At 46.1% G+C, this 144,179-nt stretch overlaps 1 protein-coding gene and 1 long non-coding RNA gene across 2 annotated transcripts; one reads left to right on the top strand and one right to left on the bottom strand.

Annotated features, from left to right (window-relative positions):
- Positions 1 to 30,696: 30,696 nt before the first annotated feature.
- On the bottom strand, positions 30,697 to 35,328 carry OLIG2 (oligodendrocyte transcription factor 2). Its single transcript, XM_063950498.1, has 2 exons — positions 35,281 to 35,328; positions 30,697 to 33,550 (listed from the first exon to the last, which is right to left on the bottom strand). Exons 1-2 carry the CDS (start codon positions 35,308 to 35,310, stop codon positions 32,642 to 32,644), a joined length of 939 nt encoding a protein of 312 aa, XP_063806568.1. The 5' UTR covers positions 35,311 to 35,328; the 3' UTR covers positions 30,697 to 32,641.
- LOC134987555 (uncharacterized) lies at positions 33,238 to 85,182 on the top strand. The gene is made up of 3 exons (XR_010193176.1): positions 33,238 to 33,581; positions 36,281 to 36,371; positions 84,944 to 85,182. It is a non-coding gene; the product is annotated as an uncharacterized LOC134987555 (long non-coding RNA).
- The last annotated feature ends 58,997 nt before the right edge of the window (positions 85,183 to 144,179 follow it).

The following is a 144,179-nucleotide window of genomic DNA, read 5'->3' as shown; positions in this document are numbered from 1 at the left end:
ATAACCAAACCATGGCATTTTCACACAGAGCCGATAGAATGCCCGTAGACCCTGAACTTATACGCCAAATAGCCGACGGTGGGAGGTATTTTCGGTACAGGTATACTCTAGGAAGTAGGACCATGCGGGTTGGAGAAGACTCTCCAGGGTATTGTGCGCATATCATACAGCCTGATACGTGTACTGAACAAATGAGAGAGTTAGGGATAGGATTTTTCACCTGGAAGGTTTGCAATATGGTAATGTCATATTCTGTCCCATATGTTCTCCCCGATGATGCATATTTCATATGCGGGAGGAAGGCGTATAAGTGTCTTGCCCCAAACTCAGAGGGATTGTGTTACATTGGAAGAGTGTTGCCAGAAGTAATGACCATTACCCATAATAAGATGAAAGACGTTCACCGCAATGCTCAAGCTCCTTACACTCACACTCACTACGAACACATCGTTAAGAGACACCTTATAGATAGGACAGAGCACGCAGCCTCTGATTTGATCCACGAATCCACCGGGATTCAATTCCTACTCGCGTTAGATATCACCCATACCGCCAGAGGAATTATAAATTTTAGGTATATTCATGCGCTAGCGAATCTGATAGACAATATAATGTGTAGATGTATGATGACACCTTCAGGTATACTGGGAGGGAATTGCAAGCTTACAAAACGGAACTGATCCAGCACAGGATGGTTCTCAATTACATCACAGCGGTGACAGGCGGGTATTGTGTCACCCTAGCAACTCAGTATGGTGTGAAGTGTTGTACATATATCACAAACAGCACTGATGACCCAACCGAGGTCATGGATCAAAAGATGGACGATATCTTGCAATTGAAGTGGGAGTTCCGAAGGAGACACAACCTTACCCTTACTGCTGTGAGTAATGAACTGACCGGCTGGGTTTCATGGTTGAACCCACGCAATTGGTTCTCAGATTTAGGAGAATGGGCTCAAAATGTTATCGTGAATGTAGGAAAGTTTCTCCTTTGTATCCTGGGAGTTGTCATAATGATTGGTTTGATATTTAGATGTGTTCGGATTTTAATGCAGTGCAAGCGCAGTACCAAAGTGATGAGTTTAAGGAGCGAGGGCATTGTTACAACAACTGGTTTAATTTATGATCCATCAATTGAGACAATGCTGTGATAAGACGTGATTCCACGGTCCGTTTCTTTCACCCGTTTCTCCTTTGTTTTTCTCCCAAGCGAAAAGACATCCATTCGGAAGAAGACTAAAGACTTTGATGGAGAAGACTACAGACCTTTGATGGACATTTCTACAGACCTTTGATGGACATTTCCACAGACTTTGAGAGACACTTTAGAGACTTTAAAAGACCTTTTATGGACACTTGAAAGACTTTGCTTATCACCCACAGCAAGGATACACCTATCCGGACAAGACTTCAACAGACACCCAAGGACAATTGCACACATTATCATATGAATTTATTTGTGACATGTTTCTTATCTTCATCTCTACAATCCTCAGGTAGTGACACACATAGTCGACAGGTGATATAGGTACATATATTAGCACTCACATGTTTTTCCCCCCTCCATGTATCATCAACTAATGTGCACCCCATTTGTTGGAACAAGAAGCTGAAAAGAGCTCGGTAGTGTTTGTTAGCCCACTTACAGACCCTTAATACGGGATAAGAAGGATTTAATGTATACTTTGCAATACCTCGAAGCCTATTTAGAACATGTACGGCACGATGATACATGCCCCTCAGATATGAAGTTCATACATACATACTTTTACTATTCCATTAGGTAATACATTTCCTGCCTACTCCTCTCCTCCCACCACCCAATCATTTTTTGGTATTGTATTGTATATTTTTCCGTTTAATGTTTAGATAGTGGCAGTTATTGTTGACTGCCAAAGGGTGGACTGTCAAAGTCAAAAAATATTGTAATACATGCCACATGTACTAACCCCATGCACATGCCCGCTGCGCGTGCACTCGCTCTGCCGTGCTTGCACATATCCGCAACTTGCGTAACGGAGCTTTCCACGGCCATGCGCCTTGGCGCGTGGTATGCGCATTTACGGTAGGGTTTGTGAACGCATAGAGGGTTATTAGAACATTACATATTTAACCCTTATAGTGCACATTGTACACATAGCCCCCTGCACCACATCAGAAAGAAATAGCTGTTTAAAATAGTTACTGAACAAAGGGATTCACCTTTACAGGATAGGAGAGGACAGCGCAAGGTTACAAGGTGGTGTTTGGTATCCAGCTGTAGGGTATTTTAAGGGAAACATTCTGGTGTTGGTTTGAGAAAGATCGCTTGATCCTGCGTATAGTTATGTGCAAAAGTAGAATATGAACATTAACTGTGTTTACATTATATTACGTATGCGGGGGGGAATCCAGAGGAGGCCACCCACAAGAGCAGTTGAGAAAGACATAGCCCACCTTTTCAAATCAACCTATGACCTCGCCCGTAATGAAAAGGTACATCTCTGTGTCCAATAGACAAAGGGATTACAGTGACCATTGTATTTGTCACGATCCGGATATCTGGACGCCATTACCTGCCTTTCAGATGTCTCCTGAGGCTCGCTCAGCGTTCCAAGGCCGGATCTCATCTGTGTCCACATACTGCACATTCCTCCTGTCACGCTGAGATGCTGTCACAGCGGCGCCATGTTTGAATCCTGCATGGCGTCTCCCGTTCTCCGCGGCCTCCGCCGCCGCTCCTGTGTTATAGGTGCAGGTTGTCAGTGTGGTGTTCCATGCCTGCCGCGGCCTCCGTTGTCATCCACGAGTCTCAGCATACATTTGTCAGTCTGGCGTCTCCTGTCCTTTGTGGCCGGCGCCGCCATTACAGTTATGTTTCCACATGGTTTCCCAAGCCAGTTTTCCCTCCAAGTTCTAACATGGGCGCAGCCATGTTGGATCTAATCACATGCTTCAGTTCCTCCAATCCACTGCCTGGAAATCTGCATAATTGCCCAGCCAATACCTGCATTGCTGCAGGTCTAAGTATCCTGTGCCTGGGCCAGGAAATGGTCAGTGCTTTGTTTGTCATACCTTGTTCCAGTCTCTCTCCTGTGGTTGTGTTTCCAGGTTCCAGCTCCTGTCTCCAGCATCCACTAAAGAGACCCGCACCTGCCTACCATCCTGCGGTACAGCCTGACTCTGCAGTCCTCCGTGGCTGATCCAGTTTCCAGCTTCCAGCTATTTCATCTGCTTCCAGCAGTATCCACTACCACCGGTAATCAACCTTCAACTCATCTGTTTCCACGCTCCCTAGCATCTTATTATATTCACTCCGTGTTTCATCACCTGGCTGGTTCCACCCAGCATTCATTCAGTGACTTTATCATCTGGCTGATTCCATTCCGCATCCACTCCGTGTCTTACCACCTGGCTGGTTCCATCCAGCAATTACAACAGCTGATTCAAGTTACCAACTTCATCTGTTCCATCTACTGACATGTTCCTTGGATATCTTCACTACTACAGCCAGGCCTGGTAAGGTTATTCCATCTAAGGACTGTAACAGCTGTTCTTACCTACCAGTGTCCTGTGTAACCATTTCATGGTCAGAGTGCTCCAGGAATCATATTATTTATCATTGCCATTATTTACCTTGAATGCTGTTTGTTTACACGGAGTCTGTTAATAAACTTTTATTTTGACTTTTACCTGGTTGTCATGATCACACCTTCGGGTTTCCTTTTAACACTTACATGTCCAGGTGTCTGATTAAACCTCCCCGGTTTAAGTTCCACTCAGCCCCTACAACTGAGGCTTTCTCCTGTCAGCCAAAACCCTCAGTTGTGACAGTAAGCACTGACCATATGAATCCAGCCGGAGACCAGGATCAAGCGGCTAGGCCGATGCAAGAACTGGCAGCCAGACTCGAACATCAGGAGGCTGCACAAGGCCACATCATCCGCTGTCTCCAGGATCTCTCTACGCGGCTGGATGGGATTCAAACGACCCTCCGTGGACCTGGCACATCCGGTGCGTCCACTACAGTGACACCAGCTGTAACCCCACCAACCTTACCCATTTCCATTCCACGTCTTCATCTCCCAACGCCAGCAAAGTTTGACGGATCTCCAAGGTTCTGCAGGGGATTTCTTAACCAATGCGAAATCCACTTTGAGCTTCAGCCTGGCAATTTTCCCAGTGACCGTACTAAAATTGCCTATATCATTTCCCTTCTCAGTGGTTCAGCCCTTGACTGGGCATCACCTTTATGGGAGAAGTCTGATCCCCTGCTGTCCTCTTATACGGACTTTGTGGCAACATTCAGGCGCATCTTCGATGAGCCAGGCCGGGTAACCTCTGCTTCATCTGAGATTCTCCGTTTACGCCAGGGAACACGTACTGTGGGACAGTATCTCATACAGTTCAAAATCCTGGCATCCGAACTGGCATGGAACAACGAGGCCCTGTATGCTGCATTCTGGCATGGCTTATCAGAACGCATCAAGGATGAGTTAGCTACCAGAGACTTGCCCTCTAAGTTGGATGAGCTAATTTCTCTTTGCACGAAGGTTGATCTACGTTTCAGAGAGAGAGCAACTGAGCGAGGAAGATCGTCTGCTCCAAAATCTTCTGCTCCTCCTCTTCGTCAACCGTCTCCATCCAAGGATGAGCCCATGCAAATTGGCCGTTCCCGTCTATCTCCCGCTGAGCGCCAAAGACGTCTCTCTGGGTCTCTCTGTCTCTATTGTGCAGCTCCATCTCACATTATCAATGCCTGTCCCAAACGTCCGGGAAACTCCAAATCCTAGCTCGCCAAGGAGAGGGCCGGCTAGGAGTAATGATCTCCTCTCCATCTCCTCATGATTGTAATATCCCAGTCTCGCTCCAAATTGCTCAACGTTACAGGAACGTCATTGCCCTCCTTGATTCCGGAGCAGCTGGGAATTTCATAACCGAAGCTTATGTTAAACGGTGGTCCCTACCCACCGAGAGACTTCCTTCGTCCATCTCCTTAACTGCAGTAGATGGCAGCAAGATTTTTGACGCAGTTATTTCTCTAAGGACTCTACCAGTTCGTCTGAGAGTGGGAGTTCTACATGCAGAATTTATTTCCTTCCTAGTGATTCCAAGAGCCACACATCCAGTGGTTTTGGGCCTTCCATGGCTCCGTCTCCACAATCCGTCGATTGACTGGACGACTACACAAATACTAGCATGGGGTCCCTCCTGTGCTAAGACTTGTTTGTCCAAAGTGCTTCCTGTTTGTTCTTCTTTCCCCAGGTCGTCTGATGTTCCACCTCCTCCATATCAAGACTACACGGACGTGTTCAGTAAGGCTTCTGCTGATATCCTTCCTCCCCATAGAGAATGGGACTGCCCAATTGATCTCATTCCAGGGAAGGTTCCACCTCGAGGCCGAACTTACCCGTTGTCTCTGCTTGAGACGCACTCCATGGAGAAGTACATCAAAGAGAACCTGGCGAAAGGTTTTATCCGACCTTCTTCTTCTCCAGCTGGCGCAGGCTTCTTCTTTGTTAAGAAGAAGGTCGGTGGTCTGCGACCGTGCATCGATTACAGAGGTCTGAACGACATTACCGTCAAGAACCGGTATCCTTTACCTTTGATTACAGAGCTCTTCGATAGAGTCAGCGGAGCAACCATCTTTACAAAGTTGGATTTGAGGGGTGCCTACAATCTCATCCGGATCCGTGAGGGCGACGAGTGGAAGACCGCTTTTAACACCCGTGATGGACATTATGAGTACCTCGTCATGCCCTTCGGATTGAGCAACGCTCCAGCTGTCTTCCAACATTTCGTGAATGAGATCTTCAGAGACATCTTATACCGCCATGTCGTGGTTTATCTAGATGATATCCTCATCTTTGCCAATAATCTGGAGGAACATCGTTTCTGGGTAAAGGAGGTTCTGTCCCGTCTCCGTGTCAATCATCTCTATTGCAAATTGGAGAAATGTGTCTTTGAAGTTAAATCCATTCCGTTCCTAGGTTACATCGTGTCCGGTTCCGGACTAGAGATGGATCCTGAGAAACTACAAGCAATCCAGAATTGTCCGATACCCTTAACCCTCAAAGGGGTCCAGAGGTTCTTAGGGTTCGCCAATTATTACAGAAAGTTCATACGAGACTTTTCCACCATTGTGGCGCCTATCACTGCATTAACCAAGAAGGGTGCTAACCCGTCCAAGTGGTCTGAAGAAGCTACGCAAGCTTTTCATCTTCTAAAACAACGTTTCATCTCTGCACCAGTTCTGAAACAGCCCGACACCGACTCTCCTTTCATCTTAGAGGTGGATGCCTCCTCCGTTGGAGTAGGAGCGGTATTATCCCAGAGGGCTAAAGATGGCCATTTACATCCCTGCAGTTTCTTCTCCCGAAAGTTCTCCCCAGCTGAGTGCAACTATGCCATTGGCGACCAGGAGTTGCTAGCCATCAAGCTCGCTCTTGAGGAGTGGAGATATCTGTTGGAGGGAGCTTCTCATTCAATCACGATACTTACCGACCACAAGAATCTTTTATACCTGAAAGGCGCACAATGTCTTAACCCCCGTCAGGCCAGATGGGCACTTTTCTTTTCCAGGTTCGACTTTAAACTCCAGTTCTGTCCAGGCTCGCAGAATCGCAAGGCCGATGCCCTTTCCCGCTCTTGGGTGCAAGAAAACGAGTCAGAGTCTTCAGACAAGCATCCTATTATTAATCCGTTGGCATTCTCCACGGTAGGGATGGACTCTACGCCCCCACCAGGGAAAAGTTTTGTGAAGCCGGTGTTAAGGAAGAAGCTCATGCATTGGGCCCATGCTTCCCGTTTTGCCGGACATACAGGCATTCAGAAAACCCTCGAGTTTATCTCTAGGTCCTACTGGTGGCCAACTCTGAAGAAGGACGTCAAGGAGTTTATTGCCTCTTGCCCAAAGTGTGCCCAACACAAAGTTCCTCGCCAGTCTCCTGCGGGGCAACTGGTTCCATTATCTGTTCCCAGTCGACCATGGACCCATTTGTCGATGGACTTTGTTACAGATCTGCCTATATGCAACAAGTTTAATACCATCTGGGTGGTAGTTGACCGGTTCACCAAGATGGCACATTTCATACCCCTTACCGGTCTTCCGTCAGCTTCCAAGTTGGCTCAAGCCTTTATCCAAGAGATCTTTCGACTTCACGGTCTCCCTGAAGAAATCATCTCCGATCGTGGAGTACAATTTGTAGCCAAATTTTGGCGAAGTTTGTGTCAAGCCCTCCAAGTCAAGTTAAAGTTTTCCACAGCTTACCATCCTCAGACCAATGGTCAAACCGAGAGGGTGAATCAGGACTTGGAGGCCTTCCTCCGCATTTACGTGTCTTCCTCCCAAGATGACTGGGTTCAACTCCTTCCCTGGGCCGAGTTTAGCCACAACAATCAATACCATTCCTCATCCTCCTCAACACCATTCTTCATCAACTATGGATTTCACCCTAAGGTTCCAGAATTCCAACCGCTTCCAGCAACTTCTGTTCCAGCAGTGGATGTCACCTTGCGTCAGTTTTCAAACAACTGGAAGAATATCCGCGCAGCCCTGCTTAAAGCCTCATTTAGGTATAAGAAGTTTGCCGATAGGAAGCGTAGAGCGGTTCCGGCTCTCAAGGTGGGTGATCGAGTATGGTTGTCCACGAAGAATTTGAGGTTGAGAGTTCCCAGCATGAAATTTGCTCCTCGTTACATCGGTCCTTTTAAAATTGAACAAGTCATCAATCCTGTTGCTTACAGACTCCAGTTACCTTCCTTCTTGAAAATACCCAGGACATTCCATGTTTCCCTGTTGAAACCGCTGATCCTGAATCGGTTTCATTCTGCACTTCCTCCAACTCCTAAAGTTCAGACTCAACGGGGAATCGAGTATGAGGTGGCCAAGATTCTGGACTCACGTTTTCGTTACGGTCAGTTGCAGTATCTTATTGACTGGAAGGGCTATGGTCCTGAAGAACGCTCTTGGACCAATGCGTCTGATGTCCATGCTCCTGCCTTGGTCCAGAATTTCCACTCGAAGTTTCCTCTAAAGCCTAAGAAGCGTCCTGGGGCCACTCCTAAAGGGGGGGGTGCTGTCACGATCCGGATATCTGGACGCCATTACCTGCCTTTCAGATGTCTCCTGAGGCTCGCTCAGCGTTCCAAGGCCGGATCTCATCTGTGTCCACATACTGCACATTCCTCCTGTCCCGCTGAGATGCTGTCACAGCGGCGATCATGTTTGAATCCTGCATGGCGTCTCCCGTTCTCCGCGGCCTCCGCCGCCGCTCCTGTGTTATAGGTGCAGGTTGTCAGTGTGGTGTTCCATGCCTGCCGCGGCCTCCGTTGTCATCCACGAGTCTCAGCATACATTTGTCAGTCTGGCGTCTCCTGTCCTCTGTGGCCGGCGCCGCCATTACAGTTATGTTTCCACATGGTTTCCCAAGCCAGTTTTCCCTCCAAGTTCTAACATGGGCGCAGCCATGTTGGATCTAATCACATGCTTCAGTTCCTCCAATCCACTGCCTGGAAATCTACATAATTGCCCAGCCAATACCTGCATTGCTGCAGGTATAAGTATCCTGTGCCTGGACCAGGAAATGGTCAGTGCTTTGTTTGTCATACCTTGTTCCAGTCTCTCTCCTGTGGTTGTGTTTCCAGGTTCCAGCTCCTGTCTCCAGCATCCACTAAAGAGACCCGCACCTGCCTACCATCCTGCGGTGCAGCCTGACTCTGCAGTCCTCCGTGGCTGATCCAGTTTCCAGCTTCCAGCTATTTCATCTGCTTCCAGCAGTATCCACTACCACCGGTAATCATCCTTCAACTCCTCTGTTTCCACGCTCCCTAGCATCTTACTATATTCACTCCGTGTTTCATCACCTGGCTGGTTCCATCCAGCATTCATTCAGTGACTTTATTATCTGGCTGATCCCATTCCACATCCACTCCGTGTCTTACCACCTGGCTGGTTCCATCCAGCAATTACAACAGCTGATTCAAGTTACCAACTTCATCTGTTCCATCTACTGGCATGTTCCTTGGATATCTTCACTACTACAGCCAGGCCTGGTAAGGTTATTCCATCTAAGGACTGTAACAGCTGTTCTTACCTACCAGTGTCCTGTGTAACCATTTCATGGTCAGAGTGCTCCAGGAATCATATTATTTATCATTGCCATTATTTACCTTGAATGCTGTTTGTTTACACGGAGTCTGTTAATAAACTTTTATTTTGACTTTTACCTGGTTGTCATGGTCACACCTTCGGGTTTCCTTTTAACACTTACATGTCCAGGGGTCTGATTAAACCTCCCCGGTTTAAGTTCCTCTCAGCCCCTACAACTGAGGCTTTCTCCTGTCAGCCAAAACCCTCAGTTGTGACAGTATTGTGTTGGATGAAGTGAATAAATAGAGATTGCAGCAGGCTTGGTCACACAAGACTCTGAACGCTATCTACTTGACGAGCAGAGGACTGGATCCAGGTTGCGCTTGCGAAACATTCTCACGTATGTATATTCTCTGTAGCCATTATTCTCTGTTATTCTGTTTAGATTTCCTTGTTAGCCTGTAGTGTATAACTTGTATCTGTTTACCCCTTTTCTCTGAATAATCCACTGCGGTGTTAGAGCCCAGTGGTTTACCACAAACAGTGTTGTGTTTTCACTTTCCTGCCTGGGCTTTTAAAGTAGATTAACCTGTTTAACCTGTTTTAGATTAACCTGCATTGTTAAGGTGTATGCACTGCGGATACTTTGTATCGCCAGTGCTATTTAAGGTTTAAAGTATAAGCATATCATTACATTGTTTCATTAATAAGGTTTACAGTATTTCAATCCGTGTGCGTACGTGCCCACGGCACAGCGTCTGATACGCTAAGTGCGTATCCATACGGTACTCAGTACGCAAATAGCGTACTTAGTGCGTAGTGTGTGTAATAAGTCTAGCGGCCATAGCAGCTCCACGGTAACAGTGTATAGCTTTATGTTTTAAGATAATATTTGACATTATCAGACGACATGCAGTACTATGTATCATCATATGAGACGACATGCAGTACTATGTATCATCATATGAGACAGCATGCAGTACTATGTATCATCATATGAGACGACATGCAGTACTATGTATCATCATATGAGACGGCATGCAGTACTATGTATCATCATATGAGACAGCATGCAGTACTATGTATCATCATATGAGACGGCATGCAGTACTATGTATCATCATATGAGACGACATGCAGTACTATGTATCATATGAGACGACATGCAGTACTATGTATCATCATATGAGACGACATGCAGTACTATGTATCATATGAGACGACATGCAGTACTATGTATCATCATATGACACAACATGCAGTACTATGTATCATGACATGAGACGACATGCAGTACTATGTATCATCATATGAGACGACATGCAGTACTATGTATCATCATATGAGACGGCATGCAGTACTATGTATCATCATATGAGACGACATGCAGTACTATGTATCATCATATGAGACGACATGCAGTACTATGTATCATCATATGAGACAACATGCAGTACTATGTATCATATGAGACGACATGCAGTACTATGTATCATCATATGAGACGACATGCAGTACTATGTATCATCATATGAGACGGCATGCAGTACTATGTATCATCATATGAGACGACATGCAGTACTATGTATCATCATATGAGACGACATGCAGTACTATGTATCATATGAGACGACATGCAGTACTATGTATCATCATATGAGACGACATGCAGTACTATGTATCATATGAGACGACATGCAGTACTATGTATCATCATATGACACGACATGCAGTACTATGTATCATGACATGAGACGACATGCAGTACTATGTATCATCATATGAGACGACATGCAGTACTATGTATCATATGAGACGGCATGCAGTACTATGTACCATCATATGAGACGGCATGCAGTACTATGTATCATCATATGAGACGGCATGCAGTACTATGTATCATCATATGAGACGGTATGCAGTACTATGTATCATCATATGAGACGACATGCAGTACTATGTATCATCATATGAGACGGCATGCAGTACTATGTATCATCATATGAGACGGTATGCAGTACTATGTATCATCATATGACACGGCATGCAGTACTATGTATCATCATATGACACGGCATGCAGTACTATGTATCATCATATGAGACGGTATGCAGTACTATGTATCATCATATGACACGGCATGCAGTACTATGTATCATCATATGACACTACATTCTATATTATTCCTCTGAATAACACTACTATACTGAAATTATGGCTCCTCGATCCTCTCCCATACCAATCCTCACTGCTAGGTCACGTCCCCCCCAATTTCCACACCACCCACATGCATTCAGATCCTGATCCCCATCTCCCCTGTCCCCTCCCGTTCTTTCTCTTGTGCACTCTGGAATGCTAGATCAATCTGCAACAAGCTGCCAACTATCCACGACCTCTTCATCTCCCACTCTTTTAACCTTCTCGCCATCAATGAAACCTGGCTCTCCTCCTCTGACACCACCTCCCCTGTTGCCCTCTCCTACGGAGGCCTCTCCTTCACCCACTCAGACCTGATGACCGCCAGGGTGGAGGCGTGGGCATCCTTCTCTCCCCAAACTGCACCTTTCGTGTCATCCCACCTGAGCTGTCCCTCACCATCTCCACCTTTGTGGTCCACACTATCCGCCTCTTCTACCCCATTCACCTCCTTGTGGCAGTGATTTACCGCCCCCCCCTGGCCGCTGTTCACCTTTCCTTGACAACTTTGCTGCCTGGCTTCTCCACGTTCTCTCCTCCGACCTACCCTCTATCATCCTCGGTGACTTTAACATCCCTATTGACATCACTAATGCTGCTTCCACTAATCTTCTTGCCCTTTCCACCTCCTTTGGACTTTCTCAATGGACCTCCACCCCTACTCACAATCTCAGCCACTCCCTGGACCTTATCTTCACCCACCGATATGATCTCTCTGATTTCTCAAACTCGTCCTTCCCTCTCTCTGACCACCATCTGCTTTCTTTCACCCTCTCATCTTCCCTTCTCCTCATCACGCCCAAACCCACCATCACCAGACACAATCTCGGGTCTCTCAACCCTGCTATCCTGTCCTCCCTCAAGACTTTCCTCTCTCCTCTTTCCACTATGACTTGTCCCAACCAGATAGTCTCCTTCTATAACTCTTCCCTAACTGATGCTCTCTACTCTGTGGCCCTCTCTCCTCAGTCCCCTTCCGCTGCTCCAAACCCAAACCCTGGCACACCAAACTAACACGATTCTTACAAAAATGTTCACGCTCCGCTGAACGCTCCTGGAGGAAATCTCACTCTCTGGCAGACTTCATCCATTTCAAGTTTATTCTCTCCTCCTACAGCTCTGCTCTTTCCCTCGCAAAGCAATCCTTTTTCCAAGTACTCATCTCTTCTCAGTCCTCCAGTCCACGCTGTCTCTTTGAAACTTTCAACACTCTACTTTGCCCCTTTCTCCTCCCCTCCCATCCTCCCTCACTGCCACTGACTTTGCCTCCTTCTTCATCTCCAAAATTGAGGATATCCGACATCTCCCATCACCCCTCTGCTGCCCCCATCATCCTTCCCCTCCATCTATCCCACCCTGTCCTCCTTCCATCCCACTACAGACAAGGAAGTCCACTCCCTCATCTTACCCCCCACCTCAACTTGCCCCCTGGTCCCCCTCCCCTCCCGTCTTCTTCACACCCTCTCCCCCACTGCCTGCTCCCACCTTGCTCATCTTTTTACCCTATCACTCTCTACCGGCATCTTTCCCTCACAATTCAAACATGCTCTGGTCTCACCTAGTCTCAAAAAAACCAACCTCGACCCTTCATCACCCACTAGCTACCACCCCATTTCTCTTCTCCTATTCGCCTCCAAATTACTTGAATGACTGGTCTAGAGCCGTCTCACAAGCTACCTCTCTGACAACTCCATCCTTAATCCACTACAATCTGGCTTTTGCCCACTCCACTCCACTGAGACTGCCCTGGTGAAAGTCACCAATGACCTGCTTTCGGCCAAATCCAGGGGCCACTTCTCTCTGCTCATCCATCTGGACCTCTCTGCTGCCTTTGACACCATGGATCATCCTCTCCTCCTCTGCACACTCCAAAACGTTGGCCTCTCTAGTACTGTACTTGACTGGTTTACCTCTTACCACACTAACCAATCCTTCTCTGTGTCTGCCTCTGTCACCACCTCACACCCTTCCATCCTTCCTGTTGGTGTTCCTCAGGATTCTGTCCTAGGCCCCCTTCTGTTCTCCCTGTACACCTCTTACCTGGGTGCACTCATTAACTTCTTTGGCCTTCAATACCACCTCTATGCTGATGACACACAACTTTACCTCTCCTCTCCTGATCTGTCCCGCTCTGTCCTCTCTCAGGTTTACAGCTGCCTCTCCGCCATCTCCTCCTGGATGGCTGAGTGCTCTCTGAAACTCAACATGGACAAAACTGAACTCATTGTCTTTCCCCCAGCCAGAGCAACACCCCCTACCAATATCTCTATCACTGTTGGCAACACCATCATCTCACCCGTTCCCCAACTACGCTGCTTGGGCGTCACTCTTGACTCCTCCCTCTCCTTTGTACCCCACATCCAAGCTCTGGCACAATCCTGTCGATTCCAGCTACGCAACATTGCTTGTACCAGGCCATTTCTCTCCCAGAGTGCAACTAAACTTATCATACACTCACTGGTCATCTCACGACTCGACTACTGCAATGTTCTCCTCACTGGAATCACTTGCTCCCATCTTGCTCCCCTCCAATCTGTCCTCAACTCCGCAGCTAGGCTTATCTTCCTCTCCCGCCGCTAGACATCTGCCACTCCCCTTGGACAAAATCTACACTGGCTCCCATTCCCCTACAGAATCCTCTTCAAACTCCTCACCCTCACATACAAGGCCATCTCTAATTCTACTGCTCCCTACATCTCCAACCTCCTCTCCCTTCATACTCCCTCCCGCCCCCTATGGTCAGCCAATGACCGTCGCCTCTCCTCTGCCCTGGTCACTACTGCCCATGCTCGTGTTCAAGATTTTGCCCGTGCTGCACCCCTTCAGTGGAACTCACTCCCCAGCTCCATTAGACTCTCCCCGACCTTTCAAAGCTTCAAATGGGCACACTAAAATTCCACCTACTGTATTCATCAAAGCGTACCCCTCCGATGCATAACCTAGTCCTGAGGCTGCTCCTCCATCCCCCTGCCTCATGCCTTGAACATCTCTGCTTTGCTTACATACTGCCATCAGGCTACCTCCCGCTTGCTTGCACCTCATGTCATCTGTCTGTCGCCCCTTCCCACTAGATTGTTAGCTCTTCAGAGCAGGGCCCTCTTTCCTCTTGTTGTCAAAGCCCTCTTCTCGACACATTTTTTACTCGCAGCTTTCTCCTACTCAGCGACCATCTTTACTAGAGATGAGCGGGTTCGGTTTCTCTGAATCCGAACCCGCACGAACTTCATGTTTTTTTTCACGGGTCCGAGCGACTCGGATCTTCCCGCCTTGCTCGGTTAACCCGAGCGCGCCCGAACGTCATCATGACGCTGTCGGATTCTCGCGAGACTCGGATTCTATATAAGGAGCCGCGCGTCGCCGCCATTTTCACACGTGCATTGAGATTGATAGGGAGAGGACGTGGCTGGCGTCCTCTCCATTTAGATTAGGAGAGAGAGAGAGAGATTGACCTGAGGCTGATACTGTAGAAGAGAGTGCAGAGTTTAGTGACTGACCACAGTGACCACCAGCAGTGCAGTTGTTTTATTTAATATATCCGTTCTCTGCCTGAAAAAAACGGTACACACAGTGACTCAGTCACATACCATATCTGTGTGCACTGCTCAGCCCAGTGTGCTGCATGCCTGCATCATCTATGTATATATTATATATCTGACTGTGCTCAGCTCACACAGCTTATAATTGTGGGGGAGACTGGGGAGCACTGCAGTGCCAGTTATAGGTTATAGCAGGAGCCAGGAGTACAAGACAGTCACATACCATATCTGTGTGCACTGCTCAGCCCAGTGTGCTGCATCATCTATGTATATATTATATATCTGACTGTGCTCAGCTTACACAGCTTATAATTGTGGGGGAGACTGGGGAGCACTGCAGTGCCAGTTATAGGTTATAGCAGGAGCCAGGAGTACATATTATATTAAAATTAAACAGTGCACACTTTTGCTGCAGGAGTGCCACTGCCAGTGTGACTGACCAGTGACCTGACCACACTGACCACCAGTATAGTTAGTAGTATACTATATTGTGATTGCCTGAAAAAGTTAAACACTCGTCGTGTGACTTCACTTGTGTGGTGTTTTTTTTTTTATTCTATAAAAAACTCATTCTGCTGACAGACAGTGTCCAGCAGGTCCGTCATTATATAATATATATACCTGTCCGGCTGCAGTAGTGATATATATATATTTTTTATATCATTATTTATCATCCAGTCGCAGCAAACACAGTACGGTAGTTCACGGCTGTAGCTACCTCTGTGTCGGCACTCGGCAGTCCATCCATAATTGTATACCACCTACCCGTGGTTTTTTTTTCTTTCTTCTTTATACATACATACTACTACATCTCTTTATCAACCAGTCTATATTAGCAGCAGACACAGTACAGTACGGTAGTTCACGGCTGTGGCTACCTCTGTGTCGGCACTCGGCAGTCCGTCCATAATTGTATACCACCTAACCGTGGTTTTTTTTTCTTTCTTCTTCATACATACATACATACTACGACATCTCTTTATCAACCAGTCTATATTAGCAGCAGACACAGTACAGTACGGTAGTTCACGGCTGTGGCTACCTCTGTGTCGGCACTCGGCAGTCCGTACATAATTGTATACCACCTACCCGTGGTTTTTTTTTCTTTCTTCTTTATACATACATACTACTACATCTCTTTATCAACCAGTCTATATTAGCAGCAGACACAGTACAGTACGGTAGTTCACGGCTGTGGCTACCTCTGTGTCGGCACTCGGCAGTCCGTCCATAATTGTATACCACCTACCCGTGGTTTTTTTTTCTTTCTTCTTCATACATACATACTACGACATCTCTTTATCAACCAGTCTATATTAGCAGCAGACACAGTACAGTACGGTAGTTCACGGCTGTGGCTACCTCTGTGTCGGCACTCGGCAGTCCGTCCATAATTGTATACCACCTAACCGTGGTTTTTTTTTCTTTCTTCTTCATACATACATACTACGACATCTCTTTATCAACCAGTCTATATTAGCAGCAGACACAGTACGGTAGTTCACGGCTGTAGCTACCTCTGTGTCGGCACTCGGCAGTCCGTCCATAATTGTATACTAGTATCCATCCATCTCCATTGTTTACCTGAGGTGCCTTTTAGTTGTGCCTATTAAAATATGGAGAACAAAAATGTTGAGGTTCCAAAATTAGGGAAAGATCAAGATCCACTTCCACCTCGTGCTGAAGCTGCTGCCACTAGTCATGGCCGAGACGATGAAATGCCAGCAACGTCGTCTGCCAAGGCCGATGCCCAATGTCATAGTACAGAGCATGTCAAATCCAAAACACCAAATATCAGTAAAAAAAGGACTCCAAAACCTAAAATAAAATTGTCGGAGGAGAAGCGTAAACTTGCCAATATGCCATTTACCACACGGAGTGGCAAGGAACGGCTGAGGCCCTGGCCTATGTTCATGGCTAGTGGTTCAGCTTCACATGAGGATGGAGGCACTCAGCCTCTCACTAGAAAAATGAAAAGACTCAAGCTGGCAAAAGCAGTAGCACCGCAAAGAACTGTGCGTTCTTCGAAATCCCAAATCCACAAGGAGAGTCCAATTGTGTCGGTTGCGATGCCTGACCTTCCCAACACTGGACGTGAAGAGCATGCGCCTTCCACCATTTGCACGCCCCCTGCAAGTGCTGGAAGGAGCACCCGCAGTCCAGTTCCTGATAGTCAGATTGAAGATGTCAGTGTTGAAGTACACCAGGATGAGGAGGATATGGGTGTTGCTGGCGCTGGGGAGGAAATTGACCAGGAGGATTCTGATGGTGAGGTGGTTTGTTTAAGTCAGGCACCCGGGGAGACACCTGTTGTCCGTGGGAGGAATATGGCCGTTGACATGCCTGGTGAAAATACCAAAAAAATCAGCTCTTCGGTGTGGAACTATTTCAACAGAAATGCGGACAACAGGTGTCAAGCCGTGTGTTCCCTTTGTCAAGCTGTAATAAGTAGGGGTAAGGACGTTAACCACCTTGGAACATCCTCCCTTATACGTCACCTGCAGCGCATTCATAATAAGTCAGTGACAAGTTCAAAAACTTTGGGTGACAGCGGAAGCAGTCCACTGACCAGTAAATCCCTTCCTCTTGTAACCAAGCTCACGCAAACCACCCCACCAACTCCCTCAGTGTCAATTTCCTCCTTCCCCAGGAATGCCAATAGTCCTGCAGGCAATGTCACTGGCAATTCTGACGAGTCCTCTCCTGCCTGGGATTCCTCCGATGCATCCTTGCGTGTAACGCCTACTGCTGCTGGCGCTGCTGTTGTTGCTGCTGGGAGTCGATGGTCATCCCAGAGGGGAAGTCGTAAGCCCACTTGTACTACTTCCAGTAAGCAATTGACTGTTCAACAGTCCTTTGCGAGGAAGATGAAATATCACAGCAGTCATCCTGCTGCAAAGCGGATAACTGAGGCCTTGACAACTATGTTGGTGTTAGACGTGCGTCCGGTATCCGCCGTTAGTTCACAGGGAACTAGACAATTTATTGAGGCAGTGTGCCCCCGTTACCAAATACCATCTAGGTTCCACTTCTCTAGGCAGGCGATACCGAGAATGTACACGGACGTCAGAAAAAGACTCACCAGTGTCCTAAAAAATGCAGTTGTACCCAATGTCCACTTAACCACGGACATGTGGACAAGTGGAGCAGGGCAGGGTCAGGACTATATGACTGTGACAGCCCACTGGGTAGATGTATGGACTCCCGCCGCAAGAACAGCAGCGGCGGCACCAGTAGCAGCATCTCGCAAACGCCAACTCTTTCCTAGGCAGGCTACGCTTTGTATCACCGGTTTCCAGAATACGCACACAGCTGAAAACCTCTTACGGCAACTGAGGAAGATCATCGCGGAATGGCTTACCCCAATTGGACTCTCCTGTGGATTTGTGGCATCGGACAACGCCAGCAATATTGTGTGTGCATTAAATATGGGCAAATTCCAGCACGTCCCATGTTTTGCACATACCTTGAATTTGGTGGTGCAGAATTACTTAAAAAATGACAGGGGCGTGCAAGAGATGCTGTCGGTGGCCAGAAAAATTGCGGGACACTTTCGGCGTACAGGCACCACGTACAGAAGACTGGAGCACCACCAAAAACTACTGAACCTGCCCTGCCATCATCTGAAGCAAGAAGTGGTAACGAGGTGGAATTCAACCCTCTATATGCTTCAGGGGTTGGAGGAGCAGCAAAAGGCCATTCAAGCCTATACAATTCAGCACGTTATAGGAGGTGGAATGCACCTGTCTCAAGCGCAGTGGAGAATGATTTCAACGTTGTGCAAGGTTCTGATGCCCTTTGAACTTGCCACACGTGAAGTCAGTTCAGACACTGCCAGCCTGAGTCAGGTCATTCCCCTCATCAGGCTTTTGCAGAAGAAGCTGGAGACATTGAAGGAGGTGCTAACACGGAGCGATTCCGCTAGGCATGTGGGACTTGTGGATGGAGCCCTTAATTCGCTTAACAAGGATTCACGGGTGGTCAATCTGTTGAAATCAGAGCACTACATTTTGGCCACCGTGCTCGATCCTAGATTTAAAGCCTACCTTGGATCTCTCTTTCCGGCAGACACAAGTCTGCTGGGGTTGAAAGACCTGCTGGTGAGAAAATTGTCAAGTCAAGCGGAACGCGACCTGTCAACATCTCCTCCTTCACATTCTCCCGCAACTGGGGGTGCGAGGAAAAGGCTCAGAATTCCGAGCCCACCCGCTGGCGGTGATGCAGGGCAGTCTGGAGCGACTGCTGATGCTGACATCTGGTCCGGACTGAAGGACCTGACAACGATTACGGACATGTCGTCTACTGTCACTGCATATGATTCTCTCACCATTGAAAGAATGGTGGAGGATTATATGAGTGACCGCATCCAAGTAGGCACGTCACACAGTCCTTACTTATACTGGCAGGAAAAAGAGGCAATTTGGAGGCCATTGCACAAACTGGCTTTATTCTACCTAAGTTGCCCTCCCACAAGTGTGTACTCCGAAAGAGTGTTTAGTGCCGCCGCTCACCTTGTCAGCAATCGGCGTACGAGGTTACATCCAGAAAATGTGGAGAAGATGATGTTCATTAAAATGAATTATAATCAATTCCTCCGCGGAGACATTGACCAGCAGCAATTGCCTCCACAAAGTACACAGGGAGCTGAGATGGTGGATTCCAGTGGGGACAAATTGATAATCTGTGAGGAGGGGGATGTACACGGTGATATATCGGAGGGTGATGATGAGGTGGACATCTTGCCTCTGTAGAGCCAGTTTGTGCAAGGAGAGATTAATTGCTTCTTTTTTGGGGGGGGTCCAAACCAACCCGTCATATCAGTCACAGTCGTGTGGCAGACCCTGTCACTGAAATGATGGGTTGGTTAAAGTGTGCATGTCCTGTTTTGTTTATACAACATAAGGGTGGGTGGGAGGGCCCAAGGACAATTCCATCTTGCACCTCTTTTTTCTTTTCTTTTTCTTTGCGTCGTGTGCTGTTTGGGGAGGGTTTTTTGGAAGGGACATCCTGCGTGACACTGCAGTGCCACTCCTAAATGGGCCCGGTGTTTGTGTCGGCCACTAGGGTCGCTAATCTTACTCACACAGTCAGCTACCTCATTGCGCCTCTTTTTTTCTTTGCGTCATGTGCTGATTGGGGAGGGTTTTTTGGAAGGGACATCCTGCGTGACACTGCAGTGCCACTCCTAAATGGGCCCGGTGTTTGTGTCGGCCACTAGGGTCGCTAATCTTACTCACACAGTCAGCTACCTCATTGCGCCTCTTTTTTTCTTTGCGTCATGTGCTGATTGGGGAGGGTTTTTTGGAAGGGACATCCTGCGTGACACTGCAGTGCCACTCCTAAATGGGCCCGGTGTTTGTGTCGGCCACTAGGGTCGCTAATCTTACTCACACAGTCAGCTACCTCATTGCGCCTCTTTTTTTCTTTGCGTCATGTGCTGATTGGGGAGGGTTTTTTGGAAGGGACATCCTGCGTGACACTGCAGTGCCACTCCTAAATGGGCCCGGTGTTTGTGTCGGCCACTAGGGTCGCTTATCTTACTCACACAGTCAGCTACCTCATTGCGCCTCTTTTTTTCTTTGCGTCATGTGCTGATTGGGGAGGGTTTTTTGGAAGGGACATCCTGCGTGACACTGCAGTGCCACTCCTAGATGGGCCAGGTGTTTGTGTCGGCCACTAGTGTCGCTTAGCTTAGTCATCCAGCGACCTTGGTGCAAATTTTAGGACTAAAAATAATATTGTGAGGTGTGAGGTATTCAGAATAGACTGAAAATGAGTGGAAATTATGGTTTTTGAGGTTAATAATAATATGGGATCAAAATGACCCCCAAATTCTATGATTTAAGCTGTTTTTTAGTGTTTTTTAAAAAAAACACCCGAATCCAAAACACACCCGAATCCGACAAAAAAAATTCGGTGAGGTTTTGCCAAAACGCGGTCGAACCCAAAACACGGCCGCGGAACCGAACCCAAAACCAAAACACAAAACCCGAAAAATTTCAGGCGCTCATCTCTAATCTTTACCGCTTTTTCTCCTGCTGGTAAAGGCCCATCTCTATCTATGGCCGCCAGCCTCAAGTAGTACGATGATTACTCCCTCGCTACTTACATCTAAGCTGTATTATGTCTTGAGAATTGTGGTGCTCTTTGTTACCTTTACTCTATTTTTGTTATGTATTTACTGTAATGTTAAGTTTTGTCTCCCTGTACTGTCCTAATAATGATAATAATAATAATAATAATAATAATAATAATACTATATATTATTATATGATACTACATTATATATCATTATATGATACTACATACAGTACTATATATCATCACATGAAACTACATTCTGTACTATATATCGTGACTAGCATTTACCCGCTGCTTCCCTCGCATGGATGTCTCAGCGGAACTCATTTTACAAAGACAGTAGTGCCATCTAATATTGTGATGTATTTTGTATATTGGGGGTAATTCCAAGTTGATCGCAGCAGGAAATTTTTTAGCAGTTGGGCAAAACCATGTGCACTGCAGGAGGGCAGATATAACATGTGCAGAGAGAGTTAGATTTGGGGGGGGTTATTTTGTTTCTGTGAAGGGTAAATACTGGCTGCTTTATTTTTACACAGCAAATTAGATTGCAGATTGAACTCACCACACCCAAATCTATCTCTCTCTACACATGTTATATCTGCCCCCCCCCTGCAGTGCACATGGTTTTGCCCAACTGCTAAAAAATTTCCTGCTGCGATCAACTTGGAATTACCCCCATTGTACACATTGATCACAAAATGTATTTGTAAATAATAAAGTATATGTAGTTTTTCCTTACACATTACAGCCAGATAGTAGTCCCACACAGTGATAATGCACCTTACACATTATGCTCACACAGTAGTAGTACCTGTCAGGATCCATCACATCATAGGATCCCAGAATATAATATTTCTCATATTGTATGTGTGGTAACATTTTATTTTCTGTGAACTGCATGCCATTCCCCTCTGCTAGGGGTAAATACTTTGGACATAACCCCAGGGGGGCTAGGAGGCTATCACTACATTTGTCCAGGCCACTAGGTCATGAGGCCATAAATGTGCTTAGTAGGGACAGGGTCAGACTGGCCCACAGGGGTACAGGGGAAACCCCAATGCCTGCCCCCTCCCTCTTCCTTTAGGGATCAGGATCTAGATTGCACTTCAATTATACATCAAGCATATGTTACATTATATTGCACAGGACTGTATTTTCTACACTGCATTCCTGTTATTAATCTGGTATGTTATCATGTATGCACTGGCAGTGTTAACTATACATATTTATCAAGGGGCCCAGACCATAGACTGATGGTTAGCCAAGCCTCTAAGCATGGGACCGTACCACTGCATTTCCCCCGTGAGCCCTTTATGCCCCAGTCCAACACTGAGTAGGGACAATAAAATGGAAGAAGAAATTTATGTTCGACAACAGTGATTTTTCATCATGTGCCAGTCACAAATGTCTGAGGAGGGGAGACTGCATCATTCAGTTCCCATCTTCAAACAAACTGTGCACGACAGCATTGAGCTGGTTAAAAACCCCAAGGATGGGGGAAAGTGGGGGCAGCTGAGGGTATAGCTATCCCTTTCACTGTAATATGTGTGTTCATTCTCATAGGGTGTAGCTGCGGCAAGAAGTGAACTGATAAACTCACCTGTGTCATCCCCATAGCTGGATCCTAAATTTGTGTGTACTGTAAATTTAGGCGTCTGAATTATCTCCTTTTATTTTTGTTTGAGATTGTACCGTACTCAGTGTGTATTCTTAAAATATTCTTAAGAATCTTTGTAACACTACTGTAACTAAAGCTCTGAAGTATACTCGGAATTAAAATTTCAATTCTATTTCCTGATTCTGTGCTTCTTAAAACCCAAGGCTTTCTGTGGCTCACGTCAACCTATATTTTCTAAGTATTGCAGTGAGTGTGACATGTAGAAGCGAAGGATACCTTGTGCTTAGACGCTAAATCCCTCTTGCTGGTGGCGGCGAATGTGTTTGTATAACCCCGTGTGTCCAAAGTGACCCCCACGTCAAAGGCGGCGCTTCTCAGATTGGCGTATATGGAGAAGTGACCGACAGGTCCATGACAGTGCCCCTTACACATTACGTCCACATAGTAATCCCACACAGTAGTAGTGCCCCTTACACATTATGCCCACACAGTAGTAGTGCCCTTTACACATCACGGCCACATAGAAGTCTCACATAGTAGTAGTGCCCCTTACACATTACGCTCACATTGTAGTAGTGCCCCTTACACATTACACCCACATAGTAGTCCCACACAGTAGTAGTGCCCTTTACACATCACGGCCACATAGAAGTCTCACACAGTAGTAGTGCCCCTTACACATTACGCTCACATTGTAGTAGTGCCCCTTACACATTACACCCACATAGTAGTCCCACACAGTAGTAGTGCCCTTTACACATCACGGCCACATAGTAGTCCCACACAGTAGTAGTGCCCCTTACACATTATGCTCACACGGTAGTAGTGACCTTTACACATTATGCCCACACAGGGGCTGCAGGCAGTAGCTCACTTCCATGATTCTATGCATGCTGTTGTTTTTTTCTACCTGTAAGCTAGCCTGGCATCTGTGGTGCACGTGGATAATCAGGGGCTGCTGCTACATAGTGAAATGGCTCCTACTTTCCTCCCTTAGACATTTGGTGTTGTGACACACAAAAGAGAGACATGGAGAGAGAAACAGAGGCACGAAGAGAGAGAGGCATGGAGAGGGAGAGGCAGAGAGGCAATTATTATTATCCTTTATTTTTATGGCGCCACAAGGGATCCACAGCACCCAATTACAGAGTACATAAACAAGTAGAGAGGCATGGAGAGAAGGAGGGGCACAGAGAGGGATAGAGGCATGGAGAGAACTGGAGTCTGGAGAGGCACAGAGAGGGACAGAGGCATGGAGAGGGACAGAGGCATTGAGAGAGGGAGAGGTACAGAGGCATGGAGAGGGACAGAGGCATTGAGAGTGTGAGAAGGACAGAGGCATAGGATGAGGAAGAGTCATAGAGAGGGACAGAGGCATGCAGTGGCACAGAGACTTGGAGAAGGAGAGATTCATGGAGGGGCGGAGAGGCACAGAGGTACAGAGACATGGAGAGGGACAGAGGCATGGAGAGGGACAGAGGCATTGTGAAAGGGAGAGGCACAGAGAGGGACAGAGGCATTGAGATAGGGAGAGTCATGGAGAGGAGAGAGGCACAGAGGCATGGAGAGACGGAGAGAGGGAGAGGCACAGAGAGGGACAGAGGCATTGAGAGGCACATAGGCATGGAGAGAGGGAGGGGCACAGAGAGGGACAGAGGCATGGAGTGTGGCCTCTCTTTCCCCTCCAGTCGGGACGCTGTCACTCATATGAGCCAGGCTGCAGTGCTGCACTGCTGCAGGCAGCATTAAGGAGATGGAGGAGCTGAGAGAGGAACAGAAGGGAGAGTGCAGCCCCGCCTCCTCCGGCTGGACACAGACCGCAGCGCAGCCTGTCACTCATGTGATCCCACCCAGCAGTCATTCTGGGGGTGAGGAGTTGAGAGGGAGGAGAAGGGAGAGAGCGGCCCCTCCTCTCCCTCCGGCCGGGCTCACCCCCTCCCCCTGGACCAGCTGCATTGTCTACTCACTGGCGGCGGGAAGCGCAGCGGCATATAATGGGTCTGTGTGACTCATCATATTGCTAGAGGATGTATTGCACTGGCTGCACCTGCACTTGGTCCACCCCTGCCTCTCCCTGATGTCATGTTGAGATCAATCATACATACTTGAGTTTCTTTCTAGGGGGTCTATTCATGAAGCAGTGAAAAGAATGGAGAAGTGAGCCAGTGGAGAAGTTGCCCATGGCAACCAATCAGAATTGAAGTAACATTTATAATTTGCGTACTAAAAAATTATACAGAGCAGCTGATTGGTTGTCATGGGCAGTGGCGGAAGTACCGGAGACAATGGAGTCGGATGCCGCCGGGCGCCTGCTCTGGAGGGGCACGCTGACCTCTCCATTGCCTCCGGTGCTCTGCCCAGCTGCTATATTTATACATTCAGCGCCAGCACCCGTTAGCTCAGCGGTAGCGGAGGAGGCGAGGCTTCCCGGCGCTGACAAGCGGTGCACCCGCATGCTCACAACCCTGCTGTCCGTCTCCAGCGCAGATCCCCCTTCCCCTCTCACCTGCCGCTGCTGCAGCTCAAGTTAGCAGTGCCTCGGGGATGAACATGTAAGATTGGGAGAGGGGACTGACGGGGAAAAGCGCCGGGGCAGTGATAGTACATACAGGAGGGCACGCACCGGACTCAGGCATGGCGCTTAGATTAGTGTTGTGTGTGATGTGTGTTTATACTGTGGGTAGCAATGTGTGTGTGTATATGTGGCTGTGTGTGTATCTGCATATGTGGGTGTATCTGCATGTGTGTGTGTGCGTATGGCAATATGTGAGGGGCTTTATGTGTATGTATATATATATATATATATATATCTAGTATAGGCAAATAAGCGGCACTCACCAGGCTTCTTATAGAAAAGTAAAACGGTCCTTTAATCGATCCTACGTTTTGGGGATACCCCCGTCATCAGGGACAGCATGAACAGCATGTTCATGCTGTCCCTGACGACGGGGTATCCCCGAAACATAGGATCGATTAAAGGACCGTTTTACTTTTCTATAAGAAGCCTGGTGAGTGCCGCTTATTTGCCTATACTACAATAGCTCCAAGGAGCTTAAGATGGCACCGCAGCAATTATAATATTATCCAGGAGGGAGTGCCGGACAACTGGACACAATATATATATATCTATATATCTATATATATATCTATATATATATATATATAAATATATATATATATATATATATATATATAGCAATGTGTATATGTGGCTGCGTGCGTGTATGTGCATATGAGTGTGTGTATATAGCAAAATGTGTGTGGCTGTGTGTGTATTCTGTATGTTGCAATGTGTGTGTGTATATATGTGGCTGTTTGTGGGTGTGCCTCCAGGCCCCTGTTACCCTTAAATCGTTCCTGCCTGTTGTGGTGTGGGGTGTTGCTGGTGAAAGCAAGGAGTGTGTGTGGGGAAGGGGGGGGGGGGGGGCACCATTGTTATTTTGCCTTTGGGCGCCTGGTATTAAGTTACGCCCCTGGTCATGGGCAGCTTCTCCACTGGCTCACTTCTCCTCTCTTTTCACTGCTTCGTGAATAAACCCCTTGGACTCTAAGATATAAAAGAAACCGCCATCCAAATTTATCCAGTAGTAGTTTTGCGTGATGCCAGAATGAACAAACAGACAGAAATTCAGAAAAATTTTTTTTTTTGATCTCCATACTTCCTAAACAGTCTCTAGAAGTATAAACAAATGTGCTATGTACAGACACAACCCTTACAGGATAGATAGATAGATAGATAGATAGATAGATAGATAGATAGATAGATAGATAGATAGATAGATAGATAGAGGGTCGGACTGGCCCACAGGCCTGGGGAGCCCTCCTCCTCTAGGGATCAGGTTCTAGACTGTGCACTTGAATTATATATTATACATATGTTACCTTATACTGCACAGGATTATGATGTATTCTCTACAGTACATTGCTGTCATTAATCTGGCACTTTATCATGCATGCACTAGCATTAATTACTATATAAATTATCAAGGAGTCCAGATCAGGTACTCTGTAATTATTAGCCAAACCTCTGTGGTGGTTGGCCACACCTCTAAGCATGGGCCCCTACCACTGCATACCCCCGGTGGGCCTACCATGCTCCAGTCCAACACTGGATAGATAGTTAGATAGATAGATAGATAGATAGATAGATAGATAGATAGATAGATAGATAGATAGATAGATAGATAGATAGATAGATAGATAGATAGATAGACTACAGTTGCTATATTTCATTATATGATACTACATACAGTATTAGATTATACGAGACTCCATACAGTACCATATATCATCATAGGAGACTACATACAGTACAGTGGGGTCTATTTACTAAGACTTGGATGGAGAGAAAGTGGACAGAGATAAAGTACCAGCCAATCAGCTGCTAACTGCCATGTCACAGGCTGGGTTTGAAAAATGACAGGAGCTGATTGGTTGGTACTTTATCTCCATCCACTTTATCTCCATCCAACGTTTAGTAAATAGACTCCATATATCATTATATAATAATACATAAAGTACTATCTATATCATATGAGACTAAATGCAGTATTATTATTATTATTATTATTATTATTATCATCATTCTGTATTTAGTTATTTTATGCACGGCATTTCTGTTCTATAATACTGTACTATAAACTATCTCCTTCCTATAACACTACATACATAATCACCACAAGAAACTATGGACAATACTGTATAGCTGTCCTGTGACATTACTACACGTACCACTACATACTACTGTCCTGTATATAGCATCCTGTGACATTACTACCACTACATACTACTGTCCTGTATATAGCATCCTGTGACATTACTACCACTACATACTACTGTCCTGTATATAGCATCCTGTGACATTACTACCACTACATACTACTGTCCTGTATATAGCATCCTATGACATTACTACCACTACATACTACTGTCCTGTATATAGCATCCTGTGACATTACTACCACTACATACTACTGTCCTGTATATAGCATCCTGTGACATTACTACCACTACATACTACTGTCCTGTATATAGCATCCTGTGACATTACTACCACTACATACTACTGTCCTGTATATAGCATCCTGTGACATTACTACCACTACATACTACTGTCCTGTATATAGCATCCTGTGACATTACTACCACTACATACTACTGTCCTGTATATAGCATCCTGTGACATTACTACCACTACATACTACTGTCCTGTATATAGCATCCTATGACATTACTACCACTACATACTACTGTCCTGTATATAGCATCCTGTGACATTACTACCACTACATACTACTGTCCTGTATATAGCATCCTGTGACATTACTACCACTACATACTACTGTCCTGTATATAGCATCCTGTGACATTACTACCACTACATACTACTGTCCTGTATATAGCATCCTGTGACATTACTACCACTACATACTACTGTCCTGTATATAGCATCCTGTGACATTACTACCACTACATACTACTGTCCTGTATATAGCATCCTATGACATTACTACCACTACATACTACTGTCCTGTATATAGCATCCTGTGACATTACTACCACTACATACTACTGTCCTGTATATAGCATCCTGTGACATTACTACCACTACATACTACTGTCCTGTATATAGCATCCTATGACATTACTACCACTACATACTACTGTCCTGTATATAGCATCCTGTGACATTACTACCACTACATACTACTGTCCTGTATATAGCATCCTGTGACATTACTACCACTACATACTACTGTCCTGTATATAGCATCCTGTGACATTACTACCACTACATACTACTGTCCTGTATATAGCATCCTGTGACATTACTACCACTACATACTACTATCCTGTATATAGCATCCTGTGACATTACTACCACTACATACTACTGTCCTGTATATAGCATCCTGTGACATTACTACCACTACATACTACTGTCCTGTATATAGCATCCTATGACATTACTACCACTACATACTACTGTCCTGTATATAGCATCCTGTGACATTACTACCACTACATACTACTGTCCTGTATATAGCATCCTGTGACATTACTACCACTACATACTACTGTCCTGTATATAGCATCCTATGACATTACTACCACTACATACTACTGTCCTGTATATAGCATCCTGTGACATTACTACCACTACATACTACTGTCCTGTATATAGCATCCTGTGACATTACTACCACTACATACTACTGTCCTGTATATAGCATCCTGTGACATTACTACCACTACATACTACTGTCCTGTATATAGCATCCTGTGACATTACTACCACTACATACTACTGTCCTGTATATAGCATCCTGTGACATTACTACCACTACATACTACTGTCCTGTATATAGCATCCTGTGACATTACTACCACTACATACTACTGTCCTGTATATAGCATCCTATGACATTACTACCACTACATACTACTGTCCTGTATATAGCATCCTGTGACATTACTACCACTACATACTACTGTCCTGTATATAGCATCCTGTGACATTACTACCACTACATACTACTGTCCTGTATATAGCATCCTGTGACATTACTACCACTACATACTACTGTCCTGTATATAGCATCCTGTGACATTACTACCACTACATACTACTGTCCTGTATATAGCATCCTGTGACATTACTACCACTACATACTACTGTCCTGTATATAGCATCCTATGACATTACTACCACTATATACTACTGTCCTGTATATAGCATCCTGTGACATTACTACCACTACATACTACTGTCCTGTATATAGCATCCTGTGACATTACTACCACTACATACTACTGTCCTGTATATAGCATCCTATGACATTACTACCACTACATACTACTGTCCTGTATATAGCATCCTATGACATTACTACCACTACATACTACTGTCCTGTATATAGCATCCTGTGACATTACTACCACTACATACTACTGTCCTGTATATAGCATCCTGTGACATTACTACCACTACATACTACTGTCCTGTATATAGCATCCTGTGACATTACTACCACTACATACTACTGTCCTGTATATAGCATCCTGTGAGGCATTGCACATCATGTGATTTTGCATTAAGAATTAATTTCTCTCATTATAAAACTTCATACTATCTGAGTGTATGTGATAGTATCACAGTGATAGTCGTGCGTGGGCAAAGTAACGTAATCGTGATACACCAGTTACACCGCAATGAGGGATTTGTGATGATACACAACGTCTAAAACATTGTGCAGCTGTGATGACGTATAATGACAATAAATCTAATCTGTTCATTGATTGATCTTCTATTTCCGAAAATCAGGTAATGCATTCTATTCAGGAGATGGAATATGTAGACTGTTAATACAATATCCCACTTGTCAAAGAGCTGACAATCTAATTGTTTAATAGCTTCCTCTATCGAAGTAGGGTTTGAATAACTTAGGAAAAGAATTTCAATTAAATTGTGTATGATATACAACCTGCATTTATAATTACACAAACAAAAAAACAACAACATCACAACAAACTACTTTGTTCATGAACCAATTCGTGTTCCACAGATGTGTATTAATTGCACTTGCTCAAAAAGAAATACAGTTGGAGTTTTTTTTTTATTAAAAAACGTTTATTTAAATCTTATTTGATCAGTCAATAATTTGTTTTTGTGTTTTTCTGTCAAAACCAAATAAAGTAATAAATATTTGTAGCAATTTTCTTCCTTTTTTTGTACAAAAATAAACAAGTGACAACAATTGTGGGGCAGTGATGTTATGTAGCGTTAATGAGCAAGGCAGGCAGCGATCTAGAACAGGGTAGGGAATCAGGACAGGCAGTAATCTAGAACATTGCTGACCGGCAACGCAGGCAGTGATGGGTCATACATAAAATGCAGCAAGGTGTATAAAAGGCTGCAGTGAAAGAAAATATCTACCATCCCTACAAAATCAAGTAAATTGTATATATATATATATATATATATATATATATATCTATATCTATAGCTATATATATATATATATATATATATGTGTATATATATATATCGAGAGAGAGAGAGAGAGAGAGAGATACATATATATATATATATATATATATATGTTTGCACAAATGCGCAAAAAAATTTAAAAAAATACGCTCAAACCGTAACTGATTCGAAGTGAAATTTTACCAACTCTCTACGGAAAGAAAAAGAAAATATTTCAACATAAACTACTTTTAGTGGTCATACAAATAAATGTTTTTGTAGATTCAATGAAGCAATACAGGTTAATTACAAAGTAAAAGAAAAACAACAAAGTACCTTGAGTGATGTTAAATAATATATAGATATATATTTATATATTTACAAGTTTTGTGTGTTTTTTTTTTAATTAAAGAGGTGCTATTATATGCTCTCTTCTATAGGTGTTAGGAAATAAATCTTAAAAAACAAAACAAAAAAACGGGGGCAGATGGGGGCTTATTAAAATAAGAAAACATTATGGGAGGCAAGGGGGGCTCTAGAGTCCGGTGCCAGGGAAGAGGTACAGTATACTGGCAGAGGAAGTGTCCCGTTCTGACATTTGTTCATTGAAAGTTACTTTTTGGAGTTTGCAAAGTGACTCTAAAGCCTACACACCATCCCAGCTCCTAGCGATTATCTATATTGCTTGGGTGGTCGCAGCAGTAAACCCCCCTACTGTGGGCCACGGTCCTTGCAGCAGAGAATCCAGCTTGATCCTACTGCAGTTGCTGTTTTTGAAGCCCTTTCATCTTTCTGTATTTCATTGCACAAACTGCTAGGGACATGGCACACGTAGCCCGCCCAGCTGCCTCTTCATTGTCCTGATGCACCTCACCATTGGAGGGGCAGATCTCCCCTCAATAGCATTGTTCTCAGTCTGCCCATTGTCTGCTGTTCATACAATCAGGATCGCAGAGGGGGCCCGTCTATCTTCTAAAGGGATTACAGAGACACCGATGCTATACTGGCAGGGCAGAAAAAAGTTTGTGCAGTGGCAAAACTTTGTTTTCTAAAGTCTTGAAACCCTTAGAAAGTGGCATCATTGGCATATATTGTAGCAGCGAGGCTGTTAGGTGATACCATCATATTGAGTTTCGGTGCTAGTTATCAATCCATCTACTCAAATAACTTGGAGACCATGCTACTACAATTTTCCCCATTAAATGCAGTTTAAACTACTCCTCCCTCCCTAGGTTGCTATTGGTGCCTCTGCGCTCCATGTGCAATGCAATCTCTTTATTGCTAATGACCGATTTATAGTTTGCATCGATCTGTAGATATCGATTGCAAACCATTTCTGCAGCTTTGCAGCCGTTGAGGCAACAAAACAATAGTCTGACCCCCCCTGACTGGCAGCAGATGCCCATATTCCACAAGGAGGGAATCGTGTTTCATAGCTGACAATTCATCACCACACTCAGATCAGAGTCACATCGGATTAACACACTGTAGGTTCTTAGCAGAAGCAAGATTGGGAGCGGAGGAAATACAGCTACAGTGTATCACACTAGCATCATAGCAGTCTATTGCATGTATACAGGGAACTTTACGCGGTCATCCAACACGTTTGCCATGTATTAAATAATGGAATAACAATAATGACCTTTGTATAACAGTGCAGCGAATGCCACAAACGTTATCACATAATCAAATCAAACAGTCTGAGTTTCTGCGGTTTGCTAGGTGATTGTGTCAGTGAGTCACTGCTCTTGGCTAGGTGATTGTGCCAGTGAGTCTCTGTCCTTGGCTAGGTGTTTGTGCCAGTGAATGTCCATCCGTGGCTAGGAGTTTGTGTCAGTGAGTCTCTGCCCTTGGCTAGGTGATTGTGCCAGTGAGTCTCTGCCCCTTGGCTAGGTGATTGTGCCAGTGAGTTGCTGCCATTGGCTAGGTGTGTACGCCAGTCCTTCTAGAACCAACAGATCAGTCCAGATGGAATTTAGGTTACACTAACGGTCATTTCCCTTTGACTTATTTATTTAAAAAAAGGTAAATCCCTCGCAGGATTATGATGCTGGCCCACTAAAACATGGTACAACGTCCTCTACCCTGCCCAGTGTCCTTCCGAGCCACCTCTCATTTAGAACTGTGCGCAAAGTGGGAGTCCCGATGCCCCACTCAGGAAAATAGTCACTTGGTGTCCGAGCTGAGTCTGGACAAGCTGGCCCCACTCATGTGGTGGTGGGCGGCAGAGGGCACCTGGCACATGCTGCAGGGGCAAGGCATGCCACTCCAGTGCGGGAAGCCCCCTCCAAGGGGTGCGGAGCCGGGGCTGGGGGACTTGAGGAGGCCGTGAGAGGTGGGGTGCGAGGACGGGGGGGCAGGTGGAGGTGGTGGGGGCGGAGGAACTGCCCTGACTGCTGCAGAGATGCCAGAGGTGAGGCTGGCGGCTGTGGGGGGCAGCAGCGGGTGGTGCACGGGGTGCCCCACCGGGTGCGCAGAGAGAGGTGATCCGTGGCTCATGCCTCCGCAGGCTGTGGGATGGTAGACGGCCGCTGCCGCCGCTGCTGCCGCATGGTGGTGGTGGTGGCCCCCATAGATCTCGCTGACCAGGCGCTTCATCTCCTCCAGCGAGTTGGTCAGCATGAGGATGTAGTTGCGCGCCAGGAGCAGGGTGGCGATCTTGGAGAGTTTTCGCACCGAGGGCCCGTGCGCGTAGGGCATCACCTCCCGCAGGCCGTCCATGGCGATGTTCAGGTCGTGCATCCTCTTGCGCTCCCGGCTGTTGATCTTCAGCCGCAACTGCTGCAGCTCGGGCTCGCTCATCGACTTCTTGTCCCTCTTGGCCGCCGCCGCGGCCGCCGCAGCAGCCGCCGCCGCCGCCTTGAAGGCGCCCAGCTTGTCCCCAGCGGCCGCGGCCATGGCCATGGCGTTACGGAGCTCCGCGCTCAGTTCCGCGGGGGAGTCGCTCATGGTAGAGGAGGACACGGCCGCCGAGAAGGCGCCGCCCCCACCTCTCCGCGAGTGCAGGAAAATGTCATCCACCTCCGGGGAGGAAGCTCGGCTGGAGCCCAGGCTGGCGTCAGAATCCATGCGAATCTGCAGGGAAAGAAATGATACAATCAGATCGGTATGCAATCAGATCGCTGCACCTGCGGGTCTATATATTTTGTTTGAGGTCAATACTCTATATCTGTTATATTTGTATAATAGAACAAATATATCTCCTCTGGACATATGTATTAAATTATTACATTTCACACTGTGTGTGTGTGTGTGTGTGTGTGTGTGTGTGTGTGTGTGTGTGTTTCTGTCGATCTATCTAAAGCGATACATATTTATTTAAATATTTATTTATTTGTGGGTATTATGACTTAAATATAATGTGTATTACATATTTATTTTATATTATTATCAGAATTATATAGACTCTTCCTCACATCTGTGTTATATAAGTATTTGTATTACATCTTTATTATATATCATCTCTGTTGTCTAGTTTCTGTTATTATTTATTTGGGATATTACTGCGTTATATATAATCTGCTTTAGATATCTATCATTACATAATATCTTCAGTACATGTTTGTTATGTGTAATCGGCATTTAGTTCTACATTTAAGTATGTATCTGTATTATGTAATATGTGTATTATATATGTGTTATTACATATAGTATGCAATAGTTCTAAATTAAAATAAAGTATTTTATAATATATGTATTACATCTGTTTATACGAATTACGTCATGAATATCGTTATAAACTGTATATATGTATCATGTATAATCTACATTAGTTAAACTAAAATAATAGTATTTCAAGTATTGTATTAAATCTGTTATCTATGTTCTGCATTAGATATATAGCATTATATATCTGTATTACTTTTGTGTTATATGTAATCTGCACTAACTTTAAAGTATATATATATATATATATATATATATATATATATATATATATATATATGTTTCACTATATGTGATCTGCATTAGATGGATATGCAAATACAGATTAAAACATAGCATCTCTATTACATCTGCGTTATGTATGATGAAACTAGTCTCTGTATTATATAGTATCTGCATTACTATATGTATTAGATCTGTAGGACTTAATATCTGTATATATTTGTATCCTATAATGCGCTACAATGTGTAGGACCTATTCCACAACCTGAAAATATTCAATTTCCTCTAGATTAAATCCAAACACATTAATTCACCATTTATAGCCACTATTTACAGCTGCCAGCCAGCAGCAACAGCAGACAAGTTACTGACTCAATAGTACCAAGTGCCAATCCCTACCATATCATTAGCTCATATACTGTATATATACACTTGTAAAGCAAAACATAGAAGAGTTGGCAGGAAAATATAGATATCAAATCGATTTCCCATTAAGAATTCAACCCCCATAATAATAATAATAATAATAATAAGAAGAAGAAGAAGAAGAAGAAGAAGAAGAAGAAGAAGAAGAAAATAAATAATTAATTAATAATAATAATAATAAGAAGAAATTATTATTATTATTATTATTATTATTATTATTTGTAATTAAGAAACAGACATTCAGTGTAACATCACTGTAACACTGTGGCTTTGCTGCACCCACTGGGCAGGCTGTAACTTTGCACATAGAAAAGTGACGCTTACACAAACACAGGTGCCTGTGGGTTCCCCATAAACCTGACACTAATCGCCCAATGCCCTATAACAGACATAGTACACAATAGAACATAAGACTGGCAGCAAGTGATGCCCAGTGTAAGCTTGGCACAGCCCCTGCCCAGCAGGGATAGCACAGAGCCTGTGTAACTTACTTGTGTGTGAGATGCTCTGGCATACAGCATGCAGCTCCCTTGCCTGGTGTGACAGAGTAATCAGCACCTTCCCTGCAAGCCCTGGCTTTATAGGCAGAACAGGAGCACAATGGCATTGTCCTGCATCAGGAGCCCCCGGCCAATCAGGGCGGCCAGGCGCTGTGACGTCACCTCCCTGAAAGAGAGGGACTGTGTGATCCCGGCTTTGTGGCAATGACACTATACAATGACAGCTGTTGAAACCAAACAATAATAATAAAAAAAAACTCATCAGCTCTCTGGGTAACAATAACATATTTGAAAAGAAACAGCCAGCTCCTAGTAAGGGAGCACTCCTGTGGGTGCATCACTGCCACAGCCTAATAGCTTGTACAAACATCGGGATAACCTGTCCCCACAGCAAACACTCACTCTGCACAATACTCCCATACTGATCCACTTATCTCTGCCATTGTATTACTGCAGGAGAGGCCAGGACACTATATTAATGTCCTGCATATGTGCAAATGGCCATTATACCAGAGCTGCCTGTAATCACATCGATGTATATATGATTGCAATCGCCAGCTTGCGAGCATAACATAACAGTAACACAATAAAGTCTCATTATTACATCCCACTTCATTAGGACTTCCCCGTCCCATGGGTACCACGCAAAATAATTCTACACCACAGGCTGATACGCACAATATTATTCACTCGTAAGATTGGAGCTGTATACATCCTACTTATTTAATAAACTATATATATATATATATATATATATAAAATGTACTAAATAAATAGGATATCTACAGTTCCAATTTCATATATATATATATATATATATATATATATTTATGTATTGTTTATTAAATATATATAATTATATAGAATTTTCTGTATGTATAATTATATAGGATTTTCTTCTGTTTCTTTTTTTAATTTTTTTACAATTGTTAATTTTTTTTTGTCCCTCCCATTATATTTACTGGGGAAAATTGAAACCACTGATGAGCAGATAACTGCGACCGTCATAAATGAAGAGGCAGCACAGTGCGGGATTCACGCACAAGGAAGGAGCATATACAGAATAAAATGCATCAGATGTGGTGAGAATAAGCCAAGTGTATAATACATAGGTTCGTAGAAAGTGACGCTGAGTTACTTTGAAATTCGAGAAAAAAATAAATAAGAGTAAAATCACCGTTGGGATTAATAATCACATAACCGACAATATATACAATATAAATAAAACATAAGTTTAAATATATAAATTAATATTTATAAACAACTGCATCGCTGTAGGATATATACATATAATGTCCAGTATATGTGAAAATGACCATTATACTAGATCTGCTTATAATTACTAAAATGTGAAACAACATGCGCTAGGAACGCAGTAGTTACGCTACTAATAACATATAATTGGAAATAGTTATATTATACTTTCACTGCGAATAGAATATCAAGTAAGCACAGTCCCGATGTTTGCTGTACACCGTTACCCCCGGCAGCTGTCATCCCTGCAGCCACCAGTTACGCATGATGTACTATAATGCCTGGAGTAACGGCTGCCGCCTAATGACTAGCTCCCGTCCCACTCTCCCCTCCCCGGCTGGGAGTCACTGACTCCTCGCTGCTCCTCTATGGGGGTCTCTCAGGAAAGTTTGGTGTGATGGGAAAATATCCTTAAAAAAACCAAAACACATTTGCAGGAATAGTGCATAACACCAACGATTCCAACTTTATTTATTTATTTTAAATAATAAAAATATATAAATAATACTAATACTAATACAAATAATAATAAATAATAATAATAATAATAATAATAATAATAATAATAATAATAATAATAATAATAATAATAATAATAATCTGTAGAGAAGTGCTAATTATTAGTGCTTATCCCTATCTCCTAGCAGATGGGCGTCCTCGGGTCACCTAGTTTCCCTACACAGGCTCCACAGATCGGAAATGGTTGTAAAATTGTGTCATAATAAATTAGAATTTCACAGGAACACCGCAGCTGTGTCCGCGCAACTTTACAGGGAAAGTATATTGAGTGGTTCTGCAGTAAGTCAGTCTGTCCCGCACGTGCAGCGCACCCGTGCAGAGGCTCTAGTCTTGAGAAAACAAAAAGTGTATATCGGAAAGTGTTACACGGTAATTGGAAGTTGTGACAATGTGATTAGTCATTGTGCTGTGTAGTGTGTGGTGTCGGGCTGTATAGCCGAATTTGTCGCATCTCTGCTCCTCTGTGACGTTAGTGATGTTTAAAGATGGGTGGATGGATGGAAGGAAGGAAGGAAGGAAGGAAGGAAGGAAGGAAGGAAGGGAGGGAGGGAGGGAGGGAGGGAGGGAGGGAGGGAGGGTTGATGAGTGGGTGAGTAGCTGTTGGATGGCTGGCTGGATGGATGGATGGAAGAAACGGTGAGTGAGTGGGTGAAGGAGGGAGGTTGGTTGGATGGAAAGTTGAGTGGATGGTTGGTTAGTTGGATGGATGATGGAGGGAGGGATATATAGGTGAGTGCATGGATGGTTGGATGGAGGAAGAAATGGATAGGTGGGTGGATGGATCTTGAATGGATGATGGGTGGAGGGAGGAAGGGATGAATAGGTGAGTGGATGGATGGATGGAAGGATGATGGATGGAGGGATGGATAGGTGAGTGGATGGATCGTTGGATGGATGATGGATGGAGGGAGGAAGGGATGGATAGGTGAATGGATGGATCGTTGATGGAGTGAAGGAGGGATAGGTGAGTGGATGTATGGATGGATGGAGGGAGGGTTGGATAGGTGAGTGGTTGGATGATGGATGGATGGAGGGATGGATAGGTGAGTGGATAGATGATGGATGGAGGGAGGGAGGGAAGGAGGGATATGTGGTTGGCTGTGTGGGTGGATAAATGTGCAGAGTCTCTATGATGCTGACATTATGGCCATTATTATACAGTACTTAGTGAGGAAACTGAGAAATGTTGGCACAATGGATGGTCAGTCTCTCGAAACTAGGTGTTAGTATCCATACTATGGAGACAGCCTCTTTGAGAGCTCTCTGCGAGTCTCCTACTGGAGAAGGAAGAAGACTGTTCTAGTCATGTGGACCTTTTGCTAGGAGACCAGCATCACATGTGGACCACTTGCTAAGAGACCAGCATCACATGTGGACCTCTTGCTAAGAGGCCAGCATCACTGAGACCCTACTACCAGAGTCGAATCCAGTAGTGTGCTCTATGGGTCAGCCTGTAGTAGCCTATGGGGCCCATCCTCATGTGAGGGCATTGGGCAGGAATAACTAACCCCTACTGTGTGCACGCCATCCCTGAGACCCAAATGTAGTTACTATATCAAGAAAGGAGACTGGTGTGTGGCTCCTGTCTTAGTTACTCTGTGATGTCCCTGTGAGATCCTTGTCCCCAGTGATGAGGCCACAGCAGGGGGAAAGGACCACAGCGAGCAAAGCCTGCCCTCTCCTTGTATGGGGCAAACTATTATTTGTCTACTTGTATTTAAATGTCAAAATGAAAAAAATATATTTCCTGATCTAGGACACTGCCAGTGACTCTGTTCTCTGATTTGCTCATCCACACAAAGCTTTGTCTCCCAAAAATTATCTTGCACAAGTATTTTCTCTTTTTTCCCCCACAAAAATAATAATAATCTAGCAATTCCTTCATTTGGTTGCAAGTAAAAATAAACTTTGCAATATAACAGTCTGTCCTAAACCTCCAAAAAATACTTTTTCTTTGTTTTAATATTTTTTAAGAACTCATATAAGTGAAGTTACACGCCACCTTGTGGTTGCAGCAGGTAAATGTAGATACAGGCAATATGCGATATTTAGTCTACAAGTTCTTGCGATGTGATATGTTTGCTTGAAGTGTGTGATTTATTTTGAATACATCCATGTATTGTTTTCGTTTTTAATGGTTTCGATGCCTCACAACAGTAACATAAAAAAAATTGTAAATCTTATTCTATGTTATCCTTGGTCAATGCAGCGTTCTTCAAATGAGATGGGACAAACCGATGCAGAGTATTGCAATGATACAGACATAAATAGACAATATATTTGTGTCTGTATTTATTTAAAGTACGCTGTTCGTGAAATTAATTCCCCAATGCACTAATGCAATTCTGATGTGAATTAACTACGGTCGGATAGACTTATACAATCCAGACCTCTTATTGCAATTGTTGAATAGATCCATGTTATAGTATTGGTGAATAATCTTATATTATGGAGTCGGGTTTAATTATCTGTACGATGTAATCGTTTAATTCAGATACTCATCTTGTAAATAATGTATTCACCGCAACTGACTTTTTATAATGCTCAGTAATAATAATAATAATAATAATAATAATAATAATAATAATAATAATCACAATAACAATAATAATAATAATAATAATAATAATAATAATTATATTGGTAACAGGGTGCAAATTATTCTGCTGAACTACTGTGAAAACCCGCTAAAATGCACTACCCAATACACAACAGGGGAGGCGCTATTGCAATGAACAGAATGCTCCCTACATATTCCCTACATAAAAGCGGGACGATTTCGTTGCCTCCTCACTAATTACTCAGGAATTGAGAAACAACACGAACCAGGTGTACACATTAATGCCTAGGAGGAATGACATTATTTGGCAATAGAATTTGTGTCAATGACAGATGTGCAGTTGTGGAATGACACAAAGTTACTATTATTGTTTATTAACAGCTAAAACATTATAAAGTATGTTACTGATCCAAATGCATTTCTCATATAAAATGATTTTATTGTTTCTCTTATGCATAAATCTGGGAAGCTGTCAGACTATTATATGAGAATGCTGTATTGATGACTTAATGTATTTATTTTATTAACATTTATTTATTAATATTTAATTGATATAGTGTCAGCATATTCCAATGTGCTTTACAATTGGATTTCTCTATTTTGGCTTTAAAGTGTGTTAAAAAGTGACGATTTTCCCGTTGACCAATAAAACAAAAAATCAAAACAAAAACATTTAAATTAATTTTGCAAGAAATTAGGAAAATAAAAATTATACTGGTTTGGAACTTGCAACACTTATTACTTCACATGCAAAAATTTATAGTCAGCTAGATAATTCTTATCTATTTAATAAAATAATATTTTCGACTACTTTTTGTTGTACTCCGTCCCCCATAGTAATTTTATATTTATTTACTTATAGAGGAATTGTTTATTCATGTATCTGTATGCTTAGCAGCATGTGTACACTGGAGGAATATGATGGGTCCACAGTCCTGTGTCATCATTCTGCTCCAGTCTCTGTGATGTGCTGCAATGGGATATGTTTCAGGCAGTGGGCTTCACTATCAGGAGCTATCAGATATAACACATTAAAGTGTATTAGATGGGAGACCTGCATGAAAGTATTGATCCACATGTTACCATGTGGGCTGAGGGTGACAGGGAGCGTGGAGGAGAGTTTGGCAAAGCTGCTGCGCAGATCTTGTATAAAGTGAATTTTGGTGCAAAGTTCTATGGATACAGTGTTCATGTCTTGGCTCTCCATTCCACACTGTGGGGCAGATGTATGAAAACTGGAGAAGTGATAAAGAAGTGATAAGTGCAAGGTGATAACGCACCAGCCAGTCAGCTCCTGTCATTTTTCAAATCCGTAATGATTGGCTGGTTCATTTATCACCTTGCCCTTATTATTATCACTGCTTTATCACTTCTCCAGGTTAATACATCTGCCACTGTTGTATTTTTAAAACCGCATTTTACAGAATTTGTAGTCCATCAATAAAGTGGGAGTGACGGTGGTCCATTCATTCTGCTGTGTGGTGTGGTTGGGGTAGGATTGGGTACAGATAAGACCACATTGTTCTGACCTATGCCCCTTTCACACCGCCGCATCAACCCATGTTATTGCCAGAGTGACACGGGTCGTGGCTCGGTGGAAATAGGATCCCAAAATAAACCAGGGTCAAGTGACCTGGGAATCCAACCTAGGGTAGTAGCAACCTGGGTTGGACACGGGAACGACCCATGTAATGGGGCATTTTGAACGGTCCGACCCGGGTAATCCGATCAGGATCCCGTATTGTCAGGCTCCGGAGCCTTACCTCCAGCGGGTGCTCCCGGGGGTTGCCGTCCCGCTTGTTGGCGCGGCTGCTGCGGCAGGGAGCTGCTGGCAGCAGGTCCTCCTGGATGGATGTGCGGCTGCCAAGGGCCGGGGGTCTAGGGAGCCAGGCGAAGCGGTAAGGACCTCTAGTGTGACACAGTATAGTGTGTCAGAGTCAGAAGCTGGCTAAAGCTGTGTGCTAACAGCTGAGTATGTCTCCTGTGCTGGGGGCAGCAATGTAGGAGATCAGAGCATTACCAATAAAGTTCCCATTCTGTGTCCAGCCAATCCTGCGTGTTCTCCCCTTACAAAAGGGGGCTGGCCCAGAGGGAGATTGCCAGTGCTTCAAGTTACCTCCTTGTGCAAGGTTCTCCAGCTCTGTGCTCCCAGGTTACTTCTGGTGCCCTGGTCCTGGTTGCTCTCATCTATCGGTTACCTAAACCCTGCTGCAGTCCTGCTGTCTAAAGGCCCGTACACACTGGTCGATATATCGGCCGTTCTCTTGAACGGCCGATATATCGCGGGACCGTCGGCCAGTGTGTACGGCCGATACGTCTGTGAACTCCGTCGTTCACAGACGTATCGCGTCGGCCGCGCAGCACAGCCGACGGCCAATATATCTACCGATATATTGGCGAGTCGCTGTGTGTGTACGGGGCGGTCGGCCGACCGCCCGTACACATGCTGCGGCGGCCGGCGGTGATTGACAGGTGAACTGGGCGGGCATGTGTACACGCCCGCCCAGTTCATGACGTCAGTCCCCGACGGATCGGGCAGTGTGTATGCTGAACACACTGCCCGATCCGTCCATAGATATATCTGCAGATCAATTGATCTGCAGATATATCTGTTAGTTTGTACCCACCTTAAGTCCGTCGCCACTTGTGGAAGTGTCGTAGAGGAGCTCCAGGTGCTAATGGCAGTTCTCGCGGTTCCGGTATGAATGGTCGACCATGGTATGGTCGACAGTCATTAGGTCGACCACTATTGGTTGACATTGACATGGTCGACATGGACACATGGTCGACACATGAAAATGGTCGACACATGAAAGGTCGACATATGAAAAGGTCGACATGAGTTTTTTAACTTTTCTTGGTGTCGTTTTTTTGCGTAAAGTGACTGGGAACCCCAATTAGTGCACCGCGTCCCCTCGCATGGCTCGCTTCGCTCGCCATGCTTCGGGCATGGTGCCTTCGCTCCGCTACCGCTTCGCTCGGCACACTTTACCGTTCCAATCGTAGTCCATGTGGATCGTAAAGTATGGAAAAGTTCCCCAGAAGAAAAAAAAGTTAAAGACCTCATGTCGACCTTTTCATATGTCGACCTTTCATGTGTCGACCATGTGTCCATGTCGACCATGTCAATGTCGACCAATAGTGGTCGACCTAATGACTGTCGACCATAACATGGTCGACCATGTGAACGGATACCAGTTCTCGCAGACGTCTTCATTTCCTCAAAGTCCAAGTTCTTCAGCCTCGTATTTCAATCACAAATCACAAGTCTTCATTTCTTCAAAGTCCAAGTTCTTTAGCCTCGTATTTCAATCACAAATCACAAGTCTTCATTTCTTCAAAGTCCAAGTTCTTCAGCCTTGTCTTTCAATCACAAATCACAAGTCTTCATTTCTTCAAAGTCCAAGTTCTTCAGCCTCGTCTTTCAATCACAAATCACAAGTCTTCATTTCTTCAAAGTCCAAGTTCTTCAGCCTCGTCTTTCAATCACAGTCTTCAGTTCTTCTTTACCAGAGGTCTTCAACTTCACTCTTCAAGTCATTTAACCATAGACTCTAATCCTTCCAGTTTTCGTCAATTTCTTCAATATTCGTGTACAGCCTGTTATTCATTAAAACTACAGTTACCGTCCTACGGAGTCCTCCTTTTCCTTTATGCCCTCCAGCCAACGTTAACAATTAGTTTGGCCTCCACCCCATGAGGAGGAATTACATTCAGCCACCTCATTTACTCTCCTCACAGGTAGCTGTCCCTTCAGCCAAGACTCGGTTGTCGGAATACGTGTACCGAGCGTGACACGTATACAGCATAAGAAGAGTCAGATCCCCGGCACTTGGAGATGATGTTATCACTAAGAACTGGCAGTGGAGTTAATACTGCACCCGTGTGCAGTGTAAATGGTGCCAACCCGGGAATAACCTGGGTCCAAGCTGCAGTGTGAACAGGGACTGTCCTGGTCCTGACCCAGATTGGAACTGTGTTCCAAATCCTGGGTTGGACCAGGAATTGTGGTGTGAAAGGGGTATAAGGTGGAGATTTATCAAAGCTTGGAGGGAGATTAAGTGGAGAGAGATAAAGTACTAACCAATCAGCATCTAAAAGTCACTGTACAGGCTGTGTTTGGAGAATGACAGGAGCTTACTGAATGCTGCTTTACCTTTCTCCAATTTACCTCTCACTAAGCTTTGATACGAGTAATATCACAGCAAAATATGGCACAAGGAGAATAATTCATGCTGCCATCAAGTCTCGCTCAGAGAATTCGAGTATGGGTCATTGGGTCGACATGCATTAGGTCGACCACTATTGGTCAACAGTGACTAAGTCGACACCTGAAATAAGTCGACACAGTCATTAGGTTGATATTAACAAGGTCGACATAGAAAAAGGTCAACATGAGTTTTTTTTACTTTTTTGGTGTCATTTTTATTGTACAGTGACCGGGAACCCCAATTAGCGCACCGTGTCCCCTCGCATGGCTCGCTTGCCAGGCTTCGGGCAAGGTGCCTCACTCCGCTACCGCTACGCTCGGCACAGGTTACCGTTCCCAATCATAGTCCACGTGGATCGTAAAGTATGGAAAGGTTAAAAAAAAAAGAATTTTTTTTTGAAAAATGCATGTCGACCTAGTACATGTTGACTTAGCAATCATGTCGACCTAATGCAATAGTGGTCGACCTAATGACCGTATCCCGAGAATTCCCAGCCAGGTGTATGCCCAGTATGAGGAGCAGACACACGGGTGACATTTCTGTAATGTTTGTTAAGGAGAAACAGAATGCCTATTTATATGTGATGGACATATTTTTCTTATTTTCAAGCATGAGACAAAGATTTGGGGGCCCATTTATCAAAGTATATTTGTGGCTATATCCCCGATACCACCCGCGTTTGGGGGTTAGCCTCAAATAATAGGTATCTCCTGAATGTATGTAGGAGGAACCGAAGCAGGTATCACAGGTGTAGAGAGACTTGCAATGAGGAAATCTCACCCAATAAGTGGTTCTGTGCTGTGTATAATGGGGGTCATTCCAAGTTGTTCGCTCGTTGCTGATTTTCGCAACGGAGCGATTAAGGCAAAAATGCGCATGCGCATGGTACGCAGTGCGCATGCGCTAAGTGTTTTAGCTCAAAACTTAGTAGATTTACTCATGTCCGAATGAAGAATTTCCATCGTTGAAGTGATCGGAGTGTGATTGACAGGAAGTGGGTGTTTCTGGGCAGAAACTGGCCGTTTTCTGGGAGTGTACAGAAAACCGCAGGCGTGCCAGGATAAAACGCGGGAGTGTCTGGAGAAACGGGGGAGTGGCTGGCCGAACGCAGGGCGTGTTTGTGACGTCAAACCTGGAACGAAACGGACTGAGCTGATCGCAGTGTAGGAGTAAGTCTCGAGCTACTCAGAAACTGTTAAGAAATTTCTATTTGCAATTCTGCTAATCTTTCGTTCGCGATTCTGCTATGCTAAGATTCACTCCCAGAGGGCGGCGGCCTAGCGTGTGCAATGCTGCTAAAAGCAGCTAGCGAGCGAACAACTCGGAATGACCCCCAATGAGAGCAAAAATAATACCAGTAATGGAAACATTTGATGCAATATTGTCCTCTTGAGGGGCCAATAATCGAACATTAATCTTTTATTATTGCTCTTGTAAATCTACCATATCTTACATTGATTAGAGATAATAAGATCAACAAGAGCGATACAGTAACAGCTGTATGGAAGCTGAATATCTGTACTCCTGTATACACCAGTCTTAGATATGTCATTGTAAATGATCTCACAAAGGATTCATTTCCTGACTTTTTTTATTTTGTGAGCCTATTCTATTATATAGCAAATGGGGTATGGGTCATAAGGTCGACGACACTTAGGTCGACAGTCATCAGGTCGACCACTATTGGTTGACATGCATTAGGTCGACATGGTCACTAGGCCGACAAAGTCATTAGGTCGACACATGAACAAGGTCGACATGAGTTTTTTTTGTGTGTGTCATTTTCTTCATAAAGTGACGGGGAACCCCAATTAGAGCACCGTGTCCCCTCGCATGGCACATTTCGCTCACCATGCTTCGGGCAATGTGCCTCTCTCTGCTACCGCTGCGCTCGACACAGGTTACTATTCCCAATCGTAGTCCACGTGGATCGTAAAGTATGAAAAAGTTCAAAAAATGTGAAAAACTCATGTCAACCTTTTTCCATGTCGACTATGTTCACGTTGACCTAATGACCATGTCGACCTAGTGATCGACCTAATGACTGTCGATCTAAGTATTGTCGACCTAATAACCATATCCCTAGCAGATACAGTATTTGCGTTAGTAAAGCCATTGCTGTATCTTGTTTACGTTGCAGAGTTTCATTCTATTAAACCATCTCATCCTAAAGCTAGGCACACACCTGACAGATCAGATCTGAAACGCTTCGCAGAGCATCCTATCTGATACCCCTTTCAATTCACAAATAACCCGGTATCGACCCAGTATATTGCCAGGTTGACATGGGTCAATGTGCTGTGTGAAAGGGTCACTCCCAAATTCCCAGGTCGCCTGACCCGGTAATTCAACTCAGGAAAGCAGAAGGGTTATTACCAGGTTATTACTGGGTCAGGTGCAGTGTGAACGGGTTACCTGGGTTAATGCCACCCGGTACCTGTTCACAGCATAGGGAGAGGTGGCGCAGAGATGACTCATCTACCAGTGCCGCCTCCACACCCGCTTCCGATGCCGCCACAGTCCCCGTCCCCAATAGCAACCCAACCCGCCATATTGCCGGTCGTGAAGTCAGTTCTCAGGGTCCAGTGCCGGGTCACACCTGGGAAAGACCCGTTTCCAGTTCCCGGGTGCGACACGGAATTTGTGATCTGAAAGCGGTATGAATGATAAACGTCCTAAAGATCATCAAGGTGACAAATTAAATGCACTAAGTCGGACCGGTCTCTGGGCCTGATTCAGAGAGGTAAATAAATGCATTTGCAGCAGCTGTGCGAAAATATGCTAATGTGACAGCCACCAGGGGTTGCGTACAGATACCTCTAGTTGGCATCTCTGATCCACCGCTTATCTACAAAGACGCAAACATTGGACGTAAGACGCCGCTTGTAACTGCTTATGGGATTGCAGTCGGAAGCTGTGACATGGCCCAGAAAGGGTTGTGACGCAGAGGCGGAACTACCACCAGTGCAACCAGTGCATTGCACTGGGGCCCGCCACTGTCCAGGGGCCCAAAGCATGTAATAAGTCAAACTGACTCATTACATGCCGCTGTGTGCTGCGGGCAACCTCTGCCCGCAGCACACGGCCTCCCGGAGAGGTGAGGAGCGCAGCCGCAGCGGACACAGGGGGAAGGAGGAGGAGGGAGGTGGAGGAGGGAGCCACAGCAGCGCTGTGTTATTGGTTGAGGTGCTGCTGCTGCTGTCCCTCTGCTTCACTGTAGGCTGTCTTCCGCCACTGTGAAGCGCATCTCAGCATTCACAGCGGCGGAGAACAGCCTATGGTGAAGGACTGGGACAGCAGCAGCAGCGCCTCCACCAATAACACAGCGCTGCTGCGGCTCCCTCCTCCACCTCCCTCCTCCTCCTTCTCTCCTGCCCGGGATCTCTGCCAGAAGCTGCACCGAGGAACCTGAGCCAGTAAGTATAATTAATTAATTCATTCTTTCTTTCTTTCTTTCTTTCTTTCTTTCTTTCTTTCTTTCTTTCTTTCTTTCTTTCTTTCTTACTTTCTTTCTCAGGGACTGTCTGCCGTAATGTGTAAAAAGGGGGAATCTGCCTGCCGTAATGTGTGACAAGGGGGAATCTGCCTGCCGTAATGTGTAACAAGGGCACGCTGTCTGCCGTAATGTGTAACAAGGGCACGCTGTCTGCCGTAATGTGTAACAAGGGCACGCTGTCTGCCGTTATGTGTAAAAAGGGCATGCTGTCTGCCGTAATGTTTAAAAAGGGCACGCTGTCTGCCGTAATGTGTAACAAGGGCACGCTGTCTGCCGTAATGTGTAAAAAGGGGACGCTGTCTGCCGTAATGTGTAAAAAGGGCACGCTGTCTGCCGTAATGTGTAACAAGGGCACGCTCTCTGCCGTTATGTGTAAAAGGGCACGCTGTCTGCCATAATATGTAAAAAGGGGGATGCTGTCTGCCGTAATGTGTAACAAGGGCACGCTGTCTGCCGTAATGTGTAAAAAGGGCACGCTGTCTGCCGTAATGTGCAAAAAGGGGACGCTGTCTGACGCAATGTGTAAAAAGGGGACGCTGTCTGCCGTAATGTGTAAAAAGGGGGACGCTGTCTGCCGTAATGTGTAAAAAGGGGTATCTGTCCGCCGTAAGGTGTAAAAGGGTCTCTACCTGGTGTAGTGGAGCTACTGTGCGTCATAATTTGAATAATGGAGACTACTGTGCACCGTTTTATGAATTAGTATTATGTTGTGGCCAAACCCCTTCCCCACGAAGCCACGCCCCTATGTATTTTTGCGCGCGCCTACGGCGCGCACTGCCCGTTTTGCATGCAGGGGTGGGGCTCCAATGCCGTTTCTTGCACACAGTGCTAAAATGTCTAGTTACAGCACTGTTACAGCACTGTTGCTAGGTATCCATTTCCCTGGCCCTGAGCAGGTCCCACTCATCAGATCCTCTCCAGGGGTGAGGGGGTGGACCTGGATGGAATGAGGTGGGGGGGGGCAAAGCATTTTGTTGCACCTGGGCCCACCGCTCGCTAGTTCCCCCATTGTTGTGACGCGTATGCGTTTGAGTCCACACTCCCTTGTTATCTCCCACAAATGATCCACTAAGGCCAATCATATCTCTGCCATCGCAAGACCATCTCGGCACAGTGTGACTTATATGTATGCGCAGTGGTAAAAAACCTCTTCATTGTGTACAACAGCCTCTATATCTGAATCAGCTCCTCTGGTCACACCACATTTGTAGCAAGATATCGGTCAACAAACAACATACTGCAACAACCGGGAGATGATGCTACTGAAACAACCTCAGCGCGGGTGCTGTGTACACATTGGGGGTCATTCCGAGTTGTTCGCTCATTATTATTTTTTCGCAACGGAGCGATTAGTCGCTAATGCGCATGCGCAATGTCCGCAGTGCGACAGCGCCAAGTAAATTTGCTATTAGGTTTGGTATTTTACTCACGACATTACGAGGTTTTTTCTTCGTTCTGGTGATCGTAATGTGATTGACAGGAAGTGGGTGTTTCTGGGCGGAAACTGGCCGTTTTATGGGTGTGTGCGAAAAAACGCTACCGTTTCTGGGAAAAACGCGGGAGTGGCTGGAGAAACGGAGGAGTGTCTGGCCGAACGCTGGGTGTGTTTGTGACGTCAAACCAGGAACGACAAGCACTGAACTGACCGCACTGGCTGAGTAAGTCTCGAGCTACTCAGAAACTGCACAAAGAAGTCTTTTCGCAATATTGCGAATCTTTCGTTTGCAATTTTACTATGCTAAGATTCACTCCCAGTAGGCGGCGGCTTAGCGTGTGCAAAGCTGCTAAAAGCAGCTTGCGAGCGAACAACTCGGAATGACCACCATTGTGCAGTAATCGCACAATTGCACCAGGCTGCCGAGAATGATCTGTTTGGCCCGATTATTGTATTTCATCCACCTAACTGCCAATTTTTGTCACCAAAAACCGCTCAAAAATTGATGTTTTTTTTATGATTGAATTAGGTTAAGAACATATATTTCAAACAATTTTATAAAAATAATAAAAAAAGTCTATAAAAAAATTTTTTCTTGGTAAAATATCGGTTTTGCGAACATCAGGCCATCAGAACATTGCTACCATCGCGACTTTGATTTCCCCAGCGGCTGCTCATCTGGGCAGCTGCCTGGACATACTGGGAGGCTGGGGTGGTTGTTTAATTTACATTTCTGCACGTCTCCTCACTGCAGCTGGTGGGTGGGTGCTCCTGCTGTACAGACCGATTATCAGTGATAAGTAGTTCGGCAGACACTGGCAGTGCCGTTTCTTGCGGCGAGCGAGCCGTGCAACCGCACGGGGCGCTCGCCACGGCACTTCTTGAGCACTTTGAATCCCCCCTCCTCTCTCCTCCTGAGTGCCCAGCTCGGGGGGCGGAGTTTCACGGAATGACGCGAGTGCGCGTCACTCACGTCATTCTGCGAAACTCCGCCCCCCGAGCTGGGCACTCGGGAGGAGGGAGAAGGGGGAGCCAAGCCGGCCGGCGCCGCGCAGGCGAGGGAGAGGCAGCTGAAGAGCGGGAAGAACCGCTTCAAATGTAAGTCAGCCCCCTCTCTCTCCCTCCCTCCCCACCTGCCGTACTGTGTAAAATGGGGACACTTGCCTGCCTTAATGTGTAAAATGGGGACACTTGCCTGCCGGAATGTATAAAATGGGGACACTTGTCTGCTGTAATGTGTAAAATGGGGACACTTGCTGCCGGAATGTGTAAAATGGGGACACCTGTCTGCCGTAATGTGTAAAATGGGGACACTTGCCTGCCGTAATGTGTAAAATGGGGACTCTTGCCTGCCGGAATGTGTAAAATGGGGACACCTGTCTGCCGGAATGTGTAAAATGGGGACACTTGCAGCCGGAATGTGTAAAATGGGGACACTTGCCTGCCGTAATGTGTAAAATGGGGACACTTGCCTGCTGGAATGTGTAAAATGGGGACTATTGCCTGCCTTAATGTGTAAAATGGGGACTCTTGACTGACGTAATGTGTAAAATGGGGACTATTGCCTGCCTTAATGTGTAAAATGGGGTCACTTGACTGACGTAATGTGTAAAATGGGGACTCTTGCCTGCCGGAATGTGTAAAATGGGGTCACTTGACTGACTTGTGTGCAAAATGGGGACTCTTGCCTGCCGTAATGTGTAAAATGGGGACACGTGCCTGCCGTAATGTGTAAAATGGGGACACGTGCCTGCCGTAATGTGTAAAATGGGGACTCTTGCCTGCCGTAATGTAGAAAATGGGGTTTTAATGTATTGAGGGCATTGCGGAGTATGGCATAATATATATTTTGTATTTTTTTCCTGTGCTCACCGTGATCTGTCGGTGCAAGGTCAAAAACTGGGGTGTAAGGTAGACTTTTCAGATGAGGCCTCGCCCATTTTACAGAGACCACTCCCATTTTATTGAGGCCACACCCCCTTTGTCGGGGGGGGGGGGGCATACACGCGCATACCTTTTACTTTTTATATCTATGGGGGGGGCGCATTTTTGGGTTATGTCAATGGGGGGGCGCATTTTTAAATCTCGCACTGGGAGCCAAATTGGCTAGAAACAGCCCTGGACACTGGGGTAGGGTGCAGGGAAGCAGAGTGGCCAGGATGCACCTCTGTGATTGGTAGCTGCAAGAAGAATACCTTCCAGCAGCTGCAACTCTGCATTCGACTGGTCACATTGTTTGCGATCAGGTGAAATAGCGCATAGCCTGGTGTGGTTGTAAATGCTGCCACCACGCCAGGCAAATGGTTAATAAGAAGTGGTTTTCAAACACTGGGGGTAATTCCAAGTTGATCGCAGCATAAACTTCACACGTCAGATGCATCCGCACGCCACTCAAGCACACTTATCTTAATAAATAAAGACACAACAACCGTAATTGGCGTGAAAGGGGTCAGCTTTTTATTTTTGACTGAGAGGAAGGCCTATTAATACCAAAACTAAAAATGCAGACTTCCCTCTCTAACTAAGGTGGCGGGGAGAAGAACGGTTAAGCATGATAAACAACTTAATAAGGGTGATCCAAAATTATATGACAAAATAGAGCAATAAACATATGTGTGAGGGGGCCTTCTGCCCCAGATGTTCTGGGATCAGCCTACTGCCTCCATAACGAGCAATAAAAACATGTGTGAGGGGCCTTCTGCCCCAGATGTTCGGGATCGGCCTCCTGCCTCCATCCCAGACATCGGAAATCCAAAATCCAAGGCCAGGGGTCGACCTTCTGCCACTACCCCTGCCCACCAACAGTTGTAGGGACGGAGGTAAAAATTGGGCCTACGGCCCCGATATCCACATATGTTTATGATCTATCATATGGGCGCATCAAGTCCGGTGGAGCGCATAAATTAATTATAAGACTATAAAAATACCTAAAAGTTCACCCGAACTTACTAACAATAAACTCCTTAAGTTAAACTAAAATAACCGTTCAGAAACCGGACAACTGCCAGGTTACCAACCTGCCACCGCCACCGAACCAAAAACTCAACTCAACTAAACAAAGCATAACACGAAGAAAACTCAACTCAACTAAAGAAAACAGAACACGAAGCTACATACCTCAAGACCCGGCGTACCAGATCATTGCCACCCCCCTGCAGGACCAAAAGAAGGGTGTGACGGAGGTTAAGAAACGAAATTTAGTATGGAGAAAATAAGTAACCTAACCTGCGTCCCTAACAGGGGAGGGGGTCGCCCAATTTGACTTGAGGCAAAAACACAAAACTTTGGCAAAAACCGCAATTAAAACCAACGATAAAGCAAAAATTCCTCAAGGCCCCCACAATCGCAAAGGGCAACTGTGACGAGCGGCTAATCCTCAAAGGGGCGCACTGGGAGGAAAAGGCCGGATATAGCGCCTGACTGCACCAGACCTCCACCAACCCAGTGCCCGGACTTCGGCTTCGGACCAACCCGCCGCAGCGGCCGCAGAAGCAGCGCCGATGCGGAAAGAGTGAGTCCCATAGCCGGCCGGAGATAAACCCAGGTATAAAATACAACGCCCCAAAACCGACAGGAATTGATATTTGGTAAACGGGGAACCGGCACTACGGACGAGCCACCCGTCAGGCGTTGGAGGCCGAGCGGACGAATAAGACCGGGCCGTGGTAACTGGACAAATGCCCCGCACACAAGCCCAAGCCACTCAAACCCACAGCCCCCCGCCGACTACGTCAGTCTTGGAGCGCTGAATCCTACACTGCAAACCGTCGGGGCGTACGTCGGCGTAGGCCGCTAGCATGGGCGAGGCAGAAGAGCAAATACTCCGTAGGGATCCTAAAATGCGCCTCAACAAAGACCCAGTGATCGGCCGGCGATCGTCCTGCCGGGACAGGATCGCCCGAGCCCATCCATTCAACACCCTCCAGAGGAAAAAGGACTGAGTAAAGTCCTCCTCCCCCCGAAGCCGCAGAAAGTATTATAGATACGCTAGAACCCTATCAACCTACGCCCGCGAAATTCCGTCGGTGTATATAATCTAAAAATCTTACCACGATGGCCCGTCGCCAGAAGGTAGCGACACCACCGCTCCCAGGCGGCCAGATAAGCCGCGACAGTTGCAGGAGCCAACGACCTGTGGGCTAAATCCGGATAACCTGCCACACATAAGCAGGACATAATTCCCCGTGGATTAGAGCTGCAGGAGCCACCCGCCTAAACCGCTGCCAATTACGTTGCGCACAGCCGGGACATGCTTGGCTCGCAACGTAATGTTGTTCACCAAGCATAGCAAGAATATCGGCGCAATGGCCCGCAGGACCGGCAAGGATGCGGATCTTAGCCTATTGATGGCAAACACCACGCCCAAATTGTCGCACCAGAAGATAACCTGTTTGTTACGCAGGGCAACGTGCCATAGCTCCAATGCGCCCATTAGGGGAAAAAAATTCCAGAAACAGCATGTTTGTCGTGAAGCGCTCGCTAATCCAGGCCCTCGGCCAAGGAGACGCGCATTACCGGCCAGTGAAATAAGCTACAAAAACCGCAAGCACCAGAGGCATCCGTGAAAAGCTCCAGGGAGGTGCTAGCCACGACCGCCTCCTGCCCAGGACAGACACCGTTGAAATGAACTAGAAATTCATCCCATATACGGAAATACCTCCGAATTTAAAGGGACAATCTGAGAAAATGATGCAGGCGCCGAATTCCAACTGTCGGCCGCACCAATGTTCTACAGAAAACCCTACCCATGGGGAGAACCGTGCCAGCAAAATTAAACAGGCCCCATAGGGAGCGAGCCAGCATGAGAGTAAGCTTGCCCGCAGCAAGCGCATAAAGGATATCATCGTGAAGACGGAACACCGTATCCCCTGGGAGCCTACAGAGGTCGGCGACCATAGCAATCTGAATACTGAGATAAACCAAGAATGCAGAGGGCCCCTAAGTCTTCTCAGGCGCAACCGGAACCCCGAAGTGTGCGAAGAGAGCGACGACGCGGCAAGTTAGCGCAGCGATCTGAGTCCTGTGGCTCGATCAAAAGGAAATCGTCCAAGTAGTGCGAAATACCCCTTTCGCCCGTCCCATACTCCAGGCACCAACTGAATCTCTTGAAGTATACGCAAGAGATGGAAAAAACCCATAGGGAGGAACCGATCTATGTAATAGCCATCGTCCCATTTAAAACCCATAAACCGGAAGGCCGAAGGGTGCAGAGGGAGAAGACGAAACGCTGACTGGATGTCCAATTTACACATCACGGCCCCCGGTACAAAAGGCCTAATGGTGGCTATGGACGAATAAAAGGACAGGTAAATGACCCTACACTGATCATCGGGGATAGCGTCATTTACTGATGAACCTAGGGGACAGGAAAAATGTTGTAGGAGCCTAAATGAGGCCGCGGTCTCCTTGGGCACTACTCCGAGGGGGGACAAGACCAAATCCGGTAAGGGTGGATTCCGAAAAGGGGGGGAGGGCCTATCATACTGCCCAACGACACCTCAGCCAGAGCCATCTGTTGGAGCACCTCCGGAAACTCCCAAGCTGAACGCAGGTTCGTACCAGCCCCGGGACCCACTAGCCCAGATATCGCAAGGGGAAGCCGGCGCGAAACCCGAGAGCGGCCAGGGTATGGGCGCCAGTAATCTAATTGGGGTGGGGGCCAAGGCCAGCGCCCGCGGGAACGCGACCCAGTCTGGGCTGCGGCCGGAATGACCCCCTGTCCCAGGACTGGTGCAGTCCGTGATCCCATGGGCTCCGCCACATCCGATGCAGGAGGGAGCAACACACTGGGCATTACTGAAAGCGAAGCATTTACCAGGCCCCGTGCATGATGGACCCGCTCGAAAAGCGGCAGAACGAGAGCCAGGCTGCTTTGGCCATCGTCCCGCCGTACCGCCCTCCGCGGTGCCCACGGGGCCTTGTGGCAGCTCCGAGAACAATTCGACACACTCTTTATTGAATTGTAGATCTCCCGGCCATGCTGTTTGCGCTGGAAGTCCTAATAGTAACGTCGCCAAGCCGACCCGTTATACGGAGGGTACAGTACGTGTATAAGGAATTGATGGCGCACTAGGTTCATGCGCTCGTCCGGGCGCGTCTATAAAGAGCACGCCGCAAAGATTAACATGCACCTAACCCAAGTAGGGTAGGATTGCAAAGCGTCTTCGCTACCCTGTTCTTTTTCCTAGCCGAAAACAAAGCTGTACGAACATTGCTAGTAAGGGCGAAGATATTGACGTATTGACCCCCACGGATCCAGGGCCGGACCCGGGGCCTCAGACCACGTAGCACCGCCGTGTTAGCGCAGTGAACGGTGTCCGACTCGACCGACACTTGCGAGGCGGAAGAGGTTGAATACCGGCGCACGCGCCGTGTGACCCTGTGCAAACCGCCGGCGGAGGAGGCCACCCCCTCCGAGGACGCGGAGCCAAGGGATGAGTACGTGCCCCGACGCCTACGCCTGCGTCTACTGCGCTTACTGGAAACCCTACGCGTACTTCCACCCTCACTAGAGGAGCGGGACCGAGTACTTGATCCCAACCCGCTACGGGGGGTAACCGCACTACCCCGGGATACCAGTCAGGGGCCGATGAAGACACCTGCACGAGAAGCAACTCCGTACGTCCCTGCACCCTCCGGATGACTTGCTGAGGCACTGGCCGACTCCATTCCAGGCCCGACGTCAACGGCTGGGGAGACAAAAGGGGACATCGTGCCCGTGGACCCCCACCGGTCCCGCAGCCGCCGCGAGCGGGGCTGGCGGGCCGCCAGAGGACAGGAGCGGCGGAAGCGCCTGCGCAATGCAATCAGCCAAAGAAGCGGTGGCTGTCCCCTGTCCCCCGGGTACGGAGGATGACAAGGGGGCCACCGCCGACACGACTGCGGCACGAATGGCAAACAAGATGGAGGCGTCCACCAAAGGTGCGGACGCAGTCGCTCAAACCGCAGATACGGCACGCAAGTCCCGCGCCCCCACGGGAGGTTCGCAAACCACCCGTAGGTAGCAAGGATTCGGACGACCCCTCGCTGTCGGGTATAACGGCATCGCTGTCCTGCTGCAATGAGTTCTGCCTGACCCGCCTGCGCCGCAACCTTTTCCTATCTCGAGCATTGGACTCAGGATAAAATACCCGAGCGCTGGCACTCCTAGAAAGAAGCAGCGCATCGTCCGACAGAGGGCTATCTGCAGCAGAGTCCGAGGTATCAGTACGGACGCGGTGAGGGACAGACAATCCGTTACCCGCCTGTGCACGCTGTGTCCGGGCCCCTAGCCCAGAACCACGTCTGACGGCGTCACTATGCGACGCGCGTGTAACCCCAGATGGGGGCGGAGCCACAAGTCCAACCACGGCAGGAGAGGCCCTTCCCGCTGCGGGCGTACGCGGAGCGTCCCTGCGCGACAGTCTCTAAAAGTTCTGCCGGTGCACCGGCCCATCAGCTGCGGCAGAGCAGGCGCGTCGCACCGCCCCGTCGTGGGTGCACGCCACTCGGCCCTTAGCTGGGACATTATGACCCCCACCGGGCCCAGCAAGAGGAGGCTTCTCTGGGGCTCTCCTGGTGCAGACCCACTGTGATGGACAAATTCCAATGCAGCACGCGCACGCTGTCCGGACCCACTGCGTCCGGCAGCCGCGCGACCCCCCGCCCACCCAATGGAGAGGGAGAAATGGTAATGGAGGCCACGCCCACGTGGACGAGTGAAATCCCGAGCCGCACGCGTGAGCTGGCCAGACCCACCGCGTCCGGCAGCTGCGCGACCCCCCGCCCGTCGTAAGTAAAAACAAATGGGGGCTAATTGTGGAAGGGGGCCACCGGGGAGCAGGGCGGGAGCGCCGATCCGTCAGTGCAGGACCAGCACGCCCGCCAGCCGCCCCGACGTCATCGCCAGACTGAGCAGCGGCGGGTGCAGGGACGGCACAACCTCGTCTCTGAGTCTTGCAGGCCGCCGAAGCCGCCCACGGACCCCCCGTGCTCCATCCACCGCTGCAGCTAGCAGCGGGGACAGAGAACGCACAAGGGAGCGTGGGCGGGCGGCCAAGGCCGGCCGCGGATGCCCGGCGTCTCCCGCACCCCAGGCGCAGCAGGCCTGCCCCAGCTCGGCCGGACCACAGCAGAGTCCAGTAGCCGAGCAGGGAGGCCCGCACTGCGACTGGCTGGAGGAAAGAGGAGCCTCTCTGGCGATACAAATGATTAAGGAGAAAGAGGAGAAAGAGTGAATAAGAAGGCAGAACAGGGGTAGGGAAAAAAATATAGAGATTATAAAGCTAAGGAGAGGACAGAGTAGAAAAGTTAAATGTAAAATGGAATAAGATAATTACTGATAAAGCAGGAGTACTGTACAGTCCACGGAAAAACTGGAAAGAGGCAGGATATCCTGGATCTGAAAACTATATGTATGTCAGACCATCCCCTATACAGAATCCAGCCAATCACAATCCAGGCAGTTTTTCTTACATTCCTCCCACAAACTGTAACCCCTTCCGTGCCAGAGTGATGCATTAAGAGGCGTGCCGGAAGCCAAACCGGTGAGTTTATGCTGTTTCGGCCACGTTACGTGACCTACGCAGTCTGGAATTTTGTTAGCAGTTGGGCAAAACCATGTGCACTGCAGGGGAGGCAGATATGCCATGTGCAGAGAGAGTTAGATTTGGGTGTGTTGTGAATCTAATTTGCAGTGTAAAAATAAAGCAGCCATTATTTACCCTGCACAGAAACAAAATAACCCACCCAAATCTAACTCTTTCTGCACATGTTATATCTGCCTCCCCTGCAGTGCACTTGGTTTTGCCCAATTGCTAACAAAATTCCTGCTGCGATCATCTCAGAATTACCCCCATGGTTTTGCCCAACTGCTAACAAAATTCCTGCTGCGATCAACTTGGAATTACCCCCCCTATACGGTGGGATGATCTTTAAATATCAATTCCTCCTTCTATCCAGCAGGCGAAACTGCCGAAGACGCGGAGGCTGTGAAAGGCAATGCTTAGTAAATTTATGACACAAAAACAAGTTAAGGAATTGTGTTCCTACTTCCTATATGTTCCAACACATATTAAGTTATGGATATTGGGGGTCATTCCGAGTTGTTCGCTCGCAAGCTGCTTTAGCAGCTTTGCACACGCTAAGCCGCCGCCTACTGGTAGTGAATCTTAGCTTATCAAAATTGCGAACGAAAGATTCGCAATATTGCGAAAATACTTCTCTGTGCAGTTTCTGAGTAGCTCGAGACTTACTCTGCCAGTGCGATCAGTTCAGTGCTTGTCGTTCCTGGTTTGACGTCACAAACACACCCAGCGTTCGCCCAGACACTCCTCCGTTTCTCCAGCCACTCCCGCGTTTTTCCCAGAAACGGTAGCGTTTTTTCACACACTCCCATAAAACGGCCAGTTTCCGCCCAGAAACACCCACTTCCTGTCAATCACATAACGATCACCAGAACGAAGAGAAAACCTCGTAATGTCGTGAGTAAAGTTCCTAACTGCATAGCAAATTTACTTGGCGCGGTCGCACTGCGGACATTGCGCATGCGCATTAGCGACTAATCGCTCCGTTGCGAGAAAAAAATAACGAGCGAACAACTCGAATGACCCCCATTGTTCATAATAATATATGTGAGTATGAAGACTTTTTATGTTCTACTTTATGGATAGACTTTCCTCTGGGATACATGGAATTTGTGATCTCTGGGGGTTGCTCTGCTTCTTCCTTCCCCCTCACATCCTCTTCCCTCTAAAGGCTTGGCTAATGAGAAAGTAAAGCACGTCTACAGTACTCACAGGGTGGAAGCAGTCATGGGTGCGGGAACATTTAGCAAACACATAAAGAGAAGGTCTAGAAAAAGTAACAAGAACAGTGATGAGTCATAGAATTTTAACAGCAAATAAGAACCACTTGGCCCATCTAGTCTGCCCATGGGGGTCATTTCAAGTTGATCGCTCGCTAGCAGTTTTTAGCAGCCGTGCAAACGCTATGTCGCCTCCCACTGGGAGTGTATTTTAGCTTAGCAGAAATGCGAACGAAAGAATCGCAGAGCGGCTACAAAATAATTTTGTGCAGTTTCAGAGTAGCTTCAGACCTACTCAGCGCTTGCGAGGACTTCAGACTGTTCAGTTCCTGTTTTGACGTCACGAACACGCCCTGCGTTTGCCCAGCCACGCCTGCGTTTTTCCTGGCATGCCTGCGTTTTTTCGAACAGTCCCTGAAAATGGTCAGTTGACACCCAGAAACGCCCACTTCATGTCAATCACTCTGCGGCCAGCAGTGCGACTGAAAAGCTTCGCTAGACCTTGTGTGAAACTACATCGGCCGTTGTAATAGTACGTTGCGCGTGCACATTGCGCCACATGCGCAGAAGTGCCGTTTTTTGCCATCATCGCTGCGCAGCGAACATTTTCAGCTAACAATCAACTCGGAATGACCCCCATGTACTCGTGCTTACACGCTAGGGTTAATTTTTGTCGGGAGCCAGTTAACCCACCAGTATAATTTTGGATTGTGAGCAGAAACCCATGCAAGTACGGGGATAATGAACATACAAACAACACAGTTAGGGCCAGCATGAGAAACAAACCCATGACCTCTGTGCTGTGAGGCAGTAATGCTAACCACTACACCATCCGTACCTTTCCCTGTACTACAGCAATTTTATAGAAATATATTTAGTTCATGGGGGAAAGCTCTAAAAAAATGGGGTTTGCATCGCTACAGTACAATATAAGTTAACAAAAAAAGTTATCTGAACTTTTTTTTATTGAACAAAATCACTGACATGAGATGAGTGATGTGCTGCCCAAGAAATATGGAAGCATGAACAGAGCAATTTCTTGGATTTTGTGTAAATTGAGATTTTCTGGCACTCAAGGAAACAACACATTTTCTACAATATTTCAGTATATTTTTGCAGCGTTAGTAAAGTAATACCCCTTTCAGACAGAAATGTCTGAAAATCCCAGCTTTTAGCTGGCATTTGAGTGCCGCGTCGTTTTGCTGGTCCCTGCAGGACCTCCCTTTCACACTGAGAAGCAAATTACCGGGTGAAGCAGTTCTACCTGTTAATTTGCAGATCAACACGGGTAAGTCTCCTGTGTGAAAGGGTCAACCCAGGTCAAAATTTCCGTGTCTCTGGCCCAGGTAAATTTGTGGTTCGAAGTCCCAGCAATTTTTACTCGGGTTGACCCTTTCACACAGAAAAAGGCCCAGCGTTGACCCGGCAAATTCCCGGGTCTTTGGTGGTCATTCCGAGTTGATCGCTCGCTGACGATTTTCGCAGCACAGCGATCAGGCAAAAATCAGCATTTCTGCGCATGCGTATGGCCCGCAGTGCGCACGCGCAAAGTACTTTCACACAAAACTATGCAGTTTTACACAAGGTCCAGCAGCGCTTTTCAGTCGCACTGCTGATCGGTGAGTGATTGACAGGAAACAGGCGTTTCTGGGAGGTAACTGACCGTTTTCCGGGAGTGTGCTAAAAAATGCAGGCATGTCAGGTACAAACGCAGGTGTGCCAGGAGAAATGGGGGAGTGGCTGGCCGAACGCAGGGCGTGTTTTGTGACGTCAAACCAGGAACTAAACAGACTGAAGTGATCGCAAGCTAGGAGTAGGTCTGAAGCTACTCAGAAACTGCAGGAAAAGATTTTACAGCAATTCTGCTAATCTTTCGATCGCACTTCTGCAAAGCTAATACCCCTTTTCCACTAGCTCAAAAAACACGGGTAAATGCACGGGGGCGCGCATTTACCCGTGTTTTTGGCAAGTGGAAAAGGGTAAACCCGGATCAAGTGACCCGTGAATCCTACCCGGCTATTTACCTGGGTAGGACACGGGAATGATCCGGGTAGGGTGTAGTGTAAACGGGAGCCGTGTCGATGCGACACGGCTCCCGTTTACACTGTATGGATGGGCGGCGCTGGGAGATCATGTGATCTCCCTGCGCCGCCCCTGCCGTGTAGCTAGAAGCGTCACCAACCCGGCATATGCCGGGTTGTGACTGCTAATGGGAAAGGGACCGAGCACGGGTCGCAGCAGGGGGCAGCTCCCGTGTCAGGCTCCCGGCTGCGACCCGTGCTCGTAGGTGTAAAAGGGGTATGAGATACACTCCCAGAGTGCGGCGGCCTAGCGTGTGAATTGCTGCTAAAAACAGCTAGCGAGGGATCAACTTGGAATGAGGGCCATTGTGAATAGAATTTGACGGCAGATAAGAACCACTTGGCCCATTTAGTCTGCCCCTTTTTTTTTTTATCTCAAACCTTATTTGATCCTTATTTCTTTGTAAGGATATCCTTATGTCTATCCCATGCATGTTTAAATTTCTCCATTGTCTTAGCCTCTACCACCTCTGATGGTAGGCTATTCCCTTGTCCACTAACCTTTCTGTGAAGTAATTTTTCCACAAATTTCCCCTGAACCTCCCCCCTCCAGTCCTCGTGTCCTATTACTTCTCTTCATTTGGACAATGTTTCCCTCCTGGACTTTGTTAAAACCCTTGATATATTTGAAAGTTTCTGTCATGTCCCCCCTTTCCCTTCTCTGCTCCAAACTATACATAGAGATTTCTTAGTCTTTCTGGGTATGTTTTGTGATGTAGGACATGCACCATTTCAGTTGCCCTACTTTGTACAGTCTCTAATGTATTAATATCCTTTTGAAGATATGGCCTCCAGAATTGAACACAGTATTCTAGATGAGGCCGTACCAATGACCTATACAGTGGCATTATTACTTCTTTCTTTCTGCTGCTGATTCCTCTCCCAATGCAGCCAAACATCTGACTAGCCTTCCTCATTGCTTTGTTACATTGCTTACCTGCCTTTAAGTCACCTGAAATAGTGACTCCTAGATCCCTTTCCTCCTCAGTAGTTTCCAGTATAGTACCATTAATACTATAATTTAGCCTTTGGATTTTTGAGACGCAAGTGAATGATTTTGCATTTTTTGGCATTAAACTGTAATTGCCACACTCTTGACCATTCCTCTAGTCTACCTAGATCCTCAATCATTTGTTTTACCCCTCCTGGTGTGTCTACCCTGTTGCATACCTTTGTGTCATCTGTAAAAAGGCATACTTTCCCTTTAATGCCATTTGCAATGTCACCAATAAAGGTATTACAAAGCGCTGGTCCAAGTACAGATCCCTGGGGTACTCCACTGGTAACATTTCCCTCCTGTGAATGCACTCCATTTACCACAACTCTCTGTTTTCTATCCTGCAACCAAGATCTTATCCATTCAATAATCCTACTATCCAATCCCAAGCTTTCAAGTTTATTTAGCAGTCTATGATGTGGAACAGTGTCAAAAGCCTTACTAAAGTCTAGATAAGCTATATCCACGGCTCCACCTTTATCCATCACTTTAGACACACAGTCAAAAAAGTCAATAAGATTTGTTTGACATGATCTCCCCCCAGTGAATCCATGCTGTCTGGGATCCTGTAAATTGCTGGATTTGAGATAATATACAACTCTTTCCATCAATTTCCCTACTACTGATGTAAGACTCACTGGTCTGTAGTTGTTTGCCTCTTCCTTGATTCCACTTTTGTGCAGTGGGACTACATTCGCTCTTTTCCAGTCCTCTGGAATTACTCCTGTAGCTATTGACTATTTAATTCACCACATTGTTTCACTAACTTTGAAGTCCGGGAGTGCCTCTGTGCATTGGAATATATATCAAGGGGTCTATTGGCCCAGTGAGAGCACCCTGGCAAGTCATTTGAGAGCTATCCAAGGAGTGCCGGCTTGTGGAGGTTGATATATATATATATATATATTGAAAGAAGAGATTTCCCCAGGGAGCTGATGTCGTACTTTGGTATGTACAAATTTTGTATAATAAAATAATCTTTAAAAAAAAAGAGATTGTTTATTTTTTTAAAAAGCAATACATAAAACTGTTTACAATTTGCCCAGAATAACAATAAACAATGTTTGTACAGACGATAGTTGTGTTGGTAATTCAAACAACATCAAAATGATCTTCTTTGTAGAGATGTCAGAGAACAATGTGCTAACCCAACGCGTTTCGTCCTACAGACTTCATCAGGGGTGTATTAATCAAAGAATCACAATATGGACATACATCTTATCGTGTCTTCAAAAAGGCAATTTAACAATGCTTAAAATAGTATCGGACCAAATTTCACCATATGGGGTATCAATTTAAATTGAATTGGAAGTAACCCTTTCCACTGATTATCCACTGGGTATAACCTTTTTGAAATTTAGAGTAATTCTGAATCAATTTAATCCAATTAAGCCAATAAAATGGCAAATCACTGGATATCTTCCAGATGTCAATTTGGTAATAGTACCAATTAGATTACATCCAGCCCATAAAGTGACTGATCACTGAGTGTCGTCCCAGTGTTTATTTGAACCGGGCAAATCACTGCAATAGTGCCGATTCAATTAAATAAAGCCAATTGAAGCACTCCTGCTGCAGCTAGGAGTGTTACTTTCTGTGGAGAGGCACAATTACAGTGGTTTGCCTTGTTCAAATTGATACCTGGACGATATCCAGTGATCAGCTGCTTCAATTGGCTTTATTTAATTGAATCGGCACTATTGCAGTGATTTGCCCGGTTCAAATAAACACTGGGACGACACTCAGTGATCAGTCACTTTATGGGCTGGATGTAATCTAATTGGTACTATTACCAAATTGACATCTGGAAGATATCCAGTGATTTGCCATTTTATTGTCTTAATTGGATTAAATTGATTCAGAATTACTCTAAATTTCAAAAAGGTTATACCCAGTGGATAATCAGTGGAAAGGGTTACTTCCAATTCAATTTAAATTGATACCCCATATGGTGAAATTTGGTCCGATACTATTTTAAGCATTGTTAAATTGCCTTTTTGAAGACACGATAAGATGTATGTCCATATTGTGATTCTTTGATTAATACACCCCTGATGAAGTCTGTAGGACGAAACGCGTTGGGTTAGCACATTGTTCTCTGACATCTCTACAAAGAAGATCATTTTGATGTTGTTTGAATTACCAACACAACTATCGTCTGTACAAACATTGTTTGTTGTTATTCTGGGCAAATTGTAAACAGTTTTATGTATTGCTTTTTAAAAAAATAAACAATCTCTTTTTTTTTAAAGATTATTTTATTATACAAAATTTGTACATACCAAAGTACGACATCAGCTCCCTGGGGAAATCTCTTCTTTCACTATCTGTTCATACCCCATCTAACAGGGGGTATTTTCCCTAAGTTGAAGCTTTCACATCTTTAGCGCGATAAAGGTCTTATATCTTTTCAACAATATATATATATATATATATATATATATATAAACTGCGAAAGCCCTCACTCACTCATTCACTCACTTACTCACTGACTCATCACTAATTATCTTACTTCCCGATATGTTAGGAAGCTGAAACTTAACATATTAAAATCCTATTTTCTCTTACGTCCTAGAGGATACTGGGGTTCCATTTAGTACCATGGGAATGTTCCAAAGTTCCCAAACTGGGTGGGAGAGTGCTGAGATTCCTGCAGAACTGATTGACCAAACTGAAGGTCCTCAGAGGCCAAAGTATCGAACTTGTAGAACTTAGCAAACGTGTTCGAACCTGACCAAATTGCTGCTCGGCAGAGCTGTAAAGTTGAGAGACCCCGGGCAGCCGCCCAGGAAGAACCCACCGACCTAGTAGAGTGGGCCTGTACAAATTTCGGAACTGGCAAACCTGCCGTGGAATAAGCATGCTGGATAGTGAACCTGATCCGGCGTGCAATTGTCTGCTTTGAAGCAGGACACCCAATTTTATTGGGATCATATTGAACGAACAGCGAGTCGGATTTCTCTTTACATACACCTTCAAAGCCCTCACAACATCCAAAGACTTTGAAGTAGCAGAGGTGTCCGTAACAGCCGGAAACACAATAGGTTGGTTGATGTGAAACGCAGACACCACGTTAGGAAGAAATTGCTGACGAGTTCTGTGTTCAGCTCTGTCCTCATGAAAAATTAAGTAGGGACTCTTGTGAGACAATGCCCCTAGCTCCAACACACGTCTTGCTGAAGCGAAGGCAAACAGTGTGACGGTCTACCACGTAAGGTACTTTACGTCAACCTCCTGTAACGGTTCAAACTAGTCCGATTGGAAGAAATGCAGCACAAAATTGAGATCTTAAGGTGCCATGGGATGCGCAAAGGGAGGTTGGATGCACAGAACACCTTTTAAAAAGGTCTGGACCTCAGGGAGAGAAGCCAATTGTTTTTGAAAGAAAATGGACAAGGCCGAAATCTGGACTTTTATGGAGCAGAAAAAGCAGGAAACGTCCCAGGTGAAATTCCACAGCAGAATATTTTCTGCTCTCACACCAAGAGACGTATTTCTTCCAAATACGGTGATAATGTTTAGACGTTACCCCCTTCCTGGCTTGGATTATAGTCGGGATCATTTTGTTAGGGATCCCTCTTCTGGCTAGAATCAGCTGTTCAACTTCCATGCCATCAAACGTAGCCATGGTAACAAGTCCTGATAGATGAACAGGCCCTGTTGCAGAAGATCCTCACGAAAAGGTAGAGGCCACGGATCTTCGAGGAGCATCTCCAGGAGGTCTGCGTACCAGGCCCTTCTTGGCCAGTTCAGAGCAATGAGAATTGCTTGAACCCTTTCCCTTTTTATTCTTTTCAAAATTCTTGGGATCAGAGGAAGTGGAGAAAACACGGACACCATCTGATAGACCCATGGAGTCGTCAGAGCGTCCACCGCCACTGCCTGTGGGTCTCTAGACCTGGAACAATACCGCTTGAGCTCCTTGTTGAGACATGAAGCCATCATGTCGATGTGTGGATGTCCCCACCGACGTGTCAAGCACCTGAACACTTCCGGGTGAAGGACCAACTCCCCCGGGTGCAGGTTGTGTCTGCTGAGGAAGTCTGCTTCCCAGTTGTCTACTTCCGGAATGAAGACCGCTGACAACGCCACAGCGCTTTTTTCTGCCCAGAGGAGAATTTTTGACACCTCTGACATTGCTGCTCTGCTTTTCGTTCTGCCCTGTCGGTTTATGTATGTAACTGCCATCACATTGTCCGACTGGACCTGAATGGCCCGATCCTGAAGGAGATAAGAGGCCTGCAGAAGGGCGTTGTATATGGCCCTGAGTTCCAGAATGTTGATTGGAAGGGTGACTTCCTGACTTGACCATCTTCCATAAAACTGCACCCCCCAACCTCTGAGGCTTGCGTCTGTGGTTAACAGAATCCAGTCCTGAATTCCGAACCTCCGACCCTCGACGAGGTGAGAAATCTATAGCCACCACAGAAGGGAGATCCTGGCTTTTGGTGACAGATGGATCCTCTGGTGCATGTGAAGATGCGATCCGGACCATTTTTCCCACAGATCGAGCTGGAAGGGTCTTGCATGGAACCTTCCGTATTGAAACGCCTCGTAAGAGGCCACCATTTTTCTCAGAAGTCGAATGCATAGATGCACCGATATCCGGGTTGGCTTCAGGAACCATCGACTGGATTACCAATACCTTTTCCAACGGAAGGAACACTTTCTGCGACTCCGGGTCCAGTATCATTCCCAGGAATGGGAGCCTCTGTGATGGCTCTAGGTGAAATGTCGGAAGGTTCAGATTCCACCCGTGATCCTGGAGAAGTTTGGTTGAGAGGCCAATGCTGTTCACCAACCTCTCCCTGGACGGCGCATTTATCAGAAGATCATCCAGGTATGGAATTATGTTCACTACCTGCTTGCGAAGGAGAAACATCATCTCTGCCATCACTTTGGTGAATACCCTCTGTGGCAGGGCCTGGAACTGGTAGTGACAGTCCTGTTGTGCAAACCGTAGATAAGCCTGATGAGGCGGGCAGATCGGAATGTGAAGGTACGCATCCTTGATATCCAGAGACACAAGGAATTCCCCTTCCTCCAGACCTGAGATCACCGCTCTCAGAGACTCCATCTTGAACTTGAACACTCTTAAGAACAGATTCAAGGACTTGAGGTTCAGAATTGGTCGTACCGTACCATGGGATCCGGTCTCTAGGTCGACAGTAATTAGGTTGACACTATCTAGGTCGACCACTATTGGTCGACAGTAACCAGGTCGACAGGGTTTCTAGGTCGACAGGGTCTCTAGGTCGACATGTTCTAGGTCAACAAGTCATAAGGTCGACATGAGTTTTTCACTTTCTTTTTCTTTTTTTTAACCTTTTCATATTTAACGATTCATGTAGACTATGATTGGAACAGTAATCTGTGCCGAGTGAAGCGAGGCACCTTGCCCGAAGCATGGCGAGCGAAGCGAGCCATGCGAGGGGACACGGTGCACTAACTGGGGTTCCTGGTCACTCTACGAAGAAAACGACACAAAAAAAAACATAAAAAACTCATGTCGACCTTTTGACCTGTCAACCTAAAGACCCTGTCGACCTAGAGACCCCGTCGACCAATAGTGGTCGACCTAGACACCGTCGACCTAGTTACTATCTACTTTTCATACCCCCCCCCCCCCTTCCCCCCGAACCGTCCGGTGTTGGTACTAAAAACAAGTTGGAATAGTACCCCTTGTTGTGCAGATGAGGTGGAACTGGAACAATGACTTGAGTCTGTACCAGTTTTTGGATGGCCTGCTGTAAAGTTATACTTGCCTCTTGTGAAGCTGGTAAGCCTGATTTGGAGAATCTGTGAGGTGGGAGGTCTTGGAACTCCAGTCCGTAGCCCTGGAAATAAGATCTATGACCCAGGGATCCTGGCACGAACTTGACAAGATGTGACTGAAGAATTTTAGTCAGGCTCCCACCTCACAGCCTTCCAGGCCTCGCGGTCCACCGTCATGCTGAAGGCTTTGAGGAAGCAGAGCCTGAGCTCTGTTCCTGAGCACCTGCAGTTGCTGGTTTGCGTGATTTACTTCTTGCACCTCTGGAAGACGTAGAAGCACCTCTGGATTTTCCCTTAAACTTGGCTGTCCGAAAGGACTGTAAATTTGAAGCTAAATAAGCTTTCCTGGCTGGGGGAGCTGCGGAAGGAAGATACGTAGACTTACCCGCAGTAGCTTTGGAGATCCATTTGTCTAGTTCGTCTCCAAACAAGGCCTCTCCTGTGAATGCCAGGCCTTCCACGCCTTTCCTGGAGTCCGCATCAGCAGTTCACTGGCGTAGCAATAAGCCCCTGCGTGCTGACACTACCATAACGGTGGTGGGTGCATTAAGCAAACCAATCTCTTTTATGGCTTCCACCATAAAGTTCGCAGAGTTCTGTATATGCTGCAGGAGTAAAACAACATCCCCCCTAGACAAGGAATCTAACCCCTCAATTAGGTTACCTGATCATTTAGCAGTGGCTTTTGTGATCCACGCACATGTAACAGTGGGTCTTTGGGCCATCCCAGCAGCTGTGAACAATGATTTGAGTGTAGTCTCAATTTTACGATCAGCCGTATCTTTTAGGGAGGCTGCACCAGGGACAGGCAATTCAATTTTACGTGACAGCCTAGAGACTGATGCATCCACTATCAGTGGATTTTCCCATTTTTTCCTATCCTCTAGGGGAAAAGGAAAAGATGAGAGCAACCTTTTAGGGATTTGAAATTTCTTATCAGGATTGACCCACAGTTCTTCAAACAGGGTATTCAATTCCCTTGATGCAGGAAAAGTGACTGAGGACTCCTTTTTTACATTAAAATAAGATTCCTCACACTCCTCTGACACCTTATCAGGAATTTGCAGAACATCTCTGATAGCCTCTATAAGAGCCTCTATTCTCTGTGACAGAGTAGCCCCCCCCCCCTCCTCTAAATCCACCTCACTCTCCTCCATGTCTGACCGTCAGAGTCAGACTGCAGGATATGGCCCAGAGATCGCTTTTGCGGACAAATGGGAGGGGATTGAGACGCTGGTTTGGGGACTAAGTCTCTATTCATAGACTAATCCACAGTCTGTCTTAAGCATTGCATATCTTTCTCATTGCGGGATAGCTTTGTAGAAATATTTGAGATCATTCCCTTAATGGAAGAAACCCAATCCGGTTCAGCCCCGCTATTCTGGGAAGGTGCACTGCCCTGAGTACCCAGTAGTGAGCCCCCTGGTGAAGAGTAACACTCCGGTGTACAAGACACACACTCTTTGCCTGACATAATGTAAATGTGACAGCACACACACACACACACACACACACACACACACACACACACACACACACACACGCGCGCAAAAAGGTTAAGCACAATTAACCCACAAAGAGCTCTTCAGGGAGACATAGAGTTATTTGGAGCCAGCCCCCACCGCGCCCTTATCGCTAATGCCAAGCTTAGCCGGGTCACAGACTAAGTGCCCTGATAGGGGACTTAGGAGTACACTAATAATCGCTCCCCCCCTGCTATGACCCCCTGGTACCGCTGAGGTAATCTGGAGTCTCTGCGGAGGAGCTGCGCGTCCCTGTCAGTCAGCATCTGTGTCCACTGCAGAGGGAAAATGGGTAAATGAGCTGCTGAATCCGCTCATAGTGAAGTCCCTGCCCCTTCAATGGCGCGCGGTCTTTCCACTTTTTTTATACTGGCTGAGGTAATCTGGTGCTTAAAATGGAGAGAACACCATTTTAAGGCTGTGTTTGCCAGTGTGGGTACTGTGTACAGTGTACTGAGATGCAGCTGCGTACTGTGTCTGGAGACGCATTCCACCCCGGTTAGAAGCCGTGCGTCTCCGTACCCTCATGCCGCCATAATGGCCGGCAACCTGCTAGTCGGGACACTGGCTTAGTATTCACCACTCTTCTTTCTTCTGACTCTGTTAGGGGTGGCGGCGTGCTGCGGGAAAGTATGCTCGCCGTGGTGGGGCTTGCAAATAGTTCCCTCAGGAGCTAGTGTCCTGTCAGCGGGGAACGGGACCATTAACCCTTCAAGAGGTTGGGCCGTTACCCCCTTAAGTCCCACGAAGCAGGCAGGCTGGTGCCATCCAGTCCTGCCTGAAAATAACAAACATATAAAATAAATGCAGAAAACTGTTCAGGAGCTTCCATAAGCGTGACCTGTTCCTCCAGGCACATTTTCTAAACTGAGTCTGGTAGGAGGCGCGTAAAGGCAGGAGCCAGCCCAGACTATCAAATTCTTAAAGTGCCCATGGCTCTTAGTGGACCCGTCTATACCCCATGGTACTAAATGGAACCCCAGTATCCTCTAGGACGTAAGAGAAATAGGAAAACTACGTAATTAGAATTGTAATAAACCTCCCCTAAGGGGATGAAAAGGAAGTTGACATAATGACGTCATTACCTATGCGTGGCTTGCGTTGCGTGAACGATAACACCAAAACGGACAATCGGATCATAATTTGGATTACATCTCCAGTGGGTAGAATTTAATAAACTGCTACAGGTGGTCAGGTGCTCCTCGGGTAACACCAAGAACCATGGATTAATATTTTTACTTACATTAAGACATCTCAGATTTACAGCTCTATAGATTTACCAGATTTTTAACACTCATTTACATTGTATAACCGTGAAACTCAGAAACTCCCGTGCAAAGAACAGCTAGTATATACTGTATACTGTATTTGCAGAATGGAGAATCCAGCACTCTAAGGGCTGCTGCAAACCCAGAAATATACTCGCTTGGGTGCCCTCCCAAGCACTCACCCACTATGCACTAATAAACGGAGGGCGATACTCCTAATCTTCTTTTAAAGGTGAAAATAAGGTGTTTATTTCAGCGTTTCAGTGAATGGAACCCTTCATCAGGACTAATATATATATATATATATATATATATATATATATATATATATTATATTCTCAATGCGGCTTTCCCCAACTCTTGCAGACTCTTCTTCATTACAGGGTGCTTAGGTGAATAGCATATTACACTTTTCAGTTCTTCATATCTGTTGTATAGATGAGATAATTAATTGTCTGATTATTTTTCAAAACTCATTTTCTAATCCATCCATACTGTTTAATAGAAACCCTCAGCTAGCAATTACCGCCGGTACCTAACAAGTTAATATAATTTGGCAAGCTCTAGGATAAGATTATCTTCCTCATCTATGCAGAAATAAAACAAATAAACTTGCACTGGGTTGTATGAGAATCATATTGTGAACGTACAAGATAGGAAAGCTAATTACTGTCTTTAGGTCTCCCTGATCCCCATCCCTATAATGAGCCCGATATTCCTGAACTGTTTACGTGACATTTAGATAAATAATGCAAAGATTTGAGACATTTCCATATTCCTCCTTTAATGTCTCAGTGGCTGTGACTTAATCCGAGTTTTCTCGGCATTTATTACTGTTTGTTACACTAACAAGTGAGATTAGGAGAATTCTAATGAAGGCTTGCCGTGGCAGACTCTCTGATTAAAATACCATAATAACAGTTGCATGAATTTATATGCCTGATTAACATAATCTATTTAGCACAAGTAAACACACAAACAGAAGGAGGGCTGTGAGCGTCCTCACACCGCCGCTGGAGCGGGGATTGAAAGGTAAATATGTAAATATCTTATATACTTTATATCTTAGCGCCTTATCCTGGTTGTGGTGTTTGTTTGAGTTTTTTTTGTTTTTTTTTGGTATATTATGATCTGGTTTTCAATATTAACTCAGGGATATAGTTTTTAGGCCATCTGCTGGGGCGGCAGAGGAGAACAAGGGGCCCGATTCAGACCTGGTCGCCGCTGTGCGATTATCGAACTACTGCGCGTGCGTATGCGCCGCAATGCACATGCGTGACGGACAGCAGCGACAGGATGGTGGGGAAATTTCGATTGCACGGGCGTTTGCAAGGTGATTGACAGGAAGAGGACATTTGTGGGTGGTAACTGGACGTTTTCTGGAGTGTCAGGAAAATAGCAGGCGTGCCCAAGCGTTTTCAGGGAGGGTGTGTGACGTCAGCTCCGCCCCCGATCAGCCTGATTTCCTTGCACTGGAGGAGTAAGTATTGAGCTACGCACAGACTGCACACACTGCGCAGAATGGGAAAACATTAGATGGTGAGTGTGATGCGAATGGGTTTGCAGCTGTCCGCTGACTGAGGGGAATTTTTGCACAGCGTACACATGCAACTGCACACTTGCACGGGGCAAATTTTCACTCCCCTTGGGCGCAGGACAGTGTAAATTGCAGCACAGCGATCAGGTCTGAATTAGGCCCATGGATCCCCACTAAACACCGGACCTGGTTGGAGCGACCTTTGACATTATTCAGCTCTTGCATTAATTCCCTTTGGAGGAGATGTATCAAAGATTGGAGAGAGATAAACTGGGGAGAGATAAAGTACCAACCAATCAGCTCCTGTCATTTTTTCAAACACAGCCTGTAACTGGTATTTTATCTCTCTCCACGTTATCTCTTTCCACGTTTTAGTAAATATGCTCCAAAGTCTGTAAAATGGCAAATTAGAGTCTGATTGTTTGTACTTTATCTCTCTCCAAGGTTTGATAAATCTCCCCACAGTCAAATAGGGATATACTGATAATGCTGATTTATCCTTAGGAATGAAAGCTATACCTTAAAAACACCTTAAATACACTTTACCATGGAGCCGCTGCGGCCGCTGTACTTAATACACACTCTACGTACTTTGTACGCTATAAGCGTACGAAGTCCTGTGCTGTGTACGGACTTAGCGTACAAACGCCGCGCTAACGGTACAAAGTACTCACAGTGCGTACACACCCAATGAACACACTTTAAACCTTATACAGCAATATGATGCGTTACTAATTCACCTTTAAACCTTATACAGCAATGCAATGCGATAGCAATTCACCTTTAAACCTTAGCAGGGAAAGGAAGACACAACACCGGTTTGTAATTTACCACTGGGTTCTGACACCACAGCTTATTATTGCTGAAAGGGGGTTACAATACAATCAATACAATACAATATAACAGAGTAAATGGCTACAGTCAATGTTACATACCTGAGTGGATTTGCCGTGCTACCCAGTCTGGTCCTCCGTCATCTGATAGATAACGTTGTGAGTCTTGTGTCTGACCAGGCCTGCTGCAGCCTCTCTTTATACACTTCATCCAAAACATAACACAATGGATACTGTAATCTCTTTGTCCATTGGACACAGGGATGGTCATTTACAGTACAGGAGAGGTCATAGGTCGGTTTGAATAGGTAGGCGATGTCTTTTCCAACTGCTCTTGTGGGTGGTCTCCTCTGGATTCCCGCCGCATACATAATGTACAGTAAATACAGTTTATATCTATATTCTGCTCCTGCACATAACTATCCGCAGGAACATGCAATCTTTCTCAAACCAACACCGGAATGTTACCCTTAAAATACCCTATAGCTGGATACCAAACACCACCTTATAACCTTGTTCTGTCCCCTCCTATCCTGTAAAGGTGAATCCCTTTGTTCTTTTACCATTTAAACTGCTGTTACTTTCTGATGTGGTGCAGGAATACTATGTGTACATTGTGCACTATTTGGATTAAATATGTAATGTGTTTTGATAGCCTTCCATGCGTTCACAAACTCTACCGTAAATACCCATACCACGCGCTAATGCGCAGGACCGCGAGAGCGACCATACGCAAATTGCGAATATGTGCACGCACAGCAGAGCTAGTACGCGCACGAAGGCCATCTGTGTGTAGTTTGTACGTGATGTGTGTACTGCAATATTTTTCGACTTTGACAGTCCACCCTTTGGCAGTCACCAATAACTGCCACTATCTAATCACTAAACAGAAAAATATCTATGTGTGCTATTAACTGAAGGTTGCAGAGATGAAGATAAGACATATAAATAAAATACATTCACATAAACATTTTGGGTAGGGCTGATGTCTTTTTCCGGATGGATGTATCTGGGCAGAGGGGGAGACAAAAGAAAAACGGGTGAAAGAAACAGGCCATGAAATTCATTTGCAATCCTTATCATAACACTGTCTCTATGGATGGGTCATAAATTAAATCTTCTGCTATAACAGCGCCCTCGCTCCTTAGACTCATCAACTTTGTGCCGTGCTTGCGCCGCGTCAGAATTCGAACACACCTAAATATCAAACCAATAATTATGACGACTCCCAGGATACAAAGGAGAAACTTCCCTACACTCATAATAAAATTTTGAGCCCACTATCCTAAACCTGAGAACCAATTTCGTGGGTTCAACCATGAGACCCAGCCGGTCAGTTCATTACTCACAGTCGCCAAGTTAAGGTTGTATTTCCTCCTGAACTCCCACTTCAACTGCAAGGTATCGTCCATCTTTTGATCGATAATCTCCGTTGGGTCGTGCCAGAGTAACACTGTACCCACCTGTCACGGCTGTGATATAATTTAGGACCATCCTGTGCTGAATCAGTTCCTTCTTGTATGCTTGTAACTCCCTTCTCGTATACCTGAAGGTGTCGTCATACATCTCAGTGATATTATCTATCAAGTTCGCTAGCGCATGGATATACCTATAATTTATAATTCCTCTGGCAGTACGGGTAATGTCTAAAGCGAGAAGGAATTGAATCCCGGTGGATTCGTGGATCAAATCAGAGGCTGCGTGCTCTGTCCTATCTATGAGGTGTCTCTTGATGATGTGTTCATAGTGAGTATGAGTATAAGGAGCCTGAGCACTGCGGTGAACGTCTTTCATCTTATCATGGGTTATGGTCGTGACCTCTGGTAATACTCTCCCAATATAACACAATCCCTCTGAGCTCGGGTCAAGCCACTTGTACGCCTTCCTCCCACATATGAAATAGGCATCATCTGGGAGAACATAGGGGACAAAATATGACATCACCATATTACAAACTTTCCAAGTAAAGAAACGTATCCCTAGTTCTCCCATCTGCTCAGTACAAGTATCGGGCTGGATGATATGGGCACAATACCCTGGCGATACTTCTCCAACCCACATGGTCTTGCTTCCACGAGTATACCTATACCGAAAATACCTCCCACTGTTGGCTATTTGGCGTACAAGTTCAGAGTCTATGGGTATCCTATCAGCTCTGTGTGAAAAGTTCATTGTCTGGTTATTCCACGTCACTTCCCAATTTTCCCGGTTTTCGGTAATTGGAAATATTGAAACACAATAAGGACCTGTCTACATGATATTGGTGGAGCTTCGAACTAGGGGGCCTAGAGATATTGAATTTCTTGTCCACCGGTCTCCCACCTCGCAATTCGAGTACCTCATCTATTGCTAAAGGGTACGGTACTAATCCTGACTTGCTCTGACCTTGAGGTACCTGTGAGCAGACCCAGCATTCTGTCTGGTTTAAGACCTTATCCACTAGTGAGTGGTAATCACTCAACGGATGACGGTCCATGTCGATATTAAGGTTGGACTGACATCTCTGGATGCACCCATCCTCAACTATATTCTCACAATTCCTACAAATACAATATTCATCAGACAATAACCCCTCACAGTGCCTCCGAGCTCCCTGACTACCAGAGCGCTTACTGATGCCAGCCTTTACCAAAATGATGCGCTGATCCTGAGATCCTACAAATTCATACTTGCCATCAGAACCCATTCCAGATCCCTGCTCGACCTCTCTGGGACCCTCACAAAAACAAACTGTCCTTATCAAAACCAGAATTACTAATAGAACCCGAAACGCAGTCTCTTGTGATCGATCCATTTTGTTAGGGGAAAGGAGGAAAATAAGAAGGAGAAAAGAAAGAAAAAATGCAGGGGGAGGTGAAAAAAGAAAGTGGTGCGACAACCGTTCTAGCTCTTGTTACTCTCTGTGCTCAGATGCCCTTCAACAGTCCTGCCTCTCAACTTTCTCGGAACAGACACTCCAGTGATACGAGATTCTCTACACTCTGCTCTTTGTCACGAGTTCTCTCCGGGTCAGCGACCTTCTTGCAGTGGGACGAGTGGATCCAAGTCTCTCTTTCAGCGACCTTCAATGCTGTTGTGCTGGTTAACAAGACTTGATATGGTCCTTCCCACCTGTCTATGAGGCAACCTGAGCGTAAGAAATTTCGAATCATCACATAATCCCCAGGTTCAATGTCATGACAATTACTGTTCGGTAGGTCAGGAATCACCAGCTTTAAATTTCTTTGTTGATTTCTCAGTTGCTGGCTCATCCCAACCAAATATTTCACAGTCACTTCATTATTACATTTCAAATCATCCTGGGGGTCTATCATTACATGAGGTTGTCGACCAAAAAGAATTTCAAAGGGTGATAGGTTAAGGGGAGACCTGGGAGTGGTTCTGATGCTGTACAACACTAGTGGCAAAGCTTCTGGCCACGACAATCCAGTTTCAACCATTAATTTGCTCAGCTTGTTCTTAATAGTGCTATTCACTCTCTCCAACTTTGCACTCGCCTGTGGACGGTACGGAGTATGCAGCTTGCTATTAATTCCCATCATTTTGCACATGACCTGAAAGACTTCACCTGTAAAATGGGTACCCCTATCACTTTCAATTATTCTAGGGATACCATATCTACACACAAATTCCTGCACAATTTTCTTTGCAGTGAACGTAGCAGTATTTGTGGCAGCAGGGAACGCTTCTACCCAGTTAGAAAATACATCAATACAAACTAACACATATTTTAAATTCCTACAGGGTGGTAACTGTATGAAATCGATTTGTATTACCTGAAAAGGTGTGTCTGTCGGAGGGATATGGGATGGCTCTGTTGGTATTGACTTTCCAATATTCTTCCTCAAGCAAGTAAAACATGTCATTGCTCTCTTACCTGCATGAGAAGAGAATCCTGGTGCATACCAGTAGGCTCTCACCAGCTTACACATACCCTCTTTACCCAGATGAGTCAGACCGTGTGCCACCTCAGCTAAGCTTGGAAGATATGCTCTGAGGGCCACTGGCTTACCTTGTCCACCTGTCCACAGTCCTGAGGATTCTTGGCCATATCCCTTTGACCTCGACTGCCTTTTCCTGTAATGAACACAAATCTTGCATTTCAATTAATTGTTGTGTGTTGATCGTGTTAAATGTCATCAGTGATGTGATGTCGTTTGTATGGGGGTGCTTGCTGCTGATTTAGCAGCTCCGTCTGCCCGGCTGTTACCAAGTGAAATTGGGTCTTGGTTGTAAGTATGTGCTTTGCACTTGATAACAGCCACTCTGTCTGGTTCCTGTATCGCTGTTAGAAGTCTTTTTATGTGGGACGCATGCGCTACATGTGTGCCAGCTGCCGTCATGACATTTCTGAGGTGCCATAGGGCCCCGAAATTATGCACCACTCCAAAGGCATACCTAGAATCTGTGTATATATTAGCTGACTTACACTTGGCCAATTCACATGCTCTGGTTAGGGAGACCAACTCAGCAACTTGTGCTGAGTGCGGTGGGCCCAGGGGTTCAGCTTCTATGATACCTCTGTCGTCTACAACTGCATATCCAGTACACAGGTCTCCTGAGTCCGTCTGTCTGTGGCAACTACCGTCAGTGTAGAAGGTAAAATCTACGCCTTCCAGTGGGTTGTCACTGATGTCAGGTCTCGCAGTGAAAGTCTGATTCAGGTATTCTATACAATCATGCGTATCAGTGTCTGCACTAAATCCTCCTTCACCATCATTCTCATCCTCCACCCTTTGTGCCTGTCCAGGCACACTTGGCAGATAAGTTGCAGGATTTAGTGCGCTGCATCTTTTGATGGTGATGTTTACAGGGGCCATCAGTGATAATTCCCACTCTGTAAACCGTGACGATGAGACATGTCTGGTTTGGGCGGAGTTCAGTAAGGCTGATACTGCATGAGGTGTATGGATGGTCAGGTTGTGTCCTAACACTACGTCCTCTCTTTTACTTACTAGCAAAGCTATCACTGCAACACTTCGCAAGCATGTGGGGAAAGACCGCGCTACGGTGTCCAACTGTGCACTGTAGTAAGCTACCGGCCTGCTGGCATCACCATGTCTCTGGGTTAAAACTCCTGCCGTGCACCCTGCACTTTCTGTACCGTATAATTCAAAGGGCTTCCCATAATCTGGCATACCTAATGCAGGTGCCTGTGATAGGCACTGTTTGAGTCTCTCAAAGGCCAGTTCGGACTCATCTGTGTGCGAGACCCGTTCTGGTTTGTTTGAAGAGACCATTTCTTGCAAAGGTAAAGCCAGTATAGAGAACCCTGGAATCCAGTTTCGACAGTACCCACACATTCCAAGGAAAGTGCGGATCTGTTGCTGCATTTGTGGCAGAGTCATGTCGCGAATCGCCTGTATTCTATCAGCGGTGAGGTGTCTAAGTCCTTGAGTCAAGCAATGTCCCAAATATTTTACCCTGGTCTGGCACAACTGCAACTTATCCTTTGAAACCTTGTGTCCCGTTTGGGAAAGATGAAACAGAAGCTGTTTCGTGTCTTTCAAGGACGATTCGAGTGAGTCAGAACACAACAATAAGTCATCGACATACTGTATTAGCACTAATCCACTCTCAGGTTGAAAGGATTGTAAACAGTCATGCAAGGCCTGGGAGAAAATACTCGGGCTGTCAATGAAACCTGGGGGAAGCCGAGTCCTGGTGTACTTTACTCCCCTGTATGTAAAAGCAAAATTATATTGGCTGTCAGGGTGCAAAGGGACAGAAAAGAAGGCAGAAAAGAGGTCGATGACTGAAGAATTTTGCAGTAGAGGGAATTTGCATGAGGATGACAGCTGGATTGGGCACTACGGGGAATTGGCTCTCAACTATCTTGTTTATCCCCCTTAGATCCTGCACTAGCCTGTAACCCCTCCCCCCACTCTTTTTCACAGGGAAGATGGGACTATTGGCAGTGCTGGACGTCCTGACTAGGATGCCCTATTGTAGCAACCGCTCTATGACGGGGTACACTTCTAATTCTACCTCTGGCTTTAGAGGATACTGAGGGATTTTTGGAGCTATCCTACCATCTTTTACTTGCACTACTACTGGAGCTACATTCACCATCAATCCAGTGTCTTGTCCATCTTTGGTCCAAAGGGAACCCGGTATTTGTGAGATCATTTCCTCTACCTTTGATGGACACTTGTCTATAACAGTAGAATGCGACATTAGCCTTTGAGGGGTGTCTAATATATCTTGCACTTCTTGAGCGTGGTTCCCAGGTATATCCAAGAAGACACCCTCAGGAATACAGTATATGACATACCCCATTTTACACAATAAATCTCTCCCGAGTAGATTAGTCGGAGCCGATGCAGCCAACAGGAAAGAATGTTTGGTTTGCAAGGGCCCTGTCGTAATCTCTGCAGGTCTACTCAAAGGGTATTGTTGCACAGTTCCTGTTACTCCCATTGCCGAAATTGTTTTACCCGTGGTTTTTATACCTACTGTCGAATTTAACACTGACCTGGCCGCCCCTGTATCAACAAGAAAAGGTAATGGTACACCAGCTACATCAACCGTGACCTCAGGTTCACTACCAAGGCTAGCAATCAACTTCACTGGCTGCAGACTGCAGGTGTGGCCCAACCCCTATTGTGTGGCGAGACCCTCCCGCAGCGCATTGGCAGCTACAATATGTGAGGGGGGTAGCTGTGAGTTTTTGGAGGCCTGCCAGTCCCTCCTTGGTGGGTACCTCCTTGTTTCCCCTGCATGTGGCTCGTAATTTCTCCTGAGTGGTCCCTGATCCCAATTATGTGCATTGTAGTGCGGTTCATATTCTGGTCTAGGGGGTCGGTATACATGATGTGTACCTTTATTCCTACATTCCCTTGAGTAATGTCCTACCTTGTGACAAGTATAGCATGTTACTACATGTGACTTACCATCAGGGGTCTGGGGTTTTGGCTGATATGGCCTTTTTGTAAGTGCGTCTATACTCACAGTCATCAGCTTTTCCCCCTGAGACTCCCTGTGCTTACTGATGTTCCTATCGTGCTCGATAGCGGACTCTCTCAATGCAGCCACCGAAATACCTCTCCAGTTTGGTAGAGAGGTCTGTACCCTTGTTCTTAATGCCTCCTTTAACCCGTCCATTAATACAGTAACAGCTACCTCCCTGTGATGCACATTATCTTTTATGTCCTCGATCCCAGTGTATCTAGACATTTCCTGCAGTGCTCGATGGAAATATTCGGATGCCATTTCACCTTCCTTTTGTCTTATGGAAAAGATTTTATTCCATTTGACAACAGTAGGGAAATATACTCCTAATTGCAGATTGATTTGCCGTACATTCTCCTGATTGTATTCATCAGTGAGAGGTACTTCTGCGTCTAACTTACAATCGGTTATGAATTTTGCAGGGTCAATATTGAGGGTAAACATACCCGTAGCACTATTCGCCAATCTTTGTTTGTGGGTTCGTTGGCATTACCTAACTCTTTAATGAACCTTTGGAATGCGACTAGATCTTTTCTGGGATCGGGAAATTCTGACATAATTGACCTTAACTCTGCCCGGGACCAAGGACAATGCATGGCAATGTTCCTGATGGGAGTGACTCCCTGAGCGTCAGTCTTCCCGTTGGGGACTGCAATCACCCTGACAGGATTTAATTCAATTACATCATTCTGGTTTGATTCTACAATGTGAGGTGCTATTGTTTCTGCGTAATGTACGGTACCGTACTTACCTGTGGACACGACCTCACTTATCCCTCCGCTAGGGGGCCTGACTACTGCTCTTGTTGGTTGGGCCGTGCCCACCTGAGTGTCTTGTATGGTGGCTGCTAGAGAGAGTGCTGATATCGTGCTGGGCTCATCTTCCTGCTCGCAGTCCTGGGGAAAATTTAAAATGGGAAACAACTGGCAAGGGTTAGCGTTAGTACATTTATCAATTACTCTCCTGTCCTGTACTAATGTACCATTGTCTGTAGCCACTTTCTCCCCCACAATATATGGTGGTGGTGGTGCGGTCGCCATTGTTTTCCTGCTAGGTTTGGAACCTGCTGCGTGAGCTAATTTCCTTTGCATATCTCCCTCCTGTTGCCATAAATTTAAACAATCTGTATGTTTAATCCTTTGTTTCTTGGATTTTATCAGACATATCCTTAACCTTAAGTTCTGTAATACCTCTGGTTCAAAGCTGGCCACCCTAGGGAATGGTACCCTATCTTTGTCAGTCATACGTTCCCATTCAGACAAAAAGTCTTCAGTGTGTGATCCATATTTATTTACCACACATAACAAACCTCGCCGACCCCTTGGGCCGCGGCTCTTCAACCTAAACCCTGGCTACAAGACGTCCACCGCTTGTGCAATTGGATCCCATCGCGGACTTTTTCCTTTTACGCAATCTCCAATGCACAATACGAATAGACGATGAAAGTTATTAGAGCACTTTCATCCACTCCTTCTCCACTAAGTACCATGACTCACTCCAATAGTGAACACCGCGTACCCATCGAGGTCCCTATCTGATTTCTATTCACTGGTAGTGTTTAGGAGTGACTTACCTATTCCAATGAATATACACCGCAAAGCTTGTAAAGGGGTATCCAGTTGCGCTATATATATCGCACCCACAAATGCGCGGTCCAATCGCACAGCATATAGGTACTTGTTACCTATCTGCCATACGACCACGGGTCGATGTACCAACTGCGACCCTCAGTCTGGAGCGTAATACAAAAACCTTTTAACTTCAATACTTCACAATACAATGCACTATCACGCTCCTCTACAAATCACCTCACGATTTGCGTATTTCAATCTTATACTAACGTGAGTCAGCCGCCCCACGCCACCAAGTCTCCACTCACTTGATGTACCAAACGACGGGATCCCGATTTACTGGGTTACAATTTCACTCACCCCTACGTTCGCTCACTCACTCAGGTATACTTTGTTTTTCTGTACAGAAAATTAGGATTCATTCAAGTTGGCAGCTTTACCCAAGAGGCAATTTAAAAAAATATGTATACTAAATTTTGTTTTATACTAAATTTCTTCCGAAACCGGTTAGTTTGGTGCTATTGTAGCGTTGCTACTGTCCCACCTTTAAACTAAACAAACTATTGTGTAATTTGTACTTAGCGACCGCACTCTTACACAATTTGCGTAAACACGCGACCGTGCGTGTCTCTTACGCTGCGTGTGCAGTTCCGTACTTTGTCCGAGACACGTGTACAAAACCGTACGTCCGCAATAACACAAATCATACAATTCTATAAATGTGAGCAATAAAACTACTATTGCTTACTAAACACAATCCACACTTGTTCCATTTTAACCCTCTTACTACTGGGCCAGAACTGCGTTTTGTGATTTTACTCTTACTTCCTTTAATACTTATTTAAGTTTTAACTATATAGCAACAAATATCTCCGGTTTCACACAGGTCTAATTGAATCTAGCAATCTGAATGTTATGGCAACAATGTGAGAGAGTATGCAAAGTATGGGTGCCGTGTACGCTTTTGGCGCCAAAAAAAAAATAATTCACAGATTTTAAATAGCTTTTTTCCTGTTTATCTTACGAGTTCTACCAGCATCTCTACAAACCATGCAGAGCAGACGCCATCTAATCAGCAATCAAGTAGGGTTTTCAGTGCATCCATCGACCAGGAAAAGGATACGTAGGATACTTTCTGTCCACCCTTTGCTGATAGATGAAGTCTGCTGTGACCTGTTAGGTAGTAAGTATGTGGAAAACCGGAGGAGCCCCCAATTGATCATGCTGATTTATCCTTAGGAATGAAAGCTATACCTTAAACACACCTTAAATACACTTTACCATGGAGCCGCTGCGGCCGCTGTACTTAATACACACTCTATGTACTTTGTACGCTATTAGCGTACGAAGTCCTGTGCTGTGTACGGACTTAGCGTACAAACGCCGCGCTGACGGTACAAAGTACTCACAGTGCGTACACACCCAATGAACACACTTTAAACCTTATACAGCAATGTGATGCGTTACTAATTCACCTTTAAACCTTATACAGCAATGCAATGCGATAGCAATTCACCTTTAAACCTTATACAGCAATGCAATGCGATAGCAATTCACCTTTAAACCTTAGCACCTTTAAACCTTAGCAGGGAAAGGAAGACACAACACCGGTTTGTAATTTACCGCTGGGTTCCGACACCACAGCGTATTATTGCTGAAAGGGGGTTACAATACAATCAATACAATACAATATAACAGAGTAAATGGCTACAGTCAATGTTACATACGTGAGTGGATTCGCCGCGCTACCCAGTCTGGTCCTCCGTCATCTGATAGATAACGTTGTGAGTCTTGTGTCTGACCAGGCCTGCTGCAGGCTCTCTTTATATACTTCATCCAAAACATAACACAATGGATACTGTAATCTCTTTGTCCATTGGACACAGGGATGGTCATTTACAGCACAGGAGAGGTCATAGGTCGGTTTGAATAGGTAGGCGATGTCTTTTCCAACTGCTCTTGTGGGTGGTCTCCTCTGGATTCCCGCCGCATACATAATGTACAGTAAATACAGTTTATATCTATATTCTGCTCCTGCACATAACTATCTGCAGGAACATGCAATCTTTCTCAAACCAACACCGGAATGTTACCCTTAAAATACCCTACAGCTGGATACCAAACACCACCTTATAACCTTGTTCTGTCCCCTCCTATCCTGTAAAGGTGAATCCCTTTGTTCTGTTACCATTTAAACTGCTGTTACTTTCTGATGTGGTGCAGGGAGGCTATGTGTACATTGTGCACTATTTGGATTAAATATGTAATGTGTTTTGATAGCCTTCCATGCGTTCACAAACTCTACCGTAAATACCCATACCACGCGCTAATGCGCAGGACCGCGAGAGAGACCATACGCAAATTGCGAATATGTTAACGCACAGCACAGCAAGTACGCGCACGAAGGCCATCTGTGTGTAGTTTGTACGTGATGTGTGTACTGCAATATTTTTCGACTTTGACAATACAGAATACAGGTACATAGTAAGGCTTGATAAATACCATGGCACTTGTCTAGTGGTGGCACTTGTTGGGGGGCGGCATTTAGATGTATGTTTTGGTACTGTCAGGCTGAAATGTAAAAGTAACTACAAAATATTTCTACTGCACTGTACCATATGCCATCTTGAATGGAGTATAAATGGGTATTTCCACTGCACTGTACAATATGCCGTCTTAAATGGAGTGTAAACGGGTAACACATGCACATAATGCCCCTGTAACCTTTCCAATTTAGTAAATACTGTATGTATACATAAATAAAAATAAAGAAATGTTATACTGGCTTTTTTTTATTATTCTATTAAATGGGCTTATAACCAATCAATGAAAATAATAAAATTAGGCTAAGAGGGGGGCATTACTGTTGTGCCTAGGGGCGTGCTCACCCCTAAATCCACCCCTGCCGATAGCAATATATTTGCTGTTATCAGTCCTTTTTGGCTACAATAGGCTGACCACTGTTACTGTGATTACTGATGGGGTCTGTACTGTGTGCAGGAAACTATCACCCCAAGCACAATATTCTATCTCAGTATTTCCAGTTCTGATAACCTCCTGCTTTTACATATAACCTAGTGTGTGTATTGGCTAATATTATACATAAACCACCTTGTGATTATCATATAGTGGAATGTGCATTACTTGCTCCTCGAATGAGCTACATAGTGCAGTGACTGGAACTGCACCTCTTATCTGGTATAAACTAGGGGTCTGGGACTCAAGGTCAACACCACTTAGGTCGACACCACTTGGGTTGACACCAATTGGTCAACACACCTCAGGCCGACACCTGAACTAGGTCGACATGCACAAGGTCAACATGGAAAAAGGTCGACATGAATTTTTATGTTTTTTTGGAGTCGTTTTCTGCGTAATGTGACCGGGAACCCCAATAAGTGCACCGTGTCCCCTCGCATGGCTCGCTTCGGTTACCGTTCCCAATTGTAGTCCACGTGGATCGTCAAGTATGAAAAAGATCAGTTCAACAAATGATAAAAAAAATTGAAAAACGCATGTCGACCTTTTTCCATGTCGACCTTTTGTCCGGGTCGACCTATTTCAGGTGTCGACCTAAGGTGTATCGACCAATTGGTGTCGACCTAAGTGGTGTCGACCTTATTGGTGTTGACCTGGAGTCTGGATACCAAAAATGAGGTGCAAAAATCCCTGCTTCATCCCACAGAAAATACAGGTGCGGTATTCATGCGCCTACAAATGGGCTTGGTCTATCAGGAGGGTTTGCAGAGTCTGTGGCCACCAGTAACCTGGAACTGCCCCCCCCCCCCCCCCCCCCCCCGAATGTGTGATCTCCCCCTTCTTAAGCTTGTTTCAATTTTTCTTTACCCACTTTTGGTAGGGATCGCCCCATCAGAAGGTGACAATATTGCAACCACGTGACCTAGTCCATAGAAATTTCCACGCTCACCCAAAAACGTGCACGTGATGTGGACAGAACTTGGACACCAACGTATCTCCGCACTTCTGCAACAAAGCCTGTTCCACCACAGATCTCGATTCATGTGAAACTACACAGCTCATCTCTCCAGTCTCCTTTCCGCAAATATTATTGCACTGCGCTTCATCGTCATAAATGATTCCCACTGGCGGTACTGTGGCTATATTTATTTATTGCTGGGTTGTAGGTTTATTATAGCGGAAGTCTTTAAACATTTATGGCCAGAAAATAATGCAGTCATGAGGATTATCTGTAATACCAAAGCCGATATCAGAAAGATTTGCCATATCATTGGTCATAAAAGGAAAGCACATGTAATAAACCAAAACATGTTACATGTTTATTAATAATAACAATCAGACAACAGATGAAACACCAAAGCATCAGCGAGCGGTGGGTTTCCCATTAGGCATGTGAGGAATGTGCCTAGGGCAGAGGTGGATTTAGACCTCATGGGGCCCTAAGCGAGATACTGATTTAGGGCCCCCCTCCCTCATACAATCCATAGCACTACTGTATATTTTCATTCCTGATTTATGCCTCTTACATTTGTTGTTATATTCTATAACAGTATATTAATGTCCCCTCACCTCTAACTTCCATTATAACATCACTCATGAAGTTACTGCATGTTAGATCAGTGCTACCTTCACTGAATGTAGCAGGTCCCCATACCCAATTATTACACCCTCACTCACTGACCGCATTGTATATGAGTGATCGAGGCTTCCATACCTCCCAACTTTTCATTAATAAAAATAGGGACTGACAATGCTAAATTCTTTTGTCGTATAAACAACCCTTAATGAAGTCTAAGAACACTGTACGCTGTTTACTTAAGAAGTACCGTAAGGGTACGCTAGTTGCGTAACGATCGCTCAGCCGAAGGCGAGGCGCTCAAGCGTCACGTTCGCTCACGGCCCAGTGATCACAGGACAGCACGTTATTGGTGATGACTAGAGTAATGATTCGCTATGGCGTAGCGGACGCTCGAGACCACGAGGAGATCACCAGCGGCGCAGACGCTCACAACGCTATACCTTTATGTCTAAACCTTTTATCAATGAAATACACAGAATACCTTAATGTGAATACAGGGTGTAAGTGCAACCTTGTGTAACCTGACTAACTACAAAGCTGCTCGAGCGTCACCGACGCTCAAGTGAACACTTAAAACTATAGGAAATACACAGATACTGGTTTAGGGTCCAAAGCCTATTATCTGTATTATAACTATTATACTTGCAAAAAGAATCACAGTACAAATGATACACTACAATATAACAGAGACTTCCTAACCAAATAACTATACAAGAAATACAATACAATACTATGCTGATCTAATACAATACAATACTAGTCAATGGGAGATACGAGAGAAAGAGAAGGGAGAGAGAGAGAGAGAGAGAGAGAGACGGAGAGAGAGAGATTGGCTCACAGTAAGACAATATGATTACGGGGAGAAACTTACGCACAAAGGGTATGATCGCATGCGCCTCGATATCCAGCTCCCGATTATCAGCAAGAAAACCGTTGATGAGAGTGAAGTTGGATATGGTCGGCCTGCCTATTTATGCCCCACACACAATGCAATCTCATAGTCCCTACAATCCCATTGTCCATTGGACGAAGGAATTCGGCCCCGCATCATAACAAAAGGTCATAGGTTGATTCATACAGGTGGGCTGTGACGATTTCAAACAGCTCAGGTGGGTGGGAAACTAGGTTTCCCGCCGCATACCTGAGTAAGAGTAAATAATAGTAATGGACATAAACTTCTTATGTCCATAAGTATTCGCACGAGCGATTAATACGCTCCAAACCAACACCGGAATATTGCTATTTAAATACTCTTCCGATGGGTACCAAACACTGCTGTATGACTCCTGTTAGACCCTTCGTACAATACAAAGAGGGATTCCTCCGTTCAGGGACATTCTATATTAACCAAACTTTCAGAATCTATCAAAGGGACCATGATCTACAAACTACATTAATTGTGGAAATATGTAACGATTGGGTCGCACGCTACGACTACATACTCTTTACTGTAAATACCCATACCGATGCGAGCGGGTGCACGCATCAGCGGGTATGCGCTATCACGGGAAAGCGCACGCATGCGCAGCGCGGACCAGCGTGAGGTGCAAATATGGCAGCGTGTATAGGGATATTTTTCTGACTTTGACAGTCCACCCTTTGGCAGTCAATAATAACTGCCACCTTCTAAAACATTTCAAAAGGAGAAAAATATAAGTCAGGGGTTAATTCATTTCCATGGTTGGGTAAGGAAGAAGAGAGGAGTAGGTGTGAAAAGGGTATGACCTAGTGAGATAGCAGAAGCATGTGTGTATGAGTCCATGTTTGGGGGGGGGGGGTCATGTATCATCGTGCCGTACGTGTTGTAAATCAAGCTTCGAGGTATTGCGAAGTATACATTTGAATTCCTTCTTATCCCGTGGTACAGGTCTGTGGATGGGCTGTCAAACTTTACCGAGCTCTTTTCGGCTTTTGAACAAAATGGGGAGCACATTTTAGTTGATGATACATGAATGGGGGAATATGTGATTGCTGATATCTGTGCCTGTATTCCCTATACTATGTGTGTTATTACCTGAGGGTTGTAGAGATGAAGATAAAGAACACTTATGGAAAATGCAATGATATTCTATGTCAGGGAAATGTACATCTGTTGTTGAAGTTTTGTTCGGTATCTGTTGAGAGTCATCTTCTTTGCGCTGTATTGCTCCTTGGGCATGAGCAAATAGCTTTGTCAGTGCCATCAGATTTACAAAAATGTTGGGCTAGCGTGAGTTTAAAAATACTAGGGAAACTGGGGATCCATGGCAAAGTTCATCAAGTGTCCATATCATAGGTTGTCAAAACTTCATCTTTGGTGCTTGTCTGTTGTCTGTATAGCGTCTCGTCAACTTCCTCGTCCAAGGGGGTCTTTGTATCTTGGAGAAAAGCGGAAAAACAGGTGAAAGAAACGGACCGTATAATCACATTTTTCATCACATCCTGGTTTCTATCATTGGGTCATAAATCAAATCCAGGTTAATTACAGTTTCCTCACTCCTCAAGCTCATCACTTTTGTACTTTGTTTGCACCTCATTAAAGCCTGCCCGCATCTAAATATCAATCCAATAGATATAACAACACCTAAGATACATAGGAGAAACTTTCCAACATCCATTATGACTCCTTGAGCCCAGTCTCCTAAACCGGAGAACCAATTTCGCGGGTTCAACCATGACACCCAACTAGTCAGCTCATTACCTACAGCGGCAAGGGTGAGATTGTGTTTTCGGCGAAATTCCCATTTTAATTGGAGAATATCGTCCATCTTTTGGTCTATGACCTCTACCGGATCCTCGGTGCTATTTGTGATATACGTGCAACACTTTATGCCGTACTGTGTTGCCAATGTAACACAATATCCGCCTGTTACTGCTGTAAGATAATTAAGAACCATCCTATGCTGAACTAGTTCTGTTTTATAAGCTTGAAGTTCTCTTCCAGTGTATCTGAACGTGTCATCATACATTTCAGTGATATTATCTAACAAATTGGCGAGTGCGGAAATGTATCTATAATTCATCACTCCTCGAGCGGTGCGAGTGAAATCTAACGCTACCAGAACCTGAATCCCGGTGGATTCATGGATAAGATCAGAGGCCGGATGCTCTAACCTTTCTGACAGTTGTCTTTTAACTCGGTGCTCGTAATGAGTGTGAGTATAAGGAGCTTGGGCACCACGGTGTATGTCCTTCATTTTGTCATGTGTAACAGTCATCACTTCAGGCAATACTTTTCCAATATAACACAATCCTTCAGAGTTTGGGGCAAGCCACTTGTACGCCTTTCTCCCGCATATGAAATATGCATCATCGGGGAGAACATATGGGACAGAGAAGGACATTACCATATTACACACCTTCCAGGTGAACTCTCCTGACCCTAATTCTTCCATCTGCTTAATGCACGTATCGGTTTGAACGATATGTGCACAGTATCCTGGTGATACTTCTCCAACTCTAGTAATCCTATTTCCTAAGGTATATCGATACCGGAAAGATTTTCCTCTACTGGCTATGTGGCGTACAAGCTCTGTATCTGTAGGCATTCTATCTGCTCTGTGTGAAAAGGTCATGGTAAGGTTGCTCCATGACACTTCCCAATTTCCCGGCTGTCGGGGATTGGAGATGTTAAAACATAAGAGGGACCTATCCACATGGTATTGGTGGAGTTTCAAACTAGGAGGGCTGGAGATATTAAACCTCCGGTCCACCGGTCTCCCACCACTTAGCTCAAGTACCTCCCCTAACGTTAAAGGAAATGGTACTAGCCCTGATTTGCTATGACCCTGAGGTACTTGAGAGCATACCCAACAATCTGTTTGGTTTAATACGTTACCCACTAAGGAGTGATAGTCACTCAATGGATGCCGGTCCATATGGATATTAAAACTGGATTGGCATTTCTTTATGCATCCATCTTCAACCAGATTATCACAGAGCCTACAGATACAGTTTTCTTCAGCTAACAATCCATCACAATTTCTTCTATCGGATCGTTTTCTGATACTCGCCTTTGCTTGTTGGTTTGGTTGATCTTGGAAAACTACGCCTCCATCATCATAATCGGAACCCATTCCAGAACCTCTCTCGACCTCTATGGTACTCTCGCCGGAACAGACTGCTCTGGTCAACATCATGGTTAACATCAAAATCCGGATCACAGTCTCTTGGGGCAAGTCCATCTTTGAGGAGGAAATAGAGAAGAATGAGAAGGGGGAAAAAGAAATTTTAAGGGAGAGGGGATGGGAAGTGGAGAAAAACAATAAAAGGGAGAAGGGAGTCAACAACTGCTTTCGGTCTTCAAGGCTCAGGTGCCGCCTCAGTCCTCCTGGAACAGACACTCCAGTGATACAACCTCTACCGTCTGTTCCTTATCACGGGACTTCTCTGGATCAGCAACCTTCTTGCAGTGGGATGAATGGACCCAAGTCTCTCTCTCAGCAACCTTCAATGCTGTGGTGCTAGTCAATAAGACCTGGTATGGTCCTTCCCATCTATCAATAAGACAACCTGAGCGTAGAAAATTTCGTATCATTACATAATCCCCAGGTTCAATGTCATGACAATTACTATCTGGTAAATCAGGAATCACCAACTTCAGATTATCATTTTGATTCCTCAACTGCTTACTCATGTTAATCAAGTATTTTACAGTCATTTCAAATCATCCTGAGGGTTAATCATGACATGCGGTTGTCGACCAAACAGAATTTCAAAAGGGGACAGGTTAAGAGGGGACCTGGGAGTGGTTCTGATGCTATACAAAACAATGGGTAAAGCTTCTGGCCACGTCAATCCTGTCTCTGCCATTACTTTACTCAATTTATTTTTAATAGTGCTGTTCACTCTTTCGACCTTCGCACTCGCCTGTGGACGGTACGGAGTGTGCAGCTTGCTATCAATTCCCATTAATTTACACATTCCTTGAAAGACATCACCGGTAAAATGGGTACCCCTATCACTTTCAATGATTCTAGGGATACCATATCTACATACAAATTCCTGCACAATTTTCTTAGCTGTAAACATAGCGGTATTTGTAGCTGCTGGAAATGCTTCGACCCAATTCGAGAAAACATCTATACAAACAAGTACATATTTCAAATTTCGACATGGGGGTAATTGAATGAAGTCAATTTGTATTACCTGGAAAGGGCCGCCGGCAGATGGGATATGGGATGGTTCTGTAGGTATTGCTTTTCCAATATTCTTTCTCAGACAGGTAAGGCATGACATTGCTCTTTTACTCGCATGAGAGGAGAATCCTGGGGCGCACCAGTATGCTCTTACCAATTTGCACATCCCCTCCTTGCCTAGATGAGTCAGCCCGTGAGCTGCTTCAGCCAGACATGGAAGGTATGTCCTGGGGGCCACTGGTTTACCATGTCCATCCGTCCAGAGCCCAGAGGACTCCTGGCCATATCCCTTTGCCTTCCAGACTGCCTTTTCCTGTGTGGGACACAAATTCTGCATCTCACACAACTTCTGTGTGTTGATGGTATTAAATACCATCAGTTGTGTGGTGTCTGTCTGTATGGGGGTAGCAGCTGCAAGCTTTGCGGCTTCGTCTGCTCGGCTGTTACCAAGGGATACTGGGTCTTGGCTATATGTATGTGCTTTACATTTGATAACAGCCACTCTGTCGGGTTCCTGTATCGCTGTTAGAAGCCTTTTTATATAAGCTGCATGCGCTATCGGTGTACCAGCTGCCGTCATGAAATTTCTGAGGCGCCATAGGGCTCCGAAATCATGTACTACCCCGAAGGCGTATCTAGAATCGGTGTAGATATTGGCTGACTTACCCTTAGCCAATTCACATGCTCTGGTTAGGGCGACCAGTTCAGCAACCTGGGCTGAGTGAGGTGGACCTAGCGGTTCCGCTTCTATGGTGTCTTGGTCATCTACGACTGCGTATCCAGTACACAAGTCTCCCGAGTCTGACTGTCTGTGACAACTACCGTCCGTGTAGAACGTGAGTTCTGCATCTTCCAGTGGATTGTCACTGATGTCAGGCCTTGCGGTAAAATTTTGGGTCAAATATTCCATACAATCATGTGTATCTTCCTTTGTATTAAATCCTCCTTCCCCATCACTCTCACCTTCCACCCTTTGTGTCTGACCAGGCACACCTGGGAGAAATGTTGCAGGATTTAATGCGCTGCATCTCCTTATGGTGATGTTTACTGGGGCCATTAGTGCCAATTCCCATCTTGTAAACCTTGCTGATGAGACGTGTCTGGTTTGGGCAGAATTCAATAAGGCAGATACTGCATGTGGTGTATGGATTGTGAGGTTGTGGCCTAGCACGACATCTTCGCTTTTTGTCACTAGCAATGCTATCGCCGCAACGCTACGCAAGCATGTGGGGAGGGATCGCGCTACCGTGTCTAGCTGAGCGCTGTAGTATGCAACTGGCCTGCTGGTATCACCGTGTTTTTGGGTTAGTACACCTGCTGCGCAACCAGCACTTTCTGTTCCGTATAGTTCAAAGGGTTTCCCATAGTCTGGCATACCTAGTGCTGGCGCCTGCGTTAGGCACTGTTTGAGTCTCTCAAATGCTGTTTCGGATTCGTCTGTATGCGAGATCCTATCAGGTTTGTTTGAGGAGACCATTTCCTGCAAAGGTAACGCCAATATGGAAAACCCTGGGATCCAATTACGGCAATACCCACACATTCCTAAAAACGTTCTGATCTGTTGCTGGGTTTGTGGCAGTGTCATGTCTCTAATGGCTTGGATTCTATCAGCGGTCAGGTGTCTCAGTCCTTGTGTTAGACAGTGTCCCAAATATTTTACCTTAGCTTGGCATAATTGCAACTTGTCTTTGGAAACCTTATGTCCTGTGTCTGAAAGATGAAACAGGAGCTGTTTCGTATCCTTCAGGGAAGCTTCCAGCGAATCTGAACACAGTAGTAAATCATCTACATACTGTATCAATACTGATCCACTCTCCGGTTGGAAAGACTGTAAACAATCATGCAAAGCCTGAGAAAATATACTTGGACTATCTATGAAACCTTGGGGTAACCGAGTCCACGTGTATTGGACTCCTCTGTATGTGAATGCAAACAAATATTGGCTGTCAGGGTGCAGAGGTACCGAAAAGAATGCGGAGCAGAGGTCAAAAACAGTGAAAAATTTGGCAGTGGGAGGAATTTGCATTAGGATGACAGCTGGATTTGGCACTACGGGGAACTGACTCTCAACTATTTTGTTAATCCCCCTTAGATCCTGCACTAGCCTGTAACCCCTCCCCCCACTCTTTTTAACAGGGAAGATGGGACTATTTGCTGTGCTGGACGTTCTTACTAGAATGCCCTGTTGTAGCAAGCGCTCTATTACTGGGAACACTCCTAACTCCACCTCTGGCTTCAGAGGATACTGTGGGATTTTTGGAGCTATCCTACCATCTTTTACTTGTACAACTACTGGAGCTACGTTTGCCATTAATCCAGTGTCCTGTCCATCTTTTGTCCAAAGTGACTCTGGTATCTGAGATGTCATCTCTTCTATTTGGGATGGATTCCTATTTGTCATAATGGGATGTGACATTAATTTTGATGGGGAGTCTAACATGTCTCGTACTTCCTGAGCGTGATTCTCAGGAATGTCCAAGAATACACCTTCAGGAGTACAATAAATGACGCAACCCATTTTACATAGTAAGTCTCTTCCCAGGAGATTGGTTGGTGCCGATGCAGCTAGCAAAAACGAATGCTTGGTATGCAAAGGCCCTATTGTAATCTCGGCTGGTTTGCTAACAGGGTAGTGCTGGACTACTCCTGTTACTCCCATGGCTGGAACTGTCCTACCAGTGGTTCTCATGCCCACTGTCGAATTTATCACTGACTTGGCCGCCCCTGTGTCTACAAGAAAATTTAAAGTTTTACCAGCTACATTGATTGCAATCTCTGGTTCACTTCCAAGACTGGCAATCAATTTAACTGGCTGCAGATTACAGGTATGGCCACACCCCTATTGGGTATGCTGACCTCCCTGAATCCCGCTGGCAGCAACTACTTGTGGGGGAGTTAGCTGGGAACTACCAGAGGCATGCCAATCTCTGTTCGGGGGGTATCTTTTTGTTTCCCCTGTATGTGGCTCAAAACTCCGCCTCTGTGGACCCTGCTCCCAATGTCGTGTGTCGTGTCGTTGTCTAGGGGGTTGAAAAGATCTTTGTACACTCTTTGTTCTACAGTCTCGTGCATAGTGTCCCTGTTTGTTACAAGAAAAACATGTTATTACACTTGACTTACCCACAGGATTCGGTGGTACATACGCAGGCTGCCTTGTGGTCAGCGCCTGTATACTTACTGACATCAACTTATCACTTTGCGACTCCCTGTGTCTAGTGATGTTTCTGTCGTGATCAATAGCAGCCTCTCTCAATGTGGACACCGACAGACCTCGCCAACATGGTTGCGTGGTCTGAACCCTAGTCTTTAATGTTTCCTTTAAACCATCCATCAGTACAGATACTGCTACTTCTTGGTGGTTTGGGTTGGTCCTAATGTCTTCTATTCCAGTGTACTTTGCCATTTCTAATAGTGCCCGATGAAAATATTCTGTTGCCGTTTCGGACTCTTTTTGTCTAATGGAGAATATTTTGTTCCATTTAACAACGGCTGGGAAATACTCCTTTAGCTGTAAATTTATCCTTTTTACATTATCCTTGTTGTACACGTCTGTAAGCGGTACATCTTTATCCAATGCACAGTCAACTAAGAATTGAGCTGAGTCGACATTTGAAGGTAAACAAGCTCTTAGCAGTATCTGCCAATCCTTGTTGTTGGGTTCTACAGTGTTACCTAGATCCCTAATGTATTTTTGGCTAGCAACTAAGTCTTTCCTGGGGTCAGGAAATTCGGACACTATTGTTCTTAATTCCATTCGGGAAAATGGTGTGTACATGGCAATGTTCCTTATGGGAGTGGCTCCTGATACATCTGTTTTCCCATTGGGAACTGCTATTACTCTAACAGGGTTAACTCTAACAACCTCATTCTGTGTAGATTCTACAACTTGTGGTGAAATTGTTTCAGTATAATGCATGGTGCCGTACTTACCCGTTGACACGACCTCACCTATCCCTCCGCTAGGGGCCTTCGCTAATCTCGTGGGTGTTGCTGTGCCTACTGTGGTCTCCGCTATGGTGGCTGCGAGAGAGAGAGCTGAAATTGTTGCCGAATCGTCTTCTTGATCACACTCCTGAGGAAAGTTCAAAACAGGGTACAACTTGCACGGGTTAATAATTGCATGGGTTACTTGGTTAACATCATTAACATTTACAGGGTTACTAAGTGTTTGTGTTTTACAACCCAGTGCGTTTCTCTCCGTAATCAACTTCTCTCCTGCTATGTATGGTGGTGGCGGGGCTGTGGCTATCAGTTTCCTGACTGCCCCAGATCCCGCCGCCAGAGCCAAACCTCTCTGTATCTCACCTTCCTGGTGCCATAACTGTAAATAACCATGATGCTGAATTCGTCTCTTTGTTGATTTTATGAGACATATCCTCCTCCTTAAATTTTGTAACACTTCTGGACTGAAGCTACCTATTCTTGGGAATTTCTCCCTGTCTTGTACAGTCATTCTCTCCCATTCATCACATAAAACCTCTGTGTGACTTCCGTATTTTTCACACATGATGTACCTTGCCGACCCGACTGGTCGGTTCTCTGAATCAACCCGAACCGAGGTTGATCGCCCCCTACCTGAACAATTGGCCCCCATAATCTGCAGGTGTTGCTTACTACTCCTTTGATCTTTATATCACGGTCTTCAGCGAACCCTTACAGCAAACCAAATTATTCAAAATAGGCCGGCGGTGGCGGTTTACCGAGTACCCCACTCACTCGCCCACCTCGACCAATACGACCTGATCACACCGATATGGTGCTGGCGTACTCGATACAGGGCCCTACCAGAAACCTTCTGTTTACTGGAACATACGAGGGTTACCCGCAGGACACTTACTCTTTCCAGTAAAGGTGGGGTTGTTAGATAGTTCCTGAGTGACCAGCGAACTTCCCTTTAAAAATAAAAAATTACACAAATCACGTCAGAATGTACAAATAGCGTTTGTGACCACTTTACTCTAATGGTATTAGGTCAGATTACTAACTACTGCACACAATTACGTGCGGTACAATCGTTCAGTACATAAGCACTACCTGTTATGTACTGAGAGATCAATGGAATCGAAAATTGCGGCTGCGAATTCCTTCAGCCAGAGCTTCCAATGGCCTATATGGGTTTTAGCACCAACCCCCGGGGTTGTGCTTCTTGTACCTTTATAGCGGACCTTCTTGTACCTTGTGACCTCCTGGCCTTGTCCTTGTGACCTCCTGGCCTTGTTACCTTGTGACCTCCTGGTCTTGTTACCTTGTGGTCCGCTATACTCTAATGCTCATATTTTATTTAACCAAGGATGCCTCCTTAGCCACCGTATATGTCACTTACACGTATGTCCTTTACGAGTACCCGATTTCTTTTTTGGTTCAACCTCTAAGTTATATAAACTTATGTAATAAAAACACACTCACTCAACACATGTACACTTTCGTTTCTATATCTATTTCTGCGCAGAAATTTTCTTTAGCCCAGCTGTGTTACCAATTAGGAGCAGGATCTGTTAAACTAAATTTCAAATTTTCCAAAAATAGATTTGCGTTATTTACCGCGTCGCGTTATCTACCGCTGTGCGATACTTATCGCCTTTTCACAACTTGAGCTACGTGGGCGTAACCGGACGCTACGTTGCGTAATGTACGCTGCGTGCGTCTGCCTTTGGATTGCGTACGCTAGTCTTTGTTAGAGACACGTGTACGCAAAACAAAAGATCCACCGTAACACAATTTCTACTTTTATCAATGTAGATGATCCCTGATCATCTACCGCACACCACACTGACTGCCTTATCTCCCAGACAAGCCGTGTGTTGGTCTATACTTTAACTATTATCTCTACTATGAAATAACAGCAAATCTTTTTTTTTTTTAGCACTTTCTATCAACTATAAAAATTGGCAAACAGGAATAGTGATATACGAAATTGAAAAAGAAATGCAGATATATATGTATGCGTGCGTGTATACGCAAGACAGAAGAGAAATAAACAGTTTTAAAAGACACAAGCGTTTTGTTCTTACTTCCGGTTCCCGGATTCCTTCAGCACTCTTTATCTAAGTGAAGCAGACGCTTATCCCGTCAGCACTGCGAGACAACCTCCCACCCTTTGCTGGGGGATAATGTCTGCTGATCTACCTAGTGCAGATATGAGAAGGACAGGACGAGTCCCCAATTGACAATGCTAAATTCTTTTGTCGTATAAACAACCCTTAATGAAGTCTAAGAACACTGTACGCTGTTTACTTAAGAAGTACCGTAAGGGTACGCTAGTTGCGTAACGATCGCTCAGCCGAAGGCGAGGCGCTCAAGCGTCACGTTCGCTCACGGCCCAGTGATCACAGGACAGCACGTTATTGGTGATGACTAGAGTAATGATTCGCTATGGCGTAGCGGACGCTCGAGACCACGAGGAGATCACCAGCGGCGCAGACGCTCACAACGCTATACCTTTATGTCTAAACCTTTTATCAATGAAATACACAGAATACCTTAATGTGAATACAGGGTGTAAGTGCAACCTTGTGTAACCTGACTAACTACAAAGCTGCTCGAGCGTCACCGACGCTCAAGTGAACACTTAAAACTATAGGAAATACACAGATACTGGTTTAGGGTCCAAAGCCTATTATCTGTATTATAACTATTATACTTGCAAAAAGAATCACAGTACAAATGATACACTACAATATAACAGAGACTTCCTAACCAAATAACTATACAAGAAATACAATACAATACTATGCTGATCTAATACAATACAATACTAGTCAATGGGAGATACGAGAGAAAGAGAAGGGAGAGAGAGAGAGAGAGAGAGACGGAGAGAGAGAGATTGGCTCACAGTAAGACAATATGATTACGGGGAGAAACTTACGCACAAAGGGTATGATCGCATGCGCCTCGATATCCAGCTCCCGATTATCAGCAAGAAAACCGTTGATGAGAGTGAAGTTGGATATGGTCGGCCTGCCTATTTATGCCCCACACACAATGCAATCTCATAGTCCCTACAATCCCATTGTCCATTGGACGAAGGAATTCGGCCCCGCATCATAACAAAAGGTCATAGGTTGATTCATACAGGTGGGCTGTGACGATTTCAAACAGCTCAGGTGGGTGGGAAACTAGGTTTCCCGCCGCATACCTGAGTAAGAGTAAATAATAGTAATGGACATAAACTTCTTATGTCCATAACTATTCGCACGAGCGATTAATACGCTCCAAACCAACACCGGAATATTGCTATTTAAATACTCTTCCGATGGGTACCAAACACTGCTGTATGACTCCTGTTAGACCCTTCGTACAATACAAAGAGGGATTCCTCCGTTCAGGGACATTCTATATTAACCAAACTTTCAGAATCTATCAAAGGGACCATGATCTACAAACTACATTAATTGTGGAAATATGTAACGATTGGGTCGCACGCTACGACTACATACTCTTTACTGTAAATACGCATACCGATGCGAGCGGGTGCACGCATCAGCGGGTATGCGCTATCACGGGAAAGCGCACGCATGCGCAGCGCGGACCAGCGTGAGGTGCAAATATGGCAGCGTGTATAGGGATATTTTTCTGACTTTGACAGGACACACGCGCGGCAAAGCCGCTCGCTCCCGGAAAAGGGGCTTGGTCTGAGAAAAGGGGGCGTGGCTTCATTGGAGGACCTGCGATCGCGAGCCACGCCCCCATTTTCATCACTGAGGGGCCATGCCTAAATAATTATTTTTGCTCAGTATTTACTACAGAAGAAGGGAAGGGGCCACAGTTAAGTTGCAAGGACATTCATAAAAATAAGGTAGATGAAACTACATTTACAGAGGAGAAGGTGCTAACAGAACTTTCAAAACTAAAAGTGGATAAATCAATGGGACCAGATGGGATACACCCAAGGATACTCAAAGAGCTAAAAGATGTGCTGGTTACACCTTTAACAGAATTATTTAACCAGTCACTAAATACAGGTGCTATTCCAGAGGACTGGAAAAGAGCAAATGTAGTTCCACTGCACAAAAGTGGAAGCAAGAAAGAAGCAAGTAACTACAGACCAGTAAGCCTTACATCAGTAGTAGGGAAAGTAATGGAAAAACTACTAAAAGAAAGAGTAGTGGAATATCTTAAATCAAACAATTTACAGGATCCAAAACAGCATGGATTTACTGGTGGGAGATCATGCCAAACAAATCTTATTGACTTTTTTGACTCTGTGACGAAAATAATAGATCAAGGGGGAGCTGTAGATGTAGCATATCTAGACTTTTGTAAGGCATTTGACACTGTCCCACATCCAGGACTGCTAAATAAACTTGAAAGCCTGGGGGTGGATTATAAATCAGTTAAATGGATAAGAACCTGGTTGCAGGATAGGAAACAGTCATAGTTAATGGAGTGCAATCTATGGAGGGAAATGTTACCAGTGGAGTACCCCAGGGATCTGTACTTGGTCCAGTTCTCTTTAATATCTTTATTGGTGACATTGCAGATGGTATTGAAGGGAAGATATGCCTTTTTGAAGATGATACAAAGATATGCAACAGGGTAGACACACCGGGAGGGGTAAAACAAATGATTAATGACCTAGGTAGGCTTGAGAAATGGTCAAGAACGTGGCAACTACAGTTTAATGCTAAAAAATGCAAAATCATGCACTTGGGTCTCAAAAACCCAAAGGCTAAATATAGTATCAAGGTTGCTATAATGGAAACTACTGAGGAGGAAAGAGATTTAGGAGTCACTATTTCAAGTGACTTGAAGGCAGGAAAGCAATGCAACAAAGCAATGAGAAAGGCAAGTCAGATGCTTGGTTGCATAGGGAGAGGAATCAGTAGCAGGAAAAAAGAAGTGATAATGCCACTGTATAGGTCATTTGTGCGGCCCCATCTGGAATACTGTGTCCAGTTCTGGAGACCATATCTCCAGAAGGATATAAATACATTAGAGAGTGTACAAAGAAGGGCAACTAAAATGGTGCATGTCCTATATCACAAAACTTACCCAGAAAGGCTAAAAGATCTTAACATGTATAGTTTGGAGGAGAGAAGGGAAAGGGGGGACATGATAGAAACTTTCAAATATATCAAGGGTCTTAACAAAGTTCAGGAGGGAAACATTCTTCAAAGGAAAAGAAGTATTAGAACTCGAGGGCATACATTGAGGGGGGGGGGGGGGGAGGTTCAGGGGAAATTTAAGGAAAAATTGCTTCACAGAAAGGGTAGTGGATAAGTGGAATAGCCTCCCATCAGAGGTGGTAGAGGCTAAGACTGTAGGGCAATTTAAACATGCTTGGGACAGGCATATGAATATCCTTACAAAGAATTAAGGTTGAAAAAGGGTTGAGATTGCCTAAAGGATAAAATAAAAAAGGGCCAGACTAGATGGGCCAAGTGGTTCTTATCTGCCGTCAAATTCTGTTTCTATGTTTCTATGCCCAGCGCTCTGTGAGCCGCTGGCATGCCCCCTCTCCCTCTGTCTCCAGTGAATAGACGGTGTGTGCGCATGCGCATAGCGTCTAATCACCGCTGCTCTGCTAAGCAGGACAGCGAGTGCAGGAGCCTCCCAACTGCCCCCCCCCCCTCCCCCCACCGTGGGACACTGCGGCCCGCGGGTGAGACAGCGGGACACTCCCCAGAAAACGGGACTGTCCCGCGAAAATCGGGAAAGTTGGGAGGTATGCCTTACAGCACTGCAGGACTGGGACACAGGCATGTGCTGGAGCCAGCATCTAGCAGCTGTCTAATCACTGACAGCCTGCCGGGACTACAGCGTTCAGCCAGCCCAGTGCTCTGACATTTTTGACAGAGGTCGTGGTCCGCCAGAAATGCCCTCCATGCAGCCTTATCAGTGGGGCCCCCTGAGACCCACAGGGCCCTAAGCAGCCACCTTGGTTGCCTTGTGGTAAATCCTCCTCTGGCCTGGGGGAGCCACTTGCTGAGGGCGGCACAGCAGTCAATGTGGCCAATAATACAGCAAAACACAGCACAAGAGGAGGCAGCTGTCAGATCTGCCTCATTGAGGGGGCGTGGCTTGGTGCAGTGTCAGGTGACCTATCCAGGAAGTTCCCCAGCACCCAACCAGGAGCGGACAACATGAAGAAGAAACTGCTGGAGCTGGGCAAAGGGGGCCCTATCTATCTATCTATCTATCTATCTATCTATCTATCTATCTATCTATCTATCTATCTATCTATCTATCTATCTTCTATCTATCTATCTATCTATCTATCTATCTATCTATCTATCCATCAGATAACAAAGTATATACTGCTGCACCTTTGTATAATCCCATTGGGTTCATATACTGTATATGTATGTGAATCTGGCTCTGATACTAGCCAGTGCCTCCCCAGCCACTGACCTCACTGCACATCACTGCATTGTAGCCTATAGGCTACAACACAGCATTTGTTTTTGGAGAAGGATCCTTCTCCGTTGGTGTCCATTTCTACATGCTCAGACATCACTCCGCACAAGCGCAGTAGTTGGAACCCAGGCATAAAGTGATTGCATTAGCGACCACTTTACATTTACACATCCCTGGGACAGGCTCCTATCAGAGCCCCTGTCTCTGTGTGCTTTTTTTTAGACATTACCCCAATACATACTTATTGCCACAACAAGAATTATGATTATCGTGGCTATAATGTGGATTTTCATAAATATGCCCAATAGAGCCGGCTCCCACCCGCTGATAAACAGAATGTTTTCCAGTGCAAAGTGACCACTCACAAGACAGCTTAACTGACATTCACGTTCAGTGCACTAAAAACATTATAGCCATATGAGCAGAGGCAGAACTACCGCCAGTGCAACCAGTCGTTGAACTGGGGCCCGCCACTGTGCAGGGGCCCAAAGCATGTAATAAGTCAAACTGACTCATTACATGCCACTGTGTGCTGCGGGCAACCGCTGCCCTCAGCACACAGCCTCCCGCAGGACACAGGAGAGGAGCGCAGCGGTACGGGGGAGAAGGAGGAGGAGGGAGCCGCAGCAGCGCTTTACTACTGGTTGAGGCGCTGCTGCTGCTGTCCCTCTGCTTCACTATATGCTGTCTTCCGAGAATAGCCTATAGTGAAGCAGAGGGACAGCAGCAGCAGCGCCTCCACCAATAACACAGCGACGCTGCGGCTCCCTCCTCCACCTCCCTCCTCCTCCTTCTCTCCTGCCCGGGAATCGTGATCTGCCAGAAGCTGCACCGAGGAGCCTGAGCCAGCGGACAGGGTAAGTATAATTCTTTCTTTCTTTCTTTCTTTCTTTCTTTCCATGTGCAAAAAGGGGGACTGTCTGCCGCAATGTGTAAAAAGGGGGAATCTGCCTGCCGTAATGTGTAAAAAGGGGAATCTTTGCCGCAATGTGTAAAAAGGGGGAATCTGCCTGCCGTAATGTGTAAAAAGGGGAATCTTTGCCGCAATGTGTAAAAAGGGGGAATCTGCCTGCCGCAATGTGTAAAAAAGGGGAATCTGCCTGCCGTAAAGTGTGTAAAATGGGGGAATCTTTGCCGCAATGTGTAAAAAGGGTGAATCTGCCTGCTGCACTGTGTAAAAAGGGGCAATCTGCCTGATGTAATGTGTAAAAAGGGGGAATCTGCCTGACGTGATGTGTAAAAAGGGGACGCTGTCTGCCGCAATGTGTAAAAAGGGGGAATCTGCCTGCCGTAATTTGTAACAAGGGCACGCTGTCTGCCGTAATGTGTAAAAAGTGTACGCTGTCTGCCGCTATGTGTAACAAGGGCACGCTGTCTGCCGTTATGTGTAAAAAGGGGGACGCTGTCTGCCGTAATGTGTAAAAAGGGGGCGCTGTCTGCTGTAATGTGTAAAAAGAGGAATCTGTCCGCCGTAAGGTGTAAAAGGGTCTCTACCTGGTGTAGTGGTGCTACTGTGCGGCGTAATTTGAAGAATGGAGACTACTGTGCACCTTTTTATGAATTGGTATTATTTTGTGGCCACACACCTTCCCCACGAAGCCACACCACTATGTATTTTTGTGCATGCCTACGGCGCGCACTGCCCCTGTTTTGCATGCAGGGGTGGGGCTCCGATGCCATTTCTTGCACACAGTGCTAAAATGTCTAGTTACGGCACTGTTGCTAGGTATCCATTTCTCTGGCCCTGAGCAGGTCCCCCTTACCAGATCCTCTCCAGGGGTGAGGGGGTGGACTTGGATGGGATGGGGGCAAAGCATTTTGTTGCACCTGGGCCCACCGCTCGCTAGTTCCGCCACTGCATATGAGTAATAGATAGGGGGAGATGTAACTAATATTGGAGAGAGATAGTGGTCAATCAGCTTCCTACTGTCATTTACCTAGCACAGTTTTTGAAATGACAGTTATAAGCTGATTGGTTGCTTTAGGCAACTGTTCCACTTTACCTCTCTCCAAGGCTTGGTACCTCCTGACCAGATTGCTTAGAATTTAAGCAGGAATCTCTCGTGTGTATGCCCCCCAGCGATTCGCTATCGTCGGTGTTAGATTGAGCCTGCATGCAGGCACAATCTAGCAGGTCGCTCACTTCAGCGCTGTGAGAAGTGAGCGCCCCCCCACCCCTCGCTCAGCACACAACGCGCTGTGCTGAGCGTGGGTGAGAGTTGTGTGTGCTGAGCGGTCTGTGATAGATCGCTCAGCACACATCTCTTTAGTGTGTACCCCCCTTTACTGTTCCTTATTATCAGTCGTTAGTAATGATCCTTTCACCACATACCAGACATCGGCAGTTAGATGTTTAGTCACAGGATCCAAATTAAACAAATACAAGGTTTACCATTCTTCCAAACAGCATTGAGTCAAACTGGTGCCTGCAAATCGGGTTCACTACGGCTGGCCGGCGGTCGGGCTCCCGGCGAGCAGCATCCCGGCGCCGGGAGCCCGACCGCCGGCTTACCGACAGCTTGGCGAGTGCAAATGAGCCCCTTGCGGGCTCGCTGCGCTCGCCACGCTACGGGCACGGTGGCGCGCTACGCGCGCCACACTATTTTATTCTCCCTCTATGGGGGTCGTGGACCCCCACGAGGGAAAATAATTGTCGGTATTCCGGCTGTCGGGCTCCCGGCGCCGGTATACTGAGCGCCGGGAGCCCGACCGCCGGCAAACAGAAGACCACCCCTGCAAATCTGACATGCTTGTCCGCTAGTAAATTGCTGCTTCTTACTTGGAAATGTGTCAGAACAGTGTCCACTAGTTCTATTCACTGGGGCAGTGGAAGAACTTGTGAGTGGTGGCCTCATGGTGAAAAATATTTTTTGGGCCCTCCCTCCTCCACCCTAATCCAAGTTAAAAATATGCCACACGGCAGTGGGTGACAGGGAGAGGCAGAGGGTGACAGCGTAAGGCAGGGGGAGGCAAAGGGTGACAACGGGAGGCAAGGAGAGGTAGAGGGTGACAAGGGGAGGCAAGGACAGGCAGTGGGTGACAGGGGTACAAGCACCATGTCCTGTGTATTGTGGAGAACAGGGAGCATGTATCTTGTGGGGGCAGGAACACAGCGGCCTCTGTTCTGTCATTGACAGGGGCCCCCACCCCTTGTGCTTCCCTCAGTTTGGCACTCGATCAGGCAGACTCTGACAGTGACAGTTACTCCAGGTATGAGCTGCCTGTAATTCCCAGACAGCAGTAATCTGCCAGATCTAGCTGTAGTGGCTGTGATCATTAGCACTTATAGGTGGCAGGCTCCTCTATCAGTCAGTCACACACAAGGTCAGTCCTGCCTCCCTAAAGTAAGGGCAGGTCCCTCAGGCACTGGGCCATTCATCCGACATTGCTCAAAATGGTTTGCGGAGGGTTGGGGGTACCAGATGATAACTCATTACAGGTTTGGGCAGCAGTGGGCCCCTTAGTCCTCAGGGCCCCCGATCCAATGCACCTGCTGCACCAATGGTAATTCTGCCTCTGCACTGGGGCATATTCAGTTAAGCACAAGTTTTACTGTGTGTGGAAAGATCTGGATTAAACACATGGAGCTATTCAATATTTTAGCCTTTCCCCATGCGGTAAAACCACTGGTAACACATGGAAGCCGGCGATTCTGCATTCATGCATTTAGGGGGTCATTCCGAGTTGATCGCTAGCTGCATTTGTTCGCTGTGCAGCGATGAGGCAAAAAAACTGCACTTCTGCGTATGCGCGCAATGCGCACACGCAGCGTACTATTACAACGAACGATGTAGTTTTACACAGGGTCTAGCGATGCTTTTCAGTCGCACAGGCAGCCACAGAGTGATTGACATGAAGTGGGCATTTCTGGGTGGCAACTGACCGTTTTCAGGGAGTGTTCGGAAAAACGCAGGCGTGCCAGGAAAAACACAGGCGTGGCTGGGCGAACGCAGGGTGTGTTTGTGACGTCAAATCAGGAACTGAATGGTCTGAAGTGATCGCAAGTGCTGAGTAGGTTTGAAGCTACTCTGAAACTGCACAAAATTATTTTGTAGCCACTCTGCGATCCTTTCGTTCGCATTTCTGCTAAGCTAAAATACACACACAGTGGGCGGCGGCATAGAGTTTGCACGGCTGCTAAAAACTGCTAGCGAGCGATCAACTCTGAATGACCACCTTAATGCAGTGGGTTGCATTTAACGCAGATTTGTCTTTGCAGCTCCTGAGGCTGCGAGGAATAATCCCGCCTCTGTGGATTAGCACGCGGGATTCCCGCATCTAATTGTATCGGGCAGTGCCGGCAATTTTCCGTAACTGGATATGCCCACTGACTTTTTACTATCACAAACAGCTTTTCAGTTTATAGCTGGTAGATTTCTTATAGTTTAGTTTTTAATTGCTATCTGAATATTACAAAACAATAAGAATGATTTGGTTTATTACATCTGCGCTCTTTCTAAAGTCCAAAGACACGGCAAATCTTTATTAAATTTATAACTAATCAGCAAGTTTCCATTTTTTCTCTTTGTGATATCCGTTATTATATAATCCATTTTTTTTTTTTTTTAGAATCTTTTTGGGAAATACATTAGCTCCCTAATTAGGTGCCGCAATCTAATTCTATAGGACAGGTGTTTTAATATGTATTAATCATATTGAGAGTTTTGTGTGGCGAAGAGGATTAGGGGGGAGATGTATCATGCCTTGGAGAGAGATAATGTGGAAAGAGCTAAAGTACCAACCAATCAGCTACTAGCTGTCATTGTTTCACACACAGCTTGTAACATGACAGAAGCTGATTGGTTGGCACTTTATCTCTCACCGCTTTCTCTCTCTCTAAGGTTTGATACTTCTGTGAATACCAAATTGCTTTCTAACAAATATTTAAAATGCCCGCTCTAATATATATTGTAGACGCCTGCACATCTTATTACCATGTGCCATGAATGTGCGCTATACATCGCAAAACACTGCATCCCATAAGAGAAAACAATACACCAACACATTATCTGAGTTCCAAAGCTCATTGATGTATATATTTGTTATTAAAAGGATATGTATTCAATATATCAATATTTGGTATTGGTATGACTAACCATTAGAAAGTGCAACGTCTGGGCCCCTTCATAAATATATACAGTAAATTTAGCTGCTGCTGCATGCATGATAATGTACCAGATTACTTGTCAGCAATGCACTGTAGAAAATACACCATAGTCCAGTATAAAGTAACATAAGTATAATGTATAATTCAAGTGCACAGTCTGGAACCTAATCCTTAGAGCAGGAGGTGGGCCCCCAGGCAGTGGGGCCCACCGGTGGTTTCCCCTGTACCCCTGTGGGCCAATCCAAGCCTGAACACAGACCCATTGCTAGGAAATAGCGCACAGAACATGCTAATTTCAGGTGTTGGACGTTGATAGAGTGGAAGGAGATAAAGTACCAACCAATCAGCTCCTAATTGTCATGTCACGGACAGTGTTTGAAAAATGACAGCTCAGAGCTGATTGGCTGGTACTTTATCTCCATCCAATGCTTAGTAAATAGACCCCTTAGTTTCCAGCTTGAGTTTAGTAAGCTGCAACAAGTTGACTTTATCTATGAAGGCTTTGCTTGGATTTGATTTCACTACAGCAGACTGTGAGCACAGAGGTTTCTTTTCAGAAAAAGCCCAATTAAGTGAATTGCAGGAATCATTCCACTGGGGTTTAGCATCATACAAAATGTGTTCTAATGCTAATTTCTATTCACTTGAAGAATGGGTGGTTCCTTGTTATTCATTAGAATGGGGCTATTAGCTGGCTGATTACAAAGTATTTAGAATGTAGTGGTCTGGGATCCAGCTTCTTGTCTTCAATGATGGTTGTATATTTTTATGTACAGAACGTCTATTTTTTATTTTCTACAATTTTGATAAATGAAACGCTTTGATTCTGACTCATTAGTGTGCGACACAATATGAAATACTAAGGGGTAGATTTACTGGAACATTTATAATAGTGGAGGTCTTGCCCATTGCTGCCAATCAAATTCTAGCTTTAATTTTCTGGAATGTAGTAAATACATCATAGCTAGAATCTGATTGGCTCCTATGGGCAACTTCTACACTTTTCTTTTTTAGCCGTTTACTAATACCCCTTTCAGATTAGAACGCCGGGTCGCACCCGGGATTTTGTATACGAATCCAACCTGGGTGCGACCCAGCTGAGATCCTTTTCAGACTAGCGGCAAGACCTGACTTATTGCTGGGTTGACGACATCACTAATCACCTGTGCAGTGACGGTGCTTGGAGATGAGATCAGTGCCGGCTCTTCCTATGCTGTAGACGGGTTCCGGGTTGCATCAACCTGGCTTACCCGTTTACACTGCACCGCAAACCAGGTCCTTCCCAGGACCAGCCATGCGAGCTAGCCGGGTTGGATTTCTTGGTCACTGGACCCGGGTTAACCCATTTCCACTGAGCCGCCCCTGGGTTGTCATGGCAATAACCCAGGTTTTAGCGTCAGTGGAAAAGGGTATTAATCTTACTTTAATTGCTGAATAAACCGTAATTTATTTTACAAAAAAAAAAACACCTGACAGGAGATGCAGGGAAATTAATATTTTAAGTTAATTTGGTCAAACTTGAAGGCAAGAGGGTGTCAGTTTTGTCCTTGTCCCAGATGCTAAGATTCCTAGTTATGGCTCTGTACAGTATATATACCAGAGGTTCCCAAACTGTGTGCCGTGGCTCCCTGGGGTGCCTCGGGACACTTGCAGGGGTGCCCTGGGTAGGTAGTCCAGGACCAATTCAAATTATTCATGGTCAATATAATAGGCAGAACCAGTGCTGGTGGCTGCCAGTCATAAAATATGTGGCCAAACAGAAGCAAATCTTGTCCCTCACCACACAGCTGACCCTAAGGATGACATATAAACGCGATCTACTTGATGTAATATTTCTTTCTAAATTTCTCAATAAGAAATTTTTGGCCTAGGGGTGCCGTGAAAAAAAATTCTGATATTCTAGGGCGCCGTGATTCAAAAAAGTTTGGAAACCACTGATCTATACTATCTAGTGATGTCTGCTATCATTAGCTGAGTTTTCTTGTGTATATATTTTACAGCACACCTATCTATTGACTGTCTATCTGTATACTTATCCATTGTTATGATACCTACAAATAGGTGCAATTGCATTAAATTCCCAAGTAGAGTTCTACAGAACAGCTCCCAGCTGTACTTCGAGTCCAGGTTTTGGATCAGCATTTGAGGAATGGCGTTCTGCGCTGTATTTGTAACTATCACATGGCTTCCGAATGTTTGGTCTACAAACACAGGTTGGCTGATGGAAATGTCCCTGTATATACTTATTTATTGTAGCGTATTTTCAATGGCTGATCAGCAGGGCCGGATTGGCCACTACAACGACCGGGGAGATTACCGGTGGGCCGATGGGTGCGCGGGGCCGTCTGTCATCTGTTTCTCCGCCCCCTTAGCGCCTCACCCGGTCACATCTTTTGTGCATTACAGCCAGCCAGCGGGTGACGTACGAAGGGGGCGGGGAAACAGATGACAGGCGGCCCCGCACACCAATCAAAGCTACAGTACAGCCGCTGTCAGCAGAAGAGGTCACCGCCAACCTGAAAGGAGGTATGAGCGCCACAACGCCAGCGAGTGACGTCACGTACCTCGGAGGAAGAGAGGCTGCGATCAGTTCAGCAGCCTGCACTGTGCTCCCCGGGCCGCCATCAGCTGCAACTTTCCAGACTGTGCAGCGAGGAAGGGGGACACAATTAGAGATGTGCACTTGAAATTTTTCGGGTTTTGTGTTTTGGTTTTGGGTTCGGTTCCGCGGCCGTGTTTTGGGTTCGACCGCGTTTTGGCAAAACCTCACCGAATTTTTTTTGTCGGATTCGGGTGTGTTTTGGATTCGGGTGTTTTTTTCAAAAAACACTAAAAAACAGCTTAAATCATAGAATTTGGGGGTCATTTTGATCCCAAAGTATTATTAACCTCAAAAACCATAATTTCCACTCATTTTCAGTCTATTCTGAATACCTCACACCTCACAATATTATTTTTAGTCCTAAAATTTGCACCGAGGTCGCTGGATGACTAAGCTAAGCGACCCTAGTGGCCGACACAAACACCTGGCCCATCTAGGAGTGGCACTGCAGTGTCACGCAGGATGGCCCTTCCAAAAAACACTCCCCAAACAGCACATGACGCAAAGAAGAAAAAAAGAGGCGCAATGAGGTAGCTGTGTGAGTAAGATAAGCGACCCTAGTGGCCGACACAAACACCTGGCCCATCTAGGAGTGGCACTGCAGTGTCACGCAGGATGGCCCTTCCAAAAAACACTCCCCAAACAGCACATGACGCAAAGAAGAAAAAAAGAGGCGCAATGAGGTAGCTGTGTGAGTAAGATAAGCGACCCTAGTGGCCGACACAAACACCTGGCCCATCTAGGAGTGGTACTGCAGTGGCACGCAGGATGGCCCTTCCAAAAAACACTCCCCAAACAGCACATGACGCAAAGAAAAAAAGAGGCGCAATGAGGTAGCTGTGTGAGTAAGATAAGCGACCCTAGTGGCCGACACAAACACCTGGCCCATCTAGGAGTGGCACTGCAGTGTCACGCAGGATGGCCCTTCCAAAAAACACTCCCCAAACAGCACATGACGCAAAGAAGAAAAAAAGAGGCGCAATGAGGTAGCTGTGTAAGTAAGATAAGCAACCCTAGTGGCCGACACAAACACCTGGCCCATCTAGGAGTGGCACTGCAGTGGCACGCAGGATGGCCCTTCCAAAAAACACTCCCCAAACAGCACATGACGCAAAGAAAAATTAAAGAAAAAAGAGGTGCAAGATGGAATTGTCCTTGGGCCCTCCCACCCACCCTTATGTTGTATAAACAGGACATGCACACTTTAACCAACCCATCATTTCAGTGACAGGGTCTGCCACACGACTGTGACTGAAATGACGGGTTGGTTTGGACCCCCACCGAAAAAGAAGCAATTAATCTCTCCTTGCACAAACTGGCTCTACAGAGGCAAGATGTCCACCTCATCATCATCCTCCGATATATCACCGTGTACATCCCGCTCCTCACAGATTATCAATTCGTCCCCACTGGAATCCACCATCTCAGCTCCCTGTGGACTACTTTGTGGAGGCAATTGCTGCTGGTCAATGTCTCCACGGAGGAATTGATTATAATTCATTTTAATGAACATCATCTTCTCCACATTTTCTGGAAGTAACCTCGTACGCCGATTGCTGACAAGGTGAGCGGCGGCACTAAACACTCTTTCGGAGTACACACTTGTGGGAGGGCAACTTAGGTAGAATAAAGCCAGTTTGTGCAAGGGCCTCCAAATTGCCTCTTTTTCCTGCCAGTATAAGTACGGACTGTCTGACGTGCCTACTTGGATGCGGTCACTCATATAATCCTCCACCATTCTTTCAATGGGGAGAGAATCATATGCAGTGACAGTAGACGACATGTCCGTAATCGTTGTCAGGTCCTTCAGTCCGGACCAGATGTCAGCATCAGCAGTCGCTCCAGACTGCCCTGCATCACCGCCAGCGGGTGGGCTCGGAATTCTGAGCCTTTTCCTCGCACCCCCAGTTGCGGGAGAATGTGAAGGAGGAGATGTTGACACTTGACAGGTCGCGTTCCGCTTGACTTGACAATTTTGTCACCAGCAGGTCTTTGAACCCCAGCAGACTTGTGTCTGCCGGAAAGAGAGATCCAAGGTAGGTTTTAAATCTAGGATCGAGCACGGTGGCCAAAATGTAGTGCTCTGATTTCAACAGATTGACCACCCGTGAATCCTTGTTAAGCGAATTAAGGGCTCCATCCACAAGTCCCACATGCCTAGCGGAATCGCTCCCTTTTAGCTCCTCCTTCAATGCCTCCAGCTTCTTCTGCAAAAGCCTGATGAGGGGAATGACCTGACTCAGGCTGGCAGTGTCTGAACTGACTTCACGTGTGGCAAGTTCAAAAGGTTGCAGAACCTTGCACAACGTTGAAATCATTCTCCACTGCGCTTGAGACAGGTACATTCCACCTCCTATATCGTGCTCAATTGTATAGGCTTGAATGGCCTTTTGCTGCTCCTCCAACCTCTGAAGCATATATAGGGTTGAATTCCACCTCGTTACCACTTCTTGCTTCAGATGATGGCAGGGCAGGTTCAGGCGTTTTTGGTGGTGCTCCAGTCTTCTGTACGTGGTGCCTGTCCTCCGAAAGTGTCCCGCAATTCTTCTGGCCACCGACAGCATCTCTTGCACGCCCCTGTCGTTTTTTTAAAAATTCTGCACCACCAAATTCAAGGTATGTGCAAAACATGGGACGTGCTGGAATTTGCCCATATTTAATGCACACACAATATTGCTGGCGTTGTCCGATGCCACAAATCCACAGGAGAGTCCAATTGGGGTAAGCCATTCCGCGATGATCTTCCTCAGTTGCCGTAAGAGGTTTTCAGCTGTGTGCGTATTCTGGAAACCGGTGATACAAAGTGTAGCCTGCCTAGGAAAGAGTTGGCGTTTGCGAGATGCTGCTACTGGTGCCGCCGCTGCTGTTCTTGCGGCGGGCGTCCATACATCTACCCAGTGGGCTGTCACAGTCATATAGTCCTGACCCTGCCCTGCTCCACTTGTCCACATGTCCGTGGTTAAGTGGACATTGGGTACAACTGCATTTTTTAGGACACTGGTGAGTCTTTTTCTGACGTCCGTGTACATTCTCGGTATCGCCTGCCTAGAGAAGTGGAACCTAGATGGTATTTGGTAACGGGGGCACACTACCTCAAGAAATTGTCTAGTTCCCTGTGAACTAACGTCGGATACCGGACGCACGTCTAACACCAACATAGTTGTCAAGGCCTCAGTTATCCGCTTTGCAACAGGATGACTGCTGTGATATTTCATCTTCCTCGCAAAGGACTGTTGGACAGTCAATTGCTTGGTGGAAGTAGTAAAAGTGGGCTTACGACTTCCCCTCTGGGATGACCATCGACTCCCAGCAGCAACAACAGCAGCGCCAGCAGCAGTAGGCGTTACACGCAAGGATGCATCGGAGGAATCCCAGGCAGGAGAGGACTCGTCAGAATTGCCAGTGACATGGCCTGCAGGACTATTGGCATTCCTGGGGAAGGAGGAAATTGACACTGAGGGAGTTGGTGGGGTGGTTTGCGTGAGCTTGGTTACAAGAGGAAGGGATTTACTGGTCAGTGGACTGCTTCCGCTGTCGCCCAAAGTTTTTGAACTTGTCACTGACTTATTATGAATGCGCTGCAGGTGACGTATAAGGGAGGATGTTCCGAGGTGGTTAACGTCCTTACCCCTACTTATTACAGCTTGACAAAGGCAACACACGGCTTGACAAATGTTGTCCGCATTTCTGGTGAAATACTTCCACACCGAAGAGCTGATTTTTTTGGTATTTTCACCAGGCATGTCAACGGCCATATTCCTCCCACGGACAACAGGTGTCTCCCCGGGTGCCTGACTTAAACAAACCACCTCACCATCAGAATCCTCCTGGTCAATTTCCTCCCCAGCGCCAGCAACACCCATATCCTCCTCATCCTGGTGTACTTCAACACTGACATCTTCAATCTGACTATCAGGAACTGGACTGCGGGTGCTCCTTCCAGCACTTGCAGGGGGCGTGCAAATGGTGGAAGGCGCATGCTCTTCACGTCCAGTGTTGGGAAGGTCAGGCATCGCAAACGACACAATTGGACTCTCCTTGTGGATTTGGGATTTCGAAGAACGCACAGTTCTTTGCGGTGCTTTTGCCAGCTTGAGTCTTTTCATTTTTCTAGCGAGAGGCTGAGTGCTTCCATCCTCATGTGAAGCTGAACCACTAGCCATGAACATAGGCCAGGGCCTCAGCCGTTCCTTGCCACTCCGTGTGGTAAATGGCATATTGGCAAGTTTACGCTTCTCCTCCGACAATTTTATTTTAGATTTTGGAGTCCTTTTTTTACTGATATTTGGTGTTTTGGATTTTACATGCTCTGTACTATGACATTGGGCATCGGCCTTGGCAGACGACGTTGCTGGCATTTCATCGTCTCGGCCATGACTAGTGGCAGCAGCTTCAGCACGAGGTGGAAGTGGATCTTGATCTTTCCCTAATTTTGGAACCTCAACATTTTTGTTCTCCATATTTTAATAGGCACAACTAAAAGGCACCTCAGGTAAACAATGGAGATGGATGGATACTAGTATACTTATGGATGGACCAGCGACTGCCGACACAGAGGTAGCTACAGCCGTGGACTACCGTACTGTGTCTGCTGCTAATATAGACTGGATGATAATAAGATGAAATTAATATATATATATATATATATAATATCACTAGTACTGCAGCCGGACAGGTATATATATTTATTATGTAATGACTGATGACGGACCTGCTGGACACTGTCAGCTCAGCAGCACCGCAGACTGCTACAGTAAGCTACTATAGTAGTATGTATCAAGAAGAAAGAAAAAAAAAAAAAAACACGGGTAGGTGGTATACAATTATGGATGGACCAGCGACTGCCGACACAGAGGTAGCTACAGCCGTGGACTACCGTACTGTGTCTGCTGCTAATATAGACTGGATGATAATGAGATGAAATTAATATATATATATATATATATATATATATATATATAATATCACTAGTACTGCAGCCGGACAGGTATATATATTTATTATGTAATGACTGATGACGGACCTGCTGGACACTGTCAGCTCAGCAGCACCGCAGACTGCTACAGTAAGCTACTATAGTAGTATGTATAAAGAAGAAGAAAGAAAAAAAAAAACGGGTAGGTGGTATACAATATTATATATATATTATATACAATTATATATATATATATATATATATATATATATATATATTAAACTGGTGGTGATTATTAAACTGGTGGTCAGGTCACTGGTCACACTATCAGCAACTTGCAAGTAGTACTCCTAAGCAGACAATCACAATATATATTATACTGGTGGTCAGTGTGGTCACAATGGCAGTGTGGCACTCTGGCAGCAAAAGTGTGCACTGTACGTTAATATGTACTCCTGAGTCCTGCTCTCAGACTCTAACTGCTCCCCACTGTCAGTGTCTCCCCCACAAGTCAGATATACATTATACAGTCACACTATCTATCTATCACTTCAGCAAGTAGTAGTAGTACTCCTCCTAATGCTCCCCAAAATTACTACTGTGTCTCTCTCTACTCTAGTCTCACTCTCTTCTCTATAAACGGAGAGGACGCCAGCCACGTCCTCTCCCTATGAATCTCAATGCACGTGTGAAAATGGCGGCGACGCGCGGCTCCTTATATAGAATCCGAGTCTCGCGATAGAATCCGAGCCTCGCGAGAATCCGACAGCGGGATGATGACGTTTGGGCGCGCTCGGGTTAACCGAGCAAGGCGGGAAGATCCGAGTCGCTCGGACCCGTGTAAAAAAACATGAAGTTCGGGCGGGTTCGGTTTCCGAGGAACCGAACCCGCTCATTTCTAGACACAATGGGGAAAGTCGGGGCTGACAGGGAGATGTCCTCTGATTGCGCTGTTAATGGCTCCTGCTGCAGTTTGTTTTGAAAAAACCAACAATATTCATGCAGCTTGCAGCACATTTTATTTTGACTGTCAGGCTGCCTGCTGAGCTGTACTGGATGATAGGGAGAAATAGAGCTCAGCAGCAGTTCCAGTTGCAGGCAAGCTGGGTGCCGTCAAGGGCGCTGCGACCTGAATGAGCGATCGCAGTCACCACACAGGCACTTGCCTGAACCCCAGCTGCAGCAGGCGCCATGGGCACCCACTGCAACTGATACCATTGAGAGAAACACTACTTGACCTGTAGCAACTGGAGGAGAGAAAGGAGATAGACACTAGAGGTTGAGTAGGATCTCTAGCATCTGAGTGTTTCTCTCAATGGTATCGGTTGCAGCGGGACCCCATGTAGCCCAGGGCACCTGCTGCAGAAGAAGTGCAGGGGAGCAGGTGGGTTGGGTGCATATAAACCCCTTGCCAATGAGCATGAATCCCTTGGCAGTGAGAATGAAACCCTTGGCAGTGAGCATGAGACCATTGGCAGCGAGCTTGAGACCCCCTGGGGGTATCCGGACTCCAGGTCGACAACAAAAAGGTCGACACACCTTAGGTCGATGCCAATTGGTCGACACACCTTAGGTCGACATGGACAAAAGGTCGACGTGGACAAAAGGTCGACAGGAACAAGGTCGAAATGGAAAAAGGTCGACATGAGTTTTTCACGATTTTTTTTCTTTTTTGGAACCTTTTCATACTTAACGATCCACGTGGACTACGATTGGAACGGTAATCTGTGCCGAGCGAAGCGGTAGCAGAGCGAAGGCACCATGCCCGAAGCATGGCGAGCGAAGCGAGCCATGCGAGGGGACGCGGTGCACCAATTGGGGTTCCCGGTCACTCTACGAAGAAAACGACACCAAAAAAACATAAAAAACTCATGTCGACCTTTTTCCATGTCGACCTTGTTCCTGTCGACCTTTTGTCCATGTCGACCTTCTGTCCATGTCGACCTAAGGTGTGTCGACCAATTGGCATCGACCTAAGGTGTGTCGACCTTTTTGTTGTCGACCCTGAGTCCCAGACCCCCCCCCCCCTGGGAATGAGCATGAGACCTGGGAACAAGCATGAGACCGCTGGCAGTGAACATGAGACCCTTGGCAGCAAGCATGAGACCCCCTGGGAATGAGCATGAGACCCCCTGGGAACAAGCATGAGGCCCCTGGCAACAAGCGAGAGACCCTTGCCACTGAGCATAAGACCCTTGGCAATGAACATGAGACCTCTGGCAGCGAGCATGTAATTAAAAAAGAATTAGAAGCTGTGGGACATAATTTATAAGAGACATTGTGTGTGGGGCGTAAAATGGAGTTGGGGGCATTACGGTGAGTGGCATAACGTGTAATGGGCATTACAGTGTATGGCGTAATGTGAATGAACAGTACGGTGTGTGGCGCAATGTGTAATGGGCATTACAGTGTGTGGCGTAATGTGTAGTGGGCATTACAGTATGTGGCGTAACATGTAATGGGCATTATGGTGTGTGGCGTAATATGTAAAGGATATTACGGTGTGTTGCCTAATATGTAATAGACATTACTGTGTGTGGCATAAGTTGAAATAGGTGTTACGGTGTGTGGCATAATGTATAATAGGTATTATGGTGTGTGGCATAATATAAAATGGGCATTATGGTGTGTGGCATAATGTGTCTATGGGGTACTACTGTGCGGTGTAATGTGACTGACGGACACTGCTGTGCGGTGTAATGTGACTGACGGACACTGCTGTGCGGTGGAATGTGACTGACGGACACTACTGTGCTGTGTAATGTGACTGACGGACACTACTGTGCGGTGTAATGTGACTGACGGACACTACTGTGCTGTGTAATGTGACTGACGGACGCTACTGTGCGGTGTAATGTGACTGACGGACACTGCTGTGCGGTGTAATGTGACTGACGGACACTGCTGTGCGGTGTAATGTGACTGACGGACGCTACTGTGCGGTGTAATGTGACTGACGGACACTGCTGTGCGGTGTAATGTGACTGACGGACGCTACTGTGCGGTGTAATGTGACTGACGGACACTGCTGTGCGGTGTAATGTGACTGACGGACGCTACTGTGCGGTGTAATGTGACTGACGGACACTGCTGTGCGGTGTAATGTGACTGACGGACGCTACTGTGCGGTGTAATGTGACTGACGGACACTGCTGTGCGGTGTAATGTGACTGACGGACACTGCTGTGCGGTGTAATGTGACTGACAGACGCTGCTGTGCGGTGTAATGTGACTGACGGACGCTACTGTGCGGTGTAATGTGACTGACAGACGCTGCTGTGCGGTGTAATGGGAACTGTTACTGTTCTGTGGTAACGCCACTTCCCTATGAAGCCAAATTTTCACCCTGGGCGCCACAAGGTCTAGAACCGGCCCTGATGGATATCTGTCTCGGGGGTGGGAGGGGGATATTCTGTAGTAGGTGGGGGAAGGGTTTTTGGTGCTAAGGGGGTATGAGTTGTATCTGGGTGGGTTAATTCTATGGTAAGGGATATGATGATCAATCTGGAGGGGTATTCTGTGCTAGAAGAGATGATCTGTCTGAGGGGCGGGGGGTTATTCTATGCTTTGGGGAGATGATTTGGCTTAGGTGGAGGAAGAATCTACTAGGGAGAGATGATCTGTCTGAGGGGGAGGGGAGTTTTTTTTATATCTAAAGTAAGATGACCTACAGTATGGGGGAGGGGGTAGTCCATGCTAGGGGGAAATGATCTGTCTGAGGGGAAAGGGGCTATTCTATGCTAAGGGAGATGATTATCTATCTGGGGGGGCAGTAGTGGATTTACCACAAAGCTTCGAGAGGCAGAATAGGGGTGGGTAGAGGCCATGACCTGTTTTTTTTGCAGTCATGCATTCGCATAGTCGCCGCCCATAGGGGAGTGTATTTTAGCTGTGCAAGTGTGCGAACACTTGTGTAGCAGAGCTGTACAAACAGATATTGTGCAGTCTCTGCATAGCCCAGGACTTACTCAGCCGCTACGAACACTTCAGCCTGTCCGGGAACGGAATTGACGTCAGACACCCGCCCTGCAAACGCTTGGGCACGCGTACGTTTTTCCAACCACTCCCTAAAAACGGTCAGTTGACACCCACAAACGCCTTCTTCCTGTCAATCTGCTTGCGAGTGCCTGTGCGAATGGATTCTTCGCACAAACCCATCGCTGAGCAGTGATCCGCTTTGTACCTGTGCGACGCGCCTGTGCATTGCAGTGCATACACATGCGCAGTTTAGACCTGATCGCAGGTTGTATGAAAATGCAGCCTAGCAATCAGGTCTGAATTAGGCCCAATATGTTTTCGGTTAATACAGTAAGGGTGTGTTGAGGAAAATGCAACCAAGACAGGGCTGAAAAACAGAAGCATATTTGTCTCTTGCTCAACCTACAGTATGCGTTAAAATATGATGATGATGATGATGATGATGATGTCTTAGGTCCGGTGGGGGTGGTAGTGGTAGGTCGGGGGAAGTGTTAGGGGTGATGGCATTCCTTGTTTTTTAATAGAGCATATTTTCTCAAACTCAGGACTCCAAACAGTGCATGTTTTCAGGTCTCCTCACAGAATGACAAGTGAAATAATTAGCTCCACCTTTTAAAATGTGTTAGTGAGTAATGAAGACAGCTGTGCATCTGCTAGGTGACCTGGATAACATGAGCTGTTTGGGGTCTTGAGGACCAAGTTTGCGAATCACTGTAATAGAGTATAGCATAAAGTAGCTATAATTGCTTTAAAATGTATTTAGGGAGTGTGCAGAGGATTAAATGTCACCTCAAGTTTAATTTCTTAACTACTTCTGCTACAATACAATACTTTCTAAATGTTTTAATGTGTTAGATCCAGCTAATATGCCATGCTCTGCCTTTTGTTGGTGTAACTCCGCCTATATTACATTTTAAAGTAGTAATCCCGCCTACATTGGTATTGGTTCCGCCTACAGTTGATTTGGTGCCGCCCACATGAGGCCACTTCTAGAAACTTTTCCAGGGCCACTTTTATTTCCCAATCCGGCCCTGCTGATCAGTAAATCTGCCATATAGCACTCCTGACCATAAAGCCAAAAGAGGGCATGGCCTTATGTTTATTTCCGGCAGAACCGCCGTATTATCAAAATCATGAAAATGGGTCTGGTCACAGATGGGTGAAGGAATGACATGGCGCAGGCAGGGCCGTCAGGACATACTAAGAGCTCAAGTGGCCACACCCTCCTCCTACTATGCGCTGCCAAGGGGAGCATATGTCCCCCTCACTCCCGGCCGGGCCCCCGGCAGTCATCTCAAAGAAGCCCGGTAATTATTACACGCCTCCTCCCCTCTCTGTCCCCTGGGTACAGGGTGGAGATGGAGATCATGTGGGCTGACATTGCGGGTTCCTCATGAATTGATGAACTGAAAGTGACTGGCTGCTTCTACTCTGTGAAGGTCACGTTCAAGGGAAATGTTACTCGTGCTTAAGAAAATATTGATTAGAACTGACTTCTAGCTGAATAAAACCAGCATACTTTCACATACCTCCCAACTCTCCAGATTTTCGCGGGACAATCCCGTTTTTCAGGCTCTGTCCCACAATCAAATCCTCATCTGAGGAACACAGCCAGAATCAAGCACTTAAAAAACAGTGTTTTATTCCGCAAAGACACACAAATGGTAAAGCTAAAACACACGTACAAGATAATAAAAACATATGAGCTTATCTGTCCATTGTGGGAAGTGCAGGCGTAACAGTTCCAATGCGTTTTGTCTTTAGCAGTAAGACTTCATCAGGGGGAAGACTTCCCCATTGGAAGTATGGGTAACAGTGCCTGATGAATGGCACACCTGAGAACGTTTGGACATCTGCTCGTTTTTCCAGGGAGAGGAAACTCTGTGGACACCCACTAAAATGCACTCCTAAAATATTCAAACTCAAGCCAGTGATGCTTTTTACCATCTTGGGGGAGATTTATCAAATTTTGGCAAAAGAGATAAAGTGGAGAAGGCGCCCATAGCAGTCAGCTCCTGTCATGACAGTTAGAATCTGATTGGTTGGTTCTTTATCTCACTCCACTTTATCTCGATAAATCTTCCCCATGTCTTGTCACAAGAAATGCACATGACCATATGGGGAGCAGCCCTATGCAATGTTGTGACTTCTGGGTTTCGGCCTGTACAGAGGGCCGCGGCGGCCTCAGGGGGTGCTGGGAGGGATCCAAGAGCCATGTCAGCACAATGGGGGGCATGGCAAGGTAGGTAGTGTGGGGGGATGAGTCACATCATCATGGCTCTGCCCCCGCTATGCAATGCCAAGACTACCGGTATTGCAAAGTGTGTGTGTGTGTGTGGGGGGGGGGGGGGGGGGTGGGGGGGGGGGGGGGCGGCAATGATGTAATTCAGTGCAAATAAAACCATCCTGTGCTGCAGATGGGACATATTTAAAATGTGCAGAGGGATTTAGATTTTGAAGGGCCAGGTCCAAACTCAAATCTAAATTGCAGTGTAAAAATAAAAGCTGTCCAGCATTTCCAGCTACATGCAAAAGCAGCCAGTATTTACCCTGCATGCAAAAACAGTAAATGTATTTGCACCCCTGGCATTGCAGCATGGTTTGTTCCAGGTGCACAGTTACTGTACTTGCCTCTTTTGCTTTGATCCCAACTGTTACCAACAGGGTGAAGCTTCGTAGGAGCTATTGGTGACCTGATCATGGGATCTGTATTTAAGGAGACAGAAGTTGATCAATGAAAAAAAAAAAAAAGTTTAGATACTTTAACGGCCCATGGCCCTCATTCCGGGTTGATCGCTAGCTGCCGTTGTTCGCTGCGTAGCGATCATTTAAAAAAACGGCAAACTACGCATGCGTATGGGCCGCAATGCACACGCGCGGCGTACGGGTTCAAAGAGCATCAGTGTTTTGCAATGATTCTAGCGACGATTCCATTCACACAGCCGATCGCAAGGAGATTGCCAGGAAGAGGGCGTTTATGGGTGTCAACTGACCGTTTTCTGGGAGTGTTTGGAAAAACGCAGGCGTGTCCAGGCATTTGCAGGGCGGGTATCTGACGTCAATTCCGGGACCTTCGTCACAGCAATCATCGCACAGAATAAGTAACTACAGGGCTGGTCTTGTTTTGCACAAAATGTTTTTGTACCGCTCGGCTGCACAAGCGTTTGCAATCTTGCAAAGCGAAAATACACTCCCCCGTGGGCGGCGACTATGCGTTTGCACGGCTGCTAAAAGTAGCTAGCGAGCGATCAACTCGGAATGAGGGCCCATATACAAAGAGGTTACCTGGTAGACTTTATTTAATGCAAACACAGCTCACTGCCTACAGTAAATGTCAATCACTCTCATCTATGCTCAGATTTTCTTGGCTGCTTGGGTGGTGATGGAAGCTGCATCATCCTGAATGCCAATAGTGAGGCCGAACATATGTGAACCTTGCCTAATCCTGCTAATCTTCCTTCAAAAACCTTCCTGAAAGTACGAGCAACATCCAGATTTAAAGAAAAAAAGCCGCTATGCATTTTAATGACAAATAATCTCTACAAAAAAAAAAAAAGAAGAAGAGGCAGGGGGGAGGAGGGGGAGGGGGGGGGGGGGGTGACACCGCAGCTGGAGTGGGAGCTTATGAACTACAGCAGGTAGAAGCCACTGTTATATTACCTCATGTAATCTGTACCATTCAGTGTCAGATTATGCCTCAATACAGGCGAAATAGAGTTCCCTTTCTAAACTGAGAGCTTTGTCCCTGCCACGACTATTAGGCGGTAATTAGCTGTGACACACAATTATAAGGCTCACAATGGTCAGCAATCCCACGTCGCCTTTGAAACTGATTTAGAGAAGGTGAACAGGGAAAAAAAAATAAGAAAAATTTTTTGCACTTTTTTCAATCTTTTGAAGCGTTAAAGATTTTCTTGGGGGAGAAAGCTGTTAAATCGACAGATTCTAACCTCCAGTAACTACTCACAGTGCACAGTACTTGTCTTGCGGAAGTGTGTGTGTGTGTGGGGGGGGGGGGGGGGGGGGGGGGGGGAGGGCAAACACTGCCCCCACGCAATGAATGAAAGGGTAGTGAGAGACACAGACCCACAACATATGGTGGCATATCCTGGAAGCTTTTCACTGTGTGAGTAGCCGGCAGGGGCTACAAAATAAATGTACAAAAAACTCAGAAGGACATATTAGTAAAATGAAAAGTGAATTTCCTATACAAGTATTTCAATGGAAACCACAACTATTTAACGTAATGCCTCCAGGATAAAGATAAAAAAAAAAAAAAAAATCACTTTGTTAAGAATTACATTTTGCTTATTTTATTCCAGGACAGATAGCGCTTTATTCTGTCACATATTAAAATATATACTGTATATATATATTTTTTATTATTTAAAAAAAAAAGTATGTTTATTATGCAGGATTGATATAATTAAAACTAGCACAAAATGGACGTTTATATGATTCTAGCAACTGCTTTAATACAAATTGTAAAACACTTGGAAGTTACCCCCCCCCCCCCCCCCAAGAAATGACTTCAGTTGAATCAACTATTCTCAGATATTGTGGGGCATATTTATGAAGTAAAACCCCAGTTTGTCGACTGCAGAAGGAGCCCTCATAGGTTTCTACGGGGCTGCTAAAATGCTGGATTTACCCAGCTCCGGAACTCGGCCCTAATAGTGATGCCATCTTCTGATGGCGTTAGCCATTGTTACCTATAGGCTGTATGGTATGTGGTCAGCATACCGCCCGTCAGGATCCCGGCTGTCACAATACCGACGCTGGGATCCCGACTGGACACCATGCCGCGGTGGCGAGGTAGGTGATTCCCCCTCTATGGGTGTCCACAACACCTATAGAGGGAGAATAAAACCTGTGGCGGGAGTAAAGTGTTTATATTAACTAGCGATGAGCGGGTTTGGTTTTACTCGGATTTACTCGGTTCTCAAAACGGCATCTTATTGGCTCACGGACGTCACGTGTTTTGGATAGCCAATAAGAAACATCCGGATACAACCGAACTGGCGTTAATTCTGGCGTTACATCTGAACCCGCTCATCTCTAATATTAACAATCACTTTACTTCTTACATGTCTCAGGGACGGGCTCCTATTGGTGGATGTGACCTATGCTACATTCTGGGATACATAATTTCTTATTACCAATTTCCTTTCATTAATACTGTAAAATATGCACCTCAGAGGCTCATTTATCAAAGATCTTCTAAGGAAGAAAAAGGGTGTAATTAAATTCATATTTTTATGTCTAGTGTAAGTTGACCAACTATCCCAATTGCTTATAAAATGATACAAAATGGCGTTTGTAATTTTTGTCATATGATCCACCTTTTTGATATTTACTTGCACCCTTTAGTAAATGTGACGGGCGTAGACTGCATCCCATTTCCGCTAAATACACAATGAATTTAGCCGGTATGACTGCCCCAGGGATCGAGTGAGTGAATATTTGAATGAAACTGGGGAGCAGAACATACTCAGCCAGACACGGGACAATTGCATCTGTTCACTTAGATATGATTAAGAAGCTTGTGGGACAATATTGAAGGGCTGTGGATGGAAAGGTTAATGTCAATCCTATCTCTTGTGTCATTTGTGTCTGGAAATAATGAGGTGTTATACACACCCCGTGCCCATGAAAAGACCAATTACAAAGGAGATCTGAACATGAAATAGAGAAGAAGACTCACTAAGCTCCTAGAAGCTGTATTAGCCCTGGATCCATTATTTGCTGTAAACCCAAATCATGTCTACAGTCTACACAAGGCAACATTCAGTTCCTACACCCTAAAGTTATGAAAGACAACTAAACAAGTATATAATATCCAGGCTCCAAGGGGTATATTTACTAAGGTGTGAGTTTTTTAGAAGTGAAGATGTTGCCCGTACCAACCAATCAGTTTCCACTTAACATTTATCTAGCTGCTTCTAGAAGATAATAGCTAGATACTGATTGGTTGCTATGAGCAACATCTCCACTTACACCTTATTAAATATACCTCCTAGAGTTACTCTGTTGCTTGTTCGCGTGCTTTAACAGAGTAGTGGTGTATCAATAATGGGTGCAGAGGGGCCCTGGGTTCAGAGGGGCCCGCACCGCACACTCTGCACCCATGTTCTACAATACTTACCTCTCCAGAGTCCATTTGTGCCTGTGTAGTAGAAAAATCACTGGGAAAATGGTTGCCACACCATTTTCCCGGAGACCTGCGCGTGCGCAGTAGATTTTGGGAAAACACCAGAGTCTACTCACTTGCACATAAGCTTAGTATGTTTTGGGATTTTGTTCCGCATTGGGACACGACAAATGCTCTCTACATACAACTGTATCCAGTACATAGAGCGCAAACTATTTAGTTAGGATTACCACCTCATCGCTTTAATTCTGGACACATATTAATTACACAGGTTCTGTGGCTGAGTAAAACCAGGTGAAATGGAGTCTTGAAGTCAGCCAGCCACAGAACCTGTGTAATCAATATGTGTCCAGAATTAAAGGGATGAGGTGCTAACCCTATATTTAGTAAAAGTTGACTTTTTTGTCTGTGTGGAACAAAAAGTTTCAGCACAGTAGCACCTCTTATTGTATTTAGAATTAGGGTGTGCAGTCCAAGGCCCCACCATGTATCTCAGCTGAGGACCAGTCAAGGTGTACCTTAGCCAGGGCCCAGTGCAGGTGTACCTTAGCCAGGGACTTGTGCAGGTGTATTTCAGCCAGGGACCAGTGCAGATGTGTCTCAGCCAGGGCCCAGTCCAGGTGTAGCTCATCCAGGGACCAGTGCAGGTGTAGCTCAGCCAGGGCCCAGTCCAGGTGTAGCTCAGCCAGGGACCAGTGCAGGAGTAGCTCAACCTGGGCCCAGTCCAGGTGTAGCTCATCCAGGGACCAGTGCAGGTGTAGCTCAGCCAGGGCCCAGTCCAGGTGTAGCTCATCCAGGGACCAGTGCAGGTGTAGCTCAGCCAGGGCCCAGTCCAGGTGTAGCTAAGCGAGGGACCAGTGCAGGAGTAGCTCAACCAGGGCCCAGTCCAGGTGTAGCTCAGCCAGGGACCAGTGCAGGAGTAGCTCAACCAGGGCCCAGTCCAGGTGTAGCTCATCCAGGGACCAGTGCAGGAGTAGCTCAACCAGGGCCCAGTGCAGGTGTACATCAGCCAGGGACCAGGGCAGGAGTAGCTCAGCCAGGGACCAGGGCAGGAGTAGCTCAACCAGGGCCCAGTCCAGATGTAGCTCAGCCAGAGACCAGTGCAGGTGTACCTCTGCCAGGGACTTGTGCAGGTGTATTTCAGCCAGGGACCAGTGCAGATGTGTCTCAGCCAGGGCCCAGTCCAGGTGTAGCTCATCCAGGGACCAGTGCAGGTGTAGCTCAGCCAGGGCCCAGTCCAGGTGTAGCTCAGCCAGGGACAAGTGCAGGAGTAGCTCAACCAGGGCCCAGTCCAGGTGTAGCTCATCCAGGGACCAGTGCAGGTGTAGCTCAGCCAGGGCCCAGTCCAGGTGTAGCTCAGCCAGGGACCAGTGCAGGAGTAGTTCAACCAGGGCCCAGTCCAGGTGTAGCTCATCCAGGGACCAGTGCAGGTGTAGCTCAGCCAGGGCCCAGTCCAGGTGTAGCTCATCCAGGGACCAGTGCAGGTGTAGCTCAGCCAGGGCCCAGTCCAGGTGTAGCTAAGCGAGGGACCAGTGCAGGAGTAGCTCAACCAGGGCCCAGTCCAGGTGTAGCTCAGCCAGGGACCAGTGCAGGAGTAGCTCAACCAGGGCCCAGTCCAGGTGTAGCTCATCCAGGGACCAGTGCAGGAGTAGCTCAACCAGGGCCCAGTGCAGGTGTACATCAGCCAGGGACCAGGGCAGGAGTAGCTCAGCCAGGGACCAGGGCAGGAGTAGCTCAACCAGGGCCCAGTCCAGATGTAGCTCAGCCAGAGACCAGTGCAGGTGTACCTCTGCCAGGGACCAGTGCAAATGTACCTCAGCCAGGGACAAGTGCAGGTGTACCTCAGCCAGTGCCCAGTGTAGGTGTAACTCAGCCAGGGCCCAGTCCAGGTGTACCTCAGCCAGGGGGTGGCACTTAGACACCCCTGAAAGGGAGAATAAATAGCATGGTGCGCGTAGCCCCGCAAGGGACTCTTTTGCGCTCATCCCACTGCTGGTATACCGGCGGTCGGGATCCCAGTTCCTGTATGCTGGGCAACCGGGATTGCAAGCGCCGGCATAACATAGTACACCCCAGCCAGGACCCAGTCCAGGTGTACCTCAGCCAGGACCTAGTGCAGGTGTACATCAGCCAGGGCCCAGTCCAGGTGTACCTCAGCCAGCGCCCAGTCCAGGTGTACCTCAGTCAGGGACCAGTGCAGCATACCCTCCAACTGTACCTTTTTGGCAGGTACAGTACCTTTTTTTAATGGTCTGTACCGATTTTTGACTCCCCAAACTTCCATTGAAAGTATAGGAAAAGGGTTTACCTGTGGCCATGCCCCCTTTCCTAATTTGTACTGATTTTTATGTGTAAAATGTTGGAGGGTATAGAGCAGGTGTACCTCAGCCAGGGACCAGGTGTACCTCAGCCAGGACCCAGTGCAGGTGTAGCTCAGACAAGGCCCAGTGCAGGTGTACCTCAGCTAGGGACCAGTGCAGGTGTACCTCAGCCAGGACCCAGTGCAGGTGTACCTCAGCCAGGACCCAGTGCAGGTGTACCTCAGCCAGGGACCAGTGCAGGTGTACCTCAGGAAGGGACCAGTGCAGGTGTACCTCAGCCAGGGACCAGTGCAGGTGTACCTCAGCCAGGGACCAGTGCAGGTGTACCTCAGCCAGGGCCCAGTCCAGGTGTAGCTCAGCCATGGACCAGTCCAGGTGTAGCTCAGCCTCGGCCCAGTCCATGTGTAGCTCAGCCAGGGCCCAGTCCAGGTGTAGATCAGACAGGGCCCAGTCCAGGTGTAGATCAGCCAGGGGGTCAGTCCAGGTGTTACTCAGCCAGGGACCAGTGCAGGTGTACCTCAGCCAGGGACCAGTACAGGTGTACCTCAGCCAGGGACCAGTGCAGGTGTACCTCAGGCAGGGACCAGTGCAGGTGTACCTCAGGAAGGGACCAGTGCAGGTGTACCTCAGCCAGGGACCAGTGCAGGGGTACCTCAGCCAGGGACCAGTGCAGGTGTACCTCAGCCAGGGCCCAGTCCAGGTGTAGCTCAGCCATGGACCAGTCCAGGTGTAGCTCAGCCTCGGCCCAGTCCATGTGTAGCTCAGCCAGGGCCCAGTCCAGGTGTAGATCAGACAGGGCCCAGTCCAGGTGTAGATCAGCCAGGGGGTCAGTCCAGGTGTTACTCAGCCAGGGCCCAGTGCAGGTGTACCTCAGCCAGGGACCAGTACAGGTGTAACTCAGCCAGGGCCCAGTGCAGGTGTACCTCAGCCAGGGACTAGTACAGGTGTACCTCAGCCAGGGTCCAATGCAGGTGTACCTGAGCCAGGTCCCATCTACGACAGACAGAGCTACGTGAGCCTTTGGATGCATCATACCACACATGCGGAGACCACGTTTTCAGATGAAGGCACATGTGCAGATGGGACAAAGACGCAACATGCGTCTATTTCCTCAGATAAGTCCTACTCAGAAAAAAATCAGCTCATAACTGGCCAAGTGTTCAAGATTTCTATGCAATAAGCTTTTATTACATACTGCACGCCTGATTCGGTTTATGGTTTATGTACGCATCCGCAGTTTGTGGGTCTGCGCAGGCGAAAGACCAGTTCTGCACATGTGTAGAACAGGTTTTGCAATATCACTCACAGCCCCCCTTAGCTGCAACATGATCAACATGCTGCGGCATTTAGGTGTCGGAGCAGGGGCGGCAACCGACAGTGTTTTTCAAAAACAGCTACGTATCGTTCCCATTATGTAGGCACTGGTCCCGGCTGTCTGGATCCCACAGTCAGTCTGAGTAAGCTTCAACTTACTCAGACTGATCAAGGTCTGCTACTTTTGCAAGTCGCGTCCGATGGTTGCGATGCCGATGCTCAAGCACAGCACTCGGATCTTGCGGATACGCGCAGGAGGTGCCTTTCTCCTACAGATGCCCCCTGACGCATTTTTATTTTGTTTGTACAAAATTGCTCAGCCACTTCCCTGCACCTGTGCAATTCCATACAAATCGGAATCGGCCCGCATGTGCAGTATTTGTCCAACACCCCCCCATTTAAAGGGCCAGAGTTCTACGCTATATATGAGCAGACGACTAATTGGCTACAAACACTTCTTGCGGCAGAGTCTCACATGACAACCATCCGTCCGCCTGCCTTAGTCCCATTCTCTCCTTTGTAGTGTGTAACTCTCCAGACGTCCGTAACCATCCGCAAACAGCAGCTAGTATCTTGTGAAGATAAAGAGGAGGCTTCTCTATTTTTCCGGGAGGCCCATTTAATTGAGAAACAGCAGAAACTGACAGACGCGCAGTTGGTGTGATTATCAGCGACAGATGAGAGCCATTAACAGAATAGAGAGTGCCATCACTGTAGCACAAATATTTTCACTGACTATAATACCCTCTTAACGGGGGCCTGAAGTGGATGTGCATTGTCATATGCTGGGGCAATCATTTTTACTACTGCTTACTCTGAGAATCAGGGAGACGGGCAGAGTGTAGCCTGTTACCGCGCATTGTGTTCAGCCCTCTGGACAAAAACCTTTTCCACACGTCTCTTAAGCTCTGTCAATATCTCACAAGCCACATGCAATAAAATTCAAAGTTGCTGCAGGAAACTCAGAGAAGTGTTTTTTTTTTTTTTCTCCTCCGGGATATGAAAGATTCCAAGATTAACTCATTTGTTTTGCATTATTCTCCCTCTTTCCCCTTTTTGTTGTTTAACTCCCTAAGGAACAGAGGATGGGTTTGTAGCTGTGAATTGGTGGGATTGTGTCACATCATGAGCCGTATTCATGACATCCCCTCCCCTGTTGTAAAACACAGTGGAACACTACGGCTATTGTCCTGGAGCAATATACCACACAGGCTCTACCTCCACCAACCCCTGTTTTTGTTCCCGGTGAAAAGGAGAGCATTTACTCAGGGGAGGGAAGGGGCGTTCCTTTTGCTCCCACCAACTCGGAGGTTAAAGAGAAGATTGATGGGAGAGAGTTCACCTAGAAAAGCATGGATACATTTCTAGTAGACCAAGGACATTGCGTCTATTATGGCCGAGCCATGTTTTTTGTTAATTATCTCTCACTCTCTTCTTTTATCGGGGGGATCTGGCAGAAAAGCAGAGAGAATAGAACAGGATATGAAGGTCAGGGAGTGTCCCTCGACCACCCAGGTGTGTTATGTGGGTGCAGAATAATGTGTGCATAGCCTGATCACTGTGATCAGACTCTACTACTAATAGTGATCATGCCAGGTGGTAGAACGTGCATAGGTACGCTGGTGAGAAGGGTTAGGGGGAAGGCTGGCATGGGAAAGACAGCAAACAGCCCAGAACAGGACCTAGTTTTCTTTTAAAAATGAAGGGAGGTTTCCTAGGATAAAATGTAGGGAGAGGAGCGATTTTACAGTCAGAGCTGGCTTGGGCCAGGACCTGGAGCCATGATTGCGTGGACAATGATGTTTAATGGCAAAAGCCCAGAGATACACGTAAATAGCCTGTCTTGAATGGGAAGGAGAATTAGCAATCTGCTTCAATGGTGAAGGCTGGCAGAGAAGGAAGAGTAGCGTAAGGCTTCATTAATGAGTTAAAGAGGTTTCTTTCTGTCACTGCAGATAGGAAGCCATGTGGAACCAGAAGTAGTTTTTCTAATATGGCTCCATGTGTGAGGTGTCTGACTGCGGTGTATGAGGTAGTGAGTTCAGGTGCTGGCTATGATAATGCTGAGAAATGTGTGTTTTAACTACAGGGGTATGTAACTGAAGGTGCACATATCTACTGTACATGTGGAAGCCTGCCTGTCTGCCCTGCCCCCTATACATCAGTAGGACATTGGCCAACGTAATTTACGGAGTCAGAGACTTCTCCATCTGGTATAGGGATAGGAAGGGGAAGGGGGGGTCCAGGGCACTCCAAACCCCCATGCAGATGTACCAATGATTTATCAGGGGTGGTTATATCAACTATAACACATTAGATGTTTCACAAATTTAGCAATTGCCACAAATGATTAAGGGGCCTATTTATTAACATTATTTTTACTAAAATAATGTGAAAAAGGGTGTTTTCACACCCTTTTCACTCTATTTTAGTATCACTCCAATGTATTAAAAGGCATTTGGAGCAGTTTTTGTGAAAAACTGCTCGAAACCCTTTAATTCACTTTTTTTTAGTAACCCACATCGTATTCCCCATACTTATAATGGGAAATGCGATGTGGCCAAATTGACAAAAAAAATAAAAAATGTGAAAAAATACTGCAGTGTGCGCAGTGATAATAACACCAGCTCAGGCTGGCAAGATCACAGGGCAGCACTGCAATAGGCAGGCATTTGTCCTGCTTTCTCTGTCCCCTGCATGCGATAATTGATACATCCCTGCGATGTAATCAATTATCGCAGTGCGAGTTTGGCCGATGTTATCACCTCACATCCGTATCCAAGGATGCGGATGGTGATAAATAGGCCCCTTATTTTCTCCCTGCCCGATATGTTAGGAAGATAAAATGGAACATAGGTATTCTACAGGTGGCCAAAAGGAAACACACACACACTCACTCTCTCACCTGGTGCAATACTAGAAGGGGCTACCTGGTGCAATGTGTATAATGGGTTACCTGGTGCAATGTGTATAATGGGTTACCTGGTGCAGTGTTGTCAAAGTCAGAAAAATATCATGATGCACACTGCCATATTTGCACCTCATGCGTGTCCCCGCTGCGCGTGCATGAGCCCTTCCGTGCGTGCGTATACTCGCTGTCACGTGCACTTGCGGGCGCACGGTATGCGCATTTACGGTGGAGTTTGTGTTCGTCTAGCGGGCGACTCGATCGTTACATATTTTAGTCATATAATGTATTTTGTAGATTATGGTCCCTTTGATAGAATCTGAAAGTTTAGTTAATGTAGCATGTTCATGGACAAAGAGATCCCTCTTTGTTTGATACGAAGGGTCAGACAGGGGTTACACAGTGGTGTTTAGTATCCATCGGAAGAGTATTTAATTAGCCATATTCCGGTGTTGGTTAGAAACAGATTAATCGCTCGTGCGAATAGTTATGACCATATGAAGTTTATGGACATATACTATGTTTGCACTTTATTACCCATGCGGCGGGAAACCTGAGATTCCCTCCCACCTGAGCAGTTTGAAATAGTCACAGCCCACCTGTATGAACCAACCTATGACCTTTTGTTATAATGCGGAGACGAATTCCTATGTCCAATGAACAATGAGATTATAGGTCCCTTTGTAGTATACTGTATGCAGGGTATATAAGATCAGCCATCCTGGGCAGCTCAGTCTCTCTCACTCCACAAACTGTTTTCAACTTGATTAACTGGGAGCTTGGTACCAGGAATATGCGCAGTGATCGTTCCCAGTGTGTGTAAGTAATTCTCTGTAATGATTCTCGCTCCTTGATTGTATTGGCCAAATTCTCTCTCTCTCTGTTTTAGTATAAGATTGTAACGTTATTGTATATTTCTGTCTAGATATTCTGTTAGTATTATATGTTAGTATGTAGAGTATAAGCTGTAACTGTGTACCCCTTTTGATATATCTAAATCCTCGTTAGTAAAGGTGTTAGAACCTCAGCAGGGTGTCTGTGTCTCTCTAGCTAGTACAAAGGGTTCAGTGTATCTCAATTACAAACAGCCTTGCTTAAATATCCAGGTCAAGCAGTGGTATATCATTACAGTGTTACAATACTAAAGGTATACAGTATAATCATATTCTGTGGTTAAGGTTTATAAAGGTTACTATTTGTGTGTATGCTCGCTGTGGGTATTTCCGTACACCCAGCACAGCGTGTGTACTTAATTTGCGTACCACGTGCGAGGTCTTCATACGCAAATAGCATACGGAGTGCGTAGCATGTGCACATGGTTTAGCAGCCATTACAGCTACACGGTATTAATGTATAGCTAATGTTAAAAGGTAGATATCTGACTCTAACAGTGTGTATAATGGGTTACCTGGTGCAATGTGTATAATGGGCTACCTGGTGCAATGTGTATAATGGGCTACCTGATGCAGTGTGTATAATGGGTTACCTGGTGCAATGTGTATAATGGGTTACCTGGTGCAGTGTGTATAATGGGCTACCTGGTGCAATGTGTATAATGGGCTACCTGGTGCAATGTGTATAATGGGCTACCTGATGCAGTGTGTATAATGGGTTACCTGGTGCAATGTGTATAATGGGTTACCTGGTGCAATGTGTATAATGGGTTACCTGGTGCAATGTGTATAATGGGTTACCTGGTGCAGTGTGTATAATGGGCTACCTGGTGCAATGTGTATAATGGGCTACCTGGTGCAATGTGTATAATGGGCTACCTGATGCAGTGTGTACAATGGGCTACCTGGTGCAATGTGTATAATGGGCTACCTGGTGCAATGTGTATAATGGGCTACCTGGTGCAATGTGTATAATGGGCTACCTGGTGCAATGTGTATAATGGGTTACCTGATGCAGTGTGTATAATGGGCTACCTGGTGCAATGTGTATAATGGGTTACCTGATGCAGTGTGTATAATGGGCTACCTGGTGCAATGTGTATAATGGGCTACCTGGTGCAATGTGTATAATGGGTTACCTGATGCAGTGTGTATAATGGGCTACCTGGTGCAATGTGTATAATGGGCTACCTGGTGCAATGTGTATAATGGGTTACCTGATGCAGTGTGTTTAATGGGCTACCTGGTGCAATGTGTATAATGGGCTACCTGGTGGTGCAATGTGTATAATGGGTTACCTGATGCAGTGTGTTTAATGGGCTACCGGGTGCAATGTGTATAATGGGTTACCTGATGCAGTGTGTATAATGGGCTACCTGGTGCAATGTGTATAATGGGTTACCTGATGCAGTGTGTATAATGGGCTACCTGGTGACATAATGATGTCATTACCTATGTGTGGCTTGTGTTGCGTGAACAATAATGCCCAAACAGACAATCGGATCGCAATTTGGATTGCACCTCCAGTGTGTAGAATTTCATAAACTACAAAAATGGTCCTGTTACTTTTTACCGTATCTGCTACGGGTGCTCCTCGGGTAACTCCAAGAACCATGGATTATTAATATTTACTTACATAGAGACGTCTCAAATTTACATCTCTATAGATTTACCACATTTTTAACACTCATTTGCAGTATATTTACAACCGTGAAAATCAGAAACTCCCATGTGAAGAACGGGTAGAAATACTAATTATAAATTAAGAGGGAAATCCATGAGCAGAGCATTCTGTCCGTCCTGGAAAGGGTCATATTGGGAGGTATGCAATTGACATGTCAAGTATACACAGTGCAGACTGACATTTTTTTTGAAATGCAGCCAATGAATTCACTAGGAACTAGTTAAATCACTAAGGCGCGAGGTACTTCACATCTCATGCCTCACTGATGTAACTGGTTCCTAGTTAATTACTAGGATGCATGTTGGCTCTGCCCACAAAATGGCTGTCTCTTATGTGAATAGCTTTCCCTTCGCTATTCATTCTGTAATCTAGCAACATCTACAAGCCAGCGACATGTTGTTAGTGAATATAACCTACAATTTCATTCAGGTTGTGCAGCAAGGAAATCTAATTACTTTCCTAATTGTGAAACAGAAACATCCACAAAGCTAATTTCTTACACAAAAGTTGAGAAAATAAAATACTGCAACACACAAAACCATCACAAAATGCATCAAATTACACATAAAGCCTAATAGTGCACACTACATATTTTATTACATAAAAAAAAAAAAAAAACCTTTAAAACCTTTAACATTAAAATCGAGTTTGGAAGTGACATTGAAGAGGCCATTTTGTTTCACAGTCTGGTTTATTTGGTGCAATACTCTTACGATTGTTATTGATCAAAATATTTTATCAACATAATTTATATCAACAAAACATACTGGGCCTAATTCAGCGTTGCAGGCAGTTGGCCAGAGGTTCCCAAACTTGTACCTCAAGGCACCCTAACAGTCCAGGTTTTAAGGATATCCATGCTACAGCACAGGCCATGTAATTAGTACTTCAGTCAATTTTATGTAACCATCTGTGTTCTAGTATGAATAGCCTTAAAATCTGCAATGTAAAGCTGGGTACACATGGAGCTATAAATCGCACGTTCAAACGAACAGCTGCTATGTCACAAGCCCCGTTGGCGGGTGTGTACCCGTGATATGTCTGTGAACAATGTTATGACATATCGTGTGGCCAGTGGACCACCAGTGACTGACATCTTAACTGGGCGCCATATTAAAATATCCATCCAGTTGTGACATCAGGCATGACACATCGTGCTGACAATTGGTAAGTGTGTATGCACTTACCAATCATTTGGTCATTGGATTGGCAAGATAGCCGATCCGTTGCCCAGGTGTGTACGCAGCTTTAGGGTGCCCTGAGGACCATATTTGGGAATAACTGCAGTTGGCCAATGTCTCTCTCTCTCTCTCCCTGGCACCACCTTTCACTCTTTTTCTCTCCCTGACTCTATCTCTCTTTCTCTCTCTCTCCCTGACACTGTCTTTCTCTCCTTGACACTATCTCTCTCCCTAGCTCTCTCCCTGACACTGTGTGTCTCTCTCCCCTGGCACTGTCTCTCTCTCTCTCCCTGACAGTGTCACTCTCTCTCCCTCACTGACACTAGTCCCACTCTCTCCACTGACACTGCCTCTCTCACTCTCTGACACCGTCTCTCATTATATCTCTCTCCCCCTGACACTGCCTCTCTCCATCTCCATGACACTGTTTCTCTTTCCCTCTCTCTCCCCCTGACACTGGGCCTAATTCAGACCTGATTGCTAGCAAGCGATATTTGCACTGCTGCGATCAGATAGTCGCCGCCTACAGGGATAGTGTATTTTAGCTGTGCAAGTGTGCGATCGCATGTGTAGCAGAGGTGTACAAACAGATCTTGTGCAGTCTCTGAGTAGCCCAGGACTTACTCAGCCGCTGCAATCACATCCGGGACTGGAATTGACGTCAGGAACCCTCCCTGCAAACGCATGGACACGCCTGCGTTTTACCAGACACGTCCTGAAAAAGGTCAATTGACACCCACAAACGCCTTCTTCCTGTCAATCGCCTTGCGATCGCCTGTGCAAACAAAGCCATTGTTGAGCGGCGATCCGCTTTGTACCTGTGTGATGCACACGCACATTGCGGTGCATACACATGCGCAGTTTGGACCTGATCGTCCGCTGTGCGAAAATGCACAGCAGCAATCAGGTCTGAATTACCCCCACTGTCTCCCTCTCTCCCTGATACTGTCTCTCTCTCTAGTTCTCTCTTTTTCTCCCTGACACTCTCTCTTACTCCCCTCTATTTCTCTCTCCGTCCCTGATACCTTCTCTCTCTCTCCAATACCCTCTCACTCTCTGATGCCCTCTCTCTCCCCCCCTCATCCCTTTGTCTCTTTCTCCCTGACACCTCTTTCTTGCTCCTCTTTCGCTTTCTCTCATTCCCTCTTTTTCCATGAAACACTCTCTCTCCCTACCTGGACCTCCCCTCCCCCTCTCTCTCTCTCTCTCTTCTTTGCTCCTCTCTCGCCGACACCCTTTTTGTCTCTAACTCCCCTCACTCTCTCTTTCTCCTGCTCCAATAAGGGGCATTGCAGTGACATTTGGGGGTGGGGGTGTAGGGCCCTTCCAAATTTTGCTATGGGGCCCGCAAAGTTGTTAGAAACACTGCAACATTTTAGGTGAGCTGTATCAAGCCTTTGGGAGAGATAAAGTGGATCACTTGCCCAAGACAACCTATCAGGTTTGTAACTGTCGTTTCAAAGACAAGTGCTAGAGAAATGCCAGAAGCTTTGGGCAACTTCTCCACTTTATCTCTTTCCAAGATTTGATACAGCTCCCCCTTTGTGAGAAAAATAGAAACAAAAGCGTAAGACCTAAGATTTATGGCAGACCATTATGCCTGCTGTCATGAAGATGGGCCTATTTATAAGTGGAGGCCTGGAACTGTAGTTCTATGTTCCCTGTTGTTAATCTGGCACTGCATATTTACCATATAGAATACAATTAAATGCAGATGAAAAATACAAAGGAGCAACAGTATTTATCACCAGGGGTCGAGCACCCGTAAGAGTTATGCCCCAAAACAGACATATCTGCATCTGAGGTCTAGCTCAGTCATATTCACATTAACAAGGCCTTTTTGTACTCAGTCTAGGGATGGCCATTGGTGGGTTAACTATCGATGGTTAACCTCGATGTTGTAAACCTATCTGCAAGGGAACCATTGTGGTTTCAGCCACCAATGGTCATCCGTGCTTTTGAAATTTACTGGGCTTCTGGCCAATCAGAAAATGGGGGCAGGGCTTCATGGATGTTGCGGGGTGGAGCTATGCTCCGTTTTCACTGCAGCTTGTAGGGAAAAAAAACATTGGATGGTTTTATAGCATCGATGGCGGGAAACCATCTGGTTCTCCCCCCATCGATGGTAAACCTATTCACCATCAGTTATAGACCATTAATGATTTTGAAACATCGATGGTCAATGGCCATCCCTAACTTGCCGCCACTTCCCATGAGGAGTCCTCAATGTAGATTATGACTCAATCTGCATATGAAGGGGTCATTCAGAGTCAGACCAGATCGCACGCTGCCTTTTTTCGCAGCCGTGCAATCGGGTCTGTACTGCGCATGTGTAAGGGCCGCAATGCGCAGGTGCTTCGGCCGCCGGCGACAGCCGTCGCCTGGCAGCGACGAAAAGAACGAAAAACGCATTTGAAGTGGTGAACGCAAGAAGATTGACAGGAAGAGGCCATCTGGGGGTGTCAACTCACGTTCTCTGGGAGTGTCCTGGAAAACGCAGGCATGTCCGGCCGTTTACAGGGAGGGTTTCTGACGTCAGCTACAGCAAGGATCGTCACAGCGGCTGAGTAAGTCTTGAGCTGTGCAGAGACTGCACAAACTTTTTGCTTATGCAGCTCTCTGCACAGCCGATCACGCCCCTGCAAAGCTCTTACCCTCTCTCCTGTAGGCGGCGATTACCTGGTCGCAGCAGTGCAAAAAATAGCCTGCGCGCGACCAGGTCTGACTTAGGCCCATAGACAGACAACTTTTTTGTCCAAACATTCAGTAGAGAAACGTGTACGTTATGTATAACAAGGCCACCAGTCATTCACATTGGCTTGGAGCTGTGGCTGTAATTCGTGCAAATCTGTGAGGGAGTAGGCGCATACCTCCCAACATGACCCTTTCCAGGAGGGACAAAATGCTCTGCTTCTGGACTTTTCTCTTAATGTATGATTGCCATCACCTGTGCTGAACAAGTGAATTGGATAAGAAAGGTGTTTCAGCACAGGTGATGGCAATCATAAATTAAGAGGGAAGTCCAGGAGCAGAGCATTCTGTCCCTCCTGGAGAGGGTCATGTTGGGAGGTATGTAAGCAGAGCCGGCCCTAACCAATATGATGCCCTAGGCAAGATTTTGTCTGGTGCCCCCTAGCACCACCGCTGGTTCCGCCTCTGACCTTGCACCTCTTTCCCAGCACCATCATCCCTCACCCATAGCACTCCTTATTTGGGTGTTTGTGCCCCCTACATTTTAAATAGGAACAGTTCACACATTTGGTGCACAGCCCAAAAAGAGGTGTGTTTTTGCTGGCAAGGGGCATGGCCACACAATAGTACCCCCAATTCCAATTACGCCACACAGTACTGCAACTTTATTCATATCTGATCATGCAATAGTCTTCATAATTCATATTACATCCCACAGTATTATCACTTTACCTTATAAACATTACTCCTCACAGTAGAGCCCCTTATTCACATTACATCACACTGAATTGCTCCTTATTCACATTACACCATACCCTATTGCTCTTTATTCACATTAGATGACACAGTAGTGCCCTTTCTAAACGCAACGCCACATAGTAGAGCACCTTATACACACAATACCACACAGTAATGCACCTTACACATATGAGACACATTATTAATGTCCTTATAAACATAATGCGCCTTACACATTATGACAACCTTTATTAATGCCCTTTTACACATAATGTCCCTTACACATATGCTGCACATTACACATAATGACACACATAGTGCCCCCTACACATTTGCTGCACATTATTAGTGCCTCTATACACATAATGACACACATATAATAGTACCCTGTTACACATATGCCGCACATTATTAATGCCCTTATACACATAATGACACACATAGTGCCCCTTACACATATGTTGCACATTATTAATGCATTTTAACATGACACACACAATGCTCCTTACACATATTCCGAACACTACTGCACAACCAACCCACTCACATGCACACAGCACTCACACTGCCACTAACACTGTGACCTCTGCCTCTGCTTGGATACAGATGTGTCCTCATAAATCTTGCCTCAATGCCAACGTCTGGCACCATTTTTTTAATGAAAATGCATCTTATTTGCATTGCTATGTGGCTAGGATGCACAAGCAGATTCTGCTGATTACAATGATATGTAGCATGCCTATATACTGTGTGAGACTGTGGCTGTATCTGCATATGAAATGCTACACACACAATATAGGCATGCTGTATATCATTTTAATCAGCAGAAGCTGCTGATGCCCCATGGCATATCAAATGCCCTAGGCAATTGCCTAGTTTGCCTATGCCTATGGCCGGCTCTGTATGTAAGCGTAGTGTTAAAGTTTATCAGTAGACCAGGGCACAGGTTCTCAAATTCGGTCCTGTGTCAGTCAGTACTGAATACACCTATGTACCTGCTGGGTGAGCTGGAAAATGTGAACTGTGTGGGGCATACTTGCCTACCAGACCCTCTCCATGAGGGAGAAAATGCTCTGTTCCTGGACTTTCCTGGTAATGGGCGGGATGTACTAAGCGGAAAATGCAGTAAACCCCCTGTTTACCGCATTTTCCTGATGTACTAAGCCCCGTCCGACAGGTCAGCGCCGCGGCGGGGTTCGCCAGCTTTAGCTAGCGATAGTCCATAGAAGCCTATGGGCTTCTCTCCGTGGCGCTGTGTGAGGGATCCGATCGGATCCCTCCCAGCATGCCCTGAGGCCGACCCGTCATCACGCGCATGCGCACACTGACTCCCGGGGCCGAATCCCGGAAGTGAGGCTGCCGCTGCGCATCGTGGAGGACAGCTCTTATCGGAAGAGCTGTCCTCCGCAATGCTGATCGCATATGTTAGTACATATGCGATCAGCATCGTGGCGCAGGGCGGCGATGTACATTAGTACATCCCGCCCAATGTATGATTGCCATCACCTGTGGTGAAACACCTTTCTTATCCATTAACTAGCTCACCACAGGTGATGGCAATCATACATTACCAGGAAAGTCAAGGAATAGAGCATTTTCTCCCTCATGGAGAGGGTCAGGTAGGCAAGTATGGTGTGGGGTCCCAAGGACCGAGTTTGAGAACCAATGGACTAGAGCAGTGGTTCTCAAACTCGGTCCTCAGGACCCCACACAGTGCATGTTTTGCAGGTAACCCAGCAAGTGCACAGGTGTATTCATTATTCACTGACACATTTTATAAAGTCCACAGGTGGAGCAAATTATTTCACTTGTGATTCTGTGAGGAGACCTGCAAAACATGGCCTGTGTGGGGTCCTGAGGACCGAGTTTGAGAACCTGTGGACTAGAGCAGAGGTTCTCAAACTCGGTCCTCGGGGGCCCACTCAGTGCATGTTTTGCAGGTCTCCTCACAGAATCACAAGTGAAATAATTAGCTCCACCTGTGGACCTTTTAAAATGTGTCAGTGAGTAATTAATACACCTGTGCACCTGCTGGGTTACCTGCAAAACATGCACTGTGTGGGCCCACGAGGACCAAGTTTGAGAACCTCTGGACTAGAGGATGGCACTATTAAACTCTCCAGTTGTTATGGACCTAGCTGGCAGAGAATTCTGGGACGTGTAGTGCATCCACAGCTAGTGCCCTTTTGCAGAGGAACATGTTTTGTATTTCTGAATGTAGATAGCTAGGCAGAAGGACGAGCTATGACTGAATCCTGAAATGAACCTCAGTTTTCCGCTCCGTTGGTGGCACCTTGCAGTGACACATCGCTAAACAACCTGTTTTGTTTTTCATGTGAAGAGGTCAGCGCGGCCTGGCAGTTTACAATGAAAACTGTCTGTTTCGTTGGTACAACAGTTCCCTGACAAATTATTTAATGAGCACACATGCCATTGGTTTCAACAACTGGGCTAATTAAGCTAATTGCAGAGCAGATTACATGCAGTGTTTCTGCAACACTCTATATTATATCTGTATATATTAGCCTGCCATGCGACTTCTTCTACACCTGACTTAGGGGGCATGTACTAAGCTGTGATAAAAGTGGAGAAGTGAGCCAGTGGAGAAGTGTAACTTGCATACTATAAAAACATATACGGAGCAGCTGATTGGTTGCCATGGGCAACTTCTCCACTGGCTCACTTCTCCACTTTTATCACTGGTTAGTAGTACATGTCCCCCTTAGTGTACTGAGCTATTGTGTGTGTGGCTGGCGGTGTGCATGTGCAAGGGTTACAGAGTGACTTAATATTCAAATGCAGAATAAAATTCTGGCATGTGGGACGGATTTAGAGGTGTTACAGTCGCATGTGTAGTCGCAGGGTGAGTGAGAAAATAATATGCTAATGTCTTAGCCGCCTTCTTGTGCACCTCGGGCGTCTCACATTCGCAGTTCGCGTACTTAACCGGAAACATCTGAAGCAACGCTCGTGCATCGGAGCACCATCCAACCTCTGAGCCAATCTGTGCTCTCTCCTGCTGAGAACAAATCTGCAGTGTTGGACTATGGCACGCAGTGTTGGGCTATGGCACGCCCTGCATTTTTCCAGCCATCCCCCATTAACTACCAACTACCTGTCACTCACTTTGCGCATAAATCCTCTGGGTGTGTGCTTTTCGCTAGGCCATCACCGAATGTGCGCAATGCGGCTCTGGTGCACGCGCTATAGCAAAAAAAATGCTCCACTGAGCCCGACATCGCCATTCCGTCTGGATCACGCCCTATGTTACCCTCAATAATCTGCACGCAAAAACCACTAGCCACTATTTATTAAGATGATATTATTATATTTATTACGGATATATTAGTAAAAGCAGAGCTATGTTGGGCCTGATATAGAGCTGCATGGAAATGGAACTCCATGTGTTCCACACATTGGGGGTCATTCCGAGTTGATTGCTCGCTAGCAGTTTTTAGCAGCCGTGCAAACGCTTTGTCACCGCCCACCGGGGAGTGTATTTTCGCTTTGCAGAAGTGCGAACGCCTGTGCAGCAGAGCGCCTGCAAAAACATTTTGTGCAAAACAAGACCAGCCCTGTAGTTACTCTTCGTGTGCGTTGCTTCTAACGTTGGAGGGTTGGCTTTTGACGTCACACACCCGCCCAGCATTCGCCCAGCCATGCCTGCGTTTTACCCTGGCATGCCTGCGTTTTTCCAAACACTCCCTGAAAACGGTCAGTTGACACCCAGAAATGCCCCTTTCCTGTCAATCTTCTTGCGGCCGCCAGTGCAGATGAAAACGTCGCTAGAACCTGTGCAAAACCAGAAAGCTCTTTGTACCCGTACGTCATGCGTGCACATTACGGTGCATACGCATGCGCAGATTAGCCATTTTTTTACACTGATCGCTACGCAGCGAACAACGGCAGCCAGCGATCAATTCGAAATGACCCCCTTTGTGTGCTCAGGAGATGATGCGAATATTCTCCCGTATATAAACTTGTGCACATCTTGGTTATCCATTCATTTAAAAAAAGGGCTATAAATAATAAACACGCATGTCAAATTGATCAATCAAGTTCATCTGTAATCAATGGCGGTGTAAGACAGTAGGGGGCTTATATGCAGTTTATGTGAGGGCCCACCCTCTCTCGCCGCTACATGCGCTGAGCAGACTCTGCTAGTCTATTGCACGTATGCAGATCTCTAGGTAAATGGCACTGGATCCATTTTCCCAGTTATTTTTGTGGTGCTGGTAGAGAAATAAGTATAGTCTACGAGTACAGAGTGTGCGGTTTGGGCATGGGTCTATCGTACGCTCTGAATCCATTATAGATACGCCCATGCATTGACACATCAAACAAAACCATATGGAACCCAGGTAGTGACCTCACAGGAAATTAATTTCCTGTATTTTGCGGTCACTAGACAACTTTATTGAGATATCATTGAGCAGAACACGCCCCCAAAATGACAAAAACGGGTGTCGCAGCAATAGGCCACGCCCCCTTACAGTGAGACCACCACCTCTCTACCCAAAGCTCCACCCCCTCTGGCGCAGCGTGTCCCTATTCAGAAGGGACAGAAGTTTGTAAGTATGCATTTAGGGGGTAATTCCAAGTTGATCGCAGCAGGATTTTTGTTAGCAATTGGGCAAAACCATGTGCACTGCAGGGGAGGCAGATATAACATGTGCAGAGAGAGTTAGATTTGGGTGGGGTGTGTTCAATCTGCAATCTAATTTGCAGTGTAAAAATAAAGCAGCCAGTATTTACCCTGTACAGAAACAAAATAACCCACCCAAATCTAACTCTCTCTGCAAATGTTATATCTGCCCCCCCTGCAGTGCACATGGTTTTGCCCAAATGCTAAAAAAAAATCCTGCTGCGATCAACTTGGAATTACCCCCTTAATGGGGGAGATTCAAACGTTTGAAAAGTCGGTTGGGGGTCTGTTTTTTCCTGTCTATTAGATAGGAAAAAACAGACTATCAACTGACTATTCAAACATTTGAATCTCCCCTATTGTGTTCACAAAACACAGGAAATTCATTTCCAGTGAGGTCACTTCCTGTTTTCAGGTATATAAACCCCATACTGGCTTACAGACACTCCACCTTGAAAAAGACACCCCTTGGTGTCAAAATATGTTGGAGGAGTGATTGTCCAGGGGCTTCCAATACACGCCGATCTTTTGCGCATATACAGAACTAATACCCGGGTTCCATCACATGGTTTTGTTTGACGTGTCATATACTTCATATATTTCTGGTACGGGAGAATCCCCTTGTTATATGTATATCATGTATTATGATTAAATACTGTTAAACCTCACACGTCAGATGCATCCACGCGCCTCTCAAGCACACTTATCTTATAAAATAAAGACACAACAACTGTAATTGGCGTGAAAGGGGTCAGCTTTTATTTTCTGACTGAGAGGAAGGCCTATTAAATACTAAAACTAAAATGCAGACTTCCCTCTCTAACTAAGGTGGCGGGGAGAAGAACGGTTAAGCATGATAAACGTAACATGGGTGATCAACATTATAATACAGAAAAAACAAGCAATAAAAAACATAAGTGTGAGGGAGCCTTCTGCCTCAGATGTTCCGGGATCGGCCTCCTGCCTCCATCCCAGACATCGAAAATCAAAAATCCAAGGACAGGGGTCGACCTTCTGCCACTACCCCTGCCCACCAACAGTTGCAGGGACGGAGGTACGCTCCGCCCCTACATGGTAAAAATTGGGCCACCGGCCCCGCCATCCACATATGTTTATACCAGTTATATGGACCCACTTGGTAAAGCGATGCCCGTAAACTAATTATAAAACTATAAAATTTACCTAAAAGTACACCCAAACTTACTAACCTTGAACTCATAATTAAAATAAGATTTTACTTACCGGTAAATCTATTTCTCGTAGTCCGTAGTGGATGCTGGGGACTCCGTAAGGACCATGGGGAATAGACGGGCTCCGCAGGAGACTGGGCACTCTAAGAAAGATTTAGTACTACTGGTGTGCACTGGCTCCTCCCTCTATGCCCCTCCTCCAGACCTCAGTTAAGGAAACTGTGCCCGGAAGAGCTGACATTACAAAGAAAGGATTTTGGAATCCAGGGTAAGACTCATACCAGCCACACCATTCACACCGCATAACTCGTGATAAACTTACCCAGTTAACAGTATGAACAACAACAGAGTGTCACAACTGAGGGCCTGAGCTGACGGGAGGCAGCCTCAGTTGTAGGGGCTGAGATGTACCGGAACCTGGGAGGTTGTATCAGACCCCTGGACATGTAAGTAACATGAATAATAACTGCCCGAAGGCGTGACCACGACAACTTGGATAAAAGTCAATGATGTTTATTATGACAACTCCGCAACACAGCAGCAGTAAAAGAAAACATAAAAGTCAGCAAAGAATAAATACAGTTCCTGGGTACTACAGGGTGGCAGGAGCCACAGGGCACTGGTAGTGTGAGATAGTTCTTATAATCTTCTAGATGGAAAGTCCTTACCAGGCCCGACTGTAGCAATGGAGATAACCCAGGATTGTACCAGCTGGTGTTCCAGGAAAAGCTGGGTTGCTGAAGATA

The sequence above is a fragment of the Pseudophryne corroboree genome, chromosome 2, assembly GCF_028390025.1.
Source record: "Pseudophryne corroboree isolate aPseCor3 chromosome 2, aPseCor3.hap2, whole genome shotgun sequence".
Taxonomy (NCBI): domain Eukaryota; kingdom Metazoa; phylum Chordata; class Amphibia; order Anura; family Myobatrachidae; genus Pseudophryne; species Pseudophryne corroboree.
The sequence above is the reverse complement of the archived record's forward strand: the minus strand, read 5'-3'. Positions and strand labels throughout refer to the sequence as shown.

Coding starts and splice junctions, on each gene's coding strand:
- OLIG2 (XM_063950498.1), bottom strand. CDS start 35,310: ATGCTGTATGCCAGAGCATCTCACACACAA. Junction 33,551..35,280: donor CCAGAGCATCTCACACACAA/GTAAGTTACACA, acceptor CTTTCCCTGCAG/ATTCGCATGGATTCTGACGC.